The sequence below is a fragment of the Diadema antillarum genome, unplaced genomic scaffold (assembly GCF_040938485.1).
Source record: "Diadema antillarum isolate AM-2024a unplaced genomic scaffold, OU_Dant_1.0 seq00000049_RagTag, whole genome shotgun sequence".
NCBI classification, from domain to species: Eukaryota; Metazoa; Echinodermata; class Echinoidea; order Diadematoida; family Diadematidae; genus Diadema; species Diadema antillarum.
Window position 1 is genome coordinate 506,107 of NW_027271158.1, and position 133,274 is coordinate 639,380.

The 133,274-nt window shown below is 38.8% G+C and overlaps 6 protein-coding genes across 7 annotated transcripts; 2 read left to right on the forward strand and 4 right to left on the reverse strand.

The window, feature by feature from the left end:
* Positions 1-20,257: 20,257 nt before the first annotated feature.
* On the forward strand, positions 20,258-34,682 carry LOC139725530 (probable E3 ubiquitin-protein ligase HERC4). The gene is made up of 8 exons (XM_071636615.1): positions 20,258-20,377; positions 26,611-26,862; positions 28,758-28,862; positions 30,586-30,707; positions 31,226-31,411; positions 32,206-32,380; positions 33,288-33,390; positions 34,105-34,682. The coding sequence occupies exons 1-8, from the start codon at positions 20,285-20,287 to the stop codon at positions 34,350-34,352; spliced, it is 1,284 nt and encodes a 427-aa protein (XP_071492716.1). The 5' UTR covers positions 20,258-20,284; the 3' UTR covers positions 34,353-34,682.
* Positions 34,683-54,427: 19,745 nt separating this feature from the next.
* LOC139725531 (probable E3 ubiquitin-protein ligase HERC4) lies at positions 54,428-72,617 on the reverse strand. Of its 2 annotated transcripts, none has more exons than XM_071636617.1 (14): positions 72,515-72,617; positions 70,917-71,118; positions 69,064-69,136; positions 67,619-67,835; positions 66,514-66,659; positions 65,429-65,566; positions 64,649-64,732; positions 63,794-64,066; positions 62,358-62,459; positions 59,875-59,996; positions 59,044-59,202; positions 58,166-58,337; positions 57,255-57,357; positions 54,428-55,943 (listed from the first exon to the last, which is right to left on the reverse strand). In XM_071636617.1, the coding sequence occupies exons 2-14, from the start codon at positions 71,111-71,113 to the stop codon at positions 55,699-55,701; spliced, it is 2,031 nt and encodes a 676-aa protein (XP_071492718.1). In that variant the 5' UTR covers positions 71,114-71,118; positions 72,515-72,617; the 3' UTR covers positions 54,428-55,698. The 2 variants fall into 2 exon arrangements, with proteins under 2 accessions (XP_071492718.1, XP_071492717.1); XM_071636616.1 differs by having other exon boundaries at positions 67,619-67,865.
* Positions 72,618-83,619: 11,002 nt separating this feature from the next.
* LOC139725560 (ubiquitin-protein ligase E3A-like) lies at positions 83,620-89,791 on the reverse strand. The gene is made up of 5 exons (XM_071636651.1): positions 89,721-89,791; positions 88,937-89,095; positions 88,045-88,216; positions 86,575-86,677; positions 83,620-85,028 (listed from the first exon to the last, which is right to left on the reverse strand). The coding sequence occupies exons 1-5, from the start codon at positions 89,789-89,791 to the stop codon at positions 84,784-84,786; spliced, it is 750 nt and encodes a 249-aa protein (XP_071492752.1). The 3' UTR covers positions 83,620-84,783.
* A 5,405-nt stretch (positions 89,792-95,196) lies between these two features.
* LOC139725561 (uncharacterized) lies at positions 95,197-101,742 on the reverse strand. Its single transcript, XM_071636652.1, has 6 exons — positions 101,668-101,742; positions 100,102-100,312; positions 98,532-98,604; positions 97,389-97,605; positions 96,327-96,472; positions 95,197-95,358 (listed from the first exon to the last, which is right to left on the reverse strand). The coding sequence occupies exons 2-6, from the start codon at positions 100,305-100,307 to the stop codon at positions 95,197-95,199; spliced, it is 804 nt and encodes a 267-aa protein (XP_071492753.1). The 5' UTR covers positions 100,308-100,312; positions 101,668-101,742.
* A 7,825-nt stretch (positions 101,743-109,567) lies between these two features.
* Positions 109,568-117,032, forward strand: LOC139725562 (uncharacterized). Its single transcript, XM_071636653.1, has 10 exons — positions 109,568-109,798; positions 109,863-109,962; positions 110,541-110,582; positions 111,649-111,860; positions 112,832-112,921; positions 113,407-113,557; positions 114,090-114,278; positions 115,047-115,346; positions 116,081-116,283; positions 116,880-117,032. The coding sequence occupies exons 1-10, from the start codon at positions 109,568-109,570 to the stop codon at positions 117,030-117,032; spliced, it is 1,671 nt and encodes a 556-aa protein (XP_071492754.1).
* A 9,084-nt stretch (positions 117,033-126,116) lies between these two features.
* LOC139725563 (uncharacterized) lies at positions 126,117-127,553 on the reverse strand (the record flags this gene model as incomplete). Its single annotated transcript, XM_071636654.1, has 1 exon — positions 126,117-127,553. A coding segment is annotated over one exon (1,200 nt), but the record flags the coding sequence as incomplete, so codon positions are not given.
* Positions 127,554-133,274: the final 5,721 nt, after the last annotated feature.

Genomic DNA, 133,274 nt, shown 5'->3' on the forward strand with positions numbered 1-133,274 from the left:
ATTGCGATCAGGACTCGAATCATTGATAAAAAAAAATCGGATCACCTTAATTTGTCAGTGATGACAAATTACAATCTCTAGTTCTTCTTTCTTTGTTTCTTTCTTTATTTCTCCTCAAAAGTTGTGCAGAGGTTAGCTCAGAAAGTGCTATGCCTATCAAGTTCAAACTTATACCATGTATGTATCGTGTCCCAAAGACGACAGATCAAGTAAAATCATTGTGATCAGTTGACCGTGACGTCACTATGACGTCATTATATGAAAACACATTCTCAATCATATCTCATTAATGGGATGGAATTTTTAAATGAAATTTACGTCACATATATTTCAAGTCAAGCGAATTCTATTCATATTGTCAAAATTTATATTTTCTCTTAAAACGTGCGCGTACGCGCGCGTTGAAATATTTGTATGCTCCAATCAAGCCCAAAATTTTTTTGCACACGTTTCAGACCATTTAGAGCATTTTTTGAAAAAATGAAAAAATCGGACGGACGCGTACGCGCGCGCGCATATACGCACGCACAGCTCATATGCAATCGAAATTTCCCATTTTTTTCACTGTGATCAGATGTCTGAAATGTGAAGGAATATTTCTACCAAGTTTCAAGTCAATCCGACTCAATATGACGTCATACGGGCCCGTCAAAGTTGAAATTCCGCGCGCGCGTCAATGGCGATAGACAGTGCAACTATGCCAAAAAACCGCAAATCTTAAATCCGATTTTACTCGTCAGGATGGACGGTGACCCCCCATTTCCTTTACATATTCTGAAAGCTGATGAGTTGTATATGTCATTTCATGGGTTGGCGATGCTGAAAAAATGATTAAAAGATATCAAATTTCTTAATAAAGTAAAAAAAGTAAATTTTCAAAATGACGTCATCAAATTTCAAGTTTACTCGAGCGTATCTCACTTATCCTTTGCCAATTTTCACCCAAATTTCAATATGTTGTAGCTTATGAAATGCTCTTTCATAAATTAAATACACAATTTTCATTAGATGACGACATCACCTCGAAAAAATGGATTGAAGGTAACCTTGTCAAATTTGACCAGTTTACGTGTAATCTCTATGGGAGTGCAATTTTTATGGAAATGAAAATTGACATGACTATCTTTATCGAGCACTAGCTCACTTATGCTTTAGTGAATTTCTCTAAGGTTTTAATATGTTGTAGCTGAGACGTAGGGCTATCGTAAGTGTGCCCTTTGTTTTTTCATACGTTGTCGGGATCACGTGAAAAAACTTGGTTGAAATTAAAGTTTATCTTCGATGTATTGAGATATTCCTTTCTTTTTGCAACTTTATGTGCAATAACTCAAGAAAAACATACCCTATCACCACCATATTTTGCACATGTTTAGTTCATGTCACGAACATTATTTCATAAAATAACAACTACTTGATCAGACGCCATCTTGGGTATGTAAATTAGGGTCAAAGGTCATAAATGTTTCATCCTGTATCTTGGTGAATACATGACCTATCTTTCCCATATTTTGCACACGTAAAATCCATGTTACAGGGATCATTTCATAAAATAACCACTTTTTGCTCAGATGCCATCTTGTCTGTGCAAAGTGGGGTCAAAGGTCATATGTACTTCTTTTTCTATGTTCGCTATGACGTGTTATCTCTATGGGAGGGAATTTTTTAGATGTGAAAATTGACATGACTCTCTTTATCGAGCACTATCTTACTTATGCTTCGGTGAATTTCTCTCAGATTTTGATATGTTGTAGCTGAGACTTTGCAGTATCAGGACTCGAATCATTGATAAAAAAAATCGGATCACCTTAATTTGTCAGTGATGACAAATTACAATCTCTAGTTAGGTGATCCGAGTATCCTTCGGATCACCTATTGTATCTGTACGGATTCTTTATTTATTTCTGGACAAAAGTTGTGCAGCGATTAGCTCAGAAAGTGCTGCACCTATCAATTTCAAAATTATATCATATATGTATCATGTCACAAAGACGACAGATCTAATAAAATCATAGTGATCAGTCGACCGTGACGTCACTATGACGTCATTATATGAAAACACATTCTCATTAATACTTCATTAATGGAACGGAATTTTTGAATGAAATTTCCGTCACATACATTTCATGTCAAGCAGATTCTACCCATATTCTCAAAAATCATCTACACCTTAAGACGTACGCGTACGCGCGCGTTGAAATATTTGTATGCTCAAATCGAGCTCAAAATTTTTTTTGCATCCGTTTCAGACCATTTGCAGCATTTTTTGAAAAATTGAAAAAATTGGACGGACGCGTACGCGCGCGCGCATATATGCACGCACAGCTCATATGCAATATAAATTTCTCAGTTTTTCACACGGATCGGATGTTTAAAATGTCAAGGAATAATTCTACCAAGTTTCAAGTCAATCCGACTCAATATGACGTCATACGGGCCCGTCAAAGTTGAAATTCCGCGCGCGCGTCAATGGCGATATACAGTGCAACTATGCCAAAAAAAAACGCCAATTATAAATCCGAATTTACTTGTCAGAATGGACGATGACCCCCATTTTCTTTACATATTCTGAAAGCTAATGAGTTGTACATGTCATTTCATGCGGTGGCAATGCTGGCAAAATGATTAAAAGATATCAAATTTCTTTAAAAAGTAAAAAAAGCAAATTTTCAAAATGACATCATCAAATTTCAAGTTCATTCGAGCGTATCTCACTAACCCTTTGCTAATTTTCACCGAGATTTCAGTATGTTGTAGCTTATGAAATGCTCTTTCATTAATGTGATAACAACAATTTGATTGGATGACAGCATCACCTCGTAAAAATGGATTGAAAGTAATCTTGTCAAATTTGACCAGTTTACGTGTTATCTCTATGGGAATGCAGTTTTTCTGGAAATGAAAATTGACATGACTATCCTTATCGAGCACTAGCTCCCTTACCCTTCGGTAAATTTCTCCAAGATTTTAATATGTTGTAGCTGAGATTTTACGCTACCGTAAGTTTGCCCTTCGTTTTTCATACGATGTCAGGATCACGTCAAAAAATTTGGTTGAAATTAAAGCTTATCTTTGATGTATTGAGATATTTCTTTCTTTCTGCAACTTTCTTTGCAATAACTCAGGAAAAATAGCCTCTATCACCCCGATATTTTGCACATGTTTAGTTCATGTCACGTGCATTATTTCATAAAATAACAACTACTTGATCGGACACCATCTTGGGTATGTAAATTAGGGTCAAAGGTCATAGATGTTTCATCCTGTGTCTTGGTGAATACATGTCCTATCTTTCCGATATTTTGCACACGCAAAGACCAAGTTACAAGGATCATTTCACAAAATAACCACTTTTTGCTCAGATGCCATCTTGTCTGTGCAAATTGGGGTCAAAGGTCATATGTACTTTTTTCTGTATCTTCGTTATGACGTGTTATCTCTATGGGAGGGAAATTTTTTTTAATGTGAAAATTGACATGGTTGTCTTTATCGAGCACTAGCTCTCTTACCCTTCGGTGAATTTCTCCCAGATTGTAATATATTGTAGCTAAGACTTTGCGCTATCGCCAGTGTGCCTTCCTTTTTTCATACAATGTCGCGATCACGTTAAAAAACTTGGTTGAAATCAAAGCTTATCTTCTATGTATTGAGATATTGCTTTCATTCTGCAACTTTCTTTGCTATAACTTAAAAAAAAACAGCCCCTATCACCCCCATATTTTGCACATGTTAAGTTCATGTCACGTACATTATTTCATAAAATAACAACTACTTGATCGGACACCATCTTGGGTATGTAATTTAGGGTCAAAGGTCAAAAATGTTTCATCTTGTATCTTGGTGAATACCTGTCCTATCTTTCCCATATTTTGCACACGTATAGACGATGTCGCGAGAATCATTTCACAAAATAACCACTTTTTCCTCAGATGCCATTTTGGGAGTGTAAAGGTGGGTTAAAGGCCACATGTATTTGTTGCTGTATCATCGTTATCTAGTGTATACAGAATTAGTACCAAAGATGGCAGACATGACTCCCTTTTCTAAATGAGAATCCAAACATCACACGGCCAATGTCTCTAAACACAGATGAAACCTGTATGGTCATGCCTATTGCGATCAGGACTCGAATCATTGATAAAAAAAAAAATCGGATCACCTTAATTTGTCAGTAATGACAAATTACAATCTCTAGTCTTCTTCTTCTTTCTTTATTTCTCCCCAAAAGTTGTGCAGAGGTTAGCTCAGAAAGTACTATGCCTATCAAGTTCAAACTTATACCATGTATGTATCGTGTCCCAAAGACGGCAATCGAACTAAAATCAAAGTGATCAGTCGACCGTGACGTCACTATGACGTCATTATATGAAAACACATTCTCAATCATATCTCATTAATGGAATGAAGTTTTTCAATGAAATTCACGTCACATTTATTTCAAGTTATGCGCATTCTACTCATATTCTCAAAATTCACATTTTCTCTTGGTACGTGCGCGTACGCGCGCGTTGAAATATTTGTATGCTCAAATCGAGCTCAAATTTTTTTTGCACACGTTTCAGACCATTTAGAGCATTTTTTGAAAAATTGAAAAAATCGGACGGACGCGTACGCGCGCGCGCATATACGCACGCACAGCTCATATGCAATAGAAATTTTCAGTTTTTTCACACGGATCGGATGTCCACAATGTCAAGGAATATTTCTATCAAGTTTCAAGTCGATCCGACTCAATATGACATCATACGGGCCCGTCAAATTCAAAATTCCGCGCGTGCGTCAATGGGGATACACTGTGCAACTATGCCAAAAAACCGCCAATTTTAAATCGGATTTTACTCGTCAGGATGGACGATGACCCCCCATTTTCTTGACATATTCTAAAAGCTGATGGGTTGTACATGTCATTTCATGGGTTGGCGATACTGAAAAAATGATTAAAAGATATCAAATTTCTTAATAAAGTAAACAAAGTAAATTTTCCAAATGACGTCATCAAATTTCAAATTCACTCGAGCGTATCTCACTTAAATTTCGCCAATTTTCACCCAGATTTCAGTATGTTGTAGCTTATGAAATGTTCTTTCATCAATGTGATAACAACATTTTGATTGGATAACGTCATCACCTCGTAAAAATGGATTGAAAGTATCCTTGTAAAATTTCACCAGTTTACGTGTTATCTCTATGGGAGTGCAGTTTTTCTGGCAGTGAAAATTGACATGACTCTCTTTTTCGAGCACTAGCTCACTTATGCTTCGGTGAAGTTCTCCCAGATTTTAGTATGTTGTAGCTGAGACTTTGGGCTATCGTTAGTGTGCCCTCCATTTTTTCATACAACGTTGGTATCACATCGAAAAACTTGGTTGAAAAATTGCATGTGGCTTCGATGCAGCGTCATTTTGCTTAATACACAGGGCCTATGGAGCATGAAATAGGTCATTGCATAGCGCATCCGACTCGTAATCCTAAGGTCCCTGGTTCGATGCTCACCCCTGCCAGTTTTTTTTTTTTTGAACACTTTTTTCCCTTTTTTTTCTTTAGTTAGTCTTAATCTCCTTTCCTAACTTTATCTTTTTCTGATTTTTTCATGCTTCTCCTTCAAATTTCTATAAAAATAACATAATTTTTTCTTTATTTTTCTTTCTTTCTACTACTTTCTGTGCAATAGATGAACAACAACAATGGCTATTAATCCCATATTTTGCACATGTTTTGTTCATGTCACGTACATTATTTCATAAAATAACAATTACTTGATCGGACACCATCTTGGGTATGTAAATTAGGGTCAAAGGTCATAAATGTTTTATCCTGTATCTTGGTGAATACATGTCCTATCTCTCCCATATTTTGCACACACAAAGACCATGTTACAAGAATCATTTCACAAAATAACCACTTTTTGCTCAGATGCCATCATGTCTGTGCAAAGTGGGGTCAAAGGTCATATATTCTTTCTGTATCTTCATTATGACGTGTTATCTCTATGGGAGTGCAGTTTTTCTGCAAATGAAGCTATGACAATCTTTTTCGAGCAATAGCTCACTTATGCTTCGGTGAATTTCTCCCAGATCTTAATATGTTGTAGCTGAGACTTTGGGCTATTGTATTTTACCCTTCGTTTTTTTCATACGATGTCGGGATCACGTTAAAAAACGTGGTTGAATTTAAAGCTTATCTTCAATGTATTGAGATGTTTCTTTTCTTTCTGCAACTTTCTTTGCAATAACTCAAGAAAAACAGCATCTATCACCCTCAAATTTTGCACATGTTTAGTTCATGTCACGTACATTATTTCATAAAATAACAACTTCTTGATCAGACACCATCTTGGGTATGTAAATTAGGGTCAAAGGTCATAAATGTTTCATTCTGTATCTTAGTGAATACATGTCCTGTCTCTTCCATATTTTGCACACGCAAAGACCATGTTACAAGAATCATTTTACAAAATAACCACATTTTGCTTAGATGCCATCCTGGCTGTGCAAAGTGAGGTCAGTGGTCAAATATACTTCATTCTGTCTCTTTATTATGACGTGTTATACGGAATATGGTACCAAAGATGGCAGATCTGACTCGCTTTTCTAAATGAAATTCCGAATATCACACGGCGAATGTCCCTAACACAGATGAAACCTGTCTGGTCATGCCTAAATTATATATTTGTTGCTGTATCTTCGTTATCTAGTGTATACAGAATTTGGAACCAAAGATGACAGATTTGACTCCCTTTTCTAAATGAGAATCCAAACATCACACAACCAATGTCTCTAAACACAGATGAAACCTGTATGGTGTTGCCTATTGCGATCAGACCTCGAATCATTGATTAAAAAAAATCGGATCACCTTAATTTGTCAGTGATGACAAATTACAATCTCTAGTTCTTTGTTATTTCTCCCCAAAAGTTGTGCATCGATTAGCTCAGAAAGTCCTCTTTCTATCAATTTCAAACTTATACCATATATGTATCGTCTCCCAAAGACGGCAATCGAACTAAAATCAAAGTGATTAGTCGACCGTGACGTCACTACGACGTCATTATATGAAAACACATTCTCAATCATATCTCATTAATAGAATGGATTTTTTCAATGAAATTTACGTCATATAATATTTCAAGTCTAGCGCATTCTACTCATATTCTCAAAATTCATCTCCATCTTAAAACGTGCGCGTACGCGCGCGTTGAAATATTTGTATGCTCAAATCGAGCTCAAATTTTTTTGCACGCGTTTTAGACCATTTGGAGCATTTTTTGAAAAATTGAAAAAATTGGACGGACGCGTACGCGCGCGCACATATACGCACGCACAGCTCATACGCAATGGAAATTTCCCATTTTTTTACTCTTATCGGATGCCTGAAATGTCAAGGAATATTTCTACCAAGTTTCAAGTCAATCCGACTCAATATGACGTCGTACGGGCCTGTCAAAGTTGAAATTCCGCGCGCGCGTCAATGGCGATATACAGTGCAACGATGCCAAAAAAACGCCAATTTTAAATCCGATTTTACTCGTCAGGATGGACGGTGACCCCCAATTTTCTTTACATATTCTGAAAGCTGATGAGTTGTACATGTCATTTCATGGGTTGGCGATGCTGGCAAAATGATTAAAAGATATCACATTTCTTAATAAAATAAAAAAGTAAATTTTCAAAATGACGTCATCAAATTTCAAGTTTACTCGAGCGTATCTCACTTATCCTTTGCCAATTTACTCACAGATTTCAGTATGTTGTAGCTTATGAAATGTTCTTTCATTAATCTATTATCAACATTTTGATTGGATGACGGCATCGCCTCATAAAAATGGATTGAAAGTATCCTTGTAAGATTTGACCAGTTTACGTGTTATCTCTATGGGAGAGCAGTTTTTCTGGCAGTGAACATTGACATGACTATCTTTTTCGAGCACTAGCTCACTTATGCTTCGGTGAATTTTTCCCAGATTTTAGTATGTTATAGCTGAGACTTTGAGCTATCGTGAATGTGCCCTCCATTTTTTCATACGAGGTCGGCATCACGTCGAAAAACTTGGTTGAAAATGGCACGCGACTTCGATGCAGCGTCATTTTGCTTAATACACAGGGCCTATGGAGCATGAAATAGGTCATTGCATAGCGCATCCGACTCGTAAACCTAAGGTCCCTGGTTCGAGGCTCACCCCTGCCAATATTGTTTTTTCATTTTTTTCAAACACTTTTTTTTCTTCTTTTTCGTTAGTTAGTCTTAATCTCCCTTCCTAACTTTATCTTTCTCTGATTTGTTTATGCTTCTCCTTAAGGTTCTATAAAATAACATAATTTTTTCTTTATTTTTCCTTCTTTCTACTATTTTCTGTGCAATAGATGAACAACAACAATGACTATCACCCCCATACTTAGCACATGTTTAGTTCATGTCATGTACATTATTTCATGAAATAACAACTACTTGATCAGACGCCATCTTGGGTATGTAAATTAGGGTCAAAGGTCATAAATGTTTCATCCTGTATCTTGGTGAATACCTGTCCTATCTTTCCCATATTTTGCACACGCAAAGACCATGTTACAAGGATCAGTTAACAAAATAACCACTTTTTGCTCGGATGTCATCTTGTCTGTGCAAATTGGGGTCAAAGGTCATATGTACTTCTTTCTTTATCTTCGTTATGACGTGTTATCTCTATGGGAGGGAATTTTTCTAGATGTGAAAATTGACATGATTGTGTTTATCGAGCACTAGCTCACTTACCCTTCGGTGAATTCCTCCCAGATTTTAACATGTTGTAGCTGAGACTTTGCGCTATAACTAGTGTGCCCTCTGTTTTTCATACGAAGACGGAATCATGTCAATAAACGTGGTTGAAATTAGCTTATCTCCGATGTATTGAGATATGTCTTTCTTTCTGCAACTTCCTTTGCAATAACTCAAGAAAAATATACCCTATCACCCCCATATTTAGTATATATTTAGTTCATGTCACGTTCATTATTTCATAAACTAACAACTACTTGACGGACACCATCTTGGGTATTTAAATTAGGGTCAAAGGCCATAAATGTATCATCTTGTATCTTGGTGAATACATGTCCTATCTTTCCCATATTTTGCACACGTAAAGACCATGTTACAAGAATCATTTCATAAAATAATCACTTTTTGCTCAGACGCCATCTTGGGTGTGCAAAGTGAGGTCAAAGGTCAAATATACTTCATTCTGCATTTGCGTTAGTGTATACGGAATTCGGTACCAAAGATGGCAGGTCTAACTCCCTTTTCTAAATGAGAATCCAAACATCACACGGCCAATATCCAATCAAAACACAGATGAAACCTGTATGGTCATGAATATTTGGATCAGGACTCAAATCATTGATTTCCGAAAAGATCGGATCACCTAATTTGTGTGTTGACAAATTCCGGTTCTAGATCTTCTTCTTTATTTCTGGACAAAAGTTGTGCAGAGGTTAGCTCAGAAAGTGCATTGCCTACCACTGTCAAACTTATACCATATATGTATCATGTCGCAAAGACGACAGCGCAAGTAAAATCATAGTGATCAGTCAACCGTGACGTCACTATGACGTCATTATATGAAAACACATTTTCATTCATATCTCATTAATGGAATAGAATTTTTCAATCAAATTTGCGTCACATATAGTTCAAGTCAAGCGCATTATACTCAAATTCTCAAAATTCATATTTATCTTAAAAACGTGCGCGTACGCGCGCGTTGAAATATTTGTATGCTCCAATCGAGCTCAAAATTTTTTTGCACACGTTTCAGACAATTTGGAGCAATTTTTGAAAAATTGAAAAATTTGGACGGACGCGTACGCGCGCGCGCATATACGCACGCACAGCTCATATGCAAGAGAAATTTCCCGTTTTTTCACATTTATCAGATGTCTAAAATGTCAAGGAATATTTCCACCAAGTTTCAAGTCAATCCGACTCAATATGACGTCATACGGGCCCGTCAAAGTTGAAATTCCGCGCGCGCGTCAATGGCGATATACAGTGCAACAATGCAAAAAAACGCCAATTTTAAATCCGATTTTACTCGTCAGGATGGACGGTGACCCCCCATTTTCTTGACATATTTTGAAAGCTGATGAGTTGTACATGTCATTTCATGGGGTGGCGATACTTAAAAATGATTAAAAGATATCACATTTCTTAATGAAGTAAAAAAAGTAAATTTTCAAAATGATGTCATCACATTTCAAGTTTACTCGAGCGTATCTCACTTATCCTTTGCCAATTTTCACCTAAATTTCAATATGTTGTAGCTTATGAAATGCTCTTTCAGAAATGTATTTACACAATTTTGATTAGATGACGACATCACCTCGAAAAAAATGATTGAAGGTAACCTTGTCAAATTTGACCAGTTTACGTGTAATCTCTATGGGAGTGCAATTTTTATGGAAATGAAAATTGACATGACTATCTTTATCGAGCACTAGCTCACTTTTAATATGCTTCGGTGAATTTCTCTAAGATTTTGATATGTTGTAGCTGAGACGTAGGGCTATCGTATGTGTGCCCTTCGTTTTTTCAAACGTTGTCGGGATCATGTCTAAAAACTTGGTTGAAATTAAAGCTTATCTTCGATGTATTGAAATATTTCTGTCTTTCTGCAACTTTCTGTGCAATAACTCACGAAAAATATACCCTATCACCACCATATTTTGCATATGTTTAGTTCATGTCACGAACATTATTCTACAAAATAACAACTACTTGATCAGACGCCATCTTGGGTATGTAAATTAGGGTCAAAGGTCATAGATGTTTCATCCTGTATCTTGATAAATACATGTCCTATCTTTCCCGTATTTTGCACACGTAAAGACCATGTTACAGGAATCATTTCATAAAATAACCACATTTTGCTCAGATGCCATCTTGTTTGTGCAAAGTGGGGTCAAAGGTCATATGTACTTCTTTTTCTATCTTCGTTATGACGTGTTATCTCTATGGGAGGGAATTTTTCTAGATGTGAAAATTGACATGACTCTCTTTATCGAGCACTATCTTACTTATGCTTCGGTGAATTTCTCTCAGATTTTAACATGTTGTAGCTGAGACTTTACACTATCAGGACTCGAATCATTGATTTAAAAAAAATCGGATCACCTAATTTGTCAGTGTTGACAAATTCCGGTTCTAGTTATTTTTCATCTTATATCTCGAAGCACGTCATTTCAAAGATGTAAAATGTATTTATTTGCAATTAGAGGTGCAATCATTGTCGTCAGCTGTACCCATTCTGGTCAAGTTGTATCATTTCACGTGTTTTTTCGCATCATCATTGTGCACAAAAAGAGTTATAACAGCTGCGATTGCATGATGTACTCTATAGTGTCTGTATGCACGATTGTGAAACATAATTAATTGATAAACTAGAGATTGTAATTTGTCATCACTGACAAATTAAGGTGATCCGATCTTTTTTTTAATCAATGATTCAAGTCCTGATCGCAATAGGCATGACCATGCAGGTTTCATCTGTGGTCAGAGACATTGGCCGTGTGATGTTTGGATTCTCATTTAGAAAAGGGAGTCATATCTGCTATCTTTGGTACCAAATCTGTATACACTATAACGAAGATACAACAACAAGTACATATGACCTTTGACCCCACTTTGCACAACCTAGATGGCATCTGAGCAAAAAGTGGTTATTTTGTGAAATGATTCCTGTAACATGATCTTTGCGTGTGCAAAATATGGGAAAGATAAGACATGTATTCACCAAGATACAGGATGAAACATTTGTGACCTTTGATCCTAATTTACATACCCAAGATGTTGTCCGATCAAGTAGTTGTTATTTTATGAAATAATGTACGTGACATGAACTAAACATGTGCAAAATATGGGAGTGATAGGGGCTGTTTTTCTTGAGTTATTGCAAAGAAAGTTGCAGAAACATAGAAATATCTCAATACATCGAAGATAAGCTTTAATTTCAACCAAGTTTTTTAACATGATTCCGACATTGTATGAAGAAAGGAAGGCACACATTCGATAGCGCACAGTCTCAGCTACAACATATTAAAATCGAGGAGAAATTCACAGAAGGGTAAGTGAGCTAGTGCTCGATAAAGACAATCATGTCAATTTTCACATTAAAAAAAAATCCCTCCCATAGAGATACCACGTCATAACGAAGATAAAGAAAGAGGTATATATGACCTTTGACACAACTTTGCATAGACAAGATGACATCTGAGCAAGAAGTAGTTAATTTGTGAAATGATCCTTGTAACATGGTCTTTACGTGTGCAAAATATGGGAAAGATAGGATATGTATTCACCAAGATACAGGATGAAACATTTATGACCTTTGACCCTAATTTACATACCCAAGATGGCGTCTGATCAAGTAGTTGTTATTTTATGAAATAATGTTCGTGACATGAACTAAACATGTGCAAAATATGGTGGTGATAGGGAATGTTTTTCTTGAGTTATTGCATATAAAGTTGCAAAAAGAAAGAAATATTTCAATACATCGAAGATAAGCTTTAATTTCAACCAAGTTTTTTGACGTGATCCCGACATCGTATGAAAAAAACGAAGGGCATACATACGATAGCCCAAAGTCTCCGCTACAACATATCAAAATCTTGTAGAAATTCACCGAAGCATAAGTGAGCTAGTGCTCGATAAAGATAGTAATGTCAATTTTCATTTCCAGAAAAACTGCACTGCCATAGAGATTACACGTAAACTGGTCAAATTTGACAAGGTTACTTTCAATCCATTTTTACGAGGTGATGCCGTCATTAAATCAAAATTGTGTTTGTATATTTATGAAAGAACATTTCATAAGCTTCAACATATTGAAATTTGGGTGAAAAATGGCAAAGGATAAGTGAGATACGCTCGAGTAAACTTGGAATTTGATGACGTCATTTTGAAAATTTACTTTTTTGATTTTTTATTAAGAAATTTGATATCTTTTAATCATTTTGTCAGCATAGCCAACCCATGAAATGACATGTACAACTCATCAGCTTTCAGAATATGTCAAGAAAATGGGGGGTCACCGTCCATCCTGACGAGTAAAATCCGATTTAAAATTGGCGGTTGTTTGGCATAGTTGCACTGTGTATCCCCATTGACGCACGCGCGGAATTTTGAGTTTGACGGGCCCGTATGACGTCATATTGAGTCGGATTGACTTGAAACTTGGTAGAAATATTCCTTGACATTTTGGACATCCCATCCGTGTAAAAAAACTGAAAATTTCTATTGCATACTAGCTGTGCGTGCGAATATGTGCGCGCGTACGCGTCTGTCCAATTTTTTCAATTTTTCAAAAAATGCTCCAAATGATCTGAAACGTGTGTAAAACAATTTTGAGCTCGATTTGAGCATACAAATATTTCAACGCGCGCGTACGCGCGCGTTTTAAGATAAATATGAATTTTTGAGAAAATGAGTAGAACCCGCTTGACTTGAAATATATGTGACGTAATTTACATTAAAAAATTCCATTCCATTTATTAGATATGCATGAAAATGTGTTTTCATATAATGACGTCATAGTGACGTCACGGTCGACTGATCACTATGATTTTACTTGCGCTGTCGTCTTTGCGACATGATACATATATGGTATAAGTTTGACATTGATAGGCAATGCACTTTCTGAGCTAACTCTTGCACAACTTTTGCGGAGAAATAAAGAAATAAAGAAAGAAGAATAAAGAATCAGTACAGATACAGAAGGTGATCCGAGAGGATACTCGGATCACCTAATAAAGCAACCACCCAACAAACACAAAAACACTACAAGTCAGTCATTTCTCTTTTGAAGCAGTATAATAGCAGTCATGGCAAGTGACTCCAGGCTGGGGAAGGTGCTGCAAGATGTAAGCCAGCGAAGCAGGGGTGGCACCAAGCTGACAGCAGACCTTCACTCAAAGCTGGTACAGGCCCTTTCTCCGTCTTCATTGTCCTCTGATTTCCGTGTCAGTAGCTCCAGCAGTAACCTCCAGTGAGTAGTTTCGTCTTCCCATTCTTTTCGCTACTAATTTCTTCCCCCCCCCCTCCACTTTCCTCTTTCCATCCGTCCTTTGTTTCTCCCTTCCAACATTTCTCTTTTTCGTATATTAATATTGTCATTATTGTGATTATTATTATTATAATTCCTCACAATATATGTTTAACTGTACGCAAATCTTAACTAATTTCCTTTGTGACACAAAATCAATGAAAATACGATGTAACCTTTGCATAAAATTGTCATACTCTTGATCTAACCAAGCAGCGATGCCCACATTTGCATTTGTCACTATTATGTGTATTGATGCTAGTTGAATGCAGCAAATACAGGAAACACTTCACTTTACTCACGTAATTCTCGTTATATGCAGTATTTGAGAACAAAATTACTGCTCGAAGGTAATTTCATCGCGAGAGCAAGATTGTTAAATGTTATTATTTCTATAAATACTGGGGCCAAATTTGCAAACCAACCAGTTCATTGATTTAGTACATGAACCTCAAATTAATGTACCATTTCCGTCAGACTATATCCACATCATCTTTTTTTCCATCAACTGTTTCCTCTTTGTTGCTTTAAAATGACCATCATATATATGAGGAGACTACAATTACTAGTATTTTTATATTTCTTTGCTGGATATTCTGACTTTGATCACAGCTATGCGGACACTGAGAATGATGACCAGTACGTGGACACTGGTGATGATGACCAGTACTTTGATATAGATCTGGATGCTTTGCGTGAAGCATACCATCACATCGCTGACAAGGAGCATGTCCTGAAGCAGGTTTGTTTGTTTGTATCTTTTTGTATAGATAAACATGTTTTAATAACTATACATACATACATACATACATACTTACATACATACACAGGTATTATATATATATGTAAGCCTATATTGCAGATACAATGCAAAAGTAATATATCACTATATTTACTAACGATAAACATAATCATGACAATTACCCTTGAGGGCTTACTTCTAACTCTGTTTCCACGACGGAAGTAATAACTGCATATTTACACTTTAACCCTGACCTATGACCTTTTATCCCTGTAATCTCATCCAATTAAGCGACTGCATTTTATCCTTCCTACAAAATGTGTAGTACCAAATGATATTAATAGCCAACTGTTTGGCTGGAAAACGACAAACTTATAATAGTGACCCCTGACCCAAATAGCTATACAAATGATGTATTATTTCATATCTACCCATCTTATAATATTCCATTGCCACTGGCGATTCCTAGTTGTAGTTAGCTGTAGCTTAAATGATGTATGCTTTTTCGTAGACATACTAACAATGACTTTGATCTATAACTCTGACCTCTAACCCTATAGCTAGCTATCATTCCATATAAATACTTGTCTATCTTCACTGTTGTTACTACCGAATAGCATTACCAATGAACGTAGCTATTATAATTATGTGGAATGGTATCAATGCCCTCGACCTTATTAACAACTCAAATTCCATTTCATTTATTTTCACTTACGAAAACATCCATACATAAAAATGAGACAATGGTATGACAAGTGTAACATGACAATGTGACCAAAAAAAAAAAAAAAAGCAAACAAACAACCAAAGATATCAAGTGAAGGGGTTAGTGAGAAGGCAATGGACTTATGTAAAATTAACCCCGGAAAAGTGAATACAGCGATATGTCTCTTCTTTCTATAAACTACAACGGAGAAAAACGTTGGCACACACGCACACACACACACACACACACAAATGCGTACACAGACTGTGAGACAAAACATACACCAGCACATTAACAATGCACAAGATGCCATTTCCACAAACATACCCCAATCATGGTTCTAACTATTTTTTTTTAATTCTTGTTCCATATTCAACATTTCATACAAGTTTTACATTCCATTTGATTTCAGAAAAAAAAATGTTTAACACGACAGTCACTTTGAAACAAAATTGCACCAATGTATAAGGAAAATAAGTGATGTGCAATATGAGTAACCTACTAAAAAGCAAAGCTTGTAGGATGTGTAGGTTCCACAGAGATAATGGAATAAGATGTAGGTTCCATAGAGGCACAGTGAACCACTTTGATCTCCCGTTGATATTCACTATGTCCCATATTACCGTCTTTATATCAAATTATCTATCCCACATATTCATGTTACTCCCTCCTCATTTCTGTTCTTAGACGTAGTAAAACGCAAACCCACGATCATGACGATATTTCCATCTTGCGCAGATGGCCAATGTGATCCACAGAGTGTACCAGGATCTGGGAACGTTTCTGTGCGATTCTACCAACAGGAAGGACGTACGTCTGATCCCCATTCTCTTGGAGTGTCCCACTTTTGATAGGGTGGAAGAGGAATGGAGCAGAGAGGTCGTCTTAGATCTGGCCAAGACGCTTCTCAAATTGAACGAGGAAGACAAGTGCAAATTTAAGCTTCTCAGTGAGTTTTTTCCTCCATCGCACAAACTTAGATTATGAGTGAGTTATTAGATCCTACTATTTATCAACGCTGCTTTGTCCAAGATATTGTATCATGAGAGAGAGAGAGTCAACAAGTAAAATATAGAAACCGAAGACCCTTCATAGTGGAATTTGTTTCACAATCTGGTCTAAAGCACAATCCCCGTGTGGTTTTTCCCGGGAGCTTATTAATAGCAAGCGTTATCAACCAGTGACGTCATGTCATTATGCATTATCAAATACTATTGTATGTTGACTTGGAGATATCAACTCAAAATGCAATCATCCAAGTAGAATGATACCGTTGAACAGGGTATCTTTTATTATCTATTTCTTTTAGTGTTGCTTTAGCAGGTGTGTTGATGTACTTCAGAAGATGTCAAGACGCTATAGCCCTGATATGGCTTCCGTTTACATGCTTTCCTGTTCTCTTTTCGCTGAGTGTGTTGCTTTGGTTTCAAGGTAGGGATTTTAAGGGAATTATTCGTGCATTATCACCCTATGCGTCAAAATAGCAGAGATGGTAAATGTCAAAGCTTACGATGTTAAAAAAAAAAATGTGTCAGATGTAAAGACGTGAGAGGAAAACTAATAGGCCTAAGGCTGAAAATGCCAGTGATGACGAATGAAAACGGTCAACATAACAGCGAGAGAAATGTTGATGGTTAAAAAACCAAAGGTTAAGCTATCAAAAGCTGAACTGTCAGTGGTGTTATTGTTGGATGTAAGATTATAGCGTATGTGAAATAGTTGATATGATATTCATAATTTTAATTCCCTGTGACTTTTACGTCTTGTACTTTAGCCTCTGACATGTCACTGGTTTTATGTGAACTTGACGTTCTGTGTGTGTGCTTGCATCAATTAAGTTTTGTTGCTTCCTATTTTTTCCCCTTTTTTGTGATACTCTCTGAAATCGTTCTTGAGGTTATCATTTTATCCACTTTGTGTTGGTGTGTCCGTACCTCGCAGGATCGTGGTGGTGCCAAGAGCCAGAACTCTTAGCAAGGACTGTCAGGGTGCTTCTCAAGACTCTCCAATGCGAGCATCGGCCAGACGCATACAGGAACCTCAACCGAGATTTATATCTCAAGGCATTGAATCTCCTTCACGTGGTAGGATGACAGTATGAGGAATAAGATCGCACTGGCGTGGTGGAAATGATTTAATGGTGTTTTAAAGGGGCGTTCCAGTCTGCATCATTATTTATATACATATAATTTCACATCATGTAGTATATACAGGTGTCATGTATAGATTTCTGGAATTTATTGTGAAAAAAAAAAACCTAAACATAATACACTGAACAAGAATGATGACATAGGAGGCTCACATATTTCAGTAATGTAGAAATATCAGTTCATTACAATACCACTTACTTAACAAGCTTACCTATGTAGGATTTATACATATTTTCTTTTTGTTTTTTGTTCTGCTTCCTTTGGGCAAGTTTAGTTTTGTTTTCTAACATCACATTCACAGTGACAAGTGTGTATACACATGGTACACCGACTCCGGAGCCCATACGCAATTTTCCGCGACTGATGCGAAACGGTTGTAAAAGTTTCAATTTTCAGTTTGTTTCAACAAAATTTTAATTTTTTGTTTCAACAAAAGTTTCAACAAATTTCAATTTGTTTTATATCTTTTCTTGTACAAATAAAATCACTATATGACAAAGCAAGAATTCTCATTAAAATGTAAATTCGAGTGCGTAAGAAGTATCTAAATGTTCTTCCCAATAAAAGAAATAGGTGACACGCTACAACAACAGGATCCGAAAGTCAGGGGAGGACGATTTTCTGAAAATGACATGACATTATTCCCTTACCAACCCAAAGAGCAATGTGGATTGAGTGAAAGCACCAAAATTAGTAGAAAACATCAGTGAAAGTTTGAGGAAAATCGGAGAGAAAATTAGACAAAAAATTCACTTTTCTAGCATAATGATGGAGCACTTGACGATATAAACCGCTTTCAGAAAGCAGGGAGAAAAATTGCTACCCTTAACGTACAATGTATGTCAGGATGAAGTTGATGGAATGTGCAATTTTCATGAAAAATTAATTTTTGTGGAATTCCCTTTATATTTTCTTTATATTGTTGCCCACACATATGTCATAACCTCTAGTAGTCTCCTCATCCAGTTATTACAACACCAAAACTTTGAAATTCATAATTTCCCATCAATTGTCCGAATTTCCTCAAACTTTCACTGATATGTTTTATTATTGTTGCTGCTTTTACTCAATCCACATTTCTCTTTGGGTTTGGGTTTGGGTAAGAGGTGGGTCCCACCTTTTATTAGATTCGCTTTGTTTTAGTTATCTCAGCCATTTCAAAACCAGTTTTCTTCAAATAAACTTTGAATTCCTCTCTTAGAATTGTATGCTCTTTCGTATTTCATAAGAGGTTTCTCATAACATATATCTCCAAAAATCATCATCAAAAAACGTTGGTAATTTGAAGACTCATCTCACCAGCAACTGTACTTGTTTTCATTATCAGGGGCCCGTTGCATAAAAGTTACTATTATGGTAACTTTGCCATCCAATGGTAACTTCCATGGAATTCTTGATTTTGATTGGCTGTTGAGTATTGTTGCCATGGTAGTTACCATTGGCTGGCAAAGTTACCATAATAGTAACTTTTATGCAACGGGCCCCAGATCTTATCCTTCCTAAGCTAAACATGCGTGACTCCTTGTTATTGACGTCTTTTCACTCCAGGTGAATGGAGCTCACTCCGGCGACAAAATCATTCCCCACGAGACGTTTTACCTTCAGGGTTTGGAGTCTGGTGATGTGGTGAAAAAGCATCTTAACATCTTCTTCCAGAACAAGCAAGAGCGGCAATTGTCAATGCTACAATGGCAACAAACACTAGTATTACAGAATTTGTGTTTTTTATTTCGCTTATTTCCTTCGACACCAGAGGTAAGAGGGATATCTATAATGTGAAATCACTTTTATTATAGTAATGCACACCTGGGGCCTGTTTCATAAAGATTGAACGTAAGTTGCAATCAATCGCAAATTGCGTTTCATAAACAACTTTGCAATCTCAATCTGAAGGTTACACTTTATTTTTCTTGAAATCAAGCGTGCGTGTCTTTATGAAACAGGACTTACGCTTAATATTGAACTTACGCTCGATTCACCGAGTTACGCTCAATAAAAGGAGCGGAAGATCAATCGCAACTCTTTATGAAACAGGTCCCAGAGTAGTATTATGAACATACTGATGATGAAACAATCGTAGCAGTGGGTCAAATGTATCCGTCTATCACAAAGGAGCTCCTTCATAATTTAGTGGAGCATTTTAGATTTGAGGGGAAACTAAGCTTAATCATGTGAGCATAAAATTTCTCAAAGTTAGGTTTATTCGTATTTCGGCTAGTGAGCAGATGAGATTGTACGGTGTTGATTGTACACTGCAACATGTCTGCCATCTTTATCTAGGTTAGGTCACCCTTGAATAGTCATATTTCTTTTTCTGCGTATAAACATTGAATTTTGTAAAGCAACTCAAATTGTGGTTCATTTTTAAGGCAAAAAAGGTTATCTGTTTCAAGGGAAATAATTTGTATAGCAGAATAGTGTTCCATGTGGTTATGCACTGATGTCTCGTGGAGCTGCAGACTTATCAAGATGTGTTCTTTGAGGAAAATTGAAATTTAGAACACTTTCAAGCGCAAAATACTTTGAAGAGTGGTCCTCAAATGCCGGCCATAAGAGCGATGGCAGAGTTATTCTTTTTTCATGCTACTTTATTTTTTGATTAGGTATTCTTTAACGCGATGAAGCCGATTTCCCTGGTGGAAATTCCTTTCTTGCTACCTGTGTCAGTAAAGTGGATGATAGCTTGTGAGGAATTCACCGACATACAGAAGGTAGGTCCTAAGTTTTGATTTACGTATTATGTATGATTGAAAGCAGTATAAAAATAGTGGTATACCGACGCGGCAGTATGACAATGCTATCATAATATGCCTCTAACTAGGAGAAGGGAGGTCGGATGCACTTATCCGATCAACCTTTTACCCAGGAAGAAGTTATGAAAAGATAACAGTGCTGCAACTGTGAGCCAAATAACACCATTTTCCTGCATTTCTTATTATCTTAATTCCCTTATCTGTAATTCCCTTCGAACCGCGCACCTCCATCGCAAGTGAGTCAAGAGGGCCATTATATAGCCTCATCATGATTAAGTTGCTGAAACACATTTATATACATACCCAAGTAAGGACCTATCTTATTGAAGGGGACCTACTGATCATTTGTTTTCCAAGGTAGCATGCAATGAAAGTGTTTCTTGACTCCAATTAGAGACACTTTAATGAATGTTTCTTTTTAATACACTGAGTTTCTAAAGTGGAGTTAGTTATAGGTACATAGTCTCCCCAAAACTACCTTTCCCTTTCCCCTTATTTCTCATGCTTCATGGGCGTCACCAGGGGGGGGTGCGTTGGGTGCGAACGCACCCCCCTTCAGATCCTTTAAAAAAAAAAAAAAAAACAACTTCAGTCTGCGAGCGACCTCAACGCCAGACGCTAAATAATAATTATTTTCTTTTTTTTTATATTTTGCACCAGGGACGAAAAAAAAAAAAAAAAAAAAAAAAAAACTCGTCGACAAAAACAATTCGCACCCCTGGTTCTGGCAGCACTGATTTTATACATATCTACAAGTATTGTATGCAGTGTTTACTATTTATCGACCGTACTGTACACCCATACGATACGGAGCACGTACACGTTTGCATGCACGTGTGCTACTTACAATTAGTATGTAAAGTCTATGTACGTTACTTCTGACCAATCCATATTGCCAGCCCAAGAGCGAGCCTTAGCCTCATTAAAAAAAAAATGAAAAAAAAGGAGGGGCAAGCATATCATTTTGCCCACCCCCCCCCCCCTCCATAATTCCAGAGACAGGAAGATTTTCTTACCTTTTTTTTGACAGAAAAACAAAAAGTTGCCCCCATAAAAATATTGGAGGGGTAAGCATATTTAAATTTTGCCCCCCCCCCATAATTAATGATTCCCGAAATGAGAAGATTTTCTTGCTTTTGAAAGAAAACAAAAAATGTTGCCCCCATAAAAATATTGGAAGGCAAGCGCACCATTTGCTCCACCCCACATAATCATAATTCCCGCGATGAAAAGATTTTCTTGTTTTTTTGTTAGAAATCTGTCAAATTATTTCACCCAAAAGCAGTGGCGTAACTACAGAGGGGGGGGGGGGGGGGGTGCGTCCCCCTCCCAATCCGCTGGTAAAAAAAAGACTTGCCAAAATAGTAATTCATGTGTTTAATAGTAAACTGCGTTTGAATGAAAGGGTGATCAAGAAAAAAGATATTTTTCTATGATTTCTTTTAACCATAATTAGATAGGTATATAGTGTGAAACATTGTTCAAAAAGCCCGAACCCGACCAAAAAAAAAAAAAAAAAAAATGTGATTCAGCGTGATTCCTGGTTGGCATTCTGCATATAAGCAGGATGTGCGCAGTGTACTCAGAACATCCGAACGGCAAAAAGAGTCGCTACAATGTTGCGCAATGTTATGTAGAATGAACACCTTTGTACCTTACGCTTCGTTATATGAAAGCTAGATCATTGATTTTGCAGTGTTGCTTTACATACTAGTCGATATAAAAATGTCTTGCATTGCCAATAAAAAGACTTGACCTGGCTAATTCCTAACTTTTCCATGTATATAATACACACACACAAACAAACACGCACAATTAGGGGATGCTCTAAAGTGCAGATTTTGGACATCCTTCCCCCGCTTGGTCACTTCGGACGCCACCTCGCTGGTCATATATACCTCCCCCAGTTATTAACATAAACTCACACCCTTGACTACCAGTGTGGGATCCAGGGGAGGGGCGCAACGGGCGTATCCCCCCCCCCTTTAAATTCCAAAGCGAAAAAATATAGCTTTAAACGGCAGTTTTTGGACTGTAAAATGTCAAAATTTTCAAGCTCGCTCGCTCCGCTCGCTCGCATTTATTCGTAATACCATTTTCCTGAAGTTGCTGCCAGTAATTGCGGGCAGTTGCGCCCGGTGCGCTCCCCCCCCCCTTAATTTCCAAAGCGAAAAAATATAGCTACAAACGGCAGTTTTATTGGGGACTGCAAAATGTCAAAATTTTCAAGCTCGCTCGCTCCGCTCGCTCGCATTCAATTCTCCTGATATTGCTGCCAGTAATTGCCAGCAGTTGCGCCCGGTGCGCCCCCCTTAATTTCTAAAGCGAAAAAATATAACTACAAACGGCAGTTTTATTGGGGACTGTAAAATGTCAAAATTTTCAAGCTCGCTCGCATTAAATTATCCTAATATTGCTGCCAGTAATTGCCAGCACTTGCGCCCGGTGCGCCCCCCTTAATTTCGAAAGCAAAAAAGATATAGCTTCAAACGGCAGTTTTTGGACTGTAAAATGTCGAAATTTTCAAGTTCGCTCGCATTTAATCTTTATGCCATTCTTCTGATTTACTGCCAGTAATTGTCAGCAATTGCGCCCGGTGCGCCCCCCCCCCCCCCTCCCCCTCCTGAATTTCCAAAGCGAAAAAATATAGCTTCAAACGGCAGTTTTTTTTTACTGTAAATTGTCAAAATTTTCAAGCTCGCTCTCTTCGCTCGCTCGCATTTAATCGTTATGCAATTCACCTGATGTTGTTGCCAGTAATTGCCAGCAGTTCCGCCCCCGTGCCCCTCCCCCCTTAATTTCCAAAGCGAAAAAATATGGCTAAGAACGACAGTTTTTGGACTGTAAAGTGTACAATAATTTTCAAGCTTGCTCGTTCCGCTCGCTCGCAATCATGTAATCGTTATGCTCGCCCTGATATTGCTGCCAGTAATTGCCGGCAGTTGCGCCCGATGAGCCCCCCTTAAATTCTAGAGCGAAGAAATATAGGTACAAACGGAAGGTTTGTTTTTTTTTTACTGTAAAATGTCAAAATTTTCAAGCTCGCATTTAATTGTTATGCAATTCTCCTGATGTTGCTGCCAGTAATTGCCGGCAGTTGCGCCCGGTGCGCCCCCCCCCCTCCTTTATTTCCAAAGCGAAAAAATATGGCTCCAAATGGCAGTTTTTGGACTGTAAAATGTCAAAATTTTCAAGCTCGCTCTCTTCGCTCGCTCGCATTTAATTGCTATGCCATTCATCTGATGTTACTGCCAGTAATTGCCAGCAGTTGCGCCCGGTGCGCCCCCCTTAATTTCCAAAGCAAAAAAAAAAAAAAAAAAAAAATATGGCTACAAACAGCAGTTTTTGGACTGTATATTGTCAAAACTTTCAAGCTCGCTCGCTAAAAAAATGCTCGCTCGCTCGCATTTAATTGTTATGCCATTCTCCTGATGTTGCTGCCAGTAACTACCGGCATTTGCGCACGTTGCGCCCCTTCCCCCTCCTTAACTTCCAAAGCGAAAAAAATGTCAAAATGTCAAAATGTCAAAATTTTCAAGCTCGCTCGCTCCGCTCGCTCGCGCATGGGTGTAGTCGTTATGCCATTTTCCTGATATTGCTGCCAGTATCATTTGTCGTTTCACACCGTCATTCCATAATCCATTTATAGGGGGGACAACCCCCTCCCACGACCTCCCTCCTTGCTCGTTCCGCTTGCTCGGGTTCGGTCGCGTTCATGACATCAGTGTAAGAATTATTACTAAAGTTTATCTAAATTATACCATTTATAGGCAAATTGTTCAATAACAATTTACTTCAAAATGTACTGCTACCTTAAACAAGTGGGACTGTTTCAAGTCGATAAAACAAGCAAAACATGCATCAAATTGCACCATTTCCAACATCAAAATGCAATTTCAGTTCTAACCGTGGGAGGGGGTTGACCCCCTCCCACACCCCCTCGCTCGCTCCGCTTGCTCGGGCTCGGTCGCGTTCATGACATCAGTGTAAGAATCAATACAAGAAGTTTATTGAAATGGTATAGTTTATAGGCACATTGTTCGACAACAATTTCCATCAAAATGTACTGCTACCTTAAACAAGTGGGACTGTTTCAAGTCGATAAAACAAGCAAAACATGCATCAAACTGCACCATTTACAACATCAAAATGCAAAAAGTTCTCACCGTGGAAGGGGGGGGGGGGCAGCCGGCACTTCCACCCCCCCCCCCCAAAAAAAAGATGAAATCCTAGCTATTTTACGCCGGTGCCGTTTCCCCGCTTGATTTCCCTCAAAAAAACAGTAAAAGTCTAGGGATTGAGAGCTTCCTATATTCCAAATGTCTGTCCAAAAAATCTTGTTATTTAGTGTCAAAACGCACCCCCCTTGAAAAAAAGCTGGTGACGCCCCTGTGCTTTGTTACTCCGCATGTTCACTCTACACTTCACGTTGAAATTCAGGTATAGATTTTTGCGATTTCTGCATGTATGAAAGCTCAAGAAAAGGGTCTCCTCTGTAATCACCGACTTTTTCATTTAATGAACTTCATTTTCGGATAAACAAACCTTCGAAATAACGCCACGAATATTGGGATGAACGAACCTTAATTCACTTTCGGATCCCCGAACATCTAGGTGCACGGAATTTGTGTTTGTTGAGATAACGAATCTTCCGAATAACGAGCTTTATTTCATTTTCAGATTAACGAACCTTCTGGATTGTCCTTAAAGGACAAGTTCACCTTCATAAACATAAGGATTGAGAAAATGCAACAATATTAGTAGAACACATCAGTGAAAGTTTGAGGAAAATTGGACAATCGATGCAAAAGTTATGAATTTTTCAAATTTTTATGTTGGAACCGCTGGATGAGGAGACTATTACAGCTTGTGAGTCATATGCGTACAACAGTATAAAGAAAATGTAAAAGAAAATTCAACATATTTTCACTTTTTTCGCATAATAAAAGAGCACTTGACTTGCCTCTTTCTAAAGGCAGGGGAAATAATATTACCCATAACATTTGTCGGTAACGAGTCAGGGGAATGTGTACTTTTTTCAAAAGATGGAATTTTGTGAAATTCTCTTTATATTTTCCTTATATTGTTGTACGCATGTGACATCTAAGTTATTCATACACTGCAGTAGTCTTCTCATCCAGCGGGAACTGCACAAAAACTTCAAAAATTCATAACTTTTGAACGGATTGTCTGATTTTCCTCACTACTCACTACTTGCCTCACTACTTGGCGTGTAATGCAATCCACGAGTTGTTCATGAACACCTGTCAAATTATAGCAAATTTGGAACTCTTTCACAGCAATTTTAGTTATCAGCCAACGGCTTGCCTGACGTATTTACCCACATGTTTCAGAAAAACTGCAGTCCATGCTTACCCTACAAGACAAAGATATATTTCACCTTCCAGTCGCACACTCCTTTCTCAAAAACAGTTGTTTTTACCGGACCCAAATTCTGGAATGATCTTCCCGCTGATTTAATCAAATGTTCTAATATGTTTACATTTAAACAAAAATTAAAATCATTGTTACTTAATGAATATAACTTGCCTGATTAGATTTTTTTAATATGTTATCTGCAATATCCTCATGCAATGTATGGCGGATCAACCTGCAGTGTATGATTGATGTACCTCTGGTCTATGCTCCAATTATATAATCACTTAATCAGTATTTACATTTTGAACTCGTTATGAACTTGATTCTAGATATGTGCTCTTATGCTTCTGTATCTATATGCTATCTTTTTCCCTCAGTTCTTATTCTTTGGGTACTTGTTTTTCCTTTTTCTTTTTGTTCTCATTTATTTCTTCTTCACTTTGTACCTTGATATTCTAACTTTCATATAGTTTCGTCATTATTACTTTGTGTCCTATCTCCATTATTGCGTAGCAAATTTACATCGGTATTTTTTCCTGGAACCTGCGTTTACAAGCTTTGCTTTTGCGGTTCACCATATTTCCCAAGTTACTCACTTTCTATTCATGACCCGATTTATATCATATTTTGTATCTTGCTTGTTTAGTTTGTATTCTTTTTTTTTCTTTTTTTGTTGATGTATCTCGATGTCAAGTGAAATATGAAGATAAACGTGCTGGAACTGTTCACTGTGTCTCGAGTGTAAGACCAGTGCAATATCAATTATTCAATTCAATTATTCAATTTGAAATTTACCTTCTTTGCCATTTTAGAAAATTGAGGAAGCATTGAAACGTCAGAACACTCAGGAGCTGTTGAAGAGTGCAGGCATGCCCTTTCTATGGACCCTGAATCTTGTTCATGTTCGAACTCGCTTTGAGATCGACAGGGAGCATGTTGTGGAATCGGCAATTGAAAATGTTAGAAAAATAAAGACTACTTATACTGGAACTATCCTAATACCACTGGAAATTCACTTCATCAATGATGTTGCCTTAGGCGTCAATGGCGGAGGACCAATGAAGGTAAAATCTATGTGTTTCATCTATCTATAAGATAGCATCATCTGTAACCAAAGATCTAGACCTTGGCCTCAAGGAAGGTTTCGATTTAAAGGGATGGTACAGTATTGGCTGAGGTGAGAATTGAGAAATAACTTTTTGCAAGATATTTAGAAACCGCTGTATGAAATGTTAAAAAGCCTACAATTCTAAGAGGAATTCAGAGTTTATCTAATGAAAATCTGATTGGTTGTTTTTTTTTGTTTGTTTGTTTTTTTTTTGGGGGGGGGGGGAAATGGCTGAGATATCCATACTAAAACAAAGCGATCCTTATAAAAGGTGGGTCCCCTCTTTTACTAGGATTGCCTTGTCTCGTCTATCTTAGCCATTTCGAAACCAATTTTCATCAAATCAACTTGAAATTCCATTCAGATTTATATGATCTATCATATTTCATAAGAGATTTCTCATTATCTAAAGAAAAAAAAATCATCATCAAGAAACGTTGGAAGCCCATCTCTTCGGAAACTGTATCATCCCTTTTAGCAGGGAGCTTTTAGCTTTTAGCTTTAGCTTAAAGCTTTTAGCTCGTGCTTTTAGCTCGTGCCTCACGTTTGCGCGACAAAGGTGCGCGATGAGAGTCTCCTGCAGTTTGCTCGGAGGTCCAGGCAGGAGACTCTCCAGTTTAAGAGATGCTTTGGATTGGAGTCTCTGCAACATGCGTTACCCCAATTTGCCCATTCTGACCCAGGTGTTTGAATAGTAGGCCTGTTCGAAGGTGCTGGGGTAGTGAACAGGGAAGGTGACTTGGGAAATGAATAATTGTTACACTGGGTAAAGCAGATCAATTGTCAGTTTCACCATGATTGGTGCTCACTCTGGGAGATAGCTCCAATCAATAACCGAGTTGAGTCAAACACCATTCCAGCCTCGTGCTGCCATATCTTCACAGTCACAGGCCTTATCTTTCACAGGCAAAGTCTATACTTTTAGAGAAAGTTACTGCTTATAGGGGTAGAGTGCGCGATAACCCCACCCCAACTAGACAGTTATCCTCGTCATTTTACTGTCACAATATTGAGAATAGGAAATAAATTCGTCCTTTATTTCCAGAACTCAACATCACAAAAACAAACAGACAAACAAACAAAATAACAAGCACTTTTACAGCGCACCAGCTTCCATGTTTTCGTGCCATTCCCCGACAAATGAGAGTACAGAATCAGTTAATATAATCATGCTTAACACATCAGTTGTAATGTAGTCGGATATTATTAAGGAGACCCTGCTATAATAAGCGCGAGATACTTCTTATGCTTTTGGCAGAACCTGTATTCCAGAGCTTAATTTTTTGCTACGATCAAAATGCAAAGGGGAAGTGCTGACGTCATACCTCACAATTCTATTATTGACTTACACATATATCTTCTTTAACGTTTCTATTTATCATAATTTAGATAACACTATATTGCATCTTTTGGGTCTATATATCGTGATCTTGTCACAAATTAAGCAAGTAATGACCTCCCAGGGAAAGGGTTGTAGTTGCTAGATTCACCAAAAACATCATTTTATGATGTCACAATCCATTGGGAGAGATGTAGCTTCATTACCTTGAGACGCATTTGCATATGAGGTACACCATAAATATCATTAAAACATGTTGAAATGTAAACCTTCCATGCTTTATTCAAGGTTTTCTGACATTTCTGTATACTTCTATGTTTTGGTTTTTGTTTTTCATTGGAGTCAACCTAAAAATGGTGTGGAATTGTAATCCTGCAAACTTTGTTTCCATTGTTTTTATAGTATCTATAAGTATAACTTCCCTGCTAATAAACTGTGAACAATTTGATGATTCAATGAAAAGTTATCTGTGATTGTTGACATGACCAATGCGCTCACTTTATTCATACCAGGAGTTCTTTGAGCTGTTCTTTAAAAAGCTTCTCGAGCCAGGAAAATACCCTGCCTTTAAGAATATAGGGGATCCTGCTACATCTACAACATGCTGGTTCAACAAGGTGTGTGGATGATATAATTTGATTTCATTGAAGTGCTCATTACCGAAGACGATTTCGGTATACGATACAAGATTACCGAAATGCGTGCAACACCCCAGTACAACAACGTGTGTGGATTTTACTGTTTTATCACACTGCAACTTGGATATAACCTACAATAGTTTTGGATCAAAAAATGTACACAACACTGAGTCAACCATGGGTTTGATATTCTGCATCACTGCATTAAAGGAGCATAACATTGTAAAATTTTATAAGAATAATCCATGTGTATGTGATATTAGTTCAACAAAGAGTGTGAATATTACAACTTTATTTCATTCAACAACAGCTTTAATCTTGTAATTTCATAGAGAATTTTAAGTGTGTGAGGTCATGGTTCAACAAGGTGTTTTGATGAAAAAGTATAATTTTTTTGAAATAATTCTAACGTTATTTCATCCATGCACTTATATCTTTTAAAGGTTTTGCGCCCACATTCACAACAAGCAGTGTAAAGATTTTATGAATAGAGCTCATTCTATCTAGATTTTATCATGTTCATACTTCAAAGTAATGAAATTTCATTTGATGCAAGAGTAAATTGAACTGTTCCATCATCTCTTTAAAGGTTCCCCCAGTCCTTCTGCGTTCTGAATTAAAGATGTCTTTTGAGTTTGCAAATTGTTTACCCCGTGGTTTCATAATTACCTGTGGAATGCTACCCTCTCAACTATTTCCTCTTTACAGAACGCTCGGAGACCGTGTGAGTGAAGTCTGTGAAGGCGGGGATATTAGATTACAAACAAATAAGCGAACATACTTTACCATGCACATTTTTTTCCTGAAAAAAAAAAAGATACGGCGAAATCATTTTTTGACAGAGAAATTTACATAAATCAATAAGACATCATGGTCCTGACGTATGGAACTCATTACCTGTCACACTTAAATCACGAACAGCACTTTATTCCTTCAAAGCAACCATCAAAAAATATTATCAATTATGTGTCTATTGTCTAGATATACCAATTGAATTGATACTGTGTCTGACATCGGAACTTGTTTCAAGTATCTCATTTGCATTATGGTCTTAATGCACCTATTTCTGAATCTTTTTTATTCGTAGTTGTCCATTATTTTGAGGTCCATGCACTTCCGCACTAAGCACGATGCACCTTGTACAATATCAGACTTAACACTCCCACTCTTTTTCGATTCTTTTTTCCACTACCACTTCCTCAGGCCACTATCATTTCAAGCACACGCTTATACGATATGTGGTCTGATGCATTTTTCCCCTTATAAACATTCGCTATTATATGGCGTCGTTTATCATCATCGTTGATAATTGACTTGAACGTTATGTTTGTACTGTATTTTTCTTCGTTCGCAATGTTGAAAAATATTATTGATGATGTTATTTTGTATTGAAATGTTAAAAAAGAAAATATTCATGATGTTACTTTGAATCGAAATGATAAAAATGCAGAAATGAAACCAAACAAACAAACAAACAAACAAACAAACAAAATTTCACTCGTTTTCCCTAATGGCATTATTGTCTAGACTGAAGCGGTAAAATAGAAGTCATCTTAATAAAGCTCATATGTTTCTAGGTCTGGACATAAACTGTATGCATTGCTCGGTAGTATAGAAAAACACAACGAAGCCAAAACTCAGCCACAAGGCCACACATGCTTTTGTGAAACTATGTTTCGCAATTTCTTATCCATTGATACAGGATTTCCATGACCTAGACATGCTGAAGGCCATTGGGAAACTCTTTGGTCTGATGATCTACAACAAAGTCATCATCACTCTTCCTTTCCCTGATCTCTTCTACAAGAAGATCGTGGTTGACATGTCAGTGCCATTCTCTGTTTACGGGCATTTTTGTGTTGATTTTTTTTTGCATTTCCTCTTGGTTCATGGAAATATATAGAACTTTTAGAACACCACCACAACGGCAATATGGTTTTCCACTCACAACTGGCTCTCGTGTGCTAAAACATCAAATTTACGAAGAAATTAGAACAAACACCAAAATCGACCATAGAAGTTCTCATCAGTCAAACTCTCTCAAATGAGTGGCAGTGCAAGAGAATAGCCATTATATCATGCAAAGGGTCAATGCGTTGTGACGTAAAGGTTTTTTCAGTTCAGTAGTAAATAATCACTTTTATCATTTTCTTTGAAAGTTTTTATGAAGGAATCATCCAAATATTTATGAACCATTGATAAAAATAAACCTGTAAGGCAAAATGAAATGTTCATTCTATTTGTTCGTATATATAATATAAATATATTATGTGGAGTGATTAAGTTTGATAATTGAAATAATAAGCTGTTATGATAGAACAAAATCAACTAATGTTTCACAGAGTGTCCAGTACTGAGGATCTTCAGCTTCTAGAACCAGATATGGCCAAGAGCATTCAGTCCTTATCACAGCTGTCTGAAGAAGACCTTAAAGCCATGGAGATGACGTTTGTTGTAGACGACTCCAGTGGAGAGACCAAGGAGCTAAAAGAAGGTGGTGATGCAGTGATGGTGACAAAAGACAATGTGTAGGTTTTCAATAGCTTTGTGCAGCGTTTTGTTTCATTAACTTTGGGCCCAATTAAGTTTCAATACAGCCAACCAAGCAACGTAATCTTTGATACAGGGGGCGTTGGTCATACAAATAGCAACAGATATTTAAAAACGTATATATCAAGTACGTAATTTTATTAAGTACAATGTATTTGACAAATTGATGCTGACTTGAAAATATTGTTTGGTGTGGACGTACAGATCGATCCCCTCCCCCCCCCCCCAAAAAAAGAAAAAACAAACAAACAACAACAACAACAACAACACACACAAAAAAAAACAAGCAAGACAAAACCAAAACAAAAGTAGCCTGCCGACAATCATACATTTGTATTCAAACTACTTTTATTGTAGGTTGAGGAAACTATAGTTTCTTGTTAGTGTGCACATTACATAAATTACATGTATTGACATCAGAGCACATTCCGTGCCTGTCATTATGCTACACGTTAGAGACACACCAAGACTTCGGGAAAGAGTCCATACGATTTTGGGACAGCTAAATCAATGTTCTTCCAGTGTCCAAAAAGTACGGTAATGTAATGTTGTGATGTTTTAGATTCTGCATTTTAAAACTTAGAAAAAAAAAAAACTTCCAACTCAATGAATTTTGAAATGTCAACGTTTCTTCAGACTTTCGCTTTAATATGTCATCAATATTTTTGCATCCACTTAATCCACAGGTATTTGGGAGAAGGTACTATCACCTTTTTGTCAAAATATGTTAAATCTCCCATTTGATATTCATGATCTTTATCCCCACTCACAGCAAAGAATACATCGAGCTGTGCTCCAGATACCACACGGCTGAAGAGCAGGTGCAGGCATTCAAGAGTGGGTTCATGGAAGTGCCGATCATGAACCGCTTCCAGGAGCTTTTCAAGTGGGAGGAGATGAGAGCGCTCTTCCTCGGTGGCGAATACGACTGGAAGGCATTTGAGAATGTGAGTTTTGATTCCCCCTTTCCCTTCAGGTCAAAATTTCTCCATGCTGGAGTGAATTGTGGGTTGCTGAGTATTGACCTCGCCTGATTCCCGTCATTACGTTTCCCCGTTAAGAAGTGTTTATTCAATTCACTTCTTGGATCATAATAACTTCTTTAAATCATGAAAACCGGTGTTAAAGAAGCACACGCAAAGGGATAGATATTAAAGCAATGATCAATGACAGATATATGAGAAAATGAGAGGCCACACGGAAAATAAAGTAAGGTTTTAATTGGTGTTCTTTTCCAAAGAAACGAAGTTTCCAAAGTGTTGTGCTGTCTTTCATTATTAGACAAAGAAATACACGCTGTATTAACATACCTACAAAAGTGCACATGTCCACGCAGAAAATCTTGTTGAGAAAAAAAAAATGTTGAGAAAAAGGATAAAAAAGATATAACAACAAGCAACAGATTGAAAACGTTATACAGTATATCAAAATATGATTTTGTGACCGGCTGCATAATATGATTGAAGCATGAACAATGGCAGAGTAGCACATTTTCTGAATTTGTACAAATGTAAATGCCTGAGCAATGATTACGGATATCAATTCACAGCGGGGAATTTATTCAAAGAGTGGGCAAAGATAAGTTTTCAAGTGCAACTAAGTTTTATAATCTCCACAGGAAATGCATCCATTTGTACAAGGTCATGAAATACCGGTACAAAAAGTTACTCTAACATCTCACTCGTCCATGTCGTCTGCTATGCTTATATGTGACATTGATGTCCCATAAGCTTGATTTTTTTTTTCCTGCTAAGAGTATGCTCGTTATTTTGCAACGAAATGATAATGTAAATGGTATGAAATTTAAGCTTACTATACCGGTGGAAAAAAAATAAATTTGAAAATATTTTTCAGAGTTTCCGGTATGAACACGGATACTCACGCGAACATTACGTCATCAAGATGTTTTGGGAAGTCTTTCACAGTCTCCAAGAGGAAGAGAAGAGAAAGTTTTTGGGTAAGTTGGTTAAACTTTTGATATCCATGATTTCCTCCTGTTAAACTCACAAGCATAATTTATACCTATTCTAGAAAAAAACCTGCATGCGTCATTACATATTCTGTGTGAGATAATGCCAAACTGCTAATAAATAAGTCGAATAAAAACATTGTACAAAGTTTACGCTTTGAATTTTTAAACATGCACACGTTATGCAAAAGTGGGAAATGAGCTAGAGCAGTTGCCGATGATTGTGTGTGTGTGTGTGTGTGTGTGTGTGTGTGTGAGTGTTTTGTATAATGAGCAAAGCAAAAAAAAAAAACCACCAAAACAAATTCAAAAACAAAAACGAGAAGCGTTTTAGTGCATTCATATTTTAATATTATGTGTGATTCATTTTATAGCTTTTAAGCTTAAGGCAGCTTGTGCTTGATCAAGACAATTTTCCAGTTGTCCCTGAACTCGGATTGACCTTGCAAAGATTTCATTAGTATTAAACAAAAAGACGATTGAGATCCTTATGGCCATTATGGTCATTCTTAACCTTGATTAAATGCACACAGATGGATCTTAATCAATCCAGAGAAGAAAACCATAATCACTTGTTCAAAATTATATCATGCAGAAGCAGAAGTTAAAGCAAGACCGGGGCTATGATAATATGTAGTTGGACCATATGGGGGAAGTGTGCTAAGATTAAATAAGAATGTATCATACGTTGTATCCCTGTAGGATTCTTCACTGGTGCCACACATGTACCTGTTGGTGGATTCGGAGCGATCGGCCCTCGGATATGGCCCATGGGCGGGGAACTCAATTGTCGCGGGGAACGAGCGGAGGGCATGTGCCCTGAAGTGAATACCTGCCAGGGGTACGTTGTGCTGCATCTCCCCATGTACAGACGCAAGGAACACCTGGAATTTCGGCTGAAGAAAGCCCTCAATATCACCGAGGGTTTCCACAAGTTACCTCTACCTTAAAGGGAAGAATGGAGGGAAGTAACAGCTATGTGCTTCAGAGGCAAGGACACAGTGACATGTTTCTGATTTCAAGAATGTGTGCTTCATAGAATTAGTCATGGCGAAAGGATGAAAGAGGGAAAAAACAACAACGAACGTATTTGAACACAGGGTCCATATCTTTCAAAAACATCAAATCTTATGGATGCAATCATTATTATTACCATCCCACCCCTTAATGGAAATTTGTATATGGTAGGATGTTTTGTGATGCAACTGAACTGTATATATGCATCAAATATGATAAGTCATTTCCCCCCTTTTTTTGAACAATCACTGCTCCCAATGGTAAACTGTGGCTTTAGGCCAGTTCGGGGTTGCGCATTTGCAGAAAAGCGTCATATACCAACAGAGCATATTGGTTTGAAAATTCACTGAGACAAGCATCTGTGATGTAATGATTATTCCAGTAAATCCCTAAAAATGGTGCTTGCCAACACATCTACCTGAGAGCAAAAGTGGTATTTGGCAACATCAACAGAAAAAAAAAATTGTTTGTACATTAAGTGCAAAATGATAAAAAGGATGCTTTCCCAAGTGTTAATTGATGGACCACTCTGGACACCTGGTCTACGCAAGTTCTTCCTTTGTGTGAAAATTACTGATGAATTCCATAAAATTGTTACGTCAGGCAAGCTTATATATTTTGTTCCTTTGAAAGCGAGTGAAGTGGCTAACCAACTTGGAAAAAAAGAAAGAAAGGTCATTTGTACCCATGTGCACATGAACTAACTCCGAACTGGCTTATAAGTCTTAAACTAGAAAGCATAAATTATTGATTTGGTATGATAGTAGAAACATCTTGATATTCATGTCTTCATGTCTTCATGTCTACACAATGAAAATCATGCACGTGACATGTAATGTCACGTAAGACTCTTGCGCTGTTATAGGTTCTATAAATATGTTAGGATAAAACGAATACTTGCCTTCAACTTTTGTGATATCTTTCAATCTTTATAAGTAAGCAAGATTTCTGAATATTTTGCACGCGTTGCACGTGTTCGCCAATTATTTCAAACTTTACTTTGCATTGGGATGTTGTAATACAAGCTGTTCTGAGAACTGAGACCATTTTGTTTTGAAAATTCAGCATACTTTGCAAGTTTTTTTTTAAAACTATATATCAAAGACATGCTCTTTCAATGAATTCACAGATTTTTCATGTAGGCAAAATGCTTTTTTAAATCAGTGTTGTAAGTTTTGATTTTTCTTTCTGTATTCTTATAAGTCTTCATCCCTCTAACACTGCCTTGCTTCCACATAATAATTGTGTGAATGTCGTTATACATTGTTATAAAATGGGTTCAAGAATGTAGCCAATTGGAAGCGCTGAAATGAGTCACGTGTGCGTGCATTAATTTTTACTATCATGCACGGCCTTGCAAAATGCGTAAAGTCACTGCGTCACAATGTTTACACTAGCAGTGCGCACTTAATCAGGTGTTACAAGTGCGTCGCGCGCTACCATACGCGCTGTCAATCCTGTAAACAACTTCTCGTTCGGGCTGCCAGCCGGCCTTTCTTGTGCACAACAATCATGTGGCGTACGTATACGCTTATACATGTACGTACAGTACTTACATGTGCGGGATTTCCGAGTGCGACGTGCGTAAATGTTTGGGACGAACATCCTCGGACGTCTTGACCCACAAAGGTACGTGAAAAACGCTGACAAATGCTGTTAGTTGTCGAATTTTCGACCCATTTTATAAAACAAATGATGCACAGGATTATTTCGTGGCGTTAGTGGAGGCGTAGCTCACTCTCGGGTATTTACAATGTAGTGCAACATGCACTCGGCTTCGCCTCGTGCATGTTTCACAATTGTAAATACCCTCGAGTTCACTATACGCCTACACTAACACACTCTATCCTGTGCATCATTTGTATATTATACAACAGTTAATATCTATAGATTGCAGCATAGCATCTCAAATGATGTGTGAAAAATCATCATGTTCAGCGGAATATCATCAAATTGCCAGATATCAAGGGTTGTGATGATCGTAATTATGTAGCAGAATTCGAATCATATTGTTTAGATAATGGTTCTATTCGAAGTCACAGCTCTACTGTAGATCCAAAGAAATAAAAAGAAAGAACACCCATCTCACATGAATTGCCAGATACAGTACTTTGCCAGATATTTGATACGGCACTATACTCTCGTCTGTAGATCTTTAAACATGTTCCCAGGATACAAAAAAATAGAGAGAGAGAAAAGGTTCAGTCTTGAAAGCGAATTTGAAAGTTAGATAAATGACACTGCTTTGCAAGCTTTAAGAATATCGGGTCAATTTTCATGTGATGATTACATTTGGTAGCGCCGTAAACCTTTTCGAGTCTAGCTCTAATGTTCTAAATATAAATGCCAAATTAAGAAAAAATCCTTAAATATCTATACCCCATTCTCTGTATTTTTGAATGTGTGTAGGTATGTGCGTGTGTTATGTGTACTGCCAAAAGAAGCATTTTCGAGTCAACTCCAGTACAAATGTTCTGCAGTTGTTGCTCTTGTAATGTCACCTTGAGTGCAGTGACGTAGGGCTATAAGGAGTACCTTCTGTATATATCCGTGGAATGCTAGCGTTTACATTCTCATTCAGCCAATCTCTATAGACCGGTTCTGTAATGATTCAAACTTTATGCATGCTTCGTTCACAAAAGTTACCTTAACAACCACAAAGCTTGCCCTACTTAGCAACATCAACTAGGTGAATCCTTGCCAATTGAACTAAGTGGGAGGGAGCAGGTGAATGAACTGCTTTGTCACTGGGCTGTAGGAAAAGGAACATCCATGAAGTGTAATAAATAATTACAGAAGCGGTCTATTCTAGCAAAGACTTTGTGCCAGCTGCTCAGCTGGGTTCAGAATTTTTAAGAATGCAAACAACAACGACAAAACAATAGTTCAGCCTTGGACAATAGCTTGAAAGTGTTTTATCCCTTGCAGTCGTGAAGCCAAAGAGAATGTATTCTCCTGTGTCAGCAAACCTCGTATGCGCCTTGCAAGAAAAAATTACGATGGAATGAGCCTCTCTATTGCGATTAATTTTTACTCCAACCCAAAGGTCTTGCTATAATGGATGGCACCATCATTAGAATGTGTTGTGCCAATAGATTACAGTATCTGATAGTATCTTGAGTACCTAGATCTCACCGAAGTTGTCTGTCACATGTATACTGAAATTCGTGTAGATTTTACTTTTTGTATTCCTTGAAATCTTGAATACCTCTCGTCATTTTCAAATGATATACAATGTACAATATCATCACAGTAATATTGCTTTAACGGAATAATCTTGCGTCTAGCAATAGTTAGATGTAGTTTTTTTTTTGGACAACGTTTTGAAACCGTTTAAAAGAAGTTTCATTTGAAGTATTAGAACAGCAAGTGTCAATGTTTGATCTACCTTTCCTATGTATACATTGCAGTTCACTTTTGACCGTCTTGAATATTTCAAAGATGTATTCATGTATTGATTGAAGGTTGGTCAAAACATTTATAAGTGTTCTATATCTGTAATTTTCAAATTTTGCAATTTTGACAATTTTAGTACTGAGCCCCAATGGAAGAGAGTATTTAAACATTAATAGTGTATTGTGATAGCGTATTTTTGTGCCATGGCTCAATATTCCAGCGAAGTGATGGATTGCGTTTGAATATATTAGAGCAGTCAATATTTATGCTTTATCTTCACCTATCTTAAAGTGTATTACAGTTCATTTATGGCTGTACTGATCAGCGTAAGACAACCAGGTGTATTTGTATACAATGCATTTGCTGTCAGAGCTCGAAATGTACAGAAAATATCTGATGATGCTGTCACTCAGACTCAATGGAATAAACTTGGGCAGAGTGGAGAAAAACGGGAAAATAGCGGTCAAGAACACAGTCATATAAAGCCCAGGTAAACATACCACAAAGGAAATGTATATTATGTTGCAACATTTAAGTTGATTCTACTCGTTGTGTAATGCTTTCATTGTATTTTATTTTGTACAGAGATTTTTTTTTTTCTGCTTAAGAGTTGCGAAATCAGGCCCCAATTTCATAAAAGATGTTAGGATGACAACTCTTGCTGGAATGACAATTCCCCACAGCAAGCAGCCAATCAGGAAGCTGGATTCTTGTCGTTGCCATGACAATTGTCATTCCAGCAAAGAGTTGCCATCAAATCAACTCTTTATGAAATGGGGCCCAGATCACAGCATAGGTTATAAGTCAAACCTTCCTTAGCTGCCACCTGTCTATAACAGTCACTTTTTCGTCTCCCTTCGGTGGCCGCTATAAACAGGTTTGACTGTATTTATAGGGGAAAGCAGGTTGTTATAACCACGATAACAGAAGTGACTCCTCAAAGTTAATATTCTAGGAAATATATGTTTGTGTCAAAAATTAATGTACTTTGATGCTGGTAAATGAGGTTTGTTCATTAAACATTATCTCATGGATCAGAAATTAAATTTTAGTGTGTTACACAATTGTCATGTGTTATTGACGATGCTGTACGTTTGCTTTGTCTACCTTACTTTCTGTTCGTCTTTTTGTCACATCTCTCACCCTTTCTTCCCTCTTTATCCAGATTAGAATGTAATGTGAGGTCAAAGGCATAAAAGCCCCTCCCACGTCATGTATATATATATAGTAAGATCGAGAATACTTAGCTCATGTTCACCGTTGTATAAATTACCGTTTTTATTCTCAGTTGGTTAGGCTGCGTTCACATAGAAGTATTCGGTATTCGGTATTTGCTACCAGTATTTGGTATTCACTATTCGCTATTCGCTATGCGCCGTCAAGTCGACCCAGTACACCATCACCCGCACCATCAACTCCCTACTTCTTCCTCCTACACAATCATCCCAGCAATAACAATCTCTAAACTGCATCAGAATGTGAGTCTACATGCTTATTTTTGCTAAAGGGCAAATCCAGACCAAAATGTTCATCATTTCATAAGGCTGCGTTCACATAGAAGTATACTATATTCGGGCATTCGGTGTTCGTTTTCGAGGGCACGCGAATAGCTTGAATCGAACGATAGGATTTCCTAACACCGGTTCACATAAGAGGGCACTATTCGAAAGTACCGAATAGCATAGAATAGTATAGCATAGTGGGAATCGAGCTTGTTCGATTTTCTTGCAGCGTATACCGTTTCTCGTTTATGAAATAATGACATTTTTGGTCTGGATTTGCCCTTTAGCAAAAATAAGCATGTAGACTGACATTCTGATGCAGTTTAGAAATTGTTAATAAGAATTGCTGGGATGTAGGAGGAAGAAATCCTCACTGCATGGGATGGTGAGTTGACGGTGCGGGTGATGGTGTACTGGGTGCCCAAATAGCGAATAGCGAATAGCGAATAGCGAATAGCGAATACCGTATACTTCTATGTGAACGCAGCCTAAACGAAAGATGGTATACGCTGCTCGAAAATCGAAAAAGCTCGATTCCCACTATGCTATACTATTCGCAGCTATTCGGTATTGTCGAATAGTTCCCTCTTATGTGAACCGGTGTTAGGAAATCCTATCGTTCGATTCAAGCTATTCGCGTGCCCTCGAAAACGAGCACCGAATACCCGAATAGTATACTTCTATGTGAACGCAGCCTTAGGCTGCTTTCACATAGAAGTACTCGGTATTCGCTATTCGCTATTCGCTATTCGCTATTCGCTATTCGGGCACCGAATACACCGTCACCCGCACCGTCAACTCACCATCCCATGCAGTGAGGATTTCTTCCTCCTACAATCCCAGCAAATCTTATTAACAACTTCTAAACTGCTTCAGAATGTCAGTCTACATGCTTATTTTTGCTAAAGGGCAAATCCAGACCAAAAGTGTCATTATTTCATAAACGAGAGACGGTATACGCTGCAAGAAAATCGAACAAGCTCGATTCCCACTTTGCTATACTTTTCGCAGCTATTCGGTACTTTCGAATAGTGCCCTCTTATGTGAACCGGTGTGAGGAAATCCTATCGTTCGATTCAAGCTATTCGCGTGCCCTCGAAAAACGAGCCCGAATACCCGAATAGTATACTTCTATGTGAACGCAGCCTTAGGCTGCTTTCACATAGAATTATTCGGTATTCGGTATTCGGTATTCGCTATTCGCTATTCGGTATTCGCTATTCGAGCACCGAATACACCATCACACACACCGTCAACTCACCATGCCATGTAGTGAGGATTTCTTCCTCCTACATCGCAGCAAATCCTATTAACAGTTTCTAAACTGGATCAGAATGTCGGTCTACATGCTTATATTTGCTGACGGGCAAAGCCAGACCAAAATTGTAATTTTTTCATAAACGAGAGACGGCATACGCTGCAAGAAAATCGAACAAGCTCGATTCCCACTTTGCTATACTTTTCGCAGGTATTCGTACTTTCGAATAGTGCCCTCTTATGTGAACCGGTGTGAGGAAGTCCTATCGTTCGATTCAAGCTATTCGCGTGCCCTCGAAAAACGAGCCCGAATACCCGAATAGTATACTTCTATGTGAACGCAGCCTAAGGCACTTCACTTGTTTCGTTTTCAAAGCTATAGGCCTATAATGCATAATCTCGCACGACGTAAAAATTTATGGAATTCATAAACAAAGAATGAACTTGCATATAGACCCAGTTAGCCTGGGAAGGGATCCATTTCATTGTTTTCTATTAAATTGCCTAATACTAAGAGTTCAATGAACAGTTTGTTGCTGGCAGGTGGATGTGTTCACAGGCACCATTTAAAATGATTACATAAATAATCCTTTCTTCACAGATGCTTGTCTCAGTGAATCTATTAACCGAAATGCCTTTTAGCACAAATTGCCTTTTTCTGCGCATGCGCAAAGTGGAACTACAAACTGACTTCCTACAATTTTAAATGCCACAGATTGTGGAGTCAGATGAAGTGGCCTGATACGATGATCAGTATAAGGCTGCGTTCACATAGAAGTATTCGGTATTCGCTATTCGCTATTCGCTATTCGGTATTCGGGCACCGAATACACCGCCACCCGCACCGTCAACTCACCATCCCATGCAGTGAGGATTTCTTCCTCCTACATCCCAGCAAATCTTATTAACAATTTCTAAACTGCATCAGAATGTCAGTCTACATGCTTATTTTTGCTAAAGGGCAAATCCAGACCAAAAGTGTCATTATTTCATAAACGAGAGACGGTATACGCTGCAAGAAAATCGAACAAGCTCGATTCCCACTTTGCTATACTTTTCGCAGGTATTCGTACTTTCGAATAGTGCCCTCTTATGTGAACCGGTGTGAGGAAATCCTATCGTTCGATTCAAGCTATTCGCGTGCCCTCGAAAAACGAGCCCGAATACCCGAATAGTATACTTCTATGTGAACGCAGCCTAATGGCGACTCATAGATCTTCTTTCGCGGGAAAAGTGACAATGACCACGATGACCAATAGCATTGGACACTTAACACCTGGACAAAGTGATTACGCAACTGCAAAGGTTTAGGAAAACATGTCAAACAAGAGAAATGCCTAAAAACTTGACTGCGAAAGAAATCCGTCAGTTTGCGAAGAACTCGGAATGTTACGTAAGATATTTGGAAGAAACAGAAACAAATGTGTGAAGTTGTTTGTTTCATTCCATGCGTCACCTTTGACTTCAGGCTCAACGAACGTATTTCAGGAAAAAAAAATCACTTCAGAGTTAACTGAACATTCTCCATTGTCAATACGCTTTAAGTTAAAGGAAAGAAGGAGAAGTGGCAAAAGTATTGATGGAAGATATTTTTCATTCGCTTGAAGTAAATTCACTGCTGTTTCGATGTTATTGACCCTATACAAAAATATATTTATTTCTAAATCTCCGCAGTTAGATCATGATCCACAGAAGCCATTGGTATTACAAATATTATCCTTTCCATCTTCAAATTTAAATCAAATCTGATTTCCCGAATCGCAGTTTTGTTGTCAATACTAGATCAAGTAAAAAACAAAACCAAAACAAAACAAGCATGTTCCTTTTATCATAGCCGTTCGGTCCTTGTTACCATGAGCCGCCTCCCTGGTCCCAATTTAGTATTATTGCCACTTCATGGATTTTATTCATTTATTTATTCATGTTTTCTTTAAAAGCAGGGTTGTCCCCTTCAGGGCCCCAATGGCCTGCTTTGTAAAGGAGCCCTGCATCACTTGGATGACTGGAACAATTTCATTCTACTGATTTCATGTTCTTTATATGATTAATAAAAAAGATATAACTCCCTCCACAAGCTAACATTATATTGACTAAAACCTCATACATTCATCGCCACACGTGGAACCTAACTTGAAAGCTTCATGAAAACACTAATAAAATTTTCTCCTCACCTGTAGTGATTGTACCTTTAAAGAGATGTTACAAAGATGAAGTCAATGACATCCTAGTACTGACACCCGACACTAGGCACGGAATTCGGAAATTTAAAAGAAAAAGAACAGAAATATCCCTACGAACAATAAACCCGGCTGTTCCCCAAAACAGTGAATGTGAAGACTTTTAGAGAGATGGCGTGATAAATGGTACTAAGTTGATTGTTTCTCGCGGTCGCCTCCCTGTGTTATTCACTCGATTACCTACGAATATTTCGTCAGCCTAAATTCCTCATTCTTGAACCAGAAACATGTATAGAAAAGAAGAAGCTTTGCTTCTGAGCTTTTACATTCCCGGTTGAGTGAACATGAGGTTTGACAGGACACTGAAAGCGTGACTGGTAGATAAATAACTATTTCAAATGAGTCGCGGACATTTGAGGCAAGGTTCTGCAGCCGGTCAGTAGTGATGTTGTGGTGAACTACAAAGCTCAGTCTCTCTTCATTTCTTGCAAAGTGTGGATGGATCTTCTGAGCTAAGCTTTGCTCTGCCAATTCTACGCCGGAACTTTGCCGGAGTATCTGCGAAGCCTTTTCCCGTCGAATAGCCTCGGCCTTTTCAAGAGGCCAGTTTCGTAAAACTTTTCAGCTTGAGTTTCTTCTCGCGTGGGCAAATTGTGACGGTTCGTTTTACGGCAGAATGGAGCTCCACGCGTTCCTTTTCCTTCTCCTTGCGGGCTGTATGGCGCCCGCTGTCGCTCGACCAGTCGAGGATCTGTTTGATGATGTAAGTACATTACATTACACTAAATGTTCTATCGAGTCAAAGCTTATTCTGCATATAATTTGGGGACGAGGAGAAGGACTTTGAATTGATACAGACGTGCTTGTTGATTAAAGATTTTAAATGGGGAAAGCTGCTACCATAATGTGCTATCATGCATTAAAGTACGGCAATAGTGAACGTTATCCGTGTTTTAGTTACTGATTTCAGCTGTAATATTAGTTACAAGATAATCGACATGTCCCTTCAGAACCGTATCTTTTAGTTGGTACCAAATATGGCTGCTTCCTTGTGCGTCTTTGGAAGCCTTTGAAGCTTGCCGCTTTTGAAGCTAGAGCTGATGATAACAGAGCTCCATGTTGCCATACGATTCAGCGTATAACTATGTCTCGCACCTGTAAATATTTTTTCTCAGGCCCACATGCAAAGAGTGAAACATCAAACAATTCAAATTGCAGAATACGTGGAAGATTCCGAAAAGTTCCTTTTGGGACAGCCATCCAGCTACTCGACAATACCTTACCCTTTGTTGTTAAGATTACAAACAGATGCATGCACGCTCATAGATATGCGGCAGGAGGTAATAGTGGAGTAAATAGAGTTTTGGGTGACTGTCCCAAAAGAAACTTTTGCCGGTCATCCCTTTTTTTTTATTTGCAAGGAGTTTTTCCTCCACAACTCTGCTCATAGGTCCTTAAATAATGTTAAAGGTAGCTGATTTCACTACTGCAAGAAAAAAAAATGTTTATTTAATTCTACGCTGAAAAATTATCCTTGATTTTAAATTTTGTACCTAAATTCAAACGAGATGCATTTTGAAGAAGGATTCACCAACATTAACTGGTTAACCTGGTTAATTCTTGACAGGCTTGTAAGACTTAATTTTCTATATTTGCTTTTTTAAGGTTATTTTATTTGAGTTATCTCAGCTACGAAAAAGTGCTGGGGCTCGTTTGGTCCACTTATTTACGGGTGTGATACCTTAAGAACAGCATGCGCATCCATAATACTGTCCCGTAGATAGTTTTCTCTCGTTTTGACGTTTGAGTTTGAGAGTAAGCGTATGATTCCGAGTAGACCTAAGTGGCGGAGCGAGATGTTTTTTTAGCCAGTGTGACCCAATCTGGGCCATGGCCCTACGCAGCAGGGGGGGGGGTGATTTTGTTCCAAAAATGTTCTCTCCTCTCCAATTTTCTTTAAACTCGGGACATTAGATTTCCAAATAATTTCATTAGTATACGTGAGAAAACCACGCAACAATTATACAGTGTTGTTTTTTAGGGCTTTGAATTTTTTGCAACTTACATAATTAATTGGCCAACGCATCGTATGCCTTTCTTCTCGAGTGAAAATCTTCCAAAAATATCCCTCCAAAAGTTTGCAACAGATCTTTGAAAAATAATTGTAAATTTGCAAAGCTTCCTCGTGTTGGAGAAACGTATCCCCCTCAGACACCGCTTCCGCTCGGTTGATTCGCTAAGGTGTCAAATTTAATAGATTTCATCAGAAATGTTGGTTTGGCGCTTTTTCATGCAACTAAAATGAACAAAATATGGTCTCATACTTGTCAGATTGAGTTTTTTCCCCAAATATTTCAACAAAAGAGTGTACCCGTTCGTTGAATTTCAATTACATGAATGCTAGAGGTAGAAGGAATGCCCTCTCCCACACCCTCCACCCGCTCGGTCTCCGGCCTGCACTCCCTCGGTTACGTGTGTCCTCAAGTATTGAAGATTTACCCACCTATGAAAACATTTCTGCCATTGACTCAAATATCACCTCTCACACTCCTTCACGTTCAGTAACTGTAAAAAGTACCTGAAATATTCAGCAACACAAATAAATCCAAGAAGGATGGATTGTTAATTAACTTGATATAAGGCTGCGTTCACATAGGAGTATACTAATCGGGTATACGGTGCACGTTTTTCGAGGGCACGCGAATAGCTTGAATCGAACAATAGGATTTCCTAATACAGGGTCACATAAGGCTGCGTTCACATAGAAGTATTCGGTATTCGGTATTCGGTATTCGGTGTTCGGTATTCGCTATTCGAGCACCGAATACACCATCACCCGCACCGTCAACTCACCATCCCATGTAGTGAGGATTTCTTCCTACATCGCAGCAAATTTTATTAACAATTTCTAAACTGCATCAGAATGTCAGTCTACATGCTTATTTTTGATAACGGGCAAATCCAGACCAAAATTGTCATTATTTCATAAACGAGGGACGGTATACGCTGCAAGAAAATCGAACAAGCTCGATTCCCACTTTGCTATACTTTTCGCAGGTATTCGGTACTTTCGAATAGTGCCCTCCTATGTGAACCGGTGTGAGGAAATCCTATCGTTCGATTCAAGGTATTCGCGTGCCCTCGAAAAACGAGCCCGAATACCCGAATAGTATACTTCTATGTGAACGCAGCCTAAGAGGGCACTATTCGAAAATGCCGTATTGCTGCGTATAGAATAGTATAGTGAGAATCGTGCTTGTTCGATTTTCGTGCAGCGTATACCGTCTCTCGTTTATGAAATGATGACAATTTTGGTCTAGATTTGCCCTTTAGCGAAAATTAGCATGTAGACTGATATTCTGATATTTTGATGTATCATGATCAAATATAATGTTATTAAACAAATTAAAATCCCGATGGAATCCCATTTGAATTATATAATATAATAGATTATAATAACAAATTACAAATATTCAGTTTTAATTGATTTACCCAAAATGACCCCCGGGGGAGTTGGGTCAGTTTGTTATTCATTTACTCAATTTACAGCTTTCTTGTAACAAAAATGGTACTTTCCAATGTCATCTCAGTTTAGAAACTGTTAATAAGATTGTGTAGGAGGAAGAAATCCTCACTGCATGGGATAGGGAGTTGATGGTGCGGGTGATGGTGTACTGGGTCGACTTGACAGCGCCAAAAGAAAGACACGCGTGCTACCTTATGTGACCCGCCATGCCCGAATAGCGTATAGCGAATAGCGAATAACGAATAGCGAATACCGTATACCGTATACTTCTATGTAAATCCAGCCCAAAGAAACGGTTAAAATATGTCTGAACGTTGAATATTGAATATATTGAATAGGTCAGAACAATAACTATCTTAAAGAAAATCAGACTGTACTTCAATTATGATAGGTGTAGAATACATATGTCAAAGATAACTACTAAAAGTAAAAATTGATTTTTATAACAAATTATAATCCCTGTCAGACCCTACTTAGCTTGGTCATTTCACTCCCTCAGGTCCGCTATTTTCATTCTTGACCCCCCCCCCCCCACCCAACAAAAAGCAAACAAACAAACTCAGAAATATAGTTTACTGACTTGTAAATGGACAGATTTATGATGAATCAGTATTTAGCAGCAAGAACTTGGTTTTCCCCAAGTGTATCGCAGCTTTGGCAATGAGCTTCCTAACACTATTATACCTCTATTCTATGTCTGTTATGGCGGGAAAGGGTAAGGTTAGGGAGGGAGCGGAGATAGTGTTAGACTTTTTTTTTCTCAGCCTTTTGTGGATAGAGGGCGCTGGAGGACGAGATTGCAGCTTTAGTTTTCAGTCTACCCATAAAACACATGGGCATATGTAACAAAATTAGTAAAATGGCAACTACATCTTTATATTTCTTAATATGTCTCTTACATGTTTCATTTTCTCTATCCCCCCCCCCTTTTTATCACTATTTCTTTGCTTTGTTCTGATCATTATCCGAGTTTGGGGAAACAAGACTTGGGTTCACTTTAATGATTAAATACTCTCATTTTGTAAGAGATCCCAATGTGGATGAGTGATAATTGATCACAATCTGTATTCATTTTTTTTTTCAATTCTCACTCCAGACCGAGCTATATGATGACGACATGGTGGCAAAAAGAATCCTGGACTTGCTTGGAATGGAAGACGACAGGAAGCGACTCGAAATTCGCGATGCCGCAGGCAAGCTTTTCACGCGCAGTGCGCCTACCGTGGATGACGCTGGCCCGACATCTGCCACTACCTCGAACGTCGTCGATGAAATCTCCAGACTAGTGACGACGTCGGTACAGTTACTTTCGTCTACCAAGTCGACAACCGTTTTGGACGCTTTAGAGTGGCCGGAGTTTGAAGCTACCACGCCTGGCCGGGACTCGATGTCGACAGCGGTAACTCCGTTGTCGGTCACTTCCTTTGAATCTTGGAAAGACAGGGTCGCCGTCGAGTGGCGAACTCGCATCTATCCTCTCTGTCTCGCTCTCAGAGAGCATGGGTCTGTTTCGTTTCGCGTCACCGACGTCTACGCAATCCGCACTCGGCAGGATGTCGTGGAGTACCTTATCTACAGACTCTGCCTCCCCGACATTTCAATTCGCAACCTCCGCGCCATAGCAAGCATCCTGGAGTATATTGCCTCTGAAATTGGCAACCAGACGCCTCCTACGAATACATCTGCCACTTCGTCTGTGTATGCTGAAACAACTCTTAATCCAAACCCTACTAATGTGGAGGGCACCCTGCAACCATCTTCGACCACTTCGAATGCAGAAACTGTCAAACCACACTCGCCCGAGAACACCATGGCAACCGCTACCGCAGATAACGCGACGACCTCTTCTAACGAAACAGGTGAATCCCTGATCAACGGCAACACCGAGACACCAAGTGGATCAATCTCGACACCTTCTGCTCCTGAAGGCCAAACCAGTGCCAAAGAACAAGGTTCCAACCAAACAGCCACCGAGGAAAACCAGCAGTCATCGACGGCTCCTTCCAACACCAACTCGGAGTTGCCTGGGCAAGCAAACACCAAATCCCAACAAGAGAATACTGCTAGTTCCGTGTCGACGAGTTCCATGCGCCCTCTTAGCGCATCACCAACCTCGTCCCCAGCACAAACGTCCCTGTCTGAGGTTACATCTACGGAATCTAGCGAGAATGGAGACTGGAATGAGAGACTCGACAAGCTCTGCCAGGTAGTGCGCGCCCATTACTCGAACCATGCAATGGAGATGGAGGCAGGGGGTGTGTCTACCTTCCACACAATGTATGACGTCATCGACTACCTCATCTATCGCCTTTGTCTTCCGGATGTTACTCCCGACGACGTTCACATCATCGGCAACATTGTAGATAAACTCGAAGCTGCCATAGGCAATCGATCAGCTCCTCTAGACGAAAATAGCATCGGCCTCACAGGCAACTTGGCCGACCCAGAGAAGATATCGGTACCTGACACGACGACAAATGTTGAGGCAGTCATCCAAACCGACTCGATTCGTGCGACGATGACTCCCGATGGGTTCCGCCGAACGGGGCAGGTTGACGACGTTGACACCACAGCACCAATGGAATTGCTCCAAGGCGATACGACAACTTCGCGAGAAGACGAAGAGCCGAAGGTCACCGATGCTATCGACAATAATTCCGAAGATGACGAAGCGTCGCCGAATGACACCGAGCTTGGGGAGGAATCCTTGGAAAAACGGAAGGACGAAATGAGAGTTCGGGACATACTCCGTAAGCTAATGGCGTAAATTGTCCAAAACCAAACGGCAAGTATTGCCATTAGATGTTGTGTAAAGTGCTGTAATGTGGTACAAAGTATCGAGATAGACGTTTCTGAGATATCAATGTGTATAATTCAACAAGGATTGAAACTTCATTTACGATTGTAATTTCTGTATTAATCGCTGCTGGCATGGCTGGTGTGAAATCCAATCGAAACCATAAAGATACAAAGTCGTTAACTCTGAGTACATAATGTTCACCAAGTATAATTCACTTTCTTGGAATTTGATCCTCAAGATTTTACCCCAAGTAAGGCAAGACACAATTTCAATTTTGAGTCAAAAAGAATTAGTCGAGTTGCAGATTGCGAAGCATGTTTGAAATTATGCAAAGTAACCATTTGACTTCTATTGATGTAGACGTGACTGTAAATCATTGCCGAAAGAGTATCAGATGGCAATAAACAATGATACCCTCCAAATTTTCCTGTATCGCACTTTTCTTTATAGATGCAAGTCGCAATCGTCATCAAAACATTATTTCCACTGATTCTTGTGTGTACTGATGTCTTCATGTTGCTTTCTTGGCCTAATGTGTGTGTGTGTGTGTGTGTGTGTGTGTGTGTGTGTGTGTGTGTGTGTGTTTTACCATGCATATATCGCACGTATAATGCATGCTAGCAGTCTTTCTCCCTTCTTTCGCTCTTTTTTTCTATCATTTTCTCTTCTCTTTTCTCTACCTTACCCTACTATCCATACTCTCCGATATATCCATCCTGTTGTTTTTTTTTTCGTCACTGACACTTCTTCTCCCTCTGTCAAATTAGTTCTATCCTCTTCAGCTCTGCTGGCAAGCTGTCCTTCAATTTGATTTTATTTTGCATTTCTGGAAATTTGTTTTGCTTGCATGTATACACACAACACAACGGTACATACCAAGTGCATACATACAAAACACAGTTATAGGATATATACATAGACATGCAAGGGATATTTATAACAATATAGTATCAATATGAACGTCAGAGAAACATAGCAAGGGAGGAAAATTTCTAACTGCACCGAGTCAAAATCGTGTTGTGATGTGCGTATGATATGCACGTGTGTGTGTCAAATAAAATGACTATATAATAGTGTTTAAAAAAAATTGAGTGAGTGTATGTTTGTGGCTAAATGAGGGAGTGTATAAAAACTTTGAAGGTTTTGGGTGTGCGTGTGTGTGTGTGTGTGTGTGCGTGCGTGTGTGTGTTTACTTGTGTATGCGTGTGAATATTTCTTTCTCTTTAATCTTTTCTTCTCATTCATTTCTCTGTTTCCCTCCTCAATTTCATACCTTTATTTTGATATCTATCACTATCTTCAGACATCTACATCATAAGCCTTTTGTATACCCTCGTCGATTATAAGCAAAACATCTCTATTTTTCTCCACTTTCCTTTTCTTCTTCTCCCCTCCCCTCTATCTATTTATCCATCTATCTCTGTCTGCCGGAGTCGTCTTCTTCCTCCTCATCACCCTTGCACTATCTTTTTGCTTCGCTTCATATAAGTTAGTGTAAGATAATGTAATATATATCTGACAGTTACGCTCACTTTCGTAACTTCGCAGTATTTAAGCACACAACTTCAAAAATGCGTCATAGATGGCTCCTCAATCAAAATTGAAGAGCCATCTATGGTACTTTTTTTGAATGTTTGTTTTGTAAATGCTACAAAGATACGAAAGCGAGTGCAATTGTGGTACGTTCAAAATGTTGATGCTTCTTCAAATCAACCAGATGACGTTAAGGGCTTCTCAATATTTCCTCTATTTTGCCCTATTTAAATCCACATGATTCATACAGTCGTTAGCAACTATCAGCGTATTGAAGTCAGAGTTCAGAAGTCGTAAATACGGAAGAGTGTTGATATAATGACTTAGAGCATGTGGAAGTCTCTACATGTTTGCGTGTGAGTGCGCGAAATGCACGCATGTGTCTGTGTAAATCAGAAGAGTTTGTTTGCAAAAACCGACAAGTCCATATTTGCCAAATGGAGATATTTGCGATTAAAGGTCAAGAAAAATAAAGAGAATAATAAGAATTTTGTTTGCTTCTTTTGACCATAACTTAAAAAATGTACCTTTATATGTAGTGACCAATATATCATTTAAAAGGTATTATTTTGTACTTTATGACAGAGACCATACTTCAAAATCTTCAAAAATGGACTTATCGGTTTTTGCAAACAAACTTTTATCTCTTTTTGAGGCATCCCGGGAGGCATCAGATGATACAATAGTTAAACATTAAGATGTCGACATATTAGCGGGCAAATAAAAAGAGAAAACAGTTTTATATCATATGAACAAGTCGGCATTTTTCCCCACTACATAATAAACAGAAAATAAAGTCTGATCAAATTCAGGAAAATGACAAATACTCATTACAAACCTTCGAGTTTCTTGAAGAGGCTATCTGTCGGAAATCGATAGCGATGAAATGTGATTGGTTCGAGATACCGAATGAGGGCTTTTGATTCTCGATTGCAAAGTTTGTTGATCGTTGACACGAAGTTCGTTGACACTGTCTCTACGGCCGAAATGTAAGTAAAAACCTATTGTTTCATGACAGTCTCGTACGAATACACAACGACATCTTCATAATTGTAGAATAATTTTCAGCGTTACACACACACACACACACACACACACACACACACACACACACACACACACACACACACAAATAAAAAAAAGACTCTATGCATGACAAGGACCTAAACTTGCACGATGATTAACACATCATCGTTTGTGCAAATTACACTGACGTAATGAATTGGCGTAGGAGGTTCTGGTATAAAGATGGTAATTGCTTAATTTTATTTTCATAATATAACATCGAGGTAATATGACAGAATGAAGCCTCACAAAAAAAAAAAAGAATTAGAAAGAACAATACATGATATACAAGGAAAATCCGATTTTTTTTTTCAATTTCCATATTTTAATGTCGGACGGGAAAGTAGCTCAGAATTGATGGTCATATAGCTGGAGGGAAGCTTTATATACGTTCCGTTTTTATAACAAACAATGCCAGATTTGCCCGAAAGACAAGAAGAAAAGGCCGTATGAAAGAGGTGCTATTACGCTAAAAAAAATATATATTGTCTGAAGAATACATCTACAATCCAGTTTGTATCTTGCTCTGAATCCCTCCGAAGACGTATTGTCTCTTGCTATAGTATGAAGCTATCAATCTTCTCTGTCATTATTGAGTCTTGTTCATTTCTTAGACTCATTTCGTGTCGCTTTATACATAACTATTGAATTAATACTCAATACTTCGATTGGAAAATATGAAAAGAAACTTATTTTCATATGCTTCCTACACGTAAGCGCATGTATCTGCATATTCAATATTTGTATGGAAGACTAACAGAAAAAAAATGAAATAAAGCAATGATTTATTTGTTGTTTCTATACGTATAGAGGGAAGCATACGCATGTATATCTGCATATAACCCATAGTAGAAAATAACGCAACGGCTAAATTGGATCTTCCCCATCCATCGAAATCATTTTCCATTTCATCTTCATCGGTCACTCATACAGTCTACATATCAATTGTTAGTGCTATCGCTACATGGCGATGATGTTTCCACTTTCTCAATCATAATTATACAACAAAAGATGGATATCTACTTAAGAGATGACATGAAATCAGAGGACAAAATTCTCCATTTCGGTTTTGCTTTGAGCCACTTTTGTCCCCAATATTACGTAAATATGAAGAATGGGTCTATATACAAACATGTTATCCTGAGCTGTTGATAATACAAATGACGCGAGGAGACAATCGCCCCACCTGCCCTCTCTGCAAGTGTTCACAGTACTTGTTGTCCTGCGTGTGACTGCAGCAATCCTAACCAAACACTGCGTCATTATCGTGTAAGACTGTCACCTGCGGAAGTTCCCAGGAGGGATTGAAGAATTTGCTCAAGCAAGTGATGCTGCCCTGAACTAGCCTTTTGTCAAGGTCATCTCGCTGCTGGGCTCTCTTCACCATATACAGCGAGAGGGCCTTGACAAAAGGCTAGCCCTGAACTGGAGCCGCAGCCTGGACATTAACCTATCACGTTATATCAACCCTACATTCCCCTCCCCACCCTGTCGTATTGCATCAAACGACAGAACTGTTCTGTCTGTTCGCTACAAAGAAAAACAAACAAAATGTTCTGATGTCTCCTGAATGGCCAAGTGGCATCGTTTTCTGGTCTTGTGTATATAAGATACATTACCAAAGATATTGAAAATAGAGGGAAATACGAGAAGAGGAACAACGATTTCAAATATAGTGCCATGTTATCAAAAGCAAAGCAACAGCAGATATTGTCTGGACATATTTCAGCTCACTACAGTGCACTTTTCCGTTTATGGATGTATTTACATTGGCAAGAGTTAAAGTTTGTTGATTGTTGGTATTCAACCGGAGACACTTTGGTACCAATTTTAAAGTTGTTTTAAATAAACAAATTAGCATTCTAGGTGATAGGGCTTCAACAAATATAGGTACAGATTTTATGTTTCGTAAAACGCACGTACTTAGAGCAGCATCTTCAGTATTATGGTGTATTGAGCTAAACTTCGTTCACACCTAGCCTGCATTATTACATTCTGATATAACCCAATTTCCATTGCTACATAAAACTGGCCAACACCATTCAAAATATATGGGAAAATTGGAAATCTCAGTAATCAGAAGTCAATGCTATTTTTCTCGAAAATATCACACAAAGTTAGATCTCCATGACATTAAAAAGAAGTTATAATGGCATTTAGGTCGTTTTCAAGTCATTTGCTACAAATCTAGAAATATCCATCATATCCACCATCACATTCAAATGAGAAATAAGTTCAACACATGAAGGAGAAAGAAAAAAATGATCGAGGCAATTCTGCGAGCTAAAATAGGTTAATGTACAGGAATCTGAGTTCTTAATAAACTCGACATTATCCATAGGATTCGTAACTCAACTCAAAACTCTACACTGATAGAGCAGGAGGATGCATCATTTATACAAAATGTATTGATAAATATATGACATGAGTATTTGGGATTTTTTTTTCGTAAGTGCCCCCCCCCCCCTTTTTTTCCCTTCCCTCTCTCTGTTAGAGTAAGTTGTATGTGTCACGGGTGTGTGTGGGCGCGTAATTGCAGATAAAATCTGAAAAAAAAAATTCTGAAAAACAAACTAAAAAAATGAGAGAAGAAGTCTGAAGTTCAATATACTGTGAATATTTCAAAACATTTAAAAAGCAAATAACGAAAAAAAGTCAGAAAAAATAGTTATTGGTATATTAAAGAAAAATAAAAATCAGATTTAACTCTAAACTCTCACATCCCTAATGTATATATATAATTCTGCATTCACATAAATAAACATGTAATTGTCGTCATTGTCCGCATTCTTATTGCAATGATTATCGCCATAACTGATAAACTGCATAGACGCTCTGTAAGAAAACGGGCATACCCTCTTCAAATGACGTAGTTGTGACTACGTATGACGTAACAATAAAATCTGATTCGAAATCAGCATCCGCAGTGCTGACAACAAAATAATGTTGCCCTGTTATATTTTCAGGTAAACCCTAATACACTGAACAGTAAGTGCAGTTGCCTTTAGATCCGTGCCTTCAGATACACGTGCTTGTTTCTTATTTCTGAAATTGTTATAAGATTTATGGCAAGTGTTGTCAAGAGTTGTCTCCTGAATTCTCCTAGTACTAACTCGAAGTGTCTTAATTCAGCCATGGAACTGGATACAACCTCATATTGTCAGCACATGAACAGATTAAAAAAAAAGCCTCATATGATATATCTAGATTTGTGCATAATACTTGTGACTTTAAGAATACAGTATATCTAACACAACATATTTATCATTTGACCGAATTTAAATCCTGTGCACAAATGAAAAGGAGAGGGTTAAATATTTCACTCAATTGATTTCAAACGTAAATCAGCCTTCAATAACAATGTCATATATTTGAATATCCTGCAGATTTAGGAACTCTTTCCAAAAGTTGGCTTGGAGAAATGATGAACGCTTTGTCACTTTTGAGGGCAGATTCGTTCCAATTAGACACATATCGGATCTCCCCGGCTTAATCATTGTATCACTGAGTCTGGAAGCTGACATAGTTCCTTGAACTACTGTGAATTACTGAGTCGTCCCTGAAGTTGCCTCACTTAAAGATGGTTTCTCTCCTGTTCATATCATTGTAGCTACAGCACATTAACACGGTGAGTTGGCTCAGTCGGTAACGAGTCTACCTCACGATCCTAAGGGCCCGGGTTCGAACCCGAGTCTGGACTGAGCAATGTTGTGTGTAAACATACCGTCCCCTCTAGCAAGAGGCAAAACACTCTGACATAAAATGGAGGTCCCGTGTACGAGAGAGTCACAACTCATGCACGTAAAAGATCCTGCTTCATTCATTCATCGCAAAGAGCAGGGTGTTTAACCCGGTGAAGTGGTCACACCTCACATCCAACTGCACAGCATGAAAGACCAGCTTAACGTAGCTGAATATGGGCTATCCAGCCATCTTCTCAGATGGAAATGAACAAACAAACAAATAAACAAACACTAAAGTGATTCTGTCAAGTTCTCATTAAGTCTGCTTTTGTTGCGAATGTCACTGAGGCCTTTCGCGGTGGAAGGTGGAGCACATCTCGATTGCTTTCAGAAGTCGAAACTTCGTGTCAGCCTCTGACTCGTACTCCGGCAGATCCATGGAGATGTAACCCGGACAAGTCATGACCTCCGGGCATACTCTTGCCGGTGGGTCCCCGTGTCGCTCCGGAGCGTTCATCCACTTGATGGTGAATTTTAGCGACTCGAAGCCACCAACCGGCACGTGGTCGGATCCCGTCAGGAATTCTACAAGAGGAACAAACGTGGAAGAGGACTTTCAAACATGATCCTTACATCCTAGACCGGCAAGATGGCTACCAACAGTGACCCTCTTCCCTAATGGGTTTCAAAGTGATGCAGTGGTAACAACAGCGGCATGATTTTCCGGATAAGAAGCAGTGATCACAAGGAAAAGAAATTCCGGGAAATAAGACCATTATTATCATCATTACTGTTACGACTAGTGTTATAATTTTATTTTATTTTTTATCCATTCTTATTATGATGTGGCACTGGAAATTGAAATAGAAGGTGCACTTCACGAGTTCGACACCCACGAGTCATACAGCCAAAGAGCTAGACACGAAGTGAACACGATTTCGACATCAACTTAAATACTCCTATGAGCCATACGGTCTACGATCTAGACACTAGGCAAATAGGGTCCATGATCTCGACACTACGCAAAAAAAAAAAAAAAAAAAAAAAAACAGACAAAAAAAAGTTCGACATTACATCACGGGGCTTCATGTATGTAATATCGTGCTCATGGACCTTTTAATTTTTCTTAGTGATAAGCTCGTGGGCCGGCCTTGTTTGCCTTGTGTTGAGCTCATGGGCCTTATTTGCTTAGTGTCTATTTCTCAGGCCTGCTTCACTTGAACTGGTCGTGGGTCTTTTTTACTTGGTGTTTAGCTCATAGACTGTATGACTCATATTCCTTTTTTCCATTTATTATCTAGCTCGTGGGCCGTATTACTTATGGGTGTCAAGTTCGTGGGATGACCCCAAAATAGAGAGTAGGCCTATACGTTGTCGGTTTGATGATGTCATGCTCCAATATAATTCAGTGTCCGCGTGATTCCTTTTCTGACTGTCTCTGTCCTCGATTGTAGAGCTAAACAATGAACAAATCTTTCCAAAAAAAAGTTCCGACTTATACAGATTATGATAATGGGATAAGCTTATTATTTTAGCAGGAGCTGCTGGAAAGAAGTATTTTTATGTGCTTCATTTTTTTGTTTATCTGGAAAATCAATACAAAGGTGGTGGCTTGAAGATCAAAGACTTTTTGCTTAGTATGTAATTAAACAATCCGATAATCATGTTACAGATCCCAATTTACTAATTCACAGATTGTCCATTATCTTTTTTTAAATAATGGCTACTACTCAAACATTGAGAAATCAGTTTTTATTTACGTCAATAAAAGGCAGTTTGTCAATCAGTCTGCAATAATTCATAGTCGTTATAAAGCAATGTAGAAGCACATCCACCACTGATCCGAACAGAAAGCCAGTCAGGACGGACAAGAGAAGGTTAAGGGTCAATGCTTACTCAAGTACCGCCGTTTGTCATCTTCGTCAAGCTGGTGGAAAACATTCCAGAATCTTCTGATCACTGGATGTTGCGGGTGATAGGGAAGCTCGTATCGGGTGCTCTGTATGGCATTGAACAGGTGGGTGAGAATTAAGACGTTAAACACCAGCAATCACATTGATTAGTTAATCAATCAAAGGATTAATCAATTGATTAATCGATTAATCAGTGTGTTTGTCTATTCATTTATTCATTGTGTTCATATTCCTATCCACCTATTCATTCATTGACTTACGTACTAGTATTTTGCTTTCTACAGTAGTTCATTCATTCCTTATCCATTTGTGCATTCATTTTCCTTTCGGGTATATCAAAATTCGAAGAACACCATGATGCTCGTAAATTACAGAAAAATATTATGAAAAGGTACAAAGATTGGCAGAACATACAGCATAGAGAATCGCAAAATATATAATGACAAATTTCAGGGAGAAAATGAAAAGGACGTCACAAACAAATCTAATTATTGGTATAGTAAGGCTTGCACAAAAACTATCATCACTGTGTTCATGTCTCTAAAATTCTACATCTGTTATTATTCATCATAACAGCCCTAATTTTTGCCCAGTTTTGATCAAATGTATATGGCCTACGGAAAATATTCTGTCAACTTCAAAAATAGACAGACAGCATCGTGCATATACTGCAATTTGCAGACGTAGCCAACACTCTGTGTTGAAAAGTAATTTGTTTTTGGTGGATGATATGAAAACAATGATAAGAATAACGATAATGATGATAATGTTATCAGGTGTGTTAGCGTTTTACGCAATATAGAATCAAAGCACTCAAGCATGATCATGAAACATGTATTGTTTATATAGGCCTTTGCTAAATGCGAATGCTGAAAGAATTCTTCATTGTCTCACATTTTCCAGTGATTCCCAATCTAGTTTCTCCCCAAGAATGACGTCACGAAACTCCTCTGGCTGGAATATCCAAAGTATCGGCGGTCTCTCGATCATGTCGAACCCTTGGCAGAATGCATCGAATTGACCCACGGCGAGGTAGAACATGGCCTTTTGCTGGATATACTCCTCTCTTTACGACAGATATCACATTAAGATATTATTGAATGATAAACTACAAAAAAAAAAAATACTTCGGAGCTCTGTTAAATAGTCCTGTGTATGGCAGATTGTCGTTACAGCGCTTCCCTGCGCATGACAGATTGTCGCCAGGCTGTGGGAGTGCCACAGGGTTAACAACATTCTGCAATGCGCACGACGATGTACATGTGTGTGTGCGTGTGCGTGTGCGTGATGTATGTGTGTGTGTGTGTGTGTGTTTGTGCTCTTGCATAATGAGAAGATGTTAACACTTTAGCTGTAACTTGAACTACAGTATAATCTTTTTCAGTAGGAGTAGCCATTAACAAAGTGATACATTACAGTCCCCAAAGGGGAATTACACAAAAATGGCGAACGGAAGTGGAAGGGAAGCATGTCGTAAGCAAAATTAATCATAAGAATATCGATGCATCATCAGTGGACGCCCACTCACTAGAGAGTTTAGAAGAATATCAGCTTTCATTGTTAATTCACCTCATACATGTACCACCTTGTATCTATTGATCATAACTTTTGGTTAATATTGTATTTTTGTCGTCATCTATGACATTTGCCATTTTGTTGGTTGACATTTTAAGTGACTCATGACCCAAAACCATTTTCATCTATTTCCGCTATTACTCCTTCGCATGTGCAACCACTACGTAGCCACAGTTAAACTATTGCAGCGTCCTTACAAGTTGTCAGGAGTTACAGGGATGTCTTCACCACCGGGTTTGATATCCGCGAAGTTGAGGGCCATGGCCTCTAGGTCATCGGCCGAGTACTTCCGGAGGTCACAAAGTTGTTTCAGAAGTTGTGCATCCAACCCGGAAAGGTCCTCGAAACACAGCGATCTTCGAGATGACGTCAAATACAGAAGGAAAAAAATATATCAGACACTGCCCCAAAACAGCCGTTAACATGATTCTGACTCCAACCTTTAGTTAACGTGCAAAGTGGCGTGATGTATAGTGCATCCTGCGATATGAATTACTTCATATCAAACTCTGAAAGATTTATCTCGCTGCTTGGATGAACAGGTAAAAATTCTGTGCTACTTGTGATATTGATTGGTGTTGCTGGATAGTGATTGGTGTTGCTATGGTGACAAGAAGGTGTTTGCAAACGATTTGCAAATTATCATCTGAATGCTTGAATTGAAATGAATTGAATCGAATGGATAAAACACGGTGTTAACATCCATGTATTATGCTTGAACAACATGTTATCCTAAGAATCACTTGCAAAGAAATTACAAAGAATCTAGGCACATATCTTTATTTTGATGACTGCCTGATATTCCCGACAATATGACAAAGACGTTATCAAATCTTATTAAAAACTATTTCATATTCCATCCCGCGAGATATGATCTAATATTGGCAACTGCGTAAAGATGAAATGGTTTGCCTCTCATATTCATCTCGGAAAGTACAATAATAGAATAGAGTTGCTTCCTCCCTAAAAGAGGCGCATCACCAGCAAAAGGAGGCGTCGCCATGGTTACAGCTGGATGGTATACTCACTTCTGGTTCAAGAGTTTCTCGTACAGGAGGACTGGAAATGGCACAGTGATTATGGCGCGATTGTAGACCATCAGTGCAAACAGAAACCCTATCTTTTTGACAGTGTCCAGCTCTCTGTATTCCTGATGATAAAGTAAAGCAGCTGTTACAGTGCTCGTCACTTCCCAACCAGAATAAAATCATAAATAGTATGTTGAATGCTGGAATTTTAGAACCTAGATGGCCAATGTGAATAAAAGCTTCCTACCTTGCTCTGTGTTTAGTTACGTCTAACATGAACATGTCTAAAACATTATACGAGAATAATAACATTAACAGAATATTCAATGAAGGATATTGAATGTAAAAAAAAATCTACGTCTCCAATGCAAACCTCATCTGCACCGACGGTTTGAACAAAGTGACTATCCATGCATGTACATACCAAAACACATGCATTAATTGCATTACACGCGCACCTCTGTTCACAACGCTTAAGCGGGTTCAACTGTTAAGGCCGTGTCACACCAGCCTTGCGTGCGACTTGCAAAGAACAATTTTGACTACCCGGAGGTCCCCGTAGATATCCGCACATGACAGTACCTAGCATGCATCTCAGAAGTAGTCGCCCGGAGGTGCGCATGCATATTTTTTTTTTTTTTTTTACCCGCAACCGTGTTTAGGCCCTGTCACACCTTTCCGGGCAAGCTACTCGGGCTTGTTACGTGTAGGGATTTTCTAGCATACCGGACATTCCTGAGGGCGGAAAAGGATTTGTGCGAGTCAGCGCATGTGTCTTACTTGCTGGACGCGTTATACTTGCGAGTATACTGTGTGACCTTTGTACCAGTCGCGTGGGGGCTGACAACTTAGTGAAGGAATTCCTCTAATAGAATGGCTGAAATCTCACAGAATTTCATTATCTTGGCTGCATAAGGGACTGCGAAGTACCTGCGTGGGAATTGCCTGGGAAGTACTGCCGCTAAGGGTCTCCTACTGGCGTTCTGCGTAGACCTCTACGGGCATTCCCGCGACTCACCCGGAAAAAGTTTTGGTCATGCTCAAAACTTGGCTGCGGTTAAATCGGACTTGCGTGAGCACCTCCGGGCAACTACGCGCTAGATACTGTCAGGTGCGGACCAACTGCGGAGAGCTCCGGGGAGTAAATTAGTTTCCCCGCAAGTCAAGCCGCAGAAGTTCCCCCGTACGGTATGACAAGGCATGAATGAAAATTGCAAACATTCTTGTTCGCCCGCTGAAAATCTTCTACGTGCTGGAAACTACCTCCTCGCCAAAAGCCCGCGTTATGGTGTGACACGGCCTTTAAGGCCGTGTCACACCAGCCTTGCGTGCGACCTGCAAAGAACAATTTTGACTACCCGGAGGTCCCCGTAGATGATCCGCACATGACAGTACCTAGCATGTATCTCAAAAGTAGTCGCCCGGAGGTGCGCATGCATATTTTTTTTTTACCCGCAACTGTGTTTAGGCCCTGTCACACCTTTCCGGGCAAGCTACTCGGGCTTGTTACGTGTAGGGATTTTCTAGCATACCGGACATTCCTGAGGGCGGAAAAGGATTTGTGCGAGTCAGCGTATGTGTCTTACTTGCTGGACGCGTTATACTTGCGAGTATACTGTGTGACCTTTGTACCAGTCGCGTGGGGGCTGACAACTTAGTGAAGGAATTCCTCTAATAGAATGGCTGAAATCTCACAGAATTTCATTATCTTGGCTGCATAAGGGACTGTGAAGTACCTGCGTGGGAATTGCCTGGGAAGTACTGCCGCTAAGGGTCTCCTACTGGCGTTCTGCGTAGACCTCTACGGGCATTCCCGCGACTCACCCGGAAAAAGTTTTGGTCATGCTCAAAACTTGGCTGCGGTTAAATCGGACTTGCGTGAGCACCTCCGGGCAACTACGCGCTAGATACTGTCAGGTGCGGACCAACTGCGGAGAGTAACGGGGAGTAAATTTGTTTCCCCGCAAGTCAAGTCGCAGAAGTTCCCCCGTACGGTATGACAAGGCATGAATGAAAATTGCAAACATTCTTGTTCGCCCGCTGAAAATCTTCTACGTGCTGGAAACTACCTCCTCGCCACAAGCCCGCGTAGCTTGCCCGGAATGGTGTGACACGGCCTTTACCTGATATGTAGGCTAGTGTTTAATGCTGGATATTGCACGTGAGGACAGAATGGCCGCCGGCTTGTTCATCGGTGAGACTTTAATCCATCCGCAGAAATCTGCTTTCTGTTATAAAAATTGCATTTGACGTATGTTTGATGTTCATTGTGTGCTCCAGTGAGGTGCTTTCACTCACCCCCCCCCCCCCCCCCCTCTCTCCTTCACATATTCTTTCATGTTTTCATTATTTGTGTGATGTTCAGATAATTATTGTATAATAAATGCACTTCTGACATTGGGGATAATGAAATGCACTGTTATTAATACCGCTCCCTGGACTTTTTTTTCTTGTCTGAATAAAATGCAAATACAAATATTCACCGCGTTGAACCACAGGAGTGATGAAATACTTTCGTCCAACTTCCTGAAAACAGAAATCCGACTGGTGTCCATGAGTTCCTTGAAGAGCTCCTGAAAGAATTCCTGTGAATGTGAGCGGGAAAACGGCCGAGTACTATACATCCATTTGCACGATGTGGGTAAAACTGTCTGCAGAAGCCAAGTCATTCAGTTATCTTAAACAAAACAAACTATACACACACATACACACACACACACTGTTACGGTTCAGATACATAAGCCATTTTCAGTCTATTGCCTCTATGATTTATCTGATATCATTTGTATGCAGCAAGATTCAGATGTTGTGCAAATAGTACATGAGTAAAATACCCTATCTTTAGTTTAGTGCCTTTGTTTTTTTTAGTTTGCTGACAAGCAAATATAATCAAATGTCTGAGCTCTCTGTCTCTCTCTGTCTCTGTCTCTGTCTCTCTCTCTGTCTCTCTCGCTCTCCTTAACCTTAATTTTCTGTCGCCAATTTAACCCTCACCTGGCCGGGCTTTTTTGGCTGTTCTGTGGGGACGGGTTGAATCACCCCCCCCCCCCCCCCCCGAGATTTTGGCCGTCGATCGCGCAATCGCCATTAAAATTAGCACATTCATTACCTGTGGCGTAGTCTACCAAACTATAAAGAAAGAAAGTGAAAATTTCCTTATATTGATTAATTGTGCTAATATATGCATAAAAATCATACATTTTGCTCTCAATCAGACAATTAAGCTCCTAGAATCCTAATTTTTGGTGATAACATTCTTTGTACCCATGTGACAATGTACTTGGAAAAAAAAAATCTGGTATCAAAATCAATTTCTAATGTACTGTTTTTTTACTAATTTGTTATGTGGTTTTTTTTCGACCGTTTGTTTTATCATTAATTTTTTTCGCAAAATTTATGACAGAACCTATTTCAAGCATAATTACGTAAAAAAATGATTTCAGTCAATAAACATTAACATAATCATATCTTTTTTAAATAAGGTGAGAAAACTCCATTTGCATAGACTTTGTATACAAAATCACATTTTTGAGCCATTTTCGGTATGACAAGTGTGTAAAAAAAAAGGTCATGCAGCGTCTTAACGGTATGCCCGATTTTGGCTAAAATGTTGTCATAAGGTGTGCGAGACTTGAAAGTAAAAAGTCAGTGAGCGGCGCTTACAAAAAATTTCGCGCGGCGGAATAGCAGTGGAAAATGTCGGGGAAGGGGGGGGGGGAGGGGAGGTGCCCGGCAGTTTTATGGGTTAAGATCTATAGTTTTAATAATTTCAGTGATTTTGAGAGGCTGTTGATGGTTCTGCAACTTGAACAAACAATTACAAATTAACAGCAAAGTGCTCAAATCAAAGACTTTTTACCCTACTTTCCATAACAACCTTCCTTATGGTTACACGATAAAAATCTTCGTCACGTCTAACCTTACGCGGCCCGCCAAAATCCAGAGCATACTCGTTCTCAAAGTTCACTTTGAGTGGGAGCAGCCACGTGTTACTCCCAGCAGCCCAGCATCTGTCGACATTTTGAAGAGCCGAATAAATGATGTCACGCCCTCTTCTGACGTCATTGAAGTTGAGACAGATGGGCTCCAAATCGCCCCTTAAAAGGTCCGGAACCGATTGCCTAAATAGCATCATAAATTGAGCCATTCCTTTAAGGAAATTTCTACAGTGTGCGTTCTCCTTCAGTTCATCCTGTGAATGAATTAAACATACAATATCATATGTTCCTAAGAAACTTATATCTGAATCCAAGGATAAAGCAGTAGTAGCTAGTACTTGTGGAATATAATATTATTGTAGACCCTACAGGGAAACAATTGATGGTGTTTCAAATTCTTATTAGAAATCATTTTACTCCAGTCAAACAGATACTGTGCAGAAGTATCAATGGAACACACTCCATTTCCTAGTGAAAGTATATGAAAAAAAACCTTCAAACATCACGATTTCGATTTTGTCAAATTGCCAAAATTTACCTGCAAATTTTGATGGTAGGGTGAGAAAAGAGTACTCTCTCAAGTAGTACAAACTTAAAAATCTTGAGTCGATCAACACAAATGATATATTTTGGTCCATTACAGAGGAATTATAATCTGTGACTTTTGCGGCTTTTGAGCTGGGCCGTCACATTTAGTTTGCGCTATCACGAATGGCGTTGTAATCAGACCCCATAAATCAATTCAATCTAAGATAAATCCAAGTCAGTGGGGAGAACCAGCGAAAGGTACATTGACGGATAAAAAAGAATAGAAAAGGAAAGTTGGTTGGACAAACCTGATGTTTGCGAAGCATATCTGAGAGGAGAAGCCACTTTGCAGGAACACTCAACAGAAATGGGCATTTCATCCAAGTAAAGGCCTGTTGTATCGATTAGAAATGACAATACCGGGTAACATGTAATTATAAATATATCTGCGTCAGTTTAATTGTGTTTCAACCCATATCATACAGGCATTGAATGTAGATAGTTGAACTGTCTCGGATATCACAGTTTCTTTGTGTGTTACACCAACCCTTTTGAATGAGGATATTTCGTTTGCACAATAAACCCTATTCAGAAAGCTTGTATGATGTTATCTATTCTGTAATACATGTATTTTGTTTACATAGTAACAGCAAACTGCTCACAAACACAGTACGTTTTGAGAATTAAAAAAAAAATGTCAGTTCGTTATGATAAACATGATGATGTTCCATTGTGACATTATTTTTCAGTCCTACCAAAAATTAGAAAAAAGTGTGTAATTGTGTGTGTGTGTGTGTGTGTGTGTGTGTGTGAAACTTTCTTGGTGTGACTATTTTGTTACTTTGTACAGCGGTATCAGCATATTATGACATTATATTTGAATTTTTTGTATGTTAAAGAATGAAGACTATTAAAAAAAAAACTACACAAAACAAATCGTGAACTGCCCTAATACCAGCATTATCATTAGAGGGTTACCAATTTCTCTAACTCTCTAAACTTTTACAACTTACATAACTTTTGTCTCATGTGTCCGATTGTTTTCAAGCATTTTGTTTCGTTCTTTAAAGGCGTCGGAAAATACTTGCCTCCGTGACATGTCGTCCCAAATCGCGGTCCATCTCGATTTGGCAATGAAGCGTCAAATGACGTATGAGTTCGTCATCCGGTATGTCCCCGAGGTAAAACAGCCGGCGAGGTATGATACACTGAACATCTTTGTTCACCTAGATAAGTACAGTGAGTGTTAGAATAAGTAATTATTATCATTCACAGAGAGCTACCAAGTAGTATCAGTATCATCTAAATCAATAGCTATGTCAACATCAATATCTGTGTAAAGATATATGATTACGCAATGTACTTTAGGATGAAGGATTTATGTCCACATTAGTGGCAGCACTAAGTTTACGCATGCGTAGTAGCGTAGTAATACCGCAGTTGTACGTCTTTGACTATACATTATGTCAGTAGTTGTAACTATATTGGCGAGTGCCGTTATGGGGCTTTGGAAGAAGCAGTAATTGCATAAAAGTATACCTTGCCTTGAGGATATCTATTTAAAACTATGGGCAGAGGTGACTCCACATAGTACTTATTCACTGAGGGGCGCAGTCCCGAAGTGAAAGGTGCTTTTAAAGGCACCGAGGCCCATCTGAAATTCGAAAGTTATAGGAAGAGTAAACTTGTGTTATATTTGGGATCAAATATTCAAAAAAAAGGCAAAGTTTGAGGCGAGAAGTTGTGGTGGATGCGATGTTGTAGAGGGATCCTGACCGTACGAAGCAGAGCGCGATGTCACGGTTGATTTTATTTGTGCCATATCTCGCATATTTCACAAAGTGACAGTACGAAGCAGCATGCGATGTCAGAATTGCTTTGTGATGTCAGTTGCTTTGCGACATCATTTCACTAATAGTGCACTATTTAGAAACTGTCATAATCAGTGACGTCACTTTCCAAAAAAGTATACCATGGAATTTCAAACAGTCCAATGTTTTGAAAGAGAGTATAGCTAAAAATACATAATAAATCACGTGAAGCTCTTTGAACCACTCACTAAAGGACTGACCGTTGATCCAAAATGATGACATAATTTCAGTAAGAGATGTGAGCTCACATTCAAAATGTTTAGCATCCATTGTTTAATATCACCCTTGTCTCTCCAAGGTACCTTGTTTAAGTGTCCAAGTGCCTCAACCAGAACGAAGAGCGTGTTGATTTCCATGTATGCTCGGCTCTTGCGTAACCCACGAATCCCCTCTCGAAACACGCACACCAACCTCTGAAGGAGGTTCTTGTCGTTGTTCCACCAGTTGACTGACGAAAAGAGGAAGGAAAATTGTTGATACAAATAAATACACAGATGTAAACAAAGGTATACATAGCCATTCCCAACACACACAAAAAAACCACACACACATACACACGCACACATACACACACACACACACACACACACACATACACTCACATGTCGGACGTCTTTATCTGATTAAGCGGGTGAATCTTACTCTATAGTTGTCCCGATCAAGCGGCGTCTACTGTACCACAATTTTGAGCGTTCACGTTGTGTATTGAAAAATTATATATATAACAAGAAGAGACATTGTTTGCATTCATTTATTATCATTGATCAAATTAGGCTTGATGTTCGATATGCCTATAATGACTCCCAGTAATACTGCATCTGTAAATTCTTATTTACTGATGCCAGAATGGTGCCGGTTGATATCATTCTACATGAATGATCTCTGTTAGTTTCGTTACAATGCCTACATTACATAGAAAAAAAAACATATTGCCGTCACTTATCATTGGTGATCTACGTAATTTCCATATTTTCAGGAACCAATTAACATACACTTATATACTTTTTATCAACACAAAATTATCACATTAATATTCACTATAATAAAGAAGGAGATGAAGCTAATGAAATGACGAAAATTGCAATTCTAATGACAGGAGAAATTCCTTGTGAAACTGCTTGTAATGACAACAGAACAAACCACAGTCAACAACGTGATTCCCATTTTCTAGGTAATTCTTTATTCCACGATCAAGTGCTTTTATTCCGAAAATGTCATTTTATTTACTTATTCATTCATTTAGAAAACATTCATGATCTCAATCTTTCAAAATCATTCTAACTGTGATTCGCTCACACAATATCAGATGTGAAGGTTGATTGTGTTTGCTGTGACGTTGTTTCATTTGTCATATCAATGTTTGTTTTGTTTAATCCGTTATCTTTGTTTTGCCCTATTTATGTTTACCAAGTTGTTGGAAGCTAGCCGGTCCCTTTTCTACCAACTCGTTGATGATCTCCGCCATGAGTACGACAATTTGCCGGCTCCACGACTCGTTGACCAAGTCAAAAGCCGAACATTCCAGAATGAGAGAAAGGCTTCGCAGCCGGGCGTGGTCTGGCGGCCCAGCCTGGCATAACCTGCTCCCTACGTAGCGGTACCGTTTCTTGATGATCGCCGCTACCTGTTGGGGATTTCCCGATAATGAGTTCGCCTTTTACAAGACGAGAGGAGTGCACACGTGGTACAAACACGTACAAATCACTCGTACGTGTGGAAATCTTATATTACCAATTATATGATGCGTTACCTGGTGGAACCAATAATTGCTATGATATGGGTGGGACACCTGATCAAATCAAACAAACAAGCAAGCAAAACAAACAAACAAACAAACAAACACAAAACAAAAACAGAGAAAAATGTTTCACATGTACAACCCATCCTTGCGAATAAGGAAGATTGTCCCAAATTACTGTCAAATTTAAGAACCTGCACTAAGCCTGATACTTTGCAGGGATGCCAAGTTAAAAAAAAAAAAAAAAAAAATATGAGTGAGATTTTCATGACTCGGCATCTCGGCATGCTAATGTGCACGCGAGCGAGGGTGTGAGAGGGGTTTTTCCCCCTGTGGCCTCCCACGGTAGGGAGCTTTTTCAATTTTTAGCTCTTAATGGTGCGATCAGGTGCATACTTAAGTGATTATTTTTTACTTATTTTGAAAGACAAAAGGGAAATATACCTTCATTTGCAACTATCACTTTAATCTTTTGAGCTAGTATATGCTCATTATTATAGGCCCAAGTTGCAGACTTCGCCCGATGCGTGAGAAAAATGGGTGAGATGCGTGAGATCGTGAGATGGCCCCTAAATGCTTGAGTCTCACGCAGAATGCGTGAGACTTGGTAGCTCTGACTTTGCCAGATATCAATGTTCGGAGGCAACCTCAACGGAGCTTAAACTGAAAGTAGCTACGTACTTTCTCTATAGCAAACTAATACAATTCGTGCATACATTTCACATTCATGTTCAATGATCTGTCCTTCCCAGCTAGATGAAAGTGAAATTGACACATGTACAGAGGGGGCGCTGTGGCATATACATAGTGTTTAAGACTCCCGACTCCCGGTCGGAGGACACGAGTTCGAATCCTGCCCAGTACTTACGTCCTTGGACAAGATGTTTTACCCACCATGTCCCTCTCGACCCAGGTGTATAAACATTGATAAATGGGTACCTGGCAACGATAGGGTAATGATAATGGCAGGGCCCTCTGGTAGAGCAGTGGCAACACTGAAAAGGTTACCCTGGTAAAAATAAGACCCTATTATTGTTATTATTTACCGCTTTGTATCATGTATTTTTTATGGAAATCAATGAACTATTGAGTTGAATTGAAATAGGAAGCTTACCATTTTCAAGTGGGCTGGGTCGACAAGCTTGCTGAATGTTTGACGAGCTTCTGACGTACATGGTACTTGGGTTCTGTGGTGAGGAGAGGAAATGAATTCAACACTATAGTGTCTTGTATATTTGGGGATCTTGGGATCGGCAGAGGGGAATTTACAGTGTTTAAAGGATACACAAGAATCTGCAATTGATGTCTCTGATTGCACATGTCTGCACTTCGATACCGCTTTGAATCATATTTTCTTTTTCTTCTTTGATGGAAATAAATATACTATTGAATTGAATTGAATTGAATTGAATTGATATAAACTCTATCTTCAAATATTCTGTAAAACGCATAAGCTTAGTATCTTCTATTCATTTGTACTTTATGCCATTGTCATTTTTTTTTTTGCGCACACCAGGCCATCTTTTCACACGACTGTGCAGTGCTCGTATGCTTGTAGGAGAAAACTATTCTTCGATCATTATTATGTATCCCAATGTTATCACTGTCCCATTACCACATCAGACACATTCTCCATAAATCTATGCGCGTATAAGGGATGCACCTTATCAATTTGAACATAAAACTTTTGCCTGTCATTCTATATGCCATGAGGATTACTTGTTAAGACATGCTGTAATGAGAAGACATGCTAATACAATACAAGCTTTACTGCTGTTAAGGTTATTATTGGTATCATAATCACAAATGCTATAATTGTCGTGTTATCACGCCTCATCTTTCTATACTCTTCAAGTAGAATGAAAGGTTAGAAGAATAATTTATGAAACAGTTTAAACCGTTCAAGACTATAGAATCGAGTGTATTCGGGCGGGAGATATGCAAATTTAGCTAATTCTCACAGGGGTATATAGAGTGACGGAGATGTATGAGTTAAAGATACTGTGTTTTATCATTATAGCTTCTTAGATTCTGTTTAATGATGTTTGTAATCATTTGTAGCTGACTTGAAGATTGCTGATGATATAACTCTGATATTCTTTTTGATATCATTTTGTTTGGATATTGTTTTCTGTGTTCGATTTGTATTTTGTCTTTGCCTTGTATTCCCTGTACAATCCTGATGGGGACACGCAGCTCAGTGATTTTGTGTTACCATGTTTACTGATTTAGTGCAGAATTTTGCATATATATATATATATATATATATATTCATCATCATTTTTCTCACAATTTCAGCTGCTTAAACCATGAGCATGGTGGCTCGATGTGTTATCAGCAATAATATTTTTCATCTGTTTTTTACTAGAAATATTATCACTGCAACTTAGGATATTATGAACCAAATATTATTAGAATCAATCATGTCTATGCTCACACTGTTAAACCAACATTCACGCAGTTCGTTCTAAACATTAGGCGTGAAAACTTTATGATGGAATATTATACAAAGTGAAATAATAAACAGAAATATTAATAAATAAATAAATAAATAAAAACAATAGATAAATAAAGGTGTGAATGAATAAATACATAACTAAATAAATAAATTCAATGAAATCTTACTATTCCACTCTGAAGGCTTTGCCGAGCACATGTGGCGACAGTGCCTCCTCTAGCTCAGCTCACACCACCACAAATGAAGGAAAACCTGGCGGAGACAATCTCAGAAATGTAGGCCTACTGTCTGTATCAAAGGATAGTTTAGCTTAATACAACCGATTTTTGCATAACCTTCAAGTCAGTCAAGTTGGACTGTGTGAATTAAACGTCGTACATTACACTTTCGCTGATAGTATGTGAAACTATCAATATCAAAATGTGTGACTTTTATGACCTCCGAGCGAACATCCCATCAGCTGAATTGAATCGGTCAGGAATCTATAATATGATATGAAAGAGACTTACCTGAAGGCTTTGCCGAGCACACTTGGGGACAGTGCCTCCTCTAGCTCAGCCTTAAACTCAGGGCTCGGATCAGACGTGAGCTCGAGAAGGGAAAGTTTGTTGACCGCATCCCGAACACGATTCGAAGTGTCGGATTCATCACCATCATCTTCATCGGCCTCGGTCAGGTCGATGAAGTACATGAACGTGTTACCCATGATTTCTGGAAGTTCAAACCGGTTACAATGAACACGTTGTGAAAAAAAGCTAATCTACCCATTGCTTCCAGGTATACCACATCCTATAGTCAACTTCGCTTAAGACGAATCCAACGGGATCAGAGAAATCCTTCGGCTTATGTGAATTCCGACTTTATACGCAAAGAATTAACACACGTTTATATCCATAGGGGTAGAATGAATTTTTCTTTTACTGAGCCAATTTTCAACTTTTGCGAAGTTTACAATATACTTAGAGGATATTGACTGTAATTTGATCCAAGGGGAGTTACCATTTGTCGATTACGTGGGACAGAAACTACAGTCAGCATCTACCAAGTCGACCTCGAATAAGTCTAAAAAAATAATAGTCAAGAAAACAGTGTACCCGGATGAAAATACACGTGTTTTTTATTCTATTCTGTATGACGAAATTTACCTAAGTCAAACGGGTTCTCTTCGGGTCCTTTGGCTTCAACTTAGGCGAGATTGACTGATGTTGACACAATTAACCCCTAATTCTGATATTGTTGCTGCTATAATGCATTACTCACTGCCTCTCACACTGCACCAACATTCAGTTCAGTTCAATTCAATTCAATTCAATTCAATTCATTTCATTTCATTTTATATGTAATTTTCTCATAATGTATACCAGGTTACTTTGAAAATAATGTGAACACGAAATCTCTGTATATAGTTTGTCGATAGTAAACACATAAAAGGAAAAACACACATTTTATAAACACTCAGTGATTTCAATGACACCTGGTCAATATCGATATTTACGTTTCGGGTTGTACATATATTAGAGAAGTATGACAGGACTTACATAAAAGCAAGCTTGTTTGGTTGTAAGCCCTTAATAGTCAGTGGTTTTATTACAAACGGAGAGCGGATAAGAAAATTCAACATCTTTGCCTAAACTATAGTACAACCATTGCAACATCCACCTCTGCGAATCTGAAAAAATAATGTAATGATAGCTCGCTTACAAAACCAGAACTTTTCAGCTGAAGAGTATGTTCCTTACGATCCATGTACAACACTGAACTATGTCTTCTGCTGCAGATAATGGCTTCACCGCCTTGATTCCTTATACTCTTACCTAGGACCAGCTCACACCACCACAAATGAAGGAAAACCTGGCGGAGACAATCTCAGAAATATAGGCCTACTGTCTGTATCCAAGGATAGCTTAGCTTAATACAACCGATTTTTGCGTAACATTCAAGTTAGTCACTTGGACTGTGTGAATTAAATGTCATACATTACACTTTCGGTGATAGTATGTGAAACTATCAATATCAAAATGTGTGACTTTTATGACCTCCGAGCGAACATCCCATCAGCTGAATTGAATCGGTCAAGAGTCTATAATATGATATGCAAGAGACTTACCTTAGATTTTTCTAGTTGTTTACTAGTAACTGATATATTCATCAAGGCCGCGAAAAGAACCTCCGACACTGTCTTGCGAATTAATACAAATGTACTGTTTTTGCTGTGTTCATGAACTCAGGCAGCAGCAGCTGCACAGCATCAGCATAGGAACAGCAGCAGCTGAAGGAGCAGCTGCAGCAGCGGCTAGGGGAATCCCCGCACCGCATGTGTTAGTCTTAAGATACAGGCACCTTTCACGATTTAAATCATAGAAGATTAGAAGAAATATTTGTATTATATACGACGGACTTGCTGATTTATTGTATGAGAAATTATAGATCTATTGGAGGTTTTGATAAATCATGTATTGAATACACAGGAAAGGTTGTCATAATGTTCAAACTACCAAAAACGAGGCGATCGAAAAAATGAGACTAGGACACATGTCACCGTGTTTGCTCCTTGTTATTGCGAAATCATTTCTATATTCTCTGCAGCGCGGTTGACGCTGATGTGGCAATAGTCTCAGTACAAGGCAGGGGCAGTGTGTTACCTATGTATATGTAGCGGGCCGCCGCACTTCCGTTCCAGGGCAGATCATTAGAATCGCGTCTCTATTGACATGCAGCCACTGAAATTAAAAAAAAAAAGAATAAGTAAATGAAACAGACATCACCAAACACGCTTTAGAAAATAACAGAGTGTTCGTACAAGACATTATTTTATTTCATTTCATTTCATCTCATTTCATTACATTAATTCATTTATTTCATTTCATTTCATTACATTAATTCATTTATTTCATTTCCAACGAAGTATGAATATAATACCAAATCAAATAGACTCGTTTATCGTGATAAGGGAAAATAAGGCAAAATGAGGGGGGGGGGGGGAGGGAAGGAGGGATTTACCCGTACACTGAGTTGGTTCCCACAAAAATCAATGAACAAATGAATACATAACACATAAGGTCGATAAGGCGACGTACACACATCGTGCTTAATATCGATTGTTTGTATATGCCATTTGTTTCCGCTTGCTGTGTTTTCATCTTTCTTTTTGTAAAATTGTGGGTGTTGGAAATTTAGCTTTGTCGAACGCAACGGGGGTTGTGGGTGTGTTATCAGGGTATTCCGAGACGCACTGTGCATGCTGGGGGGGGGGGGGGGGGGGGGGGAGGAGGAGGAGGAGGAGGAGGAGGAGGGAATGAGGGGTTATCATTTAGTAGATCTGAATTACCCGAACAAGATATGGTTCCCATAAAAATAACCGAAAAAAACAACAACTAATGAATAGGCCTACATAACATATCGCGCTCAACAAGGCACTGACCGGGAATTTTAAGCCACCACACTTCATCAGCGTTGGGTGTTCGATAAACCCAGTCTCATATCAGTCAATTAAATGCAGCTGGGCCGAGTACACAATTAAAGGTTTATGATGGTGTATGAATTTCCATGATTCATTTTGATAAAAATGTCGAGCGTCACGTCCTTCCTTGCAGAATGGCAGTGGCAGTGCAGTCACATTGGCGGGGGTGAACCACAGAACTATACAGATAGAATGCTCAAGCCCATTGACAACCCACGCGTAGCTTTACAGCAACTTGCGCGCACATGCCGCCATCTTTGTGAGTCTTGCTCAAATAGGCTTGACCATACACATGCCTCTATAAATTTCTATTCCGATATTTTAATTACTCTGGAAGGCCATGCTTCAAAACTGAGAGAGTAGTTTGATCCACAATTGAAAACCAAACAAAAAGAAAGCAGCGGACTCGCCAAGATGGCGGAGATCGCGAGCGAGCGCTGGCTATACTTCGAGACCCCGCTTGAGCATTCTACCTGTATAGTTCTGTGGGGTGAACCTGCGAGTGGGGAATAAGAACAGAGGAAAAACGTTTACTCAAGTATACCTCATGCAAACGTTACACGACGCGCGTGCGCGCGCGCGTACACACACACACACACACAAACATCCACTAAACGTAAAAGATTTCTTGAAAAATATTATAGGAAGTATCCTAACACATTTAAATATGATCAATTGTTCAATTCCACTAAGAAAAAGACTTTGTCAAACATTTCGAGGTTTTGTAAGGTAATAATGTCCTCTTTTAGATAGTTACTGCACTTTATTATTTCGTTTGATTTAGTTTATTTTATATACCCTTTGCATGATTATTTGCATCAGGCAGTGCCTGCATCGTTCGTAATTCATGTGATAGATTTACATTTGTATAGTATATTATTTATAACATACTTTTATGCAAATTATATTTGAAAAGTATGTTGATATCTTGTATATATTTGTATTATACATGTATACATGTTAATTCTAATTTGAATTTTTCTATTTTGTGTATTTTCATTTGACATTGTACTCCCATACCCCATGAGGGTCGTTGAGTAATAAATCAAACTTCAAAACTTCAAACTTCAAACTTCAAACTCACGCTCACATACTCAAACGAATAATATACACACCCGCGAGTAATGTAGCCTACACACAAAGGCATAGACACAAGACACATGCCAGCATACCCTCAGTATACGTCTAAAGTGTGTTTATGTAAATGTATTATGTAGGTCCTATGTGTCTTGTTGTAATGATGTCTTTATTGATAAGTAAAAACAAAGGACATCCATGGTCCTATTCTGGACACATGGCAGGTAATGACACACTTACAAATACTTACAGTGAATGGATAACAATATAGCTATATTCGCAACAGATTTGTGAGGTTGACAACAATTACACAAAATTAATTGATCACCGCACATTTTCCCACACAGTACACATACACTATAACATTTCTGATTGCTGAAGTGTTAATCAACTGTACTATCTTTATATTTTCCTGGATACGTATTACATAATTTTGAGTGTTTAAGTGTCAATAACCAATGACTCAGTTCGTCATTTTGTCCAGGAAGCTCCATCACATTTTCTAACTGATCAAATGAATTTCGAATGAATCATTTATGTCAGCGATACATGCATTTCCAAGTGTTCGCGTGTCAATCCAATTTTACTAATTTATACACAGTTTTGGATAAGTGCCAAATGTCATTCAAGTAAATCATTGCATTTTATCCAATTCATGTAATAATTCTACATAATTACTACATGTTACTAAGTGCCTTTCATATTATTATTCATTATGCGTGTACACTATATGTATGTATACATTATGTATGATGGTGCGTGATTTCCTATACACTATCACAGACTACATGCACGCCATAATATTATGATAACATCATCACAAGTGATATACATAAAAAGTGGAAAAACAAGAGAAACTATAAGATATGGAGACCTATAACTAACCTAACTAACCCGAAACAAACACCCTGGACAAATCCCTACACTTAAGTCACTGTCATGCAGGAAGAGAGAGAAGAGAGAGAGAGAGAGGGTGTGTGTTTTTTACAGTTTCATAATGTTAATATACATAATATTAATTTTCATGATGATATTCAGATAGATTCTTGTAAATGTTCGAGATTTTTTTCTTCAAATTATTCTTAAAAGAACTTAAACTTGGGGACGCCTTTAAACTATCACAGGGATTATTCCAATATTTTGGTCCAGCAAATGTAAATATAGATTGTATAAAAATAGTCCTAGTTAAAGGCAGTTCAAATTCATCAGAGTGACTAGTCGGGTATTTATAGGATGAGCGGTTTCTCGCAAACATGCAGGTGAAAACGGACGGCGATTTTGGAAGACTGCCACCTGCGGAAGTTCCCAGGCGAACTTGAAGAACTTGCTCAAGCAAGTGATGCTGCCCTGAACTAGCATTTTGCCAAGGCCCTCTCGCTGCTGGGCTCTCTTCACCATACAGCTAGAGGGCCTTGACAAAAAGCTAGTCCTGAACTGGAGATGCAGCCTAAAAGACGCAGTCTGGATATAGACCTATGAGGTTACATCCCCCCTACCCCCCCCCCCCCCTCCCACCCCGTTGTATTGCATCATACGACAGAAGAACAAGTGCAGAAGTGCTCATTAAATCTGTCTGTTCGCTACAAAGAAAAACAAACAAAATGTTCTGATGCCTTCTGGAAAGCCAAGTGGCATCTTTTTCGGGTCCTGTGTATATGATACATTACTAAAGATATTGAAAATACAATGTGTAGAGGGAAATACGAGAAGAGGAACAACGATTTCACATGTAGTGCCACGTTATTAAAAGCAAAGCAAGAGCAGATCTTGTCTGGACATATTTCAGCTCATTTAATGCACTTTTCCGTTTACAGATATATACATTGGCAAGAGTTAAAGATTGTTGATTTTTCGGTATTCAGCCGGAGACACTATTTGATATAAATTTCAAAGTTGCTTTATTTCAACAAAGTAGCATTCTAGGTGACAGAGCTTCAACAAATATAGATACAGATTCTCTGTTTCGTAAAACGCATGTACTTAGAGCAGTATCTTCAGTATTATAGTGTATTGAGCTAAACTTCGTTCACACCTAGCCTGTATTATTACATTCTGATATAAACCAATTTCCATTGCTACTTAAAACTGACCGACGCCATTCAAAATATATGGGAACATTGAAAATCTCAGTAATCAGAAGTCAGTGCTGTTTTTCTCGAAAATATCACACAAGGTTAGTTCTCATGTTAATAGTTCTCATGACATTAAGAGGAAGTTAGAACCGCATTTAGGTCGTTTTCAAGTCGTTTGCTACAAATCCAGAAAAAAAACCCATCATATCCACCACCACCACATTCAAATCAGAAATAAGTTCAACACATGAAGGAGAAAGAAAAAAAAATGATCGAGGCAATTCTGCGAGCTAAAATAGATTAATACAGGAATCTTAACAAACTCGACATTATCTAAAGGATTGGTAACCCAACTCTGCACTGATAGAGCAGGAGGATTCATTATCAATACATAATGTATTAACAATATAAAGACATGGAGTATCTTGGAAAATTTCTCTTAAGTTGCCCCCCCCCTTCTCTCTCTGTTACAGGAAGTTGTATGCATCACGGGTGTGAGCGTACTTGCAGAAAAGAAAAATCTGGAAAAAAATCTGAAAAAATCGTACAAAAAGTTTGAAGTGCATTTCAGTTCAGTTCAATTCAATTCAACTCAATTTCATTTCATTTTTCGACAAGAACATATAGACATCACTTTTTTTATAGAGAAAATAAGGTGCGTAAAACTATGTAGGATGAAAAAGTGTACAATGACTGTACCACCTTACGATAATTATACATTATCATAAAACTAAAGTGATTAGAAGTAAGTAAATAGTATGCAAAATTCGAAAAATGGAGGGACCCACTAAAAAGACAAAGCTTGCAGGATGTGGGCCCCTAAGAAAAAAAAAAACATCAGTTGAGAGCAAAGAAAAAGTCTGGAAGCCCACTAGAAAGACAGATCAACAAAAACAGACACATATACACACGAACAACATGAAACGGGACTAAAATAGTAGGAGTAACAGTACAACGGAGAGTTGACTATGAGACGAGACAAAATGAGACAAAGCTAACATAACAGTAAGAGAACAGAACAGAACAGAACATAACAGACAAAAACGTTCAGCAGAGACAGCGATCTCGTCAGAAGTTTGTCGACAGAGAGAAAAAAAAGTGACGCGAGAAAGAACAAGATATAATCGCGGAAATATCCTGGCCTTATATGAGTATAATGATAGGAGCTATATTCGTAGCAATCAATACGTGATAACGTAGGTTCTTAGATAAGGGGTTATAACAGCTGGTTAATTCAATTCATTAGAATTATAAGATTGCAATAGAAAACATTTCAGTTTCCTTTTGAATGAGTATATAGAGGGGGTATTTTTATTGTTGGGATGCAAGGAATTCCAACAACTTGGGCCAGTACAGCGTGTCCCAGAAAAAAACGAAACCGAGTTTCATTGCAATTCTTTGCGATCATAATTACATATTTGCTTTATGAGTTGTACATGGATTGAAAGATACACTTCTCTTCTTTCATTTGATGCACAACTCATTGTTCAAAATTCGTGCATGACTGAGTTAGAACAATAGACAGTAGTGCTACTAAATTTTCATTTGCACGAGCAAATGTCGACTTTGAATGAGTTTTTCAGACTTTTTCAGCAATCTTTTGCAAAAAAAAAATAAAATCTAGCCTTAATATCCATTCTTTTTCCTTTCATATGATATCCCATGCGTCAAAAATGATCAACGCCTGCTCGAGAAAACTGAATTGAAAATATGCTTCCATTTTACCCAGATGGATAGATAGTAAATAAGGAGCCAGTTAGCTTTCCCAACATGCCCAACTTGGCAGATAACAATGGCTTTCATGCTTCAATGAATTTACACAAACATGAAGGGAGGGGGTAAAAGAGATTGTCACTGACGGTTCGGTTTTGAATAAGGTCTTAAATTAGCACATGATCATGAGCTTGCCTGACCATGCAGCTAACTACAGAGCAAAGGGTGTTCATCAGCGAAATGTTTGGGAAGGTGGGGTGGGAGAAACGGACCGAAAAAAAAACTTCCGAGCCCCCCCCCCCCGAAAAAAGACGACTTTCTGCCCTGCACTTGCACCTTTGAAATGTTAGAAGCGCAAGTTCAGTGATAAATAAAGTGATGTACCCTCTCTTTCTACTTCACCTCCCCCTTCAAAAACTTCAAAATCCTGTCAGTGATGAAGGACTAACCACGCGTGAGGGAAATGTAGAGAGGAATGAAAACAGGGAAATATGTTTGAGGTACAAAATCATCAAAGTGTGTATCATTGTTGTAATGTTGTTTCCCATAGCCATTGGACTGCGTGCAGCCTGAGCATACTCACGATATTAGTCTTCAATAATTTTGGTTATGTCTCATAGCTTATTCTAAATAAATGACAACAAAGGGCTTGCCGTCTCATACAGCATTCTCTGTAAATACCCCCCCCCCCCCGAACAACATTCACTGTAGCACTGCGGTTGTTTTGTGTGAATTCAATGGTGCAGATGAGCCCATTGTCTAATGCTAAGTCGGGAGAGCTGAATGCTTGTTTTTCGACTATCAGTAAAATCGGTAGAAATGAAGCATGTTTTCATGCAAATTTTTCTCAAGCATGCGTTACTCATATTTGATGCGTTAGGTCTCATATTTTTATTTATTTTATTTATTTATTTCTAATCTTTTGTCAGGGTAGTCCATTCACCAATAAATAGTGGTCTTCCATGGAGCCCTGAATAATATTGATGAACATATGTACATTAAATAGCAAAACGTATATACAGAAGATGACATGATACAGTGTAGATACATACCAGCATACTGTACATTGCAAAGTAACATAAAAAGTACATGCCACAGCAAGAGTTCACCAGAATGCCGAAATAACAATTAAAAACGCTATTATACAGGAATGATAAAGCCCAGAATGAATTTCGTGTGTTACTTACAAATAGCAACTTTGCTTAAACAATCTCTTAAATGAATATATGGAAGAAGCTGATCTAATTGAATGATCTAGCCTGTTCCATTCAAGTACAGAGGATACGATTGGGCTGCACTTGTGACAATCAGAGCGAAATCTTGGCACACATAGATTTCCACTGTCTATTAGCCTTGTATGATGTTCATGTACATCACTAGGCTTAACTAAGTGCACCTGAAGGTACGAAGGTGCTAAGTTATGGACGCATTTATATATCATCATAACGCGGCTGAAATCAAAACGTTTGTCTAGTGTCATCCATTTAAGACTTTTGAATAAATCAGCCGACGGTGTGTCATATGTTTTGTCCAAAATTATTCTTGCTGCCCTCTTTTGAATTTTTTCTAGCTTAGTTGTATGGTATTGAAATCTGTTTGACCAAACAACAGAACAGTAATCAAATTGTGGTAACACTAGACTATTATAAAGTAATTTTAGGGATTGTTGGGGCAAAAAGGCCTTCGCTCTCTTTATCATGCAGACACTTTTTTGGGTACGTTTACATACATTTTCGATTTGTTTAGACCATTTCAGTTCTTCATCTATTAAAACACCTAAACATTTAGTGAACTGAACTCTTTTAATCCGACTACCATCTAATGAAATACTGAAATTTTCAATTTTCCCGAGATTAGCACGGGAGCCGATAATCATGACAGAAGTTTTGTCAGTGTTAAGGACGAGCCGATTTTTCTTAATCCACCCCATTACTTTATTTAGTGCAACAGTTATCTTTTCTTCTAAAACTGTTGCGTCATTAGCACTGACAGTGAGGGTCGTATCGTCAGCGTACATATCTATAACACCTTCTGAAGTACACTCGGGTAGACTGTTGACATATATTGAAAATAAAAGGGGACCAAGAATTGACCCTTGAGGTACACCCAATTTAATAGTTGAAGGGTGGGACTTGGCTCCTTTGAATTGCGTCACTTGCTGTCTGTCACTTAAATAGGATTTAAACCAATCTACAGTCGTCTTACTACACCCTATACACTTTAATTTATGTAAAAGTAGGTCATGATCTACAGTGTCAAATGCCTTCCGAAGATCTATGAAGGCAACTCCAGAAATTTGATTATTATCTATATTCAAAGACCACTGATTCACAAGTTTTGCAAGAGCAGTTGATGTGGAATGAAATGGTCTAAAACCAGATTGATTAGGGTGTAGTAAATCATTCGCATTCATGAATTCGCTCAGTTGTTGATGTACGGCCCTTTCGATAATTTTACTCACTGTTGGTAAGATTGAGATGGGGCGGTAGTTATTCAACGAAGAAATATCTCCCGCTTTAAATATCGGTACTACCCGAGCCTTTTTCCATTCACGTGGAACAACTCCCGTAGACAGGGATTTGTTGATAATATCGCAAAGAGATTCTGCAATAACATTCTTTGTCATCTTTAAAAGTTTGCAGCCGATGTGATCTTCTCCGGTTGCTTTATCTATGCCAAGAAGCTCGATCTGTCTCAATACAAAATCTCTCGTTATCATACTTAAATTAAATTGAGAATGAGATGGAACAAAGCCTTTGTCCTCATCAAATATCATTTGCGAAGTATTCCTCTGCAGATCTTTTGTAATTTTAGTAGCATTAGATATGAAAAAATTGTTGAATGCTTCAGCAATACTTGCGTTGTCCGATACTTCTGCATCATCAACCTTTATGGTATTGGGAGAAATGGGTGATGATTTAGGCGTAAGTTCCCTCAAGCTCTTCCACATTTTCTTACTGTTGTTACGATTTTGTAAAATTTGGTCAGTGTTATACTGTTTTTTTCTTATTCTCATGAGATGAGTAACTTTGTTTTTTAGATATTTATAGGTATTCCAAAGATCATCACTATTGTTGGATTTAGCAGCTTTGAGAACTTTATCACGTTCCGTCATGAGCTTAACAATCTCATCAGATATCCATGGACATGCATGTTTTCTTATCCGCTTTTTGCGCAAAGGTATGTGCTTGTTGATAACATCATTGAAAAGAGTCAACCACATATCCCACGCATCATCAACGTCGTCTATATCTTTTATGACCTGCCACGGAGCGCTTCTCAAATCACTATAAAATTCCTCCTCATTAAGATTTTTGAATGAGCGAAATTCCGCACATTCAGATTTTTTATGGATCTTTGCACTGAAGTCCCGAATAGCATATACCAAATAATGATCGCTAATGCTAGTCTCAAATATTCCCCATTCACTGTAAAGTTCTTTGTCTGATACAAATATCAAATCAATTAAAGTAGAAGCAGTATTTGTAACTCTTGTGGCAGTATCAATTAACTGACTTAGTCCGTACATATTGGTATAAAACATAACTTTTTCGGCATTCACATCATATTGGTGTGGCATATAATTACAATTGAAATCATATGAAAGAAAGAAATATGAATATTTGGCTAATGAACTGTGTTTTTCGAAAACGCAACGTTAAAAGTCTGAAAAATTCACTTAAAATCATAATTTGCGCGTGCAAATGAAAATTTGGTAGCCCCACTGTTTATTGTTCTAACTCAGTCATGCATGAACAATGAACATTAAGTTGTACATCAAATGAAAGAAGAAAAGTTTATCTTTCCATTGATGTATATTTCATAAAGAAAATGTATGATTTCGATAGTAAAAAGTTGCATGGAAACCCGGTTTCGTTTTTTCTGGGACACGCTGTATAAACAAATGTGTTCTTGGCTAAAATCGTACGAAGAAGAGGTAAATGATATTCATTAGAACGTCGAGTTGGATATTCATGAAATGACAGATTTTTTAGGAACATGGAATGGAAGATATCAGGATGAGAGTTACTGTTATATATATATATACATAAATTGTCCTAAATTAGATAAAAACAAATCTCTAAATTTTAACAGCTTAGTAGGAGCAAACAATACATCTGTGTGAGAACGTATGGGAGAATAACAAATGACGCGGAGAGCTTTCTTTTGCAAGAGGAACACTCTATCCAACAAATTTGGGTGAGTGTTGCCCCAAACTAAAACTCCATAATAAAGGTAAGGCAATATCAATGCAGAGTATAACATAAGTAATGATTTTTTAGGGAAACACAATTTTAATCTATTGATAACGCCTATATTAGGTGAAATTATATTACAGATATAATCAATATGCAATTTCCAAGAAAGTTTTTCATCTACAATAACACCAAGGAATTACAAATATGAAACTCTTTCTAGATGAGTATCGTCCAAAACTATGTCTGTACTTAAAGTGCTAACAGTATTACTAAAAAGCATTCGTTTTTTTTTTAATATTCGAGAGCTTATTTGCTCTAACCCAATTTGTTACTTTTTTCAATTTGCTATTAACGTTTTGTACAAGAATATCAATATCACTGTGAGCAAGAAATACATTAGTATCTTCGGCAAAATGTATAAAGGAAAGAGCTGCAGATATTGGACAAAAGTCATTGATATAAATAATGAATAGTGATGGCCCTAGCAGACTTCCCTGAGGCACCCCACATTTAACTTCTCTGATTAATGAGTTGTCATTTTTAATTGTGACAAACTGTCTTCTATATAATAAATAACTCTTGAACCACTCCAAGGCCTTCCCACGTATTCCATAATGTGATAACTTGTAAAGTAAAATATCATGATTAATTGTATCGGAAGGCCTTGGAGAAGTCCAAGAAAATACTAATCAAATGAGAGTGGTCATGTAACTGTGAACATTATATAAATAACAATACAATCTGATTTGCAATCAGCGACTGCAGTGCCGACAACAGAAAACTGTTGTCCTGTTAGATTTTTTGATAAAGCCTAATACAGTAGGTACAGCTGCCTTCAGATACGTGTGCTTGCTTCTTATTTCTGGATTTATCATAAGATATATCGCAAGTATCGTCACGAGTATGTCTCCTGAATTCTCTTAGTACTGAATGTCTTACTTCAGCCATGGACCTCGACAATAACCTCATCATTGTCAGCAGATGAGTAGATAAAAAAAGCCTCATACGGTTGTTCATAATACTTTTGACTTTAAGAACATATTTAATATAACACAATCATCATTTAACCCAATTTAAATCCTGTGCACAAAAATGAACAGGAAAAGGGTTAAAACTTCCACTCAATTGATTTCAAACATACCAGTAAGTCAGCCTTCAATAACAACGTCATTTATTTGAATATCCTGCAGATTTGAACTCTTTCCAAGAGTTGGCTTGGAGAAATGATAAACGCTTTGTCACTTTTGCGGCAGATTCGTTCCAATCAAATAGATATCGGACCACTGAAATTTAATGATCTCCCCGGCTTGATCATTGTATCAGTGAGTCTGGAAGCTGTCATAGTTCCTTAAACTACTGTGAATTACTGAGTCTTCCCTGAAGTTGCCTCACTTAAAGATGGTTTCTCTTGTTTTCATATCATTGTGAGCTACAGCACATCAACACGGTGAGTTGGCTCAATCGGTAGCGAGTCTGCCTCACGATCCTACGGGCCCGGGTTCGAACCCGATTCTGGACCGAGCAATGTTGTGTGTAAACATACCGTCCCCTCTAGCAAGAGGCAAAACACTCTGTCCCTCGGATAGGACATAACATGGAGGTCCCGTGTATGAGAGAGTCACAACTCATGCACGTAAAAGATCCTGCTTCATTCATTCATCGCAAAGAGCAGGATATTTAACCCGGTGAAGTGGTCACACCTCACATCCAACTGGACCCCATGGAAGACCAGCTTAACGTAGCTGAATGTGGGCTATCCAGCCATCTTCGCAGATGGAAATGACGAAACAAACAAATAAACAAACATTAAAGTAATTCTGTCAAGTTCTCATCAAGTCTGCTTTTGTTGCGAATGTCACTGAGGCCTTTCGCGGTGGAAGGTGGAGCCCATCTCGATTGCTTTCAGAAGTCGAAACTTCGTGTCAGCCTCTGACTTGTACTCCGGAAGATCCATGGAGATGTAACCCGGACAAGTCATGACCTCCGGGCATACTCTTTCCGGTGGGTCCCCGTGTCGCTCCGGAGCGTTCATCCACTTGATAGTGAATTTTAGCGACTCGAAGCCACCAACCGGCACGTGGTCGGATCCAGTCAGGAATTCTACAAGAGGAACAAACGTAGAACAGGACTTTCAAACATGATCCTTACATCCTAGACCGGCAAGATGTCTACCAACAGTGACCCTCTTCCCAAATGGGTTCCCGGTGATGTAGTCGTATGAACATGGGCTAGGTTCTCCGGGTAAGAAGCAGTGCTCACACGGAAGAGAAAATCCGGGAAATAAGACCTTATCATCATAACTATTGACCTAACTGATATTACTCCTTGTTATCACCCATATCACTATATGATTCTTATTATTTTCATCGGCATCATGATCCCTGTCACCTTTACTTCAATTACAATAACCACAAATGACGTCATTGCCGTAAGAGCAAAATACGTACATGTAGTAGATAGGAAAACTCGATTCTCTATAATCTTTGAATATCATACACAGTTAATAACCACAATTCAGTTGCGAGAAATCTAAGTGCAATTTCATGCAAAGTTGAAAAATGAATTTTCAGCTGTAAACAGTTGTAAAACAAATCAATAAATGGGTGGAAGTTTGAAGAAAATGGGAGCCTTACAGTGTGCATCTCCATAATATGGCACTGGAAATCTAACTAGGGAGTGCACATCACGAGCTCGACACCAGCGAGTTATATAGCCCACGAGTCATACAACCCACGAACTAGACACTGTGTGAACAAGGTCCACGATTTCGACATCAGCTGAAATACTCCTATTGAGCTATACGGTTCACGAACTAGACACAAGGCAAATATGGTCCATGAGCTCGATACTACGCAAAAAAAAAAGCCCGCGAGTTCGACGTTACATCACGGGGATCCATGTATGTAGTATCGTGTTCATGGACCTTTTATATTTGCCTGGGGTCTAGCGCATGGGCCTACTTTACTTTCACAATAGTCTTTTATTGTCTAGCTATAATCGCGTGGGCATTTTTTACTTGGTGTCTATAGCTCATGGGCTGTATGACTCGTGGGTGTATGATTAATGGACCTTTTTTCCATATCTAGCTCGTGGGTCGTATGACTTATGGGTGTCGAACTCATGGGATAACCTCAAAATAGAAAGTATACGTTGCTGGTTTGATTATAATATGCTCCAATGTAGCTTGTCAGCGTGATTTCTTGTCTGCTTTTCTCTGTCTTCGATTGTAGAGCAATATAATTAACAAATCTTTCCAAAAGGATCTGATCCATGCAGATTATGGTAATGTGATAAGTTCATTATTCGACAGGAGCTGCTTTTTTTTTAATCTGCCTCGTTTTTGGTTTCTCCGGATAGTCATTCTAAAGGTTGTGACTTGAAGATCATAAACTTTTACCGAGTATGTAATAAGACAATCAGCGTAACGGATCCCGATTAACTAAGATTACCCATGCTTTTTCTTTACCATTATGGCTGCTACTGGGAAACCGAATAATATGTGTTTATTCACATCGATAAAGAGCAATATGTCAATAAGTTGCAATAATTCACGTCATAGACATTCTAGAGCAATGTAGAAGCATATCGGCAATTGACTGGAAAGTCAGCGTAGGAAGGGGAAGTGAAAGTCAAGGACAAGACGTACTCAAGTACCGCCGTTTGTCCTCTTCATCAAGCTGATGGAAGACATTCCAGAATCTTCTGATCACAGGATGTTGCGGGTGATAGGGAAGCTCGTATCGGGTGCTCTGCATGGCATTGAACAGGTGGATGAGAATTGCGAACGTTAAACACCAGCGAACGTTGCGAACGTTAAACATATTGATTAATTAATCAATCAATGAATCAATCAATGTGTTTGTCTATTCATATACTCATTTTATTCACATTTCTATCCACATTATGTATTATGTTTTCTACAGTAGTTCATTTCTTATCTATTTGTATATTCATTTTCTCTTAATGTTCCCAAAAGGGTACAGTATATCAAAGTGATGAAATACATGTATATGAATTTCAGTAAGCATAAAAGGGTAAAAAAATGCTGAATATAGTCCCAGGAGAATTAAAAAAAAAAGGCAAAATGTTTAATAACAAATTTCAAAGAGACAGGAAAAAGACGTCAAAAAATTCCAATTACATTGTATTCCAATAAGGCTCGGACAAAAAGTACCATCACTGTCTTCATGCCTCTGAAATTCCACATCAGGTTGCTTATAACTTCCCTAATTTTTAACCAATTTTGATACAATTTTCACCGTTGTACTAGAAGATTTTACTCTTTGCGATCAGACTCACTTATAACTGGGCAAGTATTCCTCTTTGATATACCAAAGTTGAATATCGAAAAATTAGATACATCACAGTTTCAGAATGGGATTGAACTGGTTATTCGGATATCCCATCAGCACTCTCATGTCTTGTATACATGCAATTTCTTCTGTCTACGGTTGAGGTAAAAAATAAACATTTATTTTGGTACGCTGAAAACAATATATGCGTCTCGGCTGCTACAGTACCTTTACATCAGCGACAAATTTATTATCAGTATAAGATGCTTATACATGCATAAAAGCTGCTATTTTTTGTGTGGTAATACATGTTAAGATGATTCGGTAATTTTTTACGTGCTATATGCTTACATGGCCTATGTGGTCAATAGCTGTCAACTTTAAAACAAACAACATCGTGCATATAATTGTAGTTTGGAGAGACGTACATTTCGTGTTTAAAAGTAATTTTTTTCATTCAATATAACACTATATATCCATAATGTGTATGATATGATAACAATGATTTGAATAGAGATGACGATTATGATATCGGGTATACCTTACCACTTTTCACCATGGAATGAGAGTATTCAAACACGATCATGATTTATGCGTAATAAGAATTTGTGAGAGCATGACATCATCAACGTGCAGATTTGAATATTCACAATAACTGGTCAAGAAATGTTTTCCGAAAAATGTTTCAGAATGTCATCCGATTCTGCTCATTTTCGCACTGTTCTACATGGAATTTGTTTCTCTTTGTTATGTATTTGAATATGAAATTGATGGAATTTTGAAGTTTTTTTCTTTAAAGAAATTTATCATTGTCATTGCCTTACATTTTCCAGTGATTCCCAATCTAATCTTTCCCCAAGAATGACGTCACGGAACTCCTCCGGCTGGAATATCGAAAGTATCGGCGGTCTTTCGATCATGTTGAACCCTTGGCAGAATGCATCGAATTGATCCACGGCCATGTAGAACATGGCCTTTTGCTGGATGTAATCTTCTCTGTAAGACAGGTATCAGATTAAGATATCATTAAATGATAAACTTAACAAAAAATATTTCGGAACTCTCATAAATAGTTCTGCGCACGGCAGATTGTCGCCGGGCTGTGGGAGTGCGCATATAGGTATAGAAACATTCTGCCATGCGCAGGACGATTATATATATATTATATATATGTATATATATATATATATATATATATATATATATATATATATATAATAACATATATACATGTATGTGTACTATGCGTGCATGTGTGTGTGTGTGCTCTTGCATACATATAATGTTAACACTTGAGCTTTAACTTGAACTATAGTATAGTCTTTTTTAGTAAGAGTAGCCATTGACAAAATGATACATTACAGTCCCGAAAGGGGAATTAAACAAAAATGGCGGACGGAAGTGGAAGGAAGCATGTCGATAGCAAATCATAAGAATATCGATGCATCATCAGTGGACGCCCACTCACTGGAGAGTTTAGAAGAATATCAGCTTTCATTGTTAATTCACCTTATACAATCATGTACCACCTTGTATCTATTGATCTTAACTTTTGGTAAATATTGTATTTTTGTCGTCATCTATGACATTTGCAATTTTGTTGGTTGACATTTTAAGTGACTCATGACCCAAAAGCATTTTTGTCTATTTCCGCTATTACTCCTTCGCATGTGCAACCACTACGTAGCCACAGTTAAACTATTGCAGCGTCCTTACAAGTTGTCAGGAGTTACAGGGATGTCTTCACCACCGGGTTTGATATCCGCGAAGTTGAGGACCATGGCCTCTAGGTCATCGGCCGAGTACTTCCGGAGGTCACAAAGTTGTTTCAGAAGTTGTGCATCCAACCCGGAAAGGTCCTCGAAACACAGCGATCTTCGAGATGACGTCAAATACAGAAGGAAAAAAAAAATATCAGACACTGCCCCAAAACAGCCGTTAACATGATCCTGACTCCAACCTTTAGTTAACGTGCAAAGTGGCGTGATGTATAGTGCATCCTGCGATATCAATTACTTCATATCAAACTCTGAAAGATTTATCTCGCTGCTTGGATGAACCGGTAAAAATTCTGTGCTACTTGTGATATTGATTGGTGTTGCTATGGTGACAAGAAGGTGTTTGCAAACGATTTGCAAATCATTATCCGAATGTTTGAATTGAAATGAATTGAATCGAATGGTATGCTTGAACAACACGTTATCCTAAGAATCACTTGCAAAGAAATCACAAAAAAAATGGGCACATATCTTTATTTTGATGACTGCCTGATATTCCCGACAATATGACAAAGACGTTATCAAATCTTATTAAAAACCATTTCATATTCCATCCAGCAAGATATGATCTAATATTGGCAACTGCGTAAAGATGAAATGGCTTGCATCTCATATTCATCTGGGAAAGTACGATAATAGAATAGAGTTTCTTCCTCCCTAAAAGAGGCGCATCACCAGCAAAAGGAGGCGTCGCCATGGTTACAGCTGGATGGTATACTCACTTCTGGTTCAAGAGTTTCTCGTACAGGAGGACTGGAAATGGCACAGTGATTATGGCGCGATTGTAGACCATCAGTGCAAACAGAAACCCTATCTTTTTGACAGTGTCCAGCTCTCTGTATTCCTGATGATAAAGTAAAGCAGCTGTTACAGTGCTCGTCACTTCCCAACCAGAATAAAATCATAAATAGTATGTTGAATGCTGGAATTTTAGAACCTAGATGGCCAATGTGAATAAAAGCTTCCTACCTTGCTCTGTGTTTAGTTACGTCTAACATGAACATATCTTAAACATTATACGAGAATAATAACATTAACAGAATATTCAATGAAGGATATTGAATGTAAAAAAAAATCTACGTCTCCAATGCAAACCTCATCTGCACCGACGGTTTGAACAAAGTGACTATCCATGCATGTACATACCAAAACACATGCATTAATTGCATTACACGCGCACCTCTGTTCACAACGCTTAAGCGGGTTCAACTGTTAAGGCCGTGTCACACCAGCCTTGCGTGCGACTTGCAAAGAACAATTTTGACTACCCGGAGGTCCCCGTAGATATCCGCACATGACAGTACCTAGCATGTATCTCAAAAGTAGTCGCCCGGAGGTGCGCATGCATATTTTTTTTTTTACCCGCAACCGTGTTTAGGCCCTGTCACACCTTTCCGGGCAAGCTACTCGGGCTTGTTACGTGTAGGGATTTTCTAGCATACCGGACATTCCTGAGGGCGGAAAAGGATTTGTGCGAGTCAGCGTATGTGTCTTACTTGCTGGACGCGTTATACTTGCGAGTATACTGTGTGACCTTTGTACCAGTCGCGTGGGGGCTGACAACTTAGTGAAGGAATTCCTCTAATAGAATGGCTGAAATCTCACAGAATTTCATTATCTTGGCTGCATAAGGGACTGTGAAGTACCTGCGTGGGAATTGCCTGGGAAGTACTGCCGCTAAGGGTCTCCTACTGGCGTTCTGCGTAGACCTCTACGGGCATTCCCGCGACTCACCCGGAAAAAGTTTTGGTCATGCTCAAAACTTGGCTGCGGTTAAATCGGACTTGCGTGAGCACCTCCGGGCAACTACGCGCTAGATACTGTCAGGTGCGGACCAACTGCGGAGAGCTCCGGGGAGTAAATTAGTTTCCCCGCAAGTCAAGCCGCAGAAGTTCCCCCGCACGGTATGACAAGGCATGAATGAAAATTGCAAACATTCTTGCTCGCTGAAAATCTTCTACGTGCTGGAAACTACCTCCTCGCCAAAAGCCCGCGTTATGGTGTGACACGGCCTTTAAGGCCGTGTCACACCAGCCTTGCGTGCGACTTGCAAAGAACAATTTTGACTACCCGGAGGTCCCCGTAGATGATCCGCACATGACAGTACCTAGCATGTATCTCAAAAGTAGTCGCCCGGAGGTGCGCATGCATTTTTTTTTTTTTTTTTACCCGCAACTGTGTTTAGGCCCTGTCACACCTTTCCGGGCAAGCTACTCGGGCTTGTTACGTGTAGGGATTTTCTAGCATACCGGACATTCCTGAGGGCGGAAAAGGATTTGTGCGAGTCAGCGCAATGTGTCTTACTTGCTGGAGGTGTTATACTTGCGAGTATACTGTGTGACCTTTGTACCAGTCGCGTGGGGGCTGACAACTCAGTGAAGGAATTCCTCTAATGGAATGGTTGAAATCTCACAGAATTTCATTATCTTGGCTGCATACGGGACTGCAAAGTACCTGCGTGGGAATTGCCTGGGAAGTACTGCCGCTAAGGGTCTCCTACTGACGTTCTGCGTGGACCTCTACGGGCATTCCCGCGACTCACCCGGAAAAAGTTTTGGTCATGCTCAAAACTTGGCTGCGGTTAAATCGGACTTGCGTGAGCACCTCCGGGCAACTACGCGCTAGATACTGTCAGGTGCGGACCAACTGCGGAGAGTTCCGGGGAGTAAATTTGTTTCCCCGCAAGTCAAGCCGCAGAAGTTCCCCCGTACGGTATGACAAGGCATGAATGAAAATTGCAAACATTCTTGTTCGCCCGCTGAAAATCTTCTACGTGCTGGAAACTACCTCCTCGCCAAAAGCCCGCGTTATGGTGTGACACGGCCTTTAAGGCCGTGTCACACCAGCCTTGCGTGCGACTTGCAAAGAACAATTTTGACTACCCGGAGGTCCCCGTAGATGATCCGCACATGACAGTACCTAGCATGTATCTCAAAAGTAGTCGCCCGGAGGTGCGCATGCATTTTTTTTTTTTTTTTACCCGCAACTGTGTTTAGGCCCTGTCACACCTTTCCGGGCAAGCTACTCGGGCTTGTTACGTGTAGGGATTTTCTAGCATACCGGACATTCCTGAGGGCGGAAAAGGATTTGTGCGAGTCAGCGCAATGTGTCTTACTTGCTGGAGGTGTTATACTTGCGAGTATACTGTGTGACCTTTGTACCAGTCGCGTGGGGGCTGACAACTCAGTGAAGGAATTCCTCTAATGGAATGGCTGAAATCTCACAGAATTTCATTATCTTGGCTGCATACGGGACTGCAAAGTACCTGCGTGGGAATTGCCTGGGAAGTACTGCCGCTAAGGGTCTCCTACTGACGTTCTGCGTGGACCTCTACGGGCATTCCCGCGACTCACCCGGAAAAAGTTTTGGTCATGCTCAAAACTTGGCTGCGGTTAAATCGGACTTGCGTGAGCACCTCCGGGCAACTACGCGCTAGATACTGTCAGGTGCGGGCCAACTGCGGAGAGCTCCGGGGAGTAAATTTGTTTCCCCGCAAGCCAAGCCGCAGAAGTTCCCCCGTACGGTATGACAAGGCATGAATGAAAATTGCAAACATTCTTGTTCGCCAGCTGAAAATCTTCTACGTGCTGGAAACTACCTCCTCGCCACAAGCCCGCGTAGCTTGCCCGGAATGGTGTGACACGGCCTTTACCTGATATGTAGGCCAGTGTTTAATGCTGGATATTGCACGTGAGGACAGAATGGCCGCCGGCTTGTTCATCGGTGAGACTTTAATCCATCCGCAGAAATCTGCTTTCTGTTATAAAAATTGCATTTGACGTATAATGTTTGATGTTCATTGTGTGCTCCAGTGAGGTGCTTTCACTCCCCCCCCCCTCCTTCACATATTCTTTCATGTTTTCATTATTTGTGTGATGTTCAGATAATTATTGTATAATAAATGCACTTCTGACATTGGGGATAATGAAATGCACTGTTATTAATACCGCTCCCTGGACTTTTTTTTCTTGTCTGAATAAAATGCAAATACTAATATTCACCGCGTTGAACCACAGGAGTGATGAAATACTTTCGTCCAACTTCCTGAAAACAGAAATCCGACTGGTGTCCATGAGTTCCTTGAAGAGCTCCTGAAAGAATTCCTGTGAATGTGAGTGGGAAAACGGCCGAGTACTATACATCCATTTGCACGATGTGAGTAAAACTGTCTGCAGAAGCCAAGTCATTCAGTTATCTTAAACAAAACAAACTATACACACACATACACACACACACATACTGTTACGGTTCAGATACATAAGCCATTTTCAGTCTATTACCACTATGATTTATATGATATCATTTGTATGCAGCAAATTTAAAGGGGAGGGGGAGGGAGGGGGTGTCCGTTTTAGGGTTAAGATCTATAGTTTTGATAATTTCAGTGATTTTGAGAGGCTGTTGACGGTTCTGCAACTTGAACAAACAATTACACATTAACAGCAAAGTGCTCAAATCAAAGACTTTTTACCCTACTTTCCATGACAACCTTCCATTACGGTTACACGATCAAAAAAAAAAAAAAAAAACTTCGTCACGTCTAACCTTACGTGGCCCGCCAAAATCCAGAGCATATTCGTTCTCAAAGTTCACGTTGAGAGGGAGCAGCCACGTGTCACTCCCAGCAGCCCAGCATCTGTCGACATTCTGAAGAGCCGAATGAATGATGTCACGCCCTCTTCTGACATCATTGAAGTTGATAAAGATGGGCTCCAAATCGTCTCTTAAAAGGTCCGGATCCGATTGCCCAAATAGCATCGTAAATTGGTGAGCCACTTCTTTAAGAAAATTTCTATAGTGTACGCCCTCCTTCAGTTCATCCTGTGAATGAATTAAACATACAATATCATATGTTCCTAAGAAACTTACATCTGAATCCAAGGATATAGCAGTAGTAGCTAGTACTTGTGGAATATAATATTATTGTAGACCCTATAGGGAAACAATTGATGGTGTTTCAAATTCTTATTAGAAATCATTTTACTCCAGTAAAACACATACTGTGCAGAAGTATCAATGGGACACATTCCATTTCACAGTGAAAGTATATGAAAAAAACCCTTCAAACATCACGATTTCGATTTTGTCAAATTGCCAGAATTTACCTGCAAATTTTGATGGTAGGGTGAGAAAAGAGTACTCTCTCAAGTAGAACAAACTTAAAAATCTTGAGTTGATCAATACAAATGATATATTTTGGTCCATTACAGAGGAATTATGATCTGTGACTTTTGCGGCTTTTGAGCTTGGCCGTCACATTTAGTTTGCGCTATCATGAATGGTGTTGATATCAGACCTCATAGATCAATTCAATCTAAAATAAATCCAAGTCAGTGGGGAGAACCAGCGAAAGTTACATTGACAGATAAAAATAATAAGAAAAGAAAAGAAAAGTTGGTTGGACAATTAAACCTGATGTTTGCGAAGCATATCGGAGAGGAGAAGCCACTTTGCAGGAACACTCAACAGAAATGGGTATTCCATCCAAGTAAAGGCCTGTTGTATCGATTAGAAATGACAATACCGGGTATCATGTAATAATAAATATATCTACGTCAGTATTGCATGTTTCAACCCATATCATACAAGCATTGAATGTAGTTGAGCTGTCTCGAACAACACAGTTTCTTTTCGTGTCACGCAAACCCTTTAGAATAAGGATATTTCGTTTGCATAATTATATCTAGAAAGCTTGTCTGATGTTTATCTATTTTTGTAATACACGTATCTTGTTTATATAGTAACAGCAAACTGCTCACAAACATAGTACGTTTTGAGAATTACACTTTAGGAAAATAATGTCAGTTCGTTATTATAAACATGTTGATGTTCCATCCTGATATCATGTTGCCTGTGTTCCCACAGCGGATATTTTTTTTTTTCAGTCATACCAAACATTTGAAGAAAAAAAAATTGTATGGTGTGTGTGTGTCCGTGTGTGTGTGGGGGGGGGGGACCTCCTTGGTGTGACTATACTGTTACTTTGTACAGCAGTTTCAGTTTATGACACTATATCAACATCTTTTTACATGTTAATACATAAAAATTATTGAAAAAAGTACGTAAAACTAATGAAAAACTGCCTAAATAACAGCAGCATCATTAGAGGGTTTCAATTTGTCTAACTCTCTCAACTTTTACAATTTACATATTTTTTGTCTTATGTGTCCGATTTTTCTCAAGCATTTTGTTTCGCTCTTAAAATCGTAGGAAAATACTTGCCTCCGTGACTGTGCGTCCCGAATCGCGGTCCATAGCGATTTGGCAATGGAGCGCAAAATGACGTATGAGTTCGTCATCCGGTATGTCCCTGAGATAAAACAGCCGGCGAGGTATGATACACTGAGCATCTTCGTTTACCTAGATAAGTGCAGTGGGTGTTAAAGTAAACAGTAGCATTCACAGGGCGCTACCAAGTAGTATCGGTATACGATATCATCTAAATCAATATCTATGTCAACATCAATATCTATGTACAGATATATGAGTATACAATGTACTTTAGGATGAAGCATTTTTTTATGTTCACATTAGTGGCAGCAGTAAATTTACGCATGCGTAGTAGCGTAGTAATACCGCAGTTGTACGTATTTGACTATATATGTCAGTAGTTGTAACCATATTGGCAAGTGAAGTTGTGGGGTTTTAGAAGAAGCAACAATTGCATAAAAATGTACCTTGCCTTGAGGATTTCTGGTTAAAACTATGGGCAGAGGTGACTCCAAATAGTATTTATTCACTGAGGGGCGCAGTCCCGAAGTGAAAGGTACTTTTAAAGGCACCGAGGCCCATAATAAGAAATTCGAAAGTAGGAAGAGTATTTTTTTTTAGTATAATTTATTTGGGATGAAATATTCGAATAAAAGAAGGCAAATTGTGAGGCGAGAAGTCGTGTGGTGGATGCGATATTCTAGAGGGATCCTGACCCTAAGAAGCAGAGCGCGATGTCACGGTTGTTTTTATTTGTGCCATTTCTCGTATATTTCACAAAGTGACAGTACACGAAGCAGCGTGCGATGTCAGAATTGCTTTGTGATGTCACAGTTGTTTTGTGTCATCACTTCACTAATAGTGCACTATTTAGAAATTGTCATAATCAGTGACGTCATTTTCCACATAGCATCCATGGAATGTCAAACAGACCAGTATTCTGAAATCGAGTATAGGTGAAAATACATAAATGATCATGTGAAGCTCTTTGAACCACTCATTAGGGGACTGACCGTTGATCCAAAATAATAATGACATATTATCAGTGTGAGATGTGAGCCCACATTCAAAATGTTTAGCATTCATTGTTTATAATCGTCTTTGTCTCTCCGAGGTACCTTGTTTAGGTGTCCAAGTGCCTCAACCAGAACGAAGAGCGTGTTGATTTCCATGTATTCTCGGCTCGTGCGCAACCCACGAATCCCTTCTCGAAACACACACACCAATCTCTGAAGGAGGTCATCGTCGTTTTCCCACCAGTTGACTGACGAAAAGAGTGAGGGGACATGTTGATACAGATAGATACACAGAATAGAAAAAAAAGGTAGACAAAGCCACTCCCAACACACAGACACACAAACACACACGCGCGCACACACACACTCATACGTCTGAGATCTATATCTGACTTCTTTTAAGCTGGTGAATCTTATATACTCTAGAGTTGTCCCGATCAAGCGGCGTCTACTGTACCACAATTTTTACCATTATAGTAGTGTAATGAAGAAAATAACCTGTAAGAATAGATTTGTTATTGCATGTATTCATTAATATCATTGATCAATTTCGATATGACTATAATGACTCCCAGTTTATACAGCGTCTGTAAGTTCTTATTTACTGATGCCAAAATGGTGCCTGTTGATATCATTCTTCATAATGATCTCTGTTAGTTTCGTTACAATTATACCTACGTTTAGATAGACAAAAATATTGCGGTCAATTATCATTGATGATCTACGTAATTTCCTTATTTTCAGGGATCAATTCACTTCCTACAAACTTTTGATTAACACAAACTTATCACATGTAAAAGCATTCACTATTACTACAGATGGAGATGAAGGTAATGAGAAAATTGCAATTCCAATGAAAGGAAAATCCGTATTCAACTACGTGTAATGACAACAGAATTAACCACAGTCACAACGTTCCCATTTTCTTGGTAATTCTTTATTCAACGATCAATTACATTTATTTAGAGAATATCATTTATTCATTCATTCATTCAGTTAGAATACATTTATGATCTCAATCTTACAAAATCATTTTAATTGCGATTTGCTCACACAATATCAGAAGTGAGGGTTGATTGTATTTGCTGTGACGTTGTTTCATTTGCCATATTATTGTGTGTTTTGTTTAATCCGTTATCTTTGTTGTGCCCTATTTATGTTTACCAAGTTGTTGGAAGCAAGCCGGTCCCTTTTCTACCAATTCGTTGATGATCTCCGCCATGAGGACGACAATTTGCCGGCTCCACGACTCGTTGACCAGGTCGAAAGCCGAGCATTCCAGAATGAGAGGAAGGCTTCGCAGCCGGGCGTGGTCGCGCGGCCCAGCCCGGCATAACCTGCTTCCTACATCGTGGTACCGCTTCCTGATGATCGCCGCTACCTGTTGGGGATTTCCCGATATTAAAGGGGAAGCTAGTAACTGATCAGTGCGAATCAGTGCGAATGCTGGGGGATGATTGTTCCAATTCTTGTGGGTTTCATTTAAGAGTACATTACATTTATTGTGTGAAAATTATTTGCTTCAGAACGGTCTCATATTCAAGTAATGTGCAGATTAATGCCCCGTCACTGACCAGGCATCCTAACCCGGAAACATTAAACTGCACATTACTTGAATATGAGACCATTCTGAAGCAAATAATTTTCACACAACAATAGATATATAATGTACTCTTGAATGAATCCCATAAGGATTGGAACAATCTTCTCGCAGCATTTCCATTGATTCCCACTGATCAGTTACTAGCCTTCCCCTTTAAGTATGCCTTTTTACAACACAAGAGGAGTGTACACGTGGTATAAACACGTATAAATCACTCGTACGTGTTGAAATCTTACATAACCATTAGGCTGCATTACCCGGCGTAACCAATGAATGTAACGCAATAATTGCTATGGGTGGGACATCTGATTAAAACAAATAAACAAGCAAGCAAACAAACAAACAGACTCAAAACAAAAAAACAGAGAAAAAATGTTTCATGTACAACCCATCCTTGAGAAAAAGGAAGATTGTCCCAAATTACTGTGAAAACTACTCAGAAAGTCAGAAAGCATAAGCTGCACCAGGCCTGATACTTTGCCAAATACCAATGTTTCAAAGCAAACCAAATGCAGCTTAATCTGAAAGTAGCTAAGTATTTTCTCTATAGCAAACTAATACAATTCATCCACACATTTCACATTGTGTTCAATAATTTCTCCTTCCCAGCTGGATGAAAGTTAAATTGACACAGTACCGCTTTGTATCCTGTAATTTTATTGAAATGAATAAATTATTGAAGTAAATTGAAATAGCAAGTTTACCATTTTCAAGTGGGCTGGGTCGACAAGCTTGCTGAATGTTTGACGAGCTTCTGACGTACATGGTACTTGCGTGCTGTGGTATATAGGAGCAGAGGAAATGAATACAACACTAGTGTCTTGTATATTTGGGGATCTTGGGATCGGCTGAGGGGAATTTACAGTATTTAAAGGATACATATGAATCTGCAATTGATGTCACTGATTACACACGTCTACAATTCGATACCGCTTTGAATCATGTTGTCTTTTCCTTCTCTAATGGAAATGAATAAACTATTCATTAATTTAATTTAATTCAATTGATAAAGACTCTTTCCTCAATATCAAAACACATCTGCTTACAAACGTTTTACCTTCTATTTATTTGTACATTATGCCACCATTTTAGCACACGACAGGCCATCTTTTCACACGACTCTGCAGAGCTGGTATGTTTGTTGGAGAAAACAATTCTTCAATCAGTATTATGTATCCTAATAATACAGATCACTATCCCATAACCACATCAGACACATTCTCCATAAATCTATACGCGTATAAGGGTTGGTATACCTTATCATTTGAACATAAGCTTCTACCTGTCATTCTATATAAAATGGCGATTACTTGTTAAGACATGCTGTAACGAGAGGACTTGCTACGACGTGGTTACGGTTATCATTGCTATCATAAACACAACTGCTATAATTGTGTCATCAACGTCTCGTCTTTCTACTCTTCAAGCAGAATGGTGAGAGATCAGAGTATAGGAGGGAATAGACGAATGAGAGAAGAATCAATGAAACAGTTTAACCCATTCAAGACTAGAATTGAGTGTATTCGGACGGGAAACATTCAGATTCAGCTACACCTGTCATCCTCACAGGGATATATATAAGGTGAGGGAGATGTATGAGTTAAATATAGTGTGTTGTATCATTATAGCTTCACAATTTCGATTCTGTTGTAATTATGCTTGTGATCATATTTAGCTGTCTTGAAGATTGTTGACGATATTGCTTTGATATTCTTTTCGGTATCATTTTGTTTGGATATCGTTTTCTATGTTCGATTTCTATTTTGTCTCTGCCTTGTGTTCCCTGTACAATCCTGATGGGGGAAATGCAGCTCAGTGATTTTGTGTTACCATGTTTATTGATTTAGTGAAGAATGTTGAATGAAATATATTATATTCATCATCATTTTTCTTACAATTTTAGCTGCTTAAACCATTAGCATGGTGGCTCGATGTGTTATCAGCAATAACAATTTTCATCTGTCTTTTACTAGAAATATTATCAATGCAACTTAACATATTATGAACCAACTATTATTGAAATCGATCATGACTATGCTCACATTGGTAAAACAACATTCATGCACTTTGTGCTTAACACTTATTAGGCGTGAAAATTTTATTGTGGAATATTATACAATTAAGGTCTTGAATAAATAAAATAAATAAATAAATAATTAGATAAATACAATTATTTATGCATATAAAGATATATAAATGAATGAATAAATGAATGAATGAATACATACAAACATAACTAACTAACTAAATAAATGAAATAAAATGAAATCTTACTATTCTTCTTTGAAGGCTCTGCCGAGCACACGGGGGGACAGTGCCTCCTCTAGTTCAGCCTTCAACTCAGGGCTCGGATCAGACGTTAGCTCGAGAAGTGAAAGTGCGTTGACCGCATCCCGAACACGATCCGAAGTATCAGACTCATCACCTTCATCTTCATCGATCTCGGTCACGTCGATGAAATACGTGAACATGTTACCCATGGTTTCTGAAAGTTAAAACCGGTAACAATGAACACATAATGTAAAAAGTTAATCTACCCATTGCTTCCAGGTATACCACATCCTATAGTCAACCTCGCATAAGGCGAATCCAACGGTATCAGAGAAATCCTTCGACTTATGCGAATTTCGACTTGCGAAAAAAAACCCCATAATAATATCCATACTGGTACTTAGTACAATTGCTTATTTCTTTGACTGAACCAGTTTTTCAGTTTTTGCGAAGTCTATATATGTAGGCGATATTGACTGTAGTTTAATGCAGGGGGAGTTACCATTTCTCTTTTACATGGGACAGAAACTACAGTCATCATCTCCCAAGTCGACGTCGAATAAATTGGGGGAAAAAGACTTAGTAAAAGAAAATAGTCTGCCCGGATGAAAATACACTACCCGGATGAAAATACATGTGTTTTCGATTCTATTCGGTATGACGAAACTTACCTAAGTCAAACGGGTTCTCTCCGGGTCCTTTGGCTTCAACTTAAGCGAGGTTGACTGATGTTGACACAATAAATAACCCCTAATTCTGACATTGTTTCTGCTACAATGCATAAGAATACACACCGCCTCTCACATCGCACCAACATTCAGTTCAATTCAATTCCATTCATTTTATTTCATACGTATTATTTTTTCATGTCAGGTTACTTTGAAAATAATGTGAACACGAAATCTCTGCAGTTTGTAGATAGTAGACAGAGAAAAGGGAAAACACATTTTATATACACTCAATGATTTCGAAGACACCTGGTCAATATCAAGTTACGTTTCGGGTTGTACTAATATTAGAGAAGTATGACGGGACCTATATAAAAGCGAGCTTGTTTGGCTGTAAGCCCCGAATACTCCGCGCTTGTAAATAACAAACGGAAAACGGATTTAAACAATTCAACATCTTTGACTATACTAATATAACCACTGCAACATCTACCTCTGCGAATCTGCAACGATTGATGAGAAAATAATGTAATCATAGCGCGCTTACAAAACCAGTAAGTTAATCAGAGCGCGCTTACAAAATCAGTACCTCTCCAACTGAAGAGTGTGTTGCTTACGATCCATGTACATCACTAAAATATGCTACCTGGAACCAGGTCACAACGCCATAATGAAGGAAAACCTGGGGGAGACAATCTCAAAAATATAGGCCTTTAGGCCTACTGTCTATATCCCAGGATAGTTTAGCATAATACAACCGCTTCTGCATAAAAATCAAGTCAACACTAGGACTGTGAAACTATCAATATCAGAACGTGGACTTCTATGACCTCCGAGCAAACGTGTCATCAGCTAAATTGAATCGGTCAGGAATCTATAACATGATATGCAAGAGACTTACCTTAGATGAAGTAGATTTTCTAATAACTGATATATACATCTAGGCCACGAAAAGAACCTCAGACACAGTCTCGCGCATGTATTGATACAAATGTACTGTCTTTGTTGCGTCATGAACTCAGGCAGATGCTGCAGCCAGCTGCAGCAGAAGTAACAACAGCAGAAGCGAGGGGAATCCCCGCTTCGCATGTGGTAGTCTAAAACTGCAGGCTTTTTTCGTGATTTAAATCATAAAAGATTCAAAGAAAGGTTTGTGTTATATACGACGGATTTGCTGATTTATTGTATGATAAATAAATGCTACTGGAGGTGTTGGTTATTCATGTTTTGAATACACAGGAGAGGCTGTCATAATGTACAAACTATCAAAAACTAGGCGATCGAAAGGTTGAGACTAGGACCCAACATGTCGCCGTGTTTTTCTCCTTCGGTACATTATTGCGAAATCATTAACTCTTCAGCGCGGCTGATGTGGCAATGTCTCAGTAAAGGCAGGAGCAGTGTATTACCTACACAGGTATATGTATTTATTAGTGGGCTTCTAGGGCAGATCATTAGAATCTATTGACATGTAGCCATTGAAATATGGTTAAAAACACGTCGCATGCTGTAGGCTATCGCCAAACACGCATTAGAAAAGACCCCAGTCACAGTGTTCGTACAAGATTCATTTCATGTCATTTCATTCATTTATCCAATTTCCAAAGAAGTATGAATATAATACATAGTTATACAAAATCGAATCGACTCATTTATTATGATAAACGAAAATACGGGAAAAGGGGGAGGAGCTAGGAAGGAGGGATTTGCCCCGCACATACTGAGATGGTTCCCACAAAAATCAACGAACCAAATATGAATACATAACACCATGGACAATACGTAGTGTCCTTCATATAGGGCGACGTATACATACATTGTGCTTGATATTGGTTGTATGTATATGCCATTTGTTTCCGCTTGTGTCTTCATCTTTCTTTTTGTAAAATGGGTGTTGAAAATGTAGCTTTGTCTCGAACGCAACGGGCTGTGGGCGTGTTATCAGAGTATTCCGAGAGCACTGTGTATGCTGGGGACTGTGGGGGGGGGGGGGGGGGGGGGGAGGGAGGGAATACGGAGTTATCGTTAGGAGAACTCGATTGCCCTAACAAGAGGTGGTTCCCACATTAAAAGATTAGGCCTAATCGTTTAAAAGAATAGAAATATGATGATGATGATGATAATAATAATAATAATAATAATAATAATAATAATAATAATAATAGCAATAATGATAATAATAATATAGGTTTTCCCGGCCAATTTCGCACTTTTGTCAGTCCATTTGATAAAAGGTTCATTCAATTTAGCGAAAATCCTCGTCACTGCACATTCTGTCATTCAAAATTGCAAGTTGGTCGTTCAATTTAGCATTTCGATCAATGAAGTTCGCACATGTGCCTTTCGAATTATTCGTAAAACGAGCATTCAAATTGGCACGTGATCTTCAGTCATTCAAATTCGCCAACACTGGCCGAAAGGGGAATTTCAGTCATTCAATTTCGCGTATGGGCAGTCAAATTCCTAATATGTTCATTCAAATTAACGTCATGTTATTTCTTATTTGAAAAGGTGATAACATTTAAACGCGTATTTCTATGTGACGTTTTGTTTCATCCACGCACTGTTAAGCAGTAAAAGTATCATATTTTCTACCATATATAACTCGAGTTTGTTGTTCTATAACGCCCCTTTTCTTTCATACTTGTCATTTTAGGCTTACATGTACCAATACTACAGATTAACTTCATCTTCTTACAGTCATGACAGCACAAGTTAGATACAGACGTATTTCTCAAGAAGACAGGAAAAGAATTATAGGAACATTTGATGATCATAACCTTGACTTCCTAGAACTGGCCGACACACTCGGAATAAAGCACTCAACGGCCAGATAAGTTGTGGCCACATGATGCACTATCTTCGGACTGGAAGAATCACTAAGCACACTGAAGAAAGAAAAAAAAACTGTTGCCAAAATCTCTAAAATAAGTACGAAAATATGAAATGTAATGACGCTTGCAAAACAATAACTATGTTGACAAAAAAAAATAGAGAAAGAACCAAAGCAAAAAACATGCGTGCTAAATTGACTGCAAAAGATGTTAAATTGGATGCCCAAAAATGAATTTGAATGAACGAGTGCGGCATGTCCGTGATCACGTGACTATATCATTCTAAATTGAATGAACGAATAACGAAATGGTGCTTGATTTACAAATTTCAATTGAAAAAGTGTTAATTAGAATGAGGCTAAAGGTAATTTGAATGCTCCAAAATGAATTTGAATGAAGATATCATAAAATTGAACTACCGAACATGTCATCTACGCTAAATTTTGCTAAATTGAATGCAGCAATTAGGAATTGGACTGACAAAAGTGCGAAATTGGCCGGGAACACCTATAATAATAATAATGAATACATAACACAATGCACTCAACAATACACTGACCGGGAATTTTAAGTCCCCACACTTCATCAGCGTTGCCACCAGTGGGTGTTTGATAAACCCAGTGTTATCAGTCAATATTAAAAGCAGCTGGGCCGAGTACACAATCAGAGGTTTATGATAACGTAAGAATTTCTATGATTCATTTTGATAAAAATGTGGAGTGTCACGTAGGCCTTCCTTGCAGAATGGCAGTCGCAGTGCAGTCACATCGAGTCCACGACGTGGGTGCATGAACCTGCGAGTGGGGAATAAAACCAACAGAGGCAATGATATCGTTTACATCATGCAAACGTTACACGACTCGCGTGCCCGCGCGCACGCACACACACGCACACACACAGAAATATTCATCACAAAAAGCTTAGGCACACTTTTAAATCTGGCTAAATATTGCAATACCATTTTGCTTCGCTTTTAATCTTTTTTACTCCAGTGATTAATCAAAGTAGCTTGACTAATCATGAAACAATTGGTTTTTTTTTTCAATACTTTGTCGTGTAGCCCTAGAATATGATGTACAAGATTTTACAATTATTGTTAATTTTCGTTTTCTGTTACTGCTGGCGCCTTGTTACGCATCACTGTTTTATTGTTATTAAGGTTCTTCTTTAGATGTATTGATATGCCATGATGTCACATTGTTTCTTATCTAAGGCTATAAAGATTGACCTTTAATATAGGCCCTACGGATTTTTTCCTCTTTGCGTAAATATGTTTTATACTTCAATGTGATTGTGTTTCATCATACAGTGTAAATAAGTTTCATCCTGGATTAGATGTAAATAATATGTGTGAAAGTGTAAAAGAAAGTGTTTAAAAAATCTGCAGCAAAGTGTAAATATGTTTCATGCTAATATGCTGAAATTATGTTCTCCAATACCCTAATGGGGTGATATGAGAATAAATTACTGTCATTACTATCATTACATCCACTCACGCTCACAAACTCTAACGAATACACACCCCCAGCAATGTAGCGTTCGCACAAAGGTATGAGCACCAGACCAGTGGCGTATCTAGGGAAAACGGCGCCCGGGGCAAGCGCGGAAATCTACGCCCCTAATTTCTGAAAAAGTGTTCAACCCCAACCCCATACCGGTAGGGACTTTATGCTTTTTCAAGCACTTAAAAGGGGTCTTTTGAGAGTGATTTAAATGTAATAAACTGTGATAAATTTTTGCGAGCGAGCGCAGCGAGCGAGCCGAAAATTTTTGTATTTCAGCTTATACAAAACATAGAATTCTTGTCATTTTTTGCTTACTAAATCTTACAATTCTAATCAAGATATAGTGACGGCCTTATACTGTAGATAACGATTTATACCAACAAACTAAAATACTCCAACTTAGTACGCGCGAGTGAGCCGAAATTTGTATATTTCCGCGTCATCATTATGTTTGTTCTTATCTTTTTTTTGTGACAAATTTTGGCGAACGAGCCGAAAATGTTTGTATTTCAGCTTACAAAACATGGAATTCTTGTCATTTTTTGCTTATTAAATCTGACAATTCTAATCAAGATATAGTGACGGCCTAATAGATAATCTAACGATTTATACCAACAAAATGAGGACTTGAAAAAAATACTCTAATTTACTACGCGCGAGTGAGCCGAAATTTGTATATTTCCGCGTCATCATCACGTTTTGTTCTTATCTTCTTCTTTTTTTCTTGTCATTTTTTGCTTATTAAATCTGACAATTCTAATCAAGATATAGTGACGGCCTAATAGATAACCTAACGATTTATACCAACAAAATGAGGACTTGAAAAAAATACTCCATCTTAGTACGCGCGAGTGAGCCGAAATTTGTATATTTCCGCGTCATCATCACGTTTTGTTCTTATCTTCTTTTTTTCCTGATAAATTTTGGCGAGCGAGCGCAGCGAGCGAGCCGAAAATTTTTGTATTTCAGCTTACAAAACATGCAATTCTTGTCATTTTTATTTTGCTTATTAAATCTTACAATTCTAATCAAGATATTAGTGACGGCCTTATAGATAACGATTTATACGAACAAACTGAGGACTAAAAAAAATACTCCATCTTAGTACGCGCGAGTGAGCCGAAATTTGTATATTTCCGCGTCATCATCACATTTTGTTCTTATCTTTCTTTTTTTTTTGATAAATTTTGGCGAGCGAGCGTAGCGAGCGAGCCGAAAATTTTGTATTTCAGCTTACAAAACATGGAATTCTTGTCATTTTTTTTTTGCTTATTAAATCTTACAATTCTAATCATGATAATAGTGACGGCCTTATAGATAACGATTTATACCAACAAACGGAGGACTTGAAAAAAATACTCTAAATTAGTACGAGCGAGTGAGCCGAAATTTGTATATTTCCGCGTCATCATTACGTTTTGTTCTTATCTTGTTTGATATTTTTTTTGCGCCCCCCCCCCCATGTTCGAAACCGTTGGCGCCCTCCTTTGATCCAATCGGCGATCGCTTCAGAACGAAAGAAATTGCAGCCGCTGCTCCGTGTAACATTTTGCCAGCTAGATATAAAATGACATGTGTGAACACATATATATATATACATTGTCATTTTGTCCGCATCATCATGTTTTGTTTTTATCTTGTTTGATTTGGTTTTCTGCCCCCACCCCCTCCCTCTACCCCCCCCTCCCCCCCCCCCCCCCCCCGGTCGATGGTTTTTTTTTCTTCTTCTTCTTCTTCTTCTTCTCCCTTTTCTTCCCCCTTTTTTCTTCTTCTTCTTCGTTTTTTCGTTTTTGGCGCCCCCAAGGAGTGGCGCCCGGGGCACGTGCCCCCCTTGCCCCCCCCCCCCTAGATACGCCACTGCACCAGACACATGCCAGCATAACCTCAGTACACGTCTAAAGTATGTTTTTGTAAATGTCTGTATAGTCTCTATGTGTGTATACTATGCGTGTATGTATGTATATTATGTATGATGCTGCGTTATTTCCTATATACTATCACAGACTACATGCATGTCATTATCATTATCATAAGTGCGCTTCGACCTCGAAGATAATGTGGTACACGTCACGAGACCGACACCCAAGAGTCATACAGCCTTCGAGTTATACAGCCCACGAGTCTTACAGGCTCATGAGTCCAACACTAAGCAAACAAGGCCCACGAGACCGACACATCAACCCTCCCCCTCCCCCCTTACCCCTTCTCTCTCTCCACACCATTGGAAGGAGTTGAAACACCTGCTACATAACCGTTGCGATAGGCTGGTTAATATATCCCGATAATCTGGACACAACATCACATTCTTACACAGGTGACCACAAGAGGCAGTACACTTTTGTGTCTCGGAGGAAAGGGAGCTCCTATACCCATTGCCGTTAGTAATTATCAGAAGCCAACTGCTCTCTGAAGCGCCACTCTATGTTTAAAGCTTTCCAATCTGGAGCTACCCTAAAGGTGAGTGAACGTTTCGTACGTACATGAAGCTGTGACGACGTTGGAATAAAGGCATTGTTTACCATTTGCAGATGACAGAGTGCTTTGAAATAGTTCTAAAATGTGAATTAGGGATAGAAACAACCATTATAAAAATACGAAGCAGTATAATGTTAAGTATTGTTAAATATACAAAATGTGAACAAAATAAGTTATTGTATATATGTTTGCAGACTTAACCGTCTACAGTTATGGTTTATTGATGAAATTAGTGATGTCTCCTTATCTCTTTATCGCGAAATCTTTATGTGGTGGGATGTGGCTCTAGTTGCAAGGCGAAGTTCGGAGACGAAGGATGCATTTCACTATCCGTTGAATTACAAGCTTTGTTTCCCCGTAAAATTTTAAATGAAATACTCGAATTGATTAAGAGTAGTTTAGGAAAGAATTCAATATCATAAACATGTATTTCTAGTTTGTTCGTAATGCGCAAATTGAAATGAAATTAAATGAAAATTAGGCCATCTTAAAAACTAATAGTTTCTATAACGCGCACATTTCCGCATGTTAGTTTTCTATCCTTTAATCTGGGATATTTTGATCTTTCAAATAAAGTACTCCGCTAAAGCGTGGACCAGCGTGCTTTTAAACTATTTGCTGTTAAAATTATCAGTTTTACACGGCATTTTGATTCGCTGCTCCAACTCAAGGTACACAAATTCATTGTTGTCATCACATCGAAAGAGAGAGAGAGAGAGAGAGCGAAATGCAGTAGGGGCACGTATTTCTAGATGTGAGAGCGCTAGTCCCAATTATTGATGCTCTCTTTTGTCAAAGCACCTGATTTCCACCTGTAGTTAAGCGCATAACTTCTCGGCGGTGCCGCGCATGACTTCAAAGGAGAGCGTGCTGTTTCTCCTTTTCTAACACCTCCCTGGTTATATCCCGAGTGGTTCCCAATGGACGTGTTTTCTTACTCTTTCTTCAATCTGTACACGTATATCTCAACTATGTTTGGATGTATGCACTGTATGATTAATGTCTTGAAAATAAAAAGAAATGACAGTTGGAATATATATTCAATGCAAAAAGATCATAATGAATTCATATGCATTGATTTTAAATTGAATTGATATATGCACTCAGAGCTGTTCAATTCCTGATGATTTCTTACCGTGCATCACAAAGCCAACAAAAAGATGTACGCATTGACTTCGTGTGAGGACTCAAAATAGGTGTAGGTGAAACGAGTCAAAACATTCTCTTTTTAGTTTTTAATATTTTCAAAGAGACCAATTCTCCTTCTTCATTATAAAGTTTGAGATCATAGATAATGAGTGGGGAATTGTGTTGTGGGTAGTTTTCAATATTTTTTTTTGTAGAACATTGTGATTAAGTGTGTTTTATAGTCTCATTTTATTTCTTAAAACCCTTTACACACCCTTCACTTTCAACTCTGTTACAACAGTATACAAGGATGGTGATACTGCTTTGAAAGTTGTATTTGTCATGGATAAAATGTGTTGATAGAGCATGATCAATTTCAGCTTAATCTGATAATCCCGTCATTGTTGTTAGCTATACTTCAAGGCCGAGTACTTTAAAGTCTCTTTCCACAGTACACTTCTTTCTAATGTTAGATAGGTCGGGACTTTTAGGAGAGTCCATTTGAATTAAGTTATACATCATTTTAAAGCTTAAAGTCTCCTCTTTAGAATCTACTCTATGAAATTGAAAATCCATGTCTGGCATCTCTTTGTTGGTTTTGTGATGCAGGGTCACATTTTATCAAGTTGATATTGTGTAAGTAATGCTATAAGAAAGGAGCACCAACCGTGACTACAGTAGGAAAACGAATTTTGATCCATTCATTACCTGATTCCTTTCGGGATGATATTCATTTCGAGCCCTCTGGATAAGTATCACGACCATATTGCTATACCTTTGATGTCGACTTTATCATCTTGTTAAGGCGGTTACTAACTTAGAAAAGTGATTGTTGCGTCATACGATTAAGAGATTCAAGATGCGGCAGCTTCTGATATGGATGTTAATCTACCTCGTCTTGGGGCAAATCGGCGTCGACTCTGCGAGTCTTGTCGACGAGCCCGAGTTTCCAGTGAATGACCCCAACGGCGACGTCAACATCGCCTCCATTACACCAGTCGGTATCGAAAACTTTCTCGGCGTCGGCTACGACATCATTGACGGGAACCCCGACGGAGGAGACATCTCAAACGGAGGCGTTGACCACGTGGCCCGTTTTCCGCCTCACCTACAACGACAGGGTGATCGAGGATGGCTACTTGCTCCCCGACCAGGTCGTCTACTCCCGCCGGGACAGCTGCGTCAGTCAGCAGTATGTCTTCTACGGGACGCAGAGCTACGTCGAGAAACTGGAGGAGGATGTTGATCGAGAGGGTAAGTCCCTATCACACGGAGGTCATGGAGTCCTCGGGAAGACGAAGGTCTGTACACCTGTAGCAACCACTGAGAACCTGGATTTTAATTTGCACTGGTACTTCGGCAACAATGAACGTTGCAAGGAAAATATCGCTCTTAACACTATTGTTCGACATCATCAAATGTTCACTTCTTCATCAGGTGTGGTGACTTTAATTAATTTTGGTAATCCTCTTTATCACGGCAAGTAGTGTTCCACTTTGAATAGGGTTGGTTTATCATTCATTTTCTGAATTTTTCTGGATTTTCTGGCCAAAGCGAAATGGTTATCATACAAGCAATCGTCAGTGCCCTTTCCGACGGAGAAGACAAAGGCACTATATACCGCTGCCGATAGCAAATTAGAACTAGGGGCTTCAATAATCAAGATTAAATGCATTAATTTTGGCATTATTCAGTGAGCCATAACTGTAATCGATAGAATGGGATACACATCTTAAGAATAAGGTCCAAATTGTATTTGTCCTTACACCAATGTACACTGTGTCGTATGTGCATCAAGATAATTACTTCTAACCTTATTGTTTCAATTGCAGGTACTGTCAGGATTGTATTCGGTTCCTTCTCGAAGAGCAAGCGTAAGTTCGTGTGTTTCATGCATGATTCTTGAAAATTCATGTAAACGTCAGTTTATGCGTTTGTAGAGGGGTAAAAGAGAAAAGAGAGCATGAGGCAGTTAGAAACTGTCAGTTTTGTAGAATTTTATTATATTTCCTATAGTGTCGGTCAAAATATAGCACACAATGGTCTTTGCAGCTCGAAGACGCATATCAAAGATATGAAATACAAACTTTCGAGAAGTGGAACTCATCTTGATTGTCTCTTGTAACATGCAATTGGATTGTTTTATTGATGAAAAAACACACAGTAAAATAGAAAAGCAGCAGACTGAATTTCTGTTTATAGTCTACAGTTATTCAAAATTAAACTGTATTACACACTGAAAACTCTGAGGTATGAATCTAAAACAGTCGATAATATATAGACTTAACTGTATGTAAAAGCTAAATCAATTAATAGTATTTATGTGAAAACGTTATATATATATATATATATATATATACACACAATAAGCATTAATCCTGCTTCTAACTTCCTTTGATGTTTTAAAAAATCATTCTCATTTTGATATGAACCTTAAAAGCAACAACAACAAAAATTGTGATAGGAATGTAGAGGAGAGAGAAGTGAGAGAGAGAGAGAGGGAAAGTAGAAAAATGATTGACAGATACAGAAGGGTGATGAATGAAAGCGGGAGAAGAAAGAAAGAGGGATAAACAATGAAAAAATAACCTTAATTTGAAAATAAAAGCAAATAAAAAAAAATTCGACTTCTCATTAAAACAGAAAATTACAATAACTCCCATCTCCAGTTCATCACGGTATCAATGACCAATGCACGTAGTACGAAAAGCAAATTATGATACCAAAATGAATAATGCATATTTTTGAAAACGAACAAATCTCTCAATTTTTTGGTTGTGTTTCTCCTACTCTTTAACAAAACAAGTTTGGAAGAAAAAAAACCTCAATGTCATCATTTAGAGAATATGATTGTGCTTTCCATTCTTGTTATTCTTGTCTTAATCCAATAGCCACTGTAGAATTAACGGATAAACTGTATAATTGCTGTTTATTCACTAGACTACGAATCTGTGTACGTCGGTGCCAACAGTCAGAGCCACGTATATTACGAAGATAAGACGGTGTGTAGCCGTGCGCAGGCCAGGTACAGATTGGAGACCGCCGAACAGGAATCACATCCTCTTGACAACGGCTTCGTGGCCTTAGCCTGTGATCTTCCGCATGTCTACAACGAAACGATGTACATGAAATTTCTGGAGGCACGGGGAACGGTAAGATGCCATTCATTGCAGGGACACAGATTGTCAAGTCTATACCTTATTTCTCACAGAGAAACTACCGCAAATGAAAGATAACTAATGTCTGTGAGAGGCGTGACAAGATAATGATTACTAAATCCATGTTTGTTTAGGTTTTTCACGGTGGTACAACGACATACTTTACATCAGTCCTGATTTTTTTTTCTTAATATTTTTGTGGATGGGGAAGGGAGCAGTTCGTGTGTTGCAGTGGCAGTGAGAACTGGAGGACTGGAGGACGTACAGTCATCATTGTATGACGTGACATTTTCTCCCTGCATTCGTTATTGGTCACCCTCATGGTGCAAGTCGTTCTCTTTTGACAAAACACTGGACAAAGCAATATCCAAATATATATGTATATATATATATATATATATATATATATATATGTACATATAGGTGTATACATATGTATATGTATATATATATATGTACATATAATATACATATATATATGTACATATATGTATATATATATATATATATATATATATATATATATATATATATGTGTGTGTGTGTGTGTGTGTGTTTGTGTGTGTGTGTGTACATATATATGTTGATAAGGTAGTCCACGTGTTGGCAAGATAAAAAGATAAGTAACAAAACTGCAACAAAGTTCATGCTGTATTCACCAACGGTTTTGTTATTGTTCTCTCAGTATCAACATTTGAGAGAGCGCTGCGAGACGCTCGAAAATTTGTGTGAAGAAATAAACCGTTGGTGAATGCAGCATAAACTTTGTTGCAGTTTTGTTACTTATCTTTTTATGTACATATATATGATAAATCATATATATATATATATATATATATATGATAAATCATATATATATATATAATAGATTATATATATACATACATATACATATATATTTCGTGTATATATATTATATACAATAAAACAATTATGACATTTTAATTATCATGTCCTGTATACAGCACGTGGTAACCGCGGTTCACCTGGGAATCAAGAACATTGAACGCTACGAGGAGGCTACCGAAGGATTTGTGCATTACGCCATGGAAGAGGTAGGTGTTTTTTTAACAATACTCTGCTCAATAAGTGAGCAACTCCTCAATGTTATGTCGAGCCTGCCTGAGAGGGCATAATGCGAGCTCTTCCCTCTATAACAGTCTCTGAAAGAATGAAGATGGATCGGAAAGAGACTATATAATGCTATCGCCTATACTCGTATGTGAGACTCATTGTATATCAAAGAAGAGAGTTTCTGGACGAGCACCAGGCTCCCGTCTTTCGGCCCTTGCGTTTAACAATCATCATGTAATAATAGGGGAAATTCTCTAGGAAAAAAACAACAATCATCATGTAATAATAGGGGAAATTCTCTAGGAAAAAAAACAACAATCATCATGTAATAATAGGGGAAATTCTCTAGGAAAAAAACAACAATAATAAGCAATAGTAGGATTTCAAATGGAGGATATAAGACCTATTGCATGACGTATTGTGCAACAAAATAATCAACCTTGTGTTCAATGACTTTCCTTTCAAGGTTGGAAGTAGCGTCTCCACATTCGCCAACTACAAAGGGTACAGGAGCGGTGTCAAAGTAGAGATGAACGAGTTCAGAGCTGGTCTGCAGGCTGGGATGAAATTTGGCGCCAAAACCTACTCCTACGTTGCCGGCAGTGAAGACTTCCATGGTTTGTCGAGCCATTGTGTGAATGATGCTTTTTTTTTCCGCGACACGGCAGTTTGTATTTACCAAAATAAAGTACTTGTCCTGCATCATTCCTCTTGAAAGTACCAGACGTAATCATGAGTAAAAAAAGGAAATGCATCTTTTCCAAGATATAAACATGTCGCCTTCAAATTATATTAACTTCTATATGAATCCATGCGCAACGTTGATTTCATATCACTGGAATTAGTATTGAGTTTTTAGCTCAAACGTACATGCAGCAAACCAGAATTGGATGACACTTTGAAACATCACGGCCTTGTTAAACACAATTTGAACGTCCCATTGGTGATGTGGAGACATTCTTACTAAAGGTAGCTGATGGTAATGACCGGTGTGTTATGATGTCTGTAAATGAACTGCCCTCATTTATACCTTCCACACTTGCAGTTCCTCATGTTGTTCATAAAAGTGGCACGCAGATTCCCATAATATAAGCGTAAAGTTTCTTGAAAATGTAAATTTTATCGCATCTTTCACTCCAACATTTATAGAACCGTTCCGTGTGACCATACGTGAAATGGACGAGCTCTTCAAGCCTGAATACTGGGCCTTGTTCGACCAGTATGTGGCGGAAGGTTACTGCCCTCACGGCTGGCTCGGCGGCCTGGAGCAGGTGCGTGCCAATATTATCACTGCGCTTATCAACTACGCCGTGTGGAGAGAGGCTCAGGAAGCCTCGGGTGAGTTAACTCGTTCAAAGTCTGATCGCGTGGGTGTAGAAAGGGGCACGTATTGTAGGTGCTCGTTTGTTGGTTGATGTTCTGGAATAGATACTGCATCAATATTACAAATTGATTATCGTCTTTAATGTCTACGAAGATGGCGGATAAATCATGAAATACACAATCCTGTAAGACAGGACCTACGGTATTTTGAGCTGTAACTGAAAAAAAGTACAACAATATGCACAAAGAATAGCTCTAATGGGTCGCAAGTGTGACTCGAAAGACCCTGCCCCATCTAAAAAAAAAAGAATTATTTGGGCTCTCAACAAAAAGGCGATTACATGACAACTCCAGAGACGTCTCCAAATAAGGTGACGGAGACGGAGACATTACCGAGACGTCTTCTCATCAGTCGTGGAGACGTCCCCGCGACGTCTCCTGTAGGTCGCCAATGGATCTCGGAGACCTAGCAAATAGAAATCAGTCTCATCGATTTAGCCGCGACTATAAAGACATCGAGGAGACGTCGCGGAGACCCCTCCGCGACCAGATGGAGACTAAAAAGGGTCTCTGAAAAATCAAACATGTCCGATTCTCTAGTGACTCCGAGGAGACTCAACTACATTCAATGAAACGTCGCGGAGAAGTCACTGAGACGCTAGAGAGATTCGAGTCACCACCAGGTCGCCAACTAGTCTCCAGCCCAATGAGATAAAAAAAAGACTTTTATTCATCCTGAGTGATTCAAGAAAGCATTAACGTCACACTCAATCTCTTCAACAGATCCCGATCCGATTGCTATCCCGGTAACTTGGCCTCGTGGAAAATATACCCTCCCGAAGCCAGTCGATGGTTGCCCGAACTCCCACTTCGGATGGCCAGAAGGACGCCGATACCACGACACAGAAGACAAGAACTCCAATAACGTCTGGAGCTCCCCTAACCACCTCTACGGCTATAAGTCGAGCAATAACATGGAACAGTGGTTCTGCTCAAAGACCGTAACCGAACAGGACGATTACGATTGGACATTTCAGCCCGGGAAGTACTGTATTATGCGTAAAGGTGGATCGTGCCCTCTAGGTAAGTTGCGGCGGAAATGACACATTTCAAATCTTAAAGACATCAAAACACAAACACACACACACACACACACACACTAACAAACACAAGCATAAAAGCCCCAAACAAATGTAAAACATCAATCAAGCCTACCTTAGCATTCACCTGTGAAAAGCTGCCACCTGCTGTATACAGTACGGCCACTAAGAAGTCCCCCGAGAGAAACCCCATGTTTTAATAATAATCTCTCTAAAGAGGTTCCCTGCACATTGCGGCCACTTTTTCGTCTCCCTGAGTGGGCACTATAGACAGGTTGGATTGCATTTAATTGAGTCGTCCCTCTGCATGTAGGCCTATCCAATGTTGATTACAGTGAAATCCCGTTACGGCGAACACGGCTATAACGAAAGTTCCGATACAGTGAAGTAAATCTCAGGTCCAAAATTAATCGTCTACACATATTTTTACACTGTATTGTTCGGCTGTAACGAGATTTCAATACAGCGAAAAAATTGCCTGTCCGGAGGATTTTGTTATATCGGGAATCATCTGTATTATTGCATTATAGATAGATGTTCTTGGTTCGTTTTTTTTCTTAAAAAACAAAAAATAAACAAACAAACAAACAAACAAACTAAGTATTTGTACCAGTGTCAAATGGTGATCATGCCAGAGACGTTGGGTGATGTCATGTGCGGGGGATAATGTGGTTTACATATTCATGAGCACAAAACCCTTTACGGATCAACATCTAGGTATGTTGGAAGGGAACCTCCACTGGGACGACGAGGACGATGACAACTCGAACTCCCATTCCGGTGAGATGCCCGACGGGGGCTTCGGAGGGAACACGGACATCAGGTACTGCTGCAGGACGGACGGAGAGGCATCAAACCCAATCTACCTGCCCACCGACGATAATTTCTTCCTCATGAAGTACAACCACCAGTGCCAAAAGGTACACGTACTGTGGTGTATGGGTTTTTCGCTATGTTTGTGTGTGTGTGTGTGTGTGTGTGTGTGTGTGTGTGTGTGTGGGAGTTGATTTAGTTGTTTGCATGCTTTGAAACAAATGTTTTGCTGTATAAATTTGAAATATAATAAAGATTATTGAAAAAAAATATGTGAGAGGATGTGTGCATGTATGCGTGTTATTTCTACGTATGTTTATGTAGGGCCTATCATGTGGATATGTCTATGTCTCTTTGTGTGACTTTATGACTTGTGCTGCTTTCAAATAGCATAGCAGTGTGACTTGACAAAATATGTTTATTTCGTAGAGCCAATATGTACAACGTAGGATACCTTTGATGGAAGTAAAATGCCAGTGAATTGAATTTTGATTCAGTGAGTGGTTTGGTATAGATATGAAATATTAATCGATATTAACCATGATCTGAAGATCTATCCTCCTCATTCAAAGATGAATACAGTTATTATGGTAGAATATGATTAACTACAAATATGAAGACATAGAAAGATGTCATCTTCAATAGGACAAGCTCTAATAAACTGCCTCCCCGCTCTATTTTGTGCCAATTTTGTCAATTAAAGGTTAATGGAATGAGGTACACGGAAGAGTTTTTCCGCTGGGACAACGAGGACCGGAATAACGCAGACTCCGAGTGGGGCGCCTCCCCTTACGAGGGAGTGCAAGGTGGAGGGGAGAACATCTGCATCTGGTACTGCTACTATCAACCGGAATGATAACTCAGCATTTTCAAATGGTCCGCCAGCTGTTAGACCAGCGAAGAGATACAACGACATTGATTTCATCACAAGATTATGATATTCTTTAATGTGTCCTGGATTTCTCATCATTTTATCAACGGTTACAAAATCTTGTTAGTTGTTTTTAAAGGACGTAAGTAGATTAAGTACTTTACATTTTCTTCAGTAAAACAATATAATGATTATACTTGTGGTTGGTGGAAAAAAATCAAATCAATGTAACAATCAAATGTGTATGCATCAGTCACTCAATTCCTTCTTTCTCTTATTGCAGTTAAATTTTGAAACTCCAATGAAGTAAGACAAATCTTTGTCCAATCTATTTCTTTTTTCCCCGAGTCTTTTTATTACTTAAACTGTTACTACACAGCATCGGTCTTCGTGGAATATTTCGTGGGAGTATGTAACCATTGGCGTAGTTGACGTGACTTTACGTGTTGTTTTCCTCTCTTTCTTTATATACCGGGCATACTCCTCGAAATTCATTAAAGTGCTAATAGAATTCATTGGAATAAATTTATCTGCATATGGCAGGATTAGTTTCTTTTATGCAACACATGTATGGAATTTTGCCATCTGATTGGATGAATGCGGGTCACATGACATTCAGAGGAATCAGCTATCCAACGCTCACTCTCAATGGCAGTGCAATAGTCGACTATTGAACGGTACAAGCGAGCCGGCAGTGCAATAGACCCTAGGACACACTGAACTTGTATATCGTACACTAGCTAGCTGGCATTGATGGCATACGCGCACCCGTAGGGTTTGCGCTGCGCCAGCACACAACCGGATCACCACCAGTCCACCGTACTCGTTGTACACGCACGGCCATGCCACTACGTTATCATGGCTACGAAAACCTTCCTCTTCTCACCCGAGCTTTGTTCTCGTCTCTGATGAGGATCTCAACGCATTGCTAATCATGAGCGAAGTGCAGCAGCAAATACTAAGAAAGAGGTCAAATACAGTATGCTTTAAATAGTGGTAAGCAAACTCTCTAGCCCTAGGTTTTAGTTAGACCTTTTTTCAAGACCTACCACAGATCGAGCCAGTGGCAGTACGTTACGTAGCTATAGTAGGCATAACGTAAGGCGTAGGCTTTCGCATAGTTCTCGACCTACCTAGATGTTGGGGTTAAAGCATATCTATTTTGGTTTAGACTCTAGACCATGCCTAACTATTTCGATATCATGTGTTGTATAAAACAAATATTCAATGTTTATCATTCGTGCGACGGTACCGAATATTACATTCGGTGCAAGTTTAACCGCTTGCACGCTCATGTAATAATTCGAAACCATCGCACTCATAAACATTGATTATTTGTATACTCGTCATCATTCTTCTTATTCTGCTGTGACGTCATAAGATGTTTATACGGCAAAACCAGCAACAAACAGAGGTGAGCAAAATTAAACAAATGGCAGTAGGTTTGTTGTCACTGTCGGTAGGGGGCGTGTGACATATTTCTGTTCACTTTATAAGCTCCTAAGCGGAATCACTGATCTCAACAAGGCAAAACAAAATACAACATGTACCTGAATTTTTGGTATTGCAATATGTATACTTTGTGACTCATAAAAATGGCAGACGACTGTACTATTTTGTTCGAAATCTGTTATTTGGTGAATGGGTCAATTCAAAATGTGATAAATTCAAGAAGAAAGTATGGCATTTAAAGCTAATTCGTATTTTATTCTTGGCTAGATATTTTCATCGAGTTTCCTTCTTATCTCAACCTATTAAAGCATCTATGTAACGAGGTATGATATTCTCTGTGTTGATTTTTTCTATCCAATTCGGCGACTTAGTAGAGTAGTCCCATGCCCCCTCACATGCACACACACCCACATCCACACCCACACACGCAAGTAATGACATTCCACGGGTTCCGCCTCAAAATCCTGGCGGGGTGTGGGGAAGGGGTAGGGGTGGGGATGAAGCCTCCTAAAGACCGAGTGTGTGTACATATGTACAGATTTTGAATAGAATACTTGTGTGTGTGTGTGTGTGTGTGTGTGTGTGTGTGTGTGATGGTGTGTGTGTGTGTGTGTGTCTTGTTTGTTGATGCGCGTGTGTTTAGATGCTAGATTGTGACATTGTTTATAGTGAATACAGATAGCCAGTGCTTTGCATTTTAGTGAAAATATTTCACAGTACTGTGTTCATAAGTGTTTTCAACGGAGGCAGTTTACGCCGTCTTGTCATGTATTACAACTTTCGGCACCAAGAAATTCTTGGGACACAAAGGTATTACTGCAATAGGCGTTTTGTCTTTCAACATCAACAACAAAAAAGTTAACTAAGCAACGAAGCAACTGTGAATCATCCTGTAAGTGCGGCATTCTGTATTGGGAATCCACAAAACCCTCAATTTCGAGTGTTGCATTGCCACACTATCTGGAAGTGTCAGCTGCATGATATGAAGAGTTTTGTGGTTAAACGAGTTAACTCAATTCTTGTCTATGTAGAATATTTTCCATTAAGCATGCATAAGAAAATGATAAGAAACAATGGGTTGCTTTTAATCTCAACTTCAAGAATATTCTTTGTTACGAAACAAGTGAGACATCATTGGAAATGTTTCATTTTGCTCTATCTGATGACAGACTCAAAATGTTCGAAAGTGACGCTCAACCTGCTTTGCGATGAATCTCTTCATATAGACTTTGCTGGAATCATATAACTTGTTAAAATTTACCCGTGCTCGGTTTTGCATTAAATACTAGGCCCTATGTTTATCAAAATCAGGGGGAAAAATCAATATCGGTAACCGTTGGGATTTCTTGATATCATTTATCAGTGTCAATCTCTAAACAATGAAAGGAAAAGGAATTATGTGAAGAAAAAAAAGGAGAGGGAGGCATTAGAATGAGGGATGGGACAGAATTGCCTGAGGGCCAGAGAGAAGTTCGCAGAAGGCAAGAGTTGAAAAAAGGGATGAAAAAATTGAATGGCCCTAATCTGTACATGCATATAGGCCTATAATATATAATATTCGACACAGAGGCTGCATTCTAATACAAAAGAAGAGGATGACGATTAACCCTTTAGCTACTGAAGATTCCGAACATGATGGCCTTTTGTTCCCTGGAAGGTACAGCAATATTACTCTCATTTCGAAAACTTTCTGAGTTATGCAAAAAAGTTTACTGCACGTTTATTTTTGTCTATTATAAGTTAATGTTTATTTGAAAGCCTATTAAGAGTTTACGAAGAGACTTGTATGTCATAACAGAGAAATAATTCTTACATACTTTTGTTGATCTTTGACCTCTTCCAAATTACGAAATTACATTTTCTATATGAAAACAATAAAAATGATAAATCATACATTGATAAAAGTGAACGGGCTGTTTCGGGTGGTTTAAGGAGTAATCTGACGGGCGGTATCAGGCGGTTCAGTTATTAATGTAACAAGGAGAAGATGAATATGAGATGAAGAACACAGGTGGATGTTATGGAGAAATCATGAACAGTTCTACTTAAATCGGCATATCCTGGACGAAATTCTGACTTTTTGTGAGGCCTTGGTCCAACTAAATTGGAAGGAAACAGACAATAAATGTAATGCTACTGTCAGAGGTAAACGGCACGGAAGGGTTTTTTTTTTTTTACTCTTGTTTACGGTGGGCTACTGTCTAGGTAGAAAGAATTTTTAGGCCAACAGCTGGCGAGATCGAGGTTGCAAGCTGCACCCTTCTCGCAGCGCGGGAAGAAATGCTTGGCTGGGTTTCCCGCGAATTTTGGTATGATTCATTTGGTTATAAATAAGAGCCGCACCACGGTATTTGAATAAAGAGAATGTAAGTGACAGTGAGTAGTCAAATTACAGGTTAATTATTATTGTATTGGTATGGGAGTGAAAGGTCAGAATTAAGGGAATCGCACTGATTGGCGAGTGATAATGTATGCAAGGTTAAGAGCGAGAGAGGGGGCGTGAGAGAAGATAAATAGCTGTGAAGGAGGAATAAGAGAGGAGAAGCTAATCCGACGCGAGAGTGGAAAGACCGTTTGTGCCCATTGGGAAGGGTCCAGGCTCGTCGAAATAGGAGGGAATCCAGGATAAGACTCCGCTGAGATCCGAGCTAGAAGGCTGTGAGGGAGAAAGCGAGAGAGAAATTGAACCTGTGATACTCCGAGGCTAAAGTATTCCTGCTGCTGAGCGGAATTGGCAGGCGGGGTACTGGACAACAACTCCGAGGGCAGACGGCAACTCTCCGCGCGGTGCAGGGCAGAAATAACTCCGCATCCTTATATTGCTACGAGCTGAGGCAGCCGCATTGCTACGAGCTGAGACAGCCGCAGTGCTAGGAGCTGAGACAGCCGCACCATACGAGCTGAGGCAGCCGCAGTGCTACGAGCTGAGACAGCCGCACTACTACGAGCTGAGTCCGGGACCAGCCGCTGCTCGGTGACACAGTCACGGTCGTCAGCAGAGACGCTGTCATCACTGGCCGGGCCAGACTGGTCGACGTCGGCACCGACGCTGCACCCTAGCGATCTACAAGACGCACGAGGGCGCCCTCCAGCGACGTCATAGGACACAGAACTCGGCAAGATAACGCCTGACAGTTGATAGTTACAGGAGCTCCGTAGGCAGTAGTACAAGTGTCGTGTAATTGTAACAGGGAGTTGAATGAGGTTGATTTAATCTAATGAATTCTGGGGAATATTTGATTTAAGTATATAAGCAGATAATTCATTTATGTTGTGTTGCGTTATGATGACATCTGTCAGAAAACATAGAACCCGCAGAGGAATTAAAATTTTGTTTATTGCATTTTGAAGCCAAAACAAAAATCTTCACGCTGTGTTATTTACGTGGTTTATACTAGAGTAAAGTAGCGCAGTAAGTTCCCCCTGACAGCTACAGAAATAATGACTACCGAAGAAATCTAGATTTCAGTATGCATCAAATAAACTTACTGTCATTGATAGTATGTGACGATGGGAAATACGCAAGCTTCTCTGATTGATGATCTTGATTAATGAAAGAAAAGATGTTTCGGGAATTATGCTGCGTTGATATGACACAGGAGGTCGAAAAAAAAGACAACCCAATAAATCCCACAAGCTATATCATTAGGGACCAAAAAGATGCCAATCCAAGACCATTGTTTAAAGAGAGAGAGAGAGAGAGAGAGAGAGAGAGAGATTGTAATATATAGCTATGGAACTTGTTGAAGCATTTACTAAATCCGCAGTGAATTTCAATCTCTGGCATGCAAAATCTTAAGAGACATATAGTATTATTTCAACAACAAAAAAACACCCATATACGCCTCTACCACAACCTGCTGGAATTTCTGGAAAAGAAATTAGACTACATGCGTGAACAACATTTAAGGAATCGTTCTTTGATCATTAGAAAGAAGGTCATTTAGACATTTTTGTCAGGTTAGTATGACAGGAGCCACCCTTTTCTTTGTTAAATCGGAAGATTAATCTGAAAAAAAAACTTGCAATTTCGAATATAGATTTATACAGTTTTTCTCGTTAACGCCGGTGATTTATGTCAACAACGGCAACAAAAGCTATATTAAAGTCATACCAAAGAATCGGCTTAAAAGAATGCGCATTTTTTGCAGCACAAAATAGAATGCAGCAAATCCCGCAGTTATTGTCTTGTCAATGATATAGCGGAGGTCATCTTCCCGAGGTTTGAAAGAAAAAAAATGTCTTTTCATTTCTTTCGTGAAAGACCTCCTGCGCACTCGAATAGTTTTCTTTCTTTGTCTGTTGACTGGGATTAGTCACAGGGTGTGTCCTCCACATTTCAAATTTCTAGTGATTTATTGCGTCACAGGTTGGGTGGGGTGGAGACAACGCCTTCAATATTTATCATAATAGGGAAATAGAATATACTACATACCGGACGTGACGTCGAGGCGAAGGACAACGGCGACAGTTGGCATGGTTGGTAGGGGGCTTTATCATGGGTGGAGCATTCGCGGAAACAACAGTGCTATAATACTAGTAATCCTTATCACCGGAGCGGCGCCCCTATAAGCCAATAACTATAAATACCCCCCCCCCCCCCCCCCCCGCCCGAAACGTAATTTTGTATCATAGCAGAATCATAGCAGAATCATTCCCACACAAGAGTTATCGGTTTGGGGATCGCGATGTACAGGTCAACTTAGTCAGTGCCAACAAAAACGAAAGGAAAATATTTAAAAAGTAATTCGGCTGCATGTTGTGGTGCAATCAGAAGCACAATTTTCCTAAATATTTTGTCATACCATCGACATGTTTTAATAAAGATTATGGATTACCTTTCGAGTTGAAAAACAAACAAACAAACAAACAAATAAACGAACAAACCTTTCATGACTGACAACACATCGACCAGTGTCTGATTATTATAGTCAATGGTATTCATTACATTGAATACGTGTGTGTGTGTGTGTGTGTGTGTGTGTGTGTGTGTGTGTTAATGTTTGGAGATCGAGAACGTGAGAAATGCGTGGAATGCGGTAGTCTCAAGGACAACGCAAGTCTTGGCATCGGTATTTTCGTGTTGATAATTATAGAAAGATGATGATTTTCTACTATCACGTGATATACAGTATGTGTATACATGTATACATAACTTACACACTGTAAGCATATAATTTACATTACCTTTAGTATCAAAATACAATTAAAAATGACAAAAAGCGGTAAAAGTGATATCCATAGTAATTATAATGATTACCATCTGTATACTTTCATCACATTTTCTGTAGCTGGAATTGATTAAGGATTCTTTATTACTTGTTATGGGCAGTTCTGCTTTGAAACAATATGGGACAGTTTCGACATTTACAATTACAATTTACAATTTACGATAACAATTGTCAAGGCCAGCTTGGTCAAAATGATAGAACGACCTCTTGCATAAGTATTGTGTGTGTTCCATACCATCACAAAATTGATCCAGACATTTTATGGCAACTTTTATACAGGATTGAAGAGCCTGAATGGTTGAATAACAGCCTCCGGTAGAACGCTAACTATGGAAATACTGCATTTTGTATAGCTTGTCTCGGAGCATTTTGTTAGTTTACTTATAGCTTGAATTATTTGTACAGTACTTATTCTTACTTTAAATACAATACATGCAACAGTTAGGTCTAGTCGTAAAGATGGTAAGGAACGCACAATAATTGTCGCAAGAGTAAACACATTCTTATAGAACGCACACACTAGCACACAAACGCACGCACACACATCCTTTCATACCACACACAATACTGTATGCACTACAGGATTGCAACATAACACACACAAATTTAGCGTACTTATCATGCTTATTGTTCAAACACACGGGCATAAACCCATACATACAGGCAATAATCTCTTAACATGTTTTGTTATATAATGTATACATTACAGTACTCATTTCAGCATTACTTCCCGTACACACATTTTTTTTTCTTTAATTCTGGCACATGGTACTTGACAGTGGTGTCAATATCACTTGAACCATTCCCTCATTTCGACGAGCTCATGAAATAATGATCTTTTGCGTATTTTGGGCCTATGACTGTCAATTCATTTTACGTTTCTTCTACATTCAATCAGTCCTTTACGGATTAAGTACGCCAAATGACAATCGACATTGTCTAAAAGTTAGCATACGACTATAATTGAATAGCAGACCATTTGCAATGTTCTGCCACGCAGTCTGCGTGCCAAAGTAAGATTTTGGACCTAACCTTGTTTTACCATCCGCCCGATGTTTCCTAATAGGTTTACCCTATATCGATGATGCTGAATCCGAATCTTAGTGAAGCAACTGTTGCATCCTTGAGGGTTTTGAGATATTTAAGATAGTCGCCAAAAATTTAAGTTCCCAAACATTTCCTTTCAAATGGTGAAAAATGAAAAGATTAGATAGTTTAACCCTATTTCGAGGTTGCTGAATCTGGCTGATGAAAATCTGGCATCCCTGAGGGTTTTGAGATATCCAAAATAGCCACTAAAAAACTGACATTCCAATATGTATTTTCCTTATAAATGGTGAAAATTGAAAATCAATCAATGATTTTTACTTAATTTCGAGAGTACTGAATCCGAATCTAGTTGATTCAACTCCTGCATCCTTGAGGGTTTTGAGATATTCAAGATGGCCAAAGTATGCCTTCCCCTATAAATACTCCAGGGCGCATATGTTCCTCACTCCTCCTCTGGTATTTGCCCCCCCCCCCCTTTTTTTTTCTTTGTTAGCACAAAGAGCTGACTTGTGAGATGAACATTTGACATTATATACGTTCCTATACGCGATACAGTTTTGGTTGAAATGTGGCTTCAGGTTTCAAACTTTTTTTGCGAGATAATGAGAAATTTCTTATAGAATATGAAAACGCATACAAAATTATTATCTCGCAAAAACTTAAAAGCTGAATCCCCTTCTCAACCAAAACTCTACATCCCTTTAAAGAGAGACTCCACATTCAAGCTACTTTTATGCTATTTTAAAAATGTGTTTATATTCTCAACGACTCACATGTCAAATTCATCAGATTGTTTCTTGTACATTCTGTTGAAAAAAAAGTGAAAATGAAGTTAGAATTTGAATTTGAATTTGAATATCTTAAAAATTTTTCCTTTGATTTTTAGGAACCATAGAAATAATAAAGATGACCGTCTTAAACCTTCACTTGGCTTTATCATTGCAAGAGATCTAAAGAAATTCAGTGATACAAATGTAATATCTAATGCTTTCTGTGCAAGAAACAAATAATAATCAGTGAACGCTAGTTGTCAAATAGATAGAAGTCCTTTAAGGAGTTGGCATTTCCTCATTCAAATAATGATGACAGTATTTTTAAAACCATGAGAAATTCTACAATTATTTTTTTTTTCATTTGCCGATTGAGTGAAACATTCACTGCTATGCTTATTTCATCTGACTTTATTTTCTCAGTATCAACTTCATAATGGAATATCTGTTTACGACCTTTATTCTGAACATGAAAATTTATCAACGAGTGTGATGCATATGAAAGAGGTAGTTATAGTATCATTCTCATAAAGTAAATAAAACTGAGTAAGAAAAATCGTCTGTAAGCAGCGGAAGTCGGACAATTCAGTTACAAATATTTGGTGGCTTTTGTTAAGCCATTATCATCTCGACAAAGTTTGAGCACATTCTATACAGTCACGTAGCAACAGGACCATTCATAGGCCAAATGTTCCTCTTTGTGTTAAAGAGGGTCTGTAGCCTGCTGTCAAGAAAGTAGATCAATACTCTGTTTAGAGTTTATCTCCCATAATGTTTTTTGTCATGAATATTGCGTCCCAGCATCATAACCAAGGCGTCCAGTTTTGTAAGTCACCTGACCTGGCAAAACCTTTCCAGTACATGCCTTTCCGACAACTGTTGTAAAACCTTTCTTTTGACATGGTCTTCTTGTCCGGCGGGTTTACGTGAATCAACTGTTTAGTCATTCCACACAGGGAATCTACCCTGAATCCTGGCCCAGAAATATCGATGGAACCTGTAGTCCGCCACTCATGGAATTTATTGTATTCGACGTCAGAGGCACTCAGTTGGCGCAGGTGCCTGGCGAGCTCCAAGGGCGACGAGAAGTCACTGATATGGATAAAGGAGCCGGGAGGAGCGAGCTTACTGTAGGTGTGTTTTCTGCCACCGTACACTACGGGCACAGCCCCAGACGCCAATCCCCGCTCCCAGAAGCTGAGGGTGATGTATTCGTCGCAGGCCACTTCTTCCAGGGCGAGGTAGAACCGGTACTGCTTTAGCTCCTCCATGCAGTGCGTCGACGCGCACGTCCGATTTCCGCATTTTCCATACATGTCGACTGGAATGTGCCGACTTAATTCGAGAACGTATTCCCATCGTGGCCAGAAGGTCTCATCGCAATTATCCTCAACCCACGCCACCATTTTTGTTTTTCCCTCAGCCCAGTTACGCGGTTTCTCTGCACCCACGTCGCGAAGGAATCTTCCATGGGGAATAGGCACGTCAGAGCGCGAGTGGTAGGTCATAGTGTAGTGATACTGAAAGTTTGCCATGCAAGGGTCGAAGTGGTTGATCATCGGTGAGTTGTCCAGCGAGAAGAGGTAGATATTAGTGACCATGTCAGGGCCTAGCTTTTCTATTGCGCGCATGAAGCGTTTGGTCCTGTTCTGGGATAACCTAGAGGCTGCGCCGACCAGTAGCGTTGTGCCACGAACTATTCCCTTCGGTGAGCCTCCTACGCGCACCATGAGATCACAAACCTCGTCGGGACACTTCAGGAGGTAGTACCCGACGCCGACCTTGACGAAGGAATTCGTCAGCTCCATCCATCGCGGGTCTACCAGGAGTGCTTTGGGTCCTGGACTGAAGATGGTGATGCGATTGAAGCAACCCATGGTTTGCCACGTGTCCCGTTCGATTTTGACGATGTTTTTGGACATGTTGACAAACGGGTAGCGCCCGAGAGCTGGTACGCCGCGCCCAGCTGGGAGGGGTGGAGCTTCACGCGGTTCGCGGTCTTCGCGCCATTCTGTCAGGTTTGGACTGAATTCTGCTGCACGAACAACGGCCCTACCAGATATTTCGGCTGGAGCTTTCGGAGATTCACGCTCAGGTCCTTGCACCTGTCCCATGGAGTCGGTGGCTCTAGTCTTTGGGAAAAGTTTCTGCGATCCTAGTTCTTGTTGGCTCGTCGAATCTTTGACGATTTCCTCTGGCCTTGATGGGATCTTTCCCCGATCGGGACTAAAACGGAACGGTTCTTCCTCCCTGTCGGCTACATCGGGGCCGTGCGGCTCTCCAGTGGACATCGCAACATTGAGCCGTTTCCTTCGCAATTCTCGCTCATCGGGACTGACGCTCTTGATGACTTCAAGTGTCTGCGGCAGCTGGCATTCCAGCGTCTTCTCTTTCATTTCCGTAAGGATTTTGGGGTCTGAGATCCAGCAGCCGTTGTGAAGAGCCAGAAAGGAGTGCGTGAGAAGCCAAACGGAGAGACAGAAGAGAAACAGGGTGAGAACATGGCGGGAAATCGCTCTACTCGCGACCTTCATGGCAGCCACCTGCAAGGACATGATGAGGAAGATGAGATCGAGGGATGACGTCAGATATCTCTTTCATGATATAATGTCAAACGACTAAAATACAATGGTGAATAAAGATGTAATCATTATACACATTAAATACGAAATGATAAATAAAAACCTATCGGCTTGTATGTTTTAGATGGACTTACATTGTCTATTCTAATGCATTCTCATCTCCATTCCAGTCATTTTGCTCCGTCGCCGTGTGAATAGTAATAATAGTAATAACAATTGAATTAATAATAATAATAATAACAATAATAATAATAATGATAATAATGTCTTTTTATCCAGGATAGCCTCTTCAGTGTTGCCACTGGTCTAGCAGAGGACCTTGCCATTATTATTCCCCTAGCGTTGCAAGGTACACACTTATACACCTGGGTCGAGAGGGATATTGTGGGTAAAAACATCTTCCCCATGGACGTGAGCACTGCTGAAATCGAACTCGGTATTTTGGCAATTTGATCACCTAGTAAGTTTATATACGAAATGAATTCTGAAAAAAAAAATCCAAATTGTTTTGAATGAACTGAATTTGAATGAGTTAAATTAAATACGTCAACATGAAACACTATCAGTGTATGAAAAGCGATTTATAATCACTTGTATCCTGGTCGAAAAGTATTTTTTGATTCTTTTCATTCAACTTTCCCAAAGAAGCGTAACCACAAAATTGCTAGTATGTCAAGTCCTGCAGTCGTTCAGAAATAGTAATAATAATAATAATTGTTTTGGATATAAACTCCAAATTTTATTGTCCGAGAATGGAAATTCTTTTTGCCCAATTGATCGTGGGCCCGGCAGCCACTGAGCAGCGCCAGATCGACGTTGCTCTAACCTTTTCAACTGTTGAACGGCAAACAAGGTAGCAGCAACTCCCATCTTTTAACGTCTTTTGGTATGACGCGGCCGGGGTTTGAACCCACGACCTCCCGATTGTGAGGGCAGCCGTTCTACTCACTGAGCCAACACATCGGTACAAATGTGATGTAGAACTCATTCACATTCTGGTGACACGACATTTGCTCCTTCGACAATTGCTCCGATCTTATTTTCCCCAAGGACTAACGGTTACAGGATTTTAGGTTTAGTTTGATGTGAATTAGGATTAGGGTAATTAGGATTATGCTTGAGGGTAGAAATCATGTTTGGCTTAGCGCGCGTCATGGAACTCATCATAATATTCTAACTGTATCTGCTTAAGTTGTCGCCAATATGGGTGATAGTATTCAATTTGTGTGTGTGTAGAATGTAAGACAACTTGCTGTAATTTAGTTGTGCCGAGAAGAGATCAAGTTTGTTAACCTACTAGAATCTCTTGAGAGGCATTTTGGACAAACACCTGTTTTTATTTTGTCCTTAACCTCCGTTCACAGTAGCAACCCAACCCCGCAGTCATTCAGAGAAACAAAAAGCTCCTCATTGTTTAGGAAGTGGATTCGCAAACTTTGCTCTGCTGCGAATATGTCAGAGTTGTTTTGCCTACGTATTTGATCTCCTCCTGGTAAGGAAAATGTCAAGTAGATAACCATATCCTGAGAGGCAAGAAAACTTAATGACTGGTATTTCTGCCTTTGTCAGACGAAAGAATACATTCAAATAAAACAAGAACACTGAGGCGTTGAACAAATGCGTCTCATAGGGGCCCACGTTTAGAAGATCTCAGGATCTTCTGTTCCGAAGGAAGGGAAAATTACACACAAGTACCTTTGCTACGTCCATATATTAGTTATACTAAATGCAGATAACTGGAGGCACGTTGCTTAGCTATGCAAGTTGACTGGTTCTGGTATTTTTCCCTCTTATTAATTCTCCTCAAAAGCCGACAAAAAATAGCAGTGTTTTCTCATAGAATTATTCATGCTTTCGTCTTAGGGGTTAGTTGTGCAGTTAATAATTATGACCTCGCATCATCCTCAACACTAACAAAGAGACCTATTGTTTTTCGAGGTCAGACTACTCAGAATTTTAAAGAAAAGGCTGAGAAAAAAAAAACGATTGTCAGATTGACAAACAAACAAGCACCGGTTTACCAAAAAAAAAAAAAAAAAAGCAGAGAAAAACAGGTAAAATAGACAGAATGTTTCTCATTTCGGTTTTCACGTCCATACGGTGCTATTTGGTACTCTGATCCCACAAACGTGTGATACCAAGACAAGTGCCACAAAAATCAAAAGGCAACTTGATATGCCCTATACTAGACATGTAAAGTTGACGCAATTCGTATAAACATGATTTAACCCCCTAGTCCCTAGAAAAATGGTTACCTTCCAATTCCTTTCGGTCCTGAGCACAAAACTAAAGGCTGTTTTCAATGCAAATACTCTGGACCATTATGTCTATCACAGCTGCTCCAAGGAGGTATCACCTCCTTGGTTGATTCGTACACATAGCATAAGTATATCTACTTACACATCACTAGAAAAAGAATGAAAGTAGAAGATCCTACCCAGCAGACAAACTTTTACAACTCTCTACCACCCAATCTACGTATGTCCTCTCAGCTTCCCAATCTGCTCTCTTCAAGTTTCGCCACTTGTTGATTTTTGGGGTGTAATCTTTTAAACTTAACATGATTCTCCACGCTGCGAACGCAGTCCAACAATTTTACTTCCCATCCAAGAGCGACGACCGACAGACTCAACTCCCTTCTGTGTCAACATAACTTACATAACGACTATTCTAAACTGATGCTAATGACAAAATAACAAAGGATAGAAGAAGCCTCGCTACTCTCTGAACCCCCTCACTCAAACACTTACACCTCCGTACACACTAACGAATTCTTTCATTCCCAACCTTCTTGAACAATTCATACCATTACACTCAATCTTAGCATGGACCTGACAACGCTCTGAACATCTTTACCATGCAGGTATAAGACAGAATGGATGTTTGCCCTTTTGTCTGATTTGAGGTTAAGAAATGTGAAAGAAACGTCTTCCTTTATGAGGGCTTGACTAAGCTTGGTTTGTAAGAACATGCCAATTCACCTAAACGTCCTATTATCGTAGTGGATAAATATTTACCCGGTCAGTAGAGTGAGGGAGAATAAAGCCATATAATTACAGAGTAACAACTTTCTATCATCACACACAAACCCTACATATATATGCATAATAACATACATACATACATGCATACACTGACACACACACGAGGAGATGAAGTGGCCATGTATTTAAGTTGATGTGAATTCCATTCATTGTTTTCTAGATTTACCAAAGAACAGGGTCACTGTAGCGTTACTAGGTATATTTTGGGTTCTGGTACCGAAAATTCCGCGGTGTATCGTACATATTGGCCGTAAGTTCCTAAATTTAGATTACTCTAGAGCTCCCCTATACGTCCGCTGGCATTGTTGAGACAACTACTATGGAATCTTGCAATCTCATGCTTAAGGCTTCCTTTATGTTATCTCCGAAAAGCTCGCCAGACCTTGCATGCATAATTGAGTATATAGCACACATACACACAACTGCCAGTGTATTCCCGACGATGTTTCTTCTGTTTTGTTCAACGTGCATCGTTGGATCTTTATTTTCATGACATCACATTCTAATAACATTTCTAGATTCACCTAAAATTCATTCACTTTCAATTCTTTATTCCACAAACACGTGGCTTCGGCATTATTGGTGTGGTATATACTCAATTACTGTGAAATTGACAAGTAATGATTCTGAATATTTTTGACGCTTTGCCAGATGATTTTCAGGTTCTGACATTCGCAAGGGCAAGCATCACTTCTTATTTTACAAATGATTATGATGGACTGCGCCAAAATGTAGTCTTTACTTGCCTTCTGATCATATACATCTGACTTTTGTCAAAATCTCTCTCTGCTGAAAATCAACTAGCTTTCAAGCATGTAATTGCAGGCTTTTTTTTTTACTTCCTTAATTAAGTGCATTTTAATCCATTTTAACTTTTTTTAGTAGTTTCAATGAAGTTGGCACACAGGTCAAGAAACTCAACGCATATGAGAGGGAAAAAAAATGACTCAAACTAGAATTTCTTCACTGCAGTTGATTTGAAATGACAATCAAATTTGGGAGGGGGGACGGGCTTCTCCAAAGCCCACCTAAATTGCTCAGTGCTTTCCAAGAAGTTGAGCTTTTCCCTCACATATACGAATACCGTTGCACACAGAATAATTTGTTAGCGCTAATAAGGTATCCATACGCCTATGCCCATGTGCCCAAAAGGGATATGACTTGGACGCCCTGTACATCATGTATTGTTTTTAATCTTATATTCTTTTTCCTTTCGACTCAACTCAAAGAAAGTCTAGCTTTAGAAACTAAAGAAGCTGATAGGGTTACTTAAGTGCCACCGTGATGATGTTTTCTCGCCGTCTCGTATTCTTGGGTCCGAAAAAGGCGGGCAGACAAAATGTAAGATCTTTTCTCCTCGACTGCTCGGGTCGGGTACAGGAAGACGAGATCTCGGAGCCATGCCTCGTCCTACCCTGATGATGGTGTTCTCACCGAGAAGCCGGGAAGTTACATATCTTATATATGTCTTGTATAAATGTCATACAGTTGACGTCGTGTTCAATGAACTGTCCTTTCCAGTTGGATGAAAGTCAAATTGACAAATGTACCGCTCTGTATCATGTATTCTGTTTTTCCCCGATGGAAAAGAATAAAGTATTGATTTGAATTGAATTGAAAGACAATACATTAGATATTCTCGGACCCGAGACGGTGAGAAGACGAGATCTCGACCTTGTCTCCTCCGTGGCACACACACACAAAAAGATTCCGTTAAAGTCACTTGGCAGGTACTGTACATTTATCCTTGTCATCATCACCATCTTCATCAGAAGATTATGATGGTGATGACGAAGAAGAAAAAGGAAATGATAATGATGATGATGAAGAAGAAGAAGAAGAAGAAGAAGAAGAAGAAGAAGAAAATCTCGTCCTATTTGGTGTCCGTAAACTGACAATAAAGATGTACCCCAGTGGGTTGAGGTGTGGTCTACGCCATCAATCCCCTTTCGCCAACACGATGCAAGGAAAGAGGGAATACTAGCATCTAAGACAGGGACAACTTTTGTTCTTAGTAGGACTCCAGGAATTTCGTGGGAAAATAAAACAACCCTAAAAATAGCCCGGCTAACGTGCGAACCTTTTTGGTATACTTATG

Bases quoted from the DNA above. Each gene is read 5' to 3' on its own strand.
- LOC139725562 (XM_071636653.1), top strand. From the start codon at position 109,568: ATGCGGCAGCTTCTGATATGGATGTTAATCTACCTCGTCTTGGGGCAA. The intron at 111,861-112,831 runs GTAAGATGCCAT...TCCTGTATACAG, and splicing joins TTCTGGAGGCACGGGGAACG to CACGTGGTAACCGCGGTTCA. The intron at 113,558-114,089 runs GTTTGTCGAGCC...CAACATTTATAG, and splicing joins CGGCAGTGAAGACTTCCATG to AACCGTTCCGTGTGACCATA.
- LOC139725560 (XM_071636651.1), bottom strand. From the start codon at position 89,791: ATGGTCTACAATCGCGCCATAATCACTGTGCCATTTCCAGTCCTCCTG. The intron at 89,096-89,720 runs GTGAGTATACCA...GTCATCTCGAAG, and splicing joins GAGAAACTCTTGAACCAGAA to ATCGCTGTGTTTCGAGGACC. The intron at 88,217-88,936 runs GTAAGGACGCTG...CCTGTCTTACAG, and splicing joins CCTGTAACTCCTGACAACTT to AGAAGATTACATCCAGCAAA.
- LOC139725531 (XM_071636616.1), bottom strand. From the start codon at position 71,113: ATGGGTAACACGTTCATGTACTTCATCGACCTGACCGAGGCCGATGAA. The intron at 67,866-69,063 runs GTAAGCTTCCTA...GTCTTGTAAAAG, and splicing joins ACCCAGCCCACTTGAAAATG to GCGAACTCATTATCGGGAAA. The intron at 59,997-62,357 runs GTGAATATTTGT...CTTTATCATCAG, and splicing joins CACTCCTGTGGTTCAACGCG to GAATACAGAGAGCTGGACAC.
- LOC139725561 (XM_071636652.1), bottom strand. From the start codon at position 100,307: ATGGGTAACATGTTCACGTATTTCATCGACGTGACCGAGATCGATGAA. The intron at 98,605-100,101 runs GTAAGATTTCAT...TATATACCACAG, and splicing joins AGAGCCTTCAAAGAAGAATA to CACGCAAGTACCATGTACGT. The intron at 95,359-96,326 runs GTACCTCGGAGA...GCACTTATCTAG, and splicing joins CACTTGGACACCTAAACAAG to GTAAACGAAGATGCTCAGTG.
- LOC139725530 (XM_071636615.1), top strand. From the start codon at position 20,285: ATGAAGCCGATTTCCCTGGTGGAAATTCCTTTCTTGCTACCTGTGTCA. The intron at 26,863-28,757 runs GTAAAATCTATG...TATTCATACCAG, and splicing joins ATGGCGGAGGACCAATGAAG to GAGTTCTTTGAGCTGTTCTT. The intron at 32,381-33,287 runs GTGAGTTTTGAT...AATATTTTTCAG, and splicing joins ACTGGAAGGCATTTGAGAAT to AGTTTCCGGTATGAACACGG.